Source organism: Schistocerca americana, chromosome 4 (assembly GCF_021461395.2).
Source record: "Schistocerca americana isolate TAMUIC-IGC-003095 chromosome 4, iqSchAmer2.1, whole genome shotgun sequence".
Taxonomy (NCBI): domain Eukaryota; kingdom Metazoa; phylum Arthropoda; class Insecta; order Orthoptera; family Acrididae; genus Schistocerca; species Schistocerca americana.
Genome location: NC_060122.1, coordinates 484,637,001 through 484,781,179, shown reverse-complemented (window position 1 = coordinate 484,781,179; position 144,179 = coordinate 484,637,001).

Sequence of the window (144,179 nt, the reverse complement as noted above, 5' to 3'; positions counted from 1 at the left end):
GTTGCAGTCTGGAACCGCGAGACCGCTACCGTCGCAGGTTCGAATCCTGCCTCGGGAATGGATGTGTGTGATGTCCTTAGGTTAGTCAGGTCTAAGTAGTTCTAAGTTCTAGGGGACTAATGACCTCAGAAGTTGAGTCCCATAGTGCTCAGAGCCATTTGAACCATTTTTTTTTTAAGTTCTCCCCAGCGGCAATGACACTTCCAGCAGTGGCGGCCGGTGGGCTGTAGATTGTCTGTCCAAACAGTCAAAAATGGTTAAAATGGCTCTAAGCATCAGGTCACAGCCCCTAGACTTAGAACTACTTAAACCTATCTAACTTTAGGACATCACACACATCCATGCCCGACGCAGGATTCGAATCTGCGACCGTAGCAGCAGCGCGGTTCCGGAGTGAAGCGTCTAGAACCGCTCGGTCACAACGGCCGGCCTCCAAACAGTCGTGTGCAATGTTTTATCTTTTCAGAGCGTTTCTTGAACTGTGGAAATCCGGCATTTAATGTATTAGCAAGTTACGTGATTTAAAATTTCATCTAACATAACTCTTTACTCTGATACCAAAATATAAAAAAAATACTCACAAATACATACAGCTTTTAATATTTTATGCGGAAACGACAGTAATTTATGGAATAAAATTAAAATGACATACTTACTTTAATTAATAGGATACTACACGAAGTCCATTCTCCTCACCTTCCCTTCAGGAAAGTGGGCAGTTACAAGTTCATTAAAATTATGCACGTTCAAAAGTGCTTTTTTTCTATAGAGCACATTGCTGATGCACTCAGTCTCTCTTCTTGCATTAGCACCTCTATCCCTTCTTGCTTGATGTCATTAGTATTGCACAAATAATACGTAAAAGTTTTACTGATTCTGGTAAAATAGCTTCTAAATTATTCTCGCAGATACAATTCAGCAGTGTTAATGATCCGTTTGCAGTTTCGAAATCGTTTATACTGTATGTGACTGTCTATTATCGTAGCTAATTCTCGTCCTAGCCAAATAAGTTAACTGTTGTCTGAAATTCTTTGTTGGAATTAACAGCTTGTCTTTTGGACACAAACTCTCTTTCCAAGCATTAATCCCGACTTACGGGGTCCGCTGGTTACTCGGATGTGGCATGTTAATTTGAAGGCGTGGCCGGATGCTCTTCCTATCGCCGGACTCAAACTGGCCTGTAATAATGTAGCTGCTGACAAGTGATGGCTAAATGCGAAACGCTCGTCAACGTTATCCATAACAAGATCACAGACTTGCTTTGCAACAGTTTTCGTGATTCTACAAAACTTTTTGGGCCGGCGATCTCTTCATTTCCATTCTCATTACCCCAATGCTGATCGAGATCAAGAGAATTTCTCGCCAGTTGTGTCGTTGAATTGAAATCAGAGATGTTCGTAAGAGCTTTCACGCTATCAACATCTCTACGGAGCATCTGATTAAACAAAATGTCGCTGTGAGAGAGGACCTATCGGAAAATTAAAGCCAAAAGAGAAATTCTTAGTTGTTTTTGAGAAATTTTCGAAGTCCAACTGTTTTCCAGGTTATTGAGTAATCATTACTATCATCATCCTCAATGATCCAAAGACACTTAGCTATTTCTCTCTTATGTTTAAATGCGGTGTTCGCACATTGCGCTTTAAAATTCATCTTTTGTCAGCATTTCTTGGAGTAAGTTTCTTTACATTATCCAGTAGGGCAGTTCTTTTCACTGACTTTGAGAAGAAAGTAGAGAATCCCCGTAAACTGCTAAAAAATACTCTGTTCCATGAATGACACTCTACTATGAGGTTGAGTTGCTGGGCATAACAGCGTAAATAATTTACTCTTTCATACACTGCTTTCACTTTTGATGCACCCCGTTGTGCCTACTGCTCGTAACTGAAGTTCCATTGAATCTCTGAGCTATCAAATTTTTTTGGAGAGTCGGCAATCTGTAGTTTTCAAGTTTGTTAAATACTTCACTACATATTCACGCAGCTGTATGATCTTTGAGTGTTATGAAATTTATGAATATACTTCCTCCTTTAATTCATATCGACCAATAAATACGATCTGAGACAAGGTTGCACAATCAGTCGTTTCATCAGCTTCCCGGGTTCGATTCCCGGCGGGGTCAGGGATTTTCCCTGCCTCGTGATGACTGGGTGTTGTGTGATGTCCTTAGGTTAGGTTTAAGTAGTTCTAAGTTCTAGGGGACTGATGGCCATAGCTGTTAAGTCCCATAGTGCTCAGAGCCATTCATCAGCTTCATTTGTGACGTAATCCGTTGCGATATTTCTTTGCAACTCAATTCATGGCAAACACCATACACCGAGTCCAGCAGCGCGTCCTGAATTGTTTTGGAAAGCCCCAAAAACACACGATGATTGGTTGTTTCAATGTTCCTTCAACGTGGAATCCATTTCTGTCACCAGATTGGCCGAACCCCGAAAAATACCCAGATTATCTGAAGTATCCGTATCGTTGTCTCCCCTTAATGCAAGTTCAAACTTCCCACAGAACTTGACGCAGTCAGTCAATTCTTAGAAACATCTTATTAAACTTCTTAATCCTCATTCTGTAAGTTGTAACCAGCTGACATCTTATATCGACGTTGCCAAGCATAGCAAACACGGTGCTACTGTTCATGTATGGCTCACTCAATTTATGTTTTTTAATTTTGTCTACTTAGTGTTTAATGTCCATTACCACACCTGTGGTTCAAGTACGTTCTGCAACATTACATACATACATAAATTAATGCGTGTTCCATAGATAATGAATACAACATTTCGTAATGATATGGAATGAGTCACTTTAAAATAAGTTTTCTTTACACAAATTATTTATTTATTTATTTACAGTTACTACTTCATGTCTAAAAATTCTTCTATTTAGTAGAAGGAGTTGTCATTTAGAAATTCTTTTAATTAGCTTTTAAATGCCGATTGGCTATCTATCAGACTTTTAGTGCTATTTGGCAAACTACCAAAGATTTTTGTGGCAGCATAATTCACCCCTTTCTGTGCCAAAGTGAGATTTAATCCAGAACAGTGAAGATCATCCTTTTTTCTAGTGTTGTAGCCATGCACTTTGCTATTGTTTTTGAATTAGGATGGGTTATTAATAACAAATTTCATAAGTGATATATGTATTGTGAAGGTACTGCGAATATCCTGAGTTCCTTAAATAAATGTCTGCAAGGTAATCTTGGGTGGGCTCCAGCAATTATTCTGATTACATGCTTTGTGCAATGAATACTTTCTCTCTTAAGGACTAATTTCCCAAAAATATGATGCCATGTGAAACCAGTGAATGAAAATAGGTACAGTAGGCTAATTTACTGATACATTTATCACCAAAATTTGCAATAACCCTAACCGTTTCAGCATATCATCAATGTGTTTCTAATTCAATTTCTCATCAATGCACACACGCAGAAATTTTGAATGTTCTCCCTTAGCAACAGACTTCTGTTCATAATCTATATTTATCAATGATGTCATGCCGTTTACTGTACAAAATTGTATAAACTGTTGTTCCTCAAAATTTATGAGAGTCCACTTACAGAAAACAACTTAACAATTTTCTGAAATACATTATTTACAATTTGCTCAACTGATCCTTGTTTGTTGGGCGTGATTACTGGTATCACCAGCAAAAAGAACTAGCTTTGCATCTTTATGAGTATAGAATGGTAAGTCATTAATATATATTTAGAACAATAAGGGACCCAAGACTGAATCTCATGGGACACCATTCTCGATACCTACCTAGTCAGAGGACTCTGATGATTTTTGCAGACTACCTGTACTGTTAATTTCAACCTTCTGCGTTCTTACAGTCAAATATGAATCAAACCATTTGTGCACTGTCCCACTCATACCACAATACTTAAGCTTATCTAGAAGAATGTCATCATTCACACAATCAAAAGCCTTTGAGAGATATCACAAAATATCCCAATGGCTGACGTCCAGTTATTCAATGCATTTAGTATTTGGTCAGTGAGCGCATATATAGCATTTTATGTTGAAAAGAATTTCTGAAAACCAAATTAACATTTTTTAATACTTCATTTTTACAAATATGTGATGCTACTCTTGAATACACTACATTTTCCAGAATATTGGATAAAGCTGTCAGAAGTGAGATTTGGTTGTAGTTGTTAGCATCAGACCTATCCCCTTTTTTTATGCAATGGTTTAACAACAGCATATTTCAGTCCATCTGAAAAAATGCCCTGTTTCAGTGAGCTACTACATATGTGGCTTATTTGTTGGGAACAAGCTTTTAGTACTCTGTTGGAAATGCCATCAATTCCATGTGAGCTTTTACTTTTGAGTGAATCTATTATTTTCCTAAATTCAGTTGTAGAGGTGGGATTAATTTCAGTTTTATCAAATTGCATAGGTATTGTCTCTTCCATATACTGCCTTGCATTTTCTAATGAATAGCTGGATCCTATTTTCTCTACAACATTTAAGAAATGATAATTAAAAATGTTTTCTACTTCTGACTTCTTGGAAACAAACTTTCATTGAGTTTGATAGAAATATGGTCTCCTTGTGCTCTCATTTACCCTGTTTCCCTTTTAACAATATTCCGAATTGTTTTAATTTTATTATCAGATGTGCTAATCTCAGACATAATGCACATACTTCTGGACTTTTTAATAACTTTTCTTAATACAGTCCAGTAGTTTTATAATGTTTCACTATTTCGGGATAATTACTCCTCCTGCCTATAAGATTCATCTCTCTTTTCTAAGATATTTTTATCCCTTTAGTAAGCCATGGATTTTTACATGGTTTCTTATATTTCACTGTTTTCTTAGGAATACTGTTTTCAAATATAGTCACAAAAGTATCATGAAATAGGTAAAATTTTAAATTAGCTTCAGGTTCCCTGTACATCTCATCCCAATCTAACTGTTGCATGCTTTCCCTAAAATTTTCAGTTGTTAGACCGTTAATTGAACGGACTATTTTGGAGGACTGTTTTGCATTACTGTATGAAGCTATGTCATATACTGTACATAGCTGTGCATCATGATCAGACAGACCATTCTTAACAGGAAAAGTTACCAGACATGTGAAACAGAAGAACGCATTCCTTACTTCACATCCACACAGCCAGTCGGCATGTTTATAATTATAAAGAAGGAGTAAATTTTCTGGTAAAATTACTTTTGCTTTTGTACGCATTTTGTGTCTATACAGTGTTTGACTCAGCTCTTGGCGGTCTTAACCTGAACAGTTCCAACTTTCTCTCAAAAGTAAGAGTTGGACTATCAATAGTTAAAATACTGTTCACGCTATTTACACCATCATTTTAAACAGGAAATTAGCACATAAGTTAGCCACTAGATCACACTTTCAGTGTCATTCACAACGAAACAACAAAACTACTACCACAGGCGCGGCACTACTCGTTTACTTTGCCCGTTTCGCATGGACGCTGTCCCAAGCAGCCCCAACAGAACGCTCTGCTCCTATCCAACTCTCAATATCCTTACTTTTCTACAGGCGTCCATTGCCTGCCTTTAAACCGGAGTCCGACAATAAACCCATTACGAAAACGTTGACTATTCGCTTAGAGGGGCTAGTAGCCTATTCATTGAAAAAAAAAATTGATCATTTCCATACACGGGTCGGTAGTATACAAAAACAAAAGAGGCGATTTTTGATTCACGATTCGTACTTTTCACGTGATAGATATTATTTGGAGGACGTCGCCCTGGAGTCCACAAGGAATAACCACCACTGCCTTCCAGCAGGATAATTGTCAGTATCACAAGACCAGAATCATGCTGCAGTGGGTTGAGCAGTATTATAGTGAACTTACGTTGATGTCTTTGCTACAAACTTTGCCAAATTTGAACCTATTGGGTGTCATTTCCGAGCCATAAACCACCTGTCCGTAATTTACGGGCATTGCATGACCTGTATGTAGACATTTGTTCAGAAATTTAGCAAGGAATTTTCGAATCTCTGCTGCATTGCCTTCCTACAGTGGACCATCACGCTATTGAGCGGGTGGTCATAAGGTTTTGGTTCATCAGTGTGTTGTACAAGGTGTCAATAGTTTAGAAAGGTCATCAACATGCAGAAAAAATTTTCATCATTTGTTTCATAACATGAAATGGCTGACAGGTAATTAGCAAGTTTTAAATCTAACCAACTATAATTCCTTCTGGATAAGATCTCCAATGCCACAGACCAATTTTTATCTAATACAGGTAGCCTGTAAATAAATTCTGGTGTTAAGAAGGCAAGTGTGCCATTTAGGATATTGTAAATGCCCATCATGTTGCCATCCAGCGAAATTAATCATCCACACATATCCTGTAAACTGACAAGTTCTGCATCGTTTCGATAAACAAATCCTTCAAATGATCTATGGGAAATATAACAAACTTACTAATTAACCTACTAAATAAGGTAACTCGAGAACATACACCGACGAGCCATAACGTTATGATCAGAGCCCTGTTCGAGACAGTGCTATCCTGGGACGTTGCGGGCACATGACGCAGTAAGGCAAGTATACAGGCTGTTTCACGAGACATGGTAAATGTTTTAGGAGGTGGTAGTATAGACGAACTGCAATAACAAATGCCATATAACATGCGTCCAATTTTTATTGAGAAGAGAGATACAGCTGAGTTCAGCGCATTTTCGTAGTGTGTTGGTGCAGCAGTTGCTACGGGTGTATATATCGAACGTCAGCCGTAGAGTGTCAATGTTTATGTCTTGAAGTTGTGATTTACTTTACATTGAAATTTTCGCTGTGATTTGTTGGCCAGGTATGCTGTACTGTAGCGCGTAAACATACCGCACGTATTTACACATGCTGAGTATGCCTGTATGGTATTTGTGTATGCGATTTGTGAAGGAAACGCTGCTGTTATTTGTCGTGAATACGGCATACGATTTTCTAACCGCAGACTACCAGATACAAGAGTGTTTACTCGTGTGTCCAATACACTGTGTGACACTGGTGCAGTGCCCAGCAGTCGTATTCCATTTGAACGTGTAAATGAACGGACTGTGGATGACGTAGAAAACATTAGTCAGTCAATAGAACGTAGTCCTTCAACAAGCACACGTAGAATTTCTGCACATATCGGTGTTATACAGACTAGAGTATGGCGGACATTACGTATGCACGGGTTCCACCCGTATTATTTACAGGTCATTCAACAATTTCGAGCAGGAGATGAGGATAGACGATTAGAATTTTGTTATTGGATACTTGAAAATCGCCAGGTAAACCCATTTTTGCTCTTCACTGGCGAAACCACTTTTACTCGTGACGGCATCAATAACACTCGTAATTCACATCAGTGGTCTGAAGAAAACCCACATGCCACTGTGGAGATACATTTGCAAGAACGCTTCTCTGTAAATGTGTGGTTTGACAGACATATGTGGTTTGATAGACGATCAGTTGATTGGGTCTGTTACATTACAGCATCGTGTTACAGGACCACATTTTCTACACTTTCTTGAAAATGAGCTTCCATCTTTATTGGGAAAGATTCGTTTGCTTATAAGAACGTGTATTTTCATCCAGACTGACGGAGTTCCTGCATGTTGTAGTCCTCAGGTGACACATCATCTAAACCTGACTTTCCCTATAAGATGGGTCGGTAGATATGGGCACTTTTCTTGGCCATCAAGACCCCTGAACCTCATCCTTTTGGATTTTTACCTGTGGGGTTGGTTCAAATGTGAAGTCTACAATGAAAAGTAACCACAAGAGCCGATTTGATCGCTCGGATTATGAGTAGTGCAGCCCTCATAAAAGAACGCAGAGACTGACACAGAAGAGCTACATGTTGTGTTATCAAGAGACGTCAAAAGTGCATTGAAGTTGGCGGTGGAATTTTTGAAACTCGACTATGAACGTCCTCATTTGCCTTTGCTTTAAGTTTGTTTGGGTTATATTCGAAAGCTGTATCTCTGTATTCAATAAAAATCGGACACATGTTATACAGCACTTTATATTACAATTCGTCTATGCTACTACCTCCTAAAATATTTAGCATTCCTCATGAAACACCCTTTATAAGTGCATCAGAGAAAGTAGTGTAATCATTATAGCACTGATACGGGCCTCAAAGGGGGAAATCCACTGACGTAAGCGACTGTGACAAAGAGCAGATTGTTAAGTCCTGGTGTCTGGAAACGAGCATCTAATGATATGGTGAAACTGGTCAGCTGTCCGCATCTATGGAAACTGTTTGAAGGGGGGAAGGAGGGGGGGGGGGTGAAGAGTAGGCGACAAGGCGTTGGACGTCCAGGCCTCGTTACTGAATGTCGAGTTCAGAGTGCTGCTCACTCTCTAATACAGGGTAGGTGGCGATTTGTGGTAGTACAGTACAGCGCTAGAGCAGCGCATATATCTCAGAGCTCACGGATTGGTGCACATTGTAGAACATGGGACCCTGGAGCGGACGAGCCCGACGTGTTCCCACGTTAACACGACTTCACAGCTGTGATTGCAGTGGGCATAGACTCAACGACCTTGGGTCAATGAAAATCCGTCACATTGACGGATGAATCACGTTTCTTGTTACATCAGATCCCTGCTAAAATATTTTGTTCATGTCCACCTACACATCACAATAAAATGAGAGAAATAAGAGCTTGCACGGAAAGATTTAACTGTTCATTTCTCTCGCGAGCTGTTTGAGGGTGGTACAGTAGAGAAAGTTTGAAACTGGTTCGACTAACCCTCCGCCAGTAATTTAAGTGTGAATTTCGGAGTAGTCATGTAGATGTAGATGTTCGTGACTGCATAGCCATCACCTAGGCGAGCGGCTGCTCGAAATTTTCACTGTACCAGGGAAGCAGGCCACTATGGAAGACAGTCACTTCAGGTTCCATTGGGACCTTTGGTAGTAATAAAAAGTGCCATGACAGCTGTGGACTACGTCAGCATTATCATGGACTATCTGCATCCCTTCGTGCTTGGTGTCTTCCCCGTGGGTAATATCGTCCTCCAGCAGAATAATTATCCATGTCACGAGACCAGAGTCTGATGGAACTCATTTGGGATGCTGTCAAGCGGCAGCTCGGCTCCCGGAACCAATGCATCTAATTTACTGGGACTGTATAAGTTGTGTGTAGACACTTCGTGCCACATACCGTGTGTCTGTAATTGAAGTCTCAGCTATTCACGGAGGTACGGTGAGGACTATTATTATCGTATGGCAACGATACTCGCCAGATATGCTAATGCGTTAATGCGGAACCGATTTTCACTGAAAAAAAATTTTGGTCACCAGGTGCAAATCAGGCGCTGTAGACTGTCTGCACGATAGGATGACATCTACTATGTCATTTGACAAGCAATAACGTGAGTGAGTAGTATGGCTATCAAGAAGACAGATATGCACTGCTAGTGAAACTGTTTTATGTCAACGGCAACAATGACAGTGCTGTATTGAGAAAGTATCTCCGGCTGCAGGGTCTAATAAAAGGCCCGATGTCATTCAATGGTTTAAATAAGATGTTAACGAAATTCTAAAACAAAGGTGAGCTCGGAGTGGCACTTGGAAGAGAAGACGTCCTATCCTAGTTGAAGTTATTGACGAGGTTGTTGCTGCTGACCAAGCAGCACCTGCCCCGGGCGGTGCTAGTGCTTGTGCAACGTCAGAAGAATTATCTATCCGATTGACAACACTACAGGAAGTTTTGCAGTCTATTTTACAGTGGCACTCGTACTAGATTCAGATGGTGCAGCAGCTGAAGCCTCACAATCAAATGGTTCAAATGGCTCTGAGCACTATGGGACTTAACATCTGAGGTCATCAGTCCCCTAGAACTTAGAACTACTTAAACCTAACTAACCTAAGGACATCACACACATCCCTGCCCGAGGCAGGATTCGAACCTGCGACCGCAGCGGTCGCGCGTTTCCAGACTGAAGCGCCTAGAACCGCTTGTCCACCACGGCCGGCAAACCTCACAATCCACAGCAACATTCTGAATCTGCTCTTCAGCTCCTGGCATGGATCAAAGTTGATGACATGTGACCAGACAATATTCTATCTACTGACAAGACACATTTTACACATCAAGCTGTAGAGAATACACAGAACTGCCGAATTCGGGGTACTATTAAACTATGTGTTGTGCAAGACGCGCCTTAACACTCACCATGTGAGACTGTATGATGTGGATTCACAAGCACCTTTATTTTCAGCCTGTCAGGAGTACCATGACGTCCGCACGTTATCGAGACCTTCTTGTACAGCATCTGATTCCGGCATTGGAAGAGTGCAACTGAGTCGAAACCACTGTTTTCATGCAAGATGAGGAAATACCTTATGTCATTTGCATATGTTATCTATAGAGGTTTTCCAGATGCATGGCCTACAAGAATCCATGTGACTTTTGCCTCTGTGGATATCAAAGAGAGCCGGCCGGAGTGGCCGAGCGGTTAAAGGCGCTACAGTCTGGAACCGCATGACCGCTACGGTCGCAGGTTCGAATCCTGCCTCGGGCATGGATGTGTGTGATGTCCTTAGGTTAGTTAGGTTTAACTAGTTCTAAGTTCTAGGGGACTTATGACCACAGCAGTTGAGTCCCATAGTGCTCAGAGCCATTTGAACCATTTTTTTTGATATCAAAGAGAGCGAGTTTACCAGGGCCACGTTTGGTCTCTACTTGCTCTGGAGGCCTGTATACACGAACATGTTGCTCAGATTCCATCAGAACTACTGCGAACAACTGTCCATCACGTCGTTTTATGGATGCAGTTTATCCTCGACGTCTCCGTTGCTCGTACTGAATGATACCTCACAACTGGGGTTGAGATAGTTTCAAGGAAAACACATGGAAGGTGGTCTCACATCTTTCGTCATCTGTTTTTTCATAGAATACACGTCATTATTTAACAACAATATTATCATTACAATTCAAAATATTTTTTTCAAAGAATCACAACTCTCACAATCTTAGAAACTTGAACAGGCTTAATTCATTAAAAACAAATTTTAACAATTTGTATCACTAAGAGCAGGGCTTGAAACCGGAAGTATACAGTTCTCAAAAACAGGAAAAGTCACACCAACTGATCGTGGCTGCAAGCAAGTTCAACAAAAATTTTATCAACAAAATTCATTACAATGACAGCTGTTAAATGTACTAACGATTTCGAAATTTAGGTGATTGTTACACAGTACGATACCAGCCATCCAAAACAGAAAGAATCACAAGTCATGCCACTGACTGCGGCTGTTGGAAGGCTGCTTGGCAGTGTATAAGGCTTAATAAAAAGGAAGCGTTAAGCAGTAAAATACATAATCCCCCAAAACAGACAAACCGTGAAGGTATAAAATTTAAGTATAAATTCGACCGGCACGCTCCAACAAAACATTAAAAATTACCCTTAAATAAAAATACAATGTCCCAAAATACAAGGTACGTTGGGAGTACATGCAATTTAAATGTAGCTCCCAACTGGTATAGATCAGAAGAACGTTGATAGTGCCCTTAAATAAATACACAGTTGCCAGAAATTTAAGATACGTTGTGAGAACTTGCAATTTACACTTACTTCCTAACTGGTAGAGACCAGCAGAAACGTTGACAACGTCCTTTGATAAACATACAATTGTCCAAAATTCAAGGTAAGTTGAGGGCTACAGCAGACCGTTACTACAGCCAACAAAGAATGAGCAGCCAAGTTTCACGATGAATGGAGATTGTTAATGACAGTGGATCAAGGCAAGATTTGACAGTTTATATTGACAAGTAACATGCCGTAATCTTAACACGCTGAGAAGTAGTAATAAGGATGAAGGTTTAAACGAGTAGTTAAGGCGGTATAGTGAGGAGGACCGTCGGGCTTGCCAGAGATGCCTTAAACCTGCAGTCTGGAACCGCAAGGCCGCTACGGTCGCAGGTTCGAATCCTGCCTCGGGCATGGATGTTTGTGATGTCCTTAGGTTAGTTAGGTTTAACTAGTTCTAAGTTCTAGGGGACTAATGACCTCAGCAGTTGAGTCCCATAGTGCTCAGAGCCATTAAACCTCTTGACCTTATTAAATCCACTAAATAGAGCAGTCTACTGGTTCCCGCTTAACCGACGACACTTCGCTGTGGCACACACCAAGCGATCAACTTTGCTTGAGCCGCCACGACGCGGCTGGCAGAGATACCTGATCGCCGGCCAACTCAGACGCTGTGCGACGATGGAAGTGGCGCCCGCGGCAAAAGGCAAACACGCCTCTGCTCCGGGCCGAGGAACAGTAAGCGTCGTCTGCTGCCAAGTTACCCTACCAACACACGTCAAAAGGATACAGTAATCTGAGCAAACAAGGCTGCACATAAGAATGCCTAAGGGGCAGAAAATCTGAACTAATGACACAAGCGACTACCAATACAACCTACAAGTTTAACATTCCTTAAAGTTACATTAATCAGTAGCGAAAATATCAGCACCTGCTGATGAAATAACTCAAGCACACTCATCTACAAAGGTTGCTTTGTTTTCTACACAGGTTATGTTAGAATTTAATTCTGTCCACGGAACTTACAACAGGGATACTCATACACTTGCATCGCATATGACCCAGAACACAAAGTATAATCAGTAACACTGACCGATGATTGTGCACTCGATGTAACAGGGCCAATTCGACATAACACAGACATGGTCCTACAATATCAAGTTCTCAAAAACAAGAAAACAACACTTAACTCCACTCAGGCGTGAAGGTGCTGTGACTTGCAGAATTCCAGGCAGGGTGTTACTGCCTCCAACCAGTATAGGCAGTCGTCGAGGTGCTGTAAAATTTAAGCTTGCACAGTAGGCCGGGAAGTTGCCGACCAGGTTGCATGCGACGTCCATAGGTTTTCCCGCAGCTCGCCCCTACCAATTAAGTGAGCCGGTGAGGCTTGCTCCAGACCGATTTAACCATTCACGGCTTCTCGAGACCCGCACCGAATATTCGGAGTCCTCCAAGAGCAACAACTTCCCATCCACGTGCTCTCCAGTCAACTGACTCCACAGGCCCCGCAAACACAACAACACATACAACTCGACCAAAGACTTTAGCTCGCGACATACAATGAAATCGATATCTGCAACCCGAGTAGTTAGTGGCGCCTGTGGAATACCATGCCGCCGAGATTAAAGCCACCACGCTCACTGAACAAATTGTGTAAATTGCTTTATATGCGTTTCTCATTTGTTTGACCTTTTCTGCCCACGTCCTTTTTCTAATCCATTACATATCGAAACGTTTCTACTCGTCTTTCTAGCATTCAAAGCGCCAGATGTGCAACTGATGGCCAAAATTGGAAGTAATTTTTTTCCAATATAAATCGGTTCCGCATTCACTCATTAGTGTATTTACCAAGTTTCGTTGGAATAAGATAATTATAGCCCCTTCTGGACCTTCGTGAATAGCTGCACTCTATACACTACTGGCCATTAAAATTGCTACACCACGTAGATAACTTGCTACAGACGCGAAATTTAACCGACGGGAAGAAGATGCTGTGATATGCAAATGACAGGCATCTTATCCGCATGGCTGTAGCGGATCGTGTAGCCACTGCCACGGCTCGATCGCTGAGTCAACAGATGGGGACGTTTGCAAGACAACAACCATCTGCACGAACAGTTCGACGACGTTTGCAGCAGCATGGACTATCAGCTCGGAGACCATGGCTGCGGTTACCCTTGACGCTGCATCACAGACGGGAGCGCCTGCGATGGTGTACTCAACGACGAACCTGGGTGCACGAATGGTTCTGTTTACACCATCATTATGGTCGCATCCGTTTTTGGCGACATCGCGGTGAACGCACATTGGAAGCGTGTATCAGTTATCGCCATATTGGCGTATCAGCCGGCGTGATGGTATGGGGTGCCATTGGTTACACGTCTCGGTCACCTCTTCTTCGCATTGACGGCATTTTGAACAGTGGACGTTACATTTCAGATGTGTTACGACCCGTGGCTCTACCCTTCATTCGATCCCTGCGAAACCCTACATTTCTGCAGGATAATGCACGACCGCATGTTGCGGGTCCTGTACGGGGCTTTCTGGACACAGAAAATGTTCGACTGCTGCCCTGGCCAGCACATTCTCCAGATCTCTCACCAATTGAAGATATCTGGTCAATGGTGGCCGAGCAACTGGCTCGTCACAATACGCCAGATAAACTGTGGTATCGTGATGAAGCAGAATGGGCAGCTGTACCTGCACATGCCATCCAAGCTCTGTTTGATTAAATGCCCAGGCGTATCAAGGCCGTTATTACGGCCAGCGGTGGTTGTTCTGGGTACTGGTTTCTCAGTATCTGTGCACCCAAATTGCGTGAAAATGTAATCACATGTCAGTTCTAGTATAATATATTTCTCCAATTAATACCCGTTTATCATCTGCATTTCTTCTTGGTGTAGCAATTTTAATGGTCAGTAGGGTAGACACCCGGTACCTATGGAGTTCTACCAAGGGGGCATGTCGAATTTTTGCCGCACGGAATCGCTGCTGCATTGCTTTCCAAAGGTATACCAACACACTACGTATAAAACAGGTGGTTATAACGTTTCGGTTCGTGAGGGGAAGTTGCACTTTCCTCGCACGTGGCGAGCGGCGTGCCCGCGGACAGCACGGGTGGACACGAAGACGGGACGGGACTGAGCTGCGGCGGCAGCTGTCCGCTTGTGGCCGAGGACAGGCAAACACGTTGCGGTGCGGCGGCTAGTGAGTAAGTCTCGCGATCGATGTCGTGTCAGCGGCCGACGGCTTGCCGGCCGCCTCTGGCCGTGTGTCTGCCGGCATATGGTGCCGCACATGTCGCTCACACGGGCCGCCGTGACACGTCACCCTAGTCTCTGGACGCAGGTGTCGCTCCAACGGTGCCGCAGACCGCGGCGCGACTGCGCAGTGGCGAGACGTCAGACCTCAACACTTTCTTTTTTATCTTGTTGCTGGCGGTCTGAATACTCGCAATTGACAGTCTTTCGTAACATGTTTCACGTCCGTAATCTAGTCACAATCAGAGAGTTCTTTACGCCTTTTATCTTCTTTTTAGCATTTTATTTGGGCTACCAATTTATCTAGTTCCCTGCAACAGATATATTTATATCTAATATAACACCGCATTAGCAGAACAATTTCAAATTAACGTATTTTTCATTTGACGCAATAATAAGAAGGATAGTACTACGAAAAACCTAGCGGAACAAAATAAATTATAAATGTCATTAAAATAGAAATAAATACAACAAGATTAATTAAAAGAATTATGCCCCAAATACATTCCAAGGGAAAAAAAGAAAAAACGACGCATCGCGAAGGAAGTATCCGATTGGGACGGAAATCGCTAGATGTTATGTACATGTACAGACAAACAAGTGATCACAATTTCAGAAGAAATGACTTATTTATTCAAGAGAAAGAGAATCACAAATTGAACAAGTCAGTAATAGGTTGGTCAACCTCTGGTGCTTTTTTTCTTTGAGTCAACAGTCTTCTGACTGCTCTGGTGAGGTCCGCCACGAATTTCTCTCCTGGGCCAACCTCCTCATCTCAAAGTAGCACTTGCAAACTACGTCCTCAATTATCTGCTGGAATAATTCCAGTCTCTGTCTTCCTCTACAGTTTTCGCCTTCTACAGCTCCCTCTGTCACCACGGAAGTCAATCCCTGATGTCGTAATAGATGTCCTATCATCCTGTCACTTCTCCCTGTCAGTGTTTTCTATATATTCATTCCTCTCCGATTCTGCGTGGAACATACCCTATCAGTCCTTCTAATTTTCAACATTCGTCTGTAGCAACACATCTCAATTGCTTCGATTCTCTTCTGTTCCGGTTTTCCCACAGTCCATGTTTTACTACCATACAATGCTGTGCTCCAGACGTATATTCTCAGAAATTCATTCCTCAAATTAAGGCTTATGTTTGATACTAGTAGACTTAGTCTGCTTTTGATGTCCTACTTGCTCCGTCCGCCATTGATTATGTTGCTGCCTACGTAGCAAAATTCCTCAACTTCATCTACTTCGTGACCATCAATCCTGATGTTAAGTTTCTCGCTTTTCTCATTCTGCTACTTCTCATTAGTTTCGTCTTTCTTCGGTTTACTCTCAGTCCATATTTTTTACTCATTTATTGTTCATTCCATTCAGCAGATCACGTAATTCTTCTTCACTTTCACTCAGGATAGCAATGTCATCAGCCAATCGTATCATTGATACCATTTCACTTTGAACTTTAATTCCACTCATTAACGTTTCTTTTATTTCCATCATTGCTTCATCGATGTACAGATTGAACAGTAAGGGAGGAAGACTACATCCCTCTCTTACATGATTTTTAATCCGAGCATTTCTTTCTTGGTCGTCCACTCTTATTATTCCCTCTTGGTTCTTGTACATATTATGTATTACCCATGTCTCCTTATAGTTTACTCCTATTCTTCTCAGAATTTAGAACATCTTGCACTATTTTACATTGTCGAACAGTTTTTCCATCTGGACAAATCCTATGAATGTGTCTTGATTTTTCTTTAGTCTTGCTTCCATTATCAACCGCAACATCAGAATTGCCTGTCTGGCACCTTTACCTTTCCTCAAGCCAAACTGATCGTCATCTAACACATCCTCAGTGTCCTTTTCCATTCTTCTGTATATTATACTCGTCAGCAACTTCTATGCATGAGCTGTTAGGCTAAGTGTGCGATAATGCTCGCACTTGTCACCTCTTGCAGTCTTCGGAATTGTGTGGATGATATTTTTCCGACAGTTAGACGGCATATTGCCAGACTCGTACATTCTGCGCACCAACGTGAATAGTCGTTTTGTTGCCACTTCCCCTAATTATTTTAGAAATTCTGACAAGAATAGCAGTAAGCTATAGGCAGAGATGGGAATGTATAATATGTACAAAAACCAAGACGGAATCATAAGAGTGGGCGACCAAGAACGAAATGCTCGGATTAAAAAGCGTGTAAGAGAGGGATGTAGTCTTCCACCCCTACTATTTAATCTGTGCATCAATGAAGCAATGATGGAAATAAAAGAAACGTTCCGGAATTGAATTAAAATTCAAGGTGAAAGGGTATCCATGATACCTTCTGCCTTATTTGATCTTAAATCCTCCAAAGCTCTCTTAAATTTCGATTCTCGTGCTGGATCCCCTATCCTTCTAAATCGACTCCTGTTTCTTCTTCTATCGCATCTGACAAGTCTTCCCTCTCATAGAGACCTTGAATGTACTCTTTCCAAGTATCCGCTCTCTCCTCTACATTTAACAATGGAATTCCGGTTGCAGTCTCAATGTTACCACCCTTGCTTTAAATTTCACCGAAGGTTGTTTTGACTTTCCTGTATGCTGTGTCAGTTCTTCTGACCATCACATCTGTTTAGATTTCTTCACTTTTATCATGAAGCCATTTCGCTGTCGCTTCCCTGCTCTTTCTATTTATTTCATTTCTCAGCGACTTGTATTTCAGAATTTCCTGAACATTTTTGTACTTTCTTCTTTCATCGATCAACTGAAGTATTTCTTCTGTTACCCATCGTTTCTTTGGAGTTACCTTCTTCGTGCCTACGATTTTCTCTCCGGCTTCTATGATTGCGCTTTTTAAAGATGTCCATTCCTCTTCAATTCTACTGCCCACTGTATTCTTTATTGGTGTATCTACGGCCTTAGAGAACTTCAAACGTATCTCGTCATTCAAATGGCTCTGAGCACTATGGGACTTAACATCTGTGGTCATCAGTCCCCTAGAACTTAGAACTACTTAAACCTAACTAACCTAATGACATCACACACATCCATGCCCGAGGCAGGATTCGAACCTGCGACCGTAGCAGTCGCGCGGTTACGGACTGCGCACCTAGAACCGCTAGACCACCGCGGCCGGCTCTTGTAATTCCTTAGTACTTCCGTATCCCACTTCTTTGCGTATTAATTCTTCCTGACTAATGTCTCAAACTTCAGTCCACTCTTCATCATTGCTACAGTGTGATCTGAGTCTATATCTGTTTCTGGGTACACATAACAACCCAGAATCTGATTTAGGAACTCTGTCTGACCATGATGTAATCTAATTGAAATCTTCCTGAATGACCCGGCATTTTCTGAGTATACCTCCTCTTCGTATTCGCTGTTATTATCTGAAATTTATTACAGAACTCAATTAGTCTTTCTCGTCTCTCATTTCCTGTCCCGAGCCCATGTTCCCCTGTAACCTTTTCGTCTACTCCTTCCCCTAAAACTGCATTCCAGTCCCCTATGACTATTAGATTCTTAATCTCCCGTTGCGTGTTGTATTAACATTTCAATATCCTCACGTACTTGCTCTGTCTCTTCATCTTGCCGGCCGGTGTGGCTGTGCGGTTCTAGGCGCTTCAGTCTGGAACCGCGTGGCCGCTACGGTCGCAGGTTCGAATCCTGGATGTGTGTGATGTCCTTAGGTTAGTTAGGTTTAAGTAGTTCTAAGTTCTAGGGGACTGATGACCACATATGTTAAGTCCCATAGTGCTCAGAGCCTTCTGAACCATTTTTTTTTTCTCTTCATCTTCAGCTTGCGACGTCAGTATGTATACCTGAACTGTCGTTGTCGGTTTTTGTTTGTCTGTCGATTCTGATAAGAATAACCCTATCACTGAACTGTTCACAGCAACACATTCTCTGCCCCGCTTTCCTATTCATGACGTGTCTACTCCCGTTATAATATTTTCTGCTGCTGTTGATACTACCCTATTCTCATCTGATCAGGAATCCTTGTCTTCTTTCCATTTCTCCTCACTGACCCCTACTATATCTGCACTGAGTCTCTGCATTTCCCTTTTCAGAGTTTCTAGCTTCCCTACCACATTCAGGTTTCTGATATTCCACGCTCCTTTCGTTCATTATTCAATCTTTCTCTCATGGTCACCTCCCCCTTGCCAGTTTCTTCCCAAAGATCCGAATGGAGGACTATTCCGGAATGTTTTGTCAATGGAGGTGATAGACGGATCACCATCAAAGACCTCGCTGCTCAACTGCTCAGCTGAACGCCTCTGTTGGGGTGATGACACACTCGTCTACCCGTTGGGTTCAAATGGCTCTGAGCACTATGGGACTTAACATCTGTGGTCATCAGTCCCCTAGAACTTAGAACTACTTAAACCTAACTAACCTAAGGAAATCACACACATCCATGCCCGAGGCAGGATTCGAACCTGCTACCGTATCGGTCACGCGGTTCCAGACTGAAGCGCCTAGAACCGCACGGCCACACCGGCCGGCCCCCGTTGGGTTCTCAAAGGTGCATGTCCGCAGGTTTGTTCACTGCCTAACAGAAGACCACAAGAAGCAACGAAGGACCATGTGTGTGGAGTTGCTTCTCCATGGCAACGCAAGGTTTCACACAACAATGTGCTGTGCCAAACTCTACCTTGGCTACCTGTCGGAACTCCATGAAACTATAAGGACTAAAACACGACTGTTCTGCTAAGTCTCACAACCAATTCCGCAGGCCGAGGAAAAAAAAAAAAAATGTGTCGCACTGCTTGTTGAATGCCCCCGTATTACAACAAATTTCTCTCTCGTAGAAATGCTGTCCTTGCTATATAGTCCGTCCGCGTCTATATCGCCTCTAGTTTGGCCATTGCTGTCTGAATAGTAAAACTCATCTACTGCTTTAGTGTCTCATTTTCTAATCTAATTGTCACATCGTATGTATGTGTTTTCGCAGCTTTAGCAGTGCGATCGGTAGAGCAGTGTCGGCCATGGTTTTCCGCACTGTACGTGGACACGAAGTATGCCACGTTTGAGGATTGAGGCTTGGTCCTCTTGGCTTTGCTCGGTCCTTCTCATAAGTACTCGGTACAGCACGAAATTTATTTAGCGTTGTGGTACGACATTTTGCAGTCGGCACGACATTCTTCAGTTCAGCAGAACGGTGGCGTCAGCGCTGCTTACGCTTCACCATTTGTTCGTGGTATAAAGGAAGCTGACATGTCTAGTGACTGTTTCCACAATTGAGGCAGTCTAGCGCTCTGTCGTCACAAGCCTTTAAAAATGAATGAAAATGACAGGAGAGAAGGATGAGAATTATCAGTATCTATTATGCAGTGGCAAAACCGACTGGTACCGCAAATTTGCTATGGATTGACATTACAATATTATGCAGGAAGAATTTCAAGATTTGTTTAACGATGAAAGAACAAAAAATTACAACGATCGCTACGCGGGGCTCATTGTTCTGTACATCAGGAAGCACTCCGTACTAAATTTACAGGGGTAGAATACGTGATGAAATTGGCGATATGAAAAGTAAATCTTCTGAAGTCGCATACATTAGTATACTGTCAGATGGAAGAGTTTTCGATGGATCTGAAAGAAGAGTATGGAGAATCTATATATTACTACTAAGTACTTTGGTTACGTCTAGGGGAGAACCTAGAACTATTTTTCGACTTAAAACCCCCTACTGTACAATTTATGAAGGACAAAGGAAAACGTCGCATTTTAAGTGAACTTGACTGCACACTCCCCACTCTTAGAGATTGCAACGTGAGAAACAATTGATTTCTGATTTGACGGAAATTCGTTTAAAAAGAAAATCGCATCGTGAAAGCGACAAATTCTAACAAAAAAGCACCACCCATTTTTCTAAGCTCAGTGGTGTTAAAGAAAACGCGAATTTTGTAGAAATTCCTTGTGGCTTTGAAAGAATTACAAGAACAGTTTTCTAAACGTTTTGAGGACACTGCCAATCTTACATCTGTTTCTGAACTGTTTTCGAGACCTTTGGCCATTTCAGTTAAAAGTGATACTGTGCATGTATAGATGAAACTGTTTGATCTGGAGTGCAAACTCCCCAAGACTGGCTAAGTTTCACGGAAGCTCGAAATGTAGTGCGGACGTCCATGCGAGATGCTTTTAATAGGTTCCACAATGAAACATTGTCTCAAAATACGGTAGAAAACCCAAAGAGATTCTGGTCGTATGTAAAGTACACCAGTGGCAAAAAACAGTCAATACCGTCACTGCGTGATAGCGATGGAAATGTTACCGATGATGGTGTCACTAAAGCGGATTTACTAAATACAGTTTTCCGTAATTCCTTCACGAAAGAAGACGAAGTAAATATTCCAGAATTCGAAACCAGAACAGCTGTTAGCATGAGTGACATAAAAGTTGATATCTTAGGTGTTGCGAAACAACTCAAATCACTTAGGCAAGTCTTCCGGTCCAGATGGTATACCAATCAGGTTCCTTTCAGAGTATGCGGACACAATAGCGCCTTTCTTAGCAATCGTATACAACCACTCACTTCACGAAAGGTCTGTTCCTAAATACCGGAAATAGCACAGGTCACACCAATATTCAAGAAAGGAAATAGGAATAACCCATTGAATTACAGGCCCGTATCAAATGGTTCAAGTGGCTCTGAGCACTATGCGACTTAACTTCTGAGGTCATCAGTCGCCTAGAACTGAGAACTAATTAAACCTAACTAACCTAAGGACATCACACACATCCATGCCCGAGGCAGGATTCGAACCTGCGACCGTAGCGGTCACGCGGTTCCAGACTGTAGCGCCTTTAACCGCACGGCCACACCGGCCGGCTACAGGCCCGTATCACTGACCTCAATTTGCAGTAGGATTTTGGAGCATATACTGTACTCGAACATTATGAATCACCTTGAAGAAAATAACTTATTGATACATAACCAACATGGATTCAGAAAATATCCTTCTTTTGCAACAGAGCTCTTTATTCCCATGAAGTAATGAGTGCTGTCGACAAGGGATCTCAAATCGATTATATTTCCAGGAGGCTTTTGATACTATTCCTCACAAGCGACTATTAATCAGATTGCGTGCATATGGAGTATCGTCTCAGTTGTGTGACTGGATTCGCAATTTCCTCTCAAAGAGGTCTCAGTTCATAGTGATAGACGTAAATCATTGAGTAGAACAGAAGTGATATCTGGCGTTCCGCAAGGTAGTGCCATAGGCCCTCTGCTGTTCCTGATTTACATAAATGATCTAGGTGATAATATGAGCAGCCCCCTAGATTGTTTGCAGATGACGCTGTAATTCACCGTCTAGTAAAATCATCAGACGATCAGTTCCAATTACAAAATGATCTAGAGAGAATTTCTGTATGGTGCGAAAAGTGTGAATTGGCACTAAACAAAGAAAAGTGCGAGGTCATCCACATGGGTACTAAAAGAAATCCGATAAATTTTGGGTATACGATAAATCGCACAAATCTAAGGGCTGTCCTTACCAGATAGGATTGACGGAGGACATCGAAAAAGTGCAAAGAAGGGCAGCTCGTTTCGTGTTATCGCGCATAGGGATGAGAGTGTCACTGCTATGATACGCGAGTTGGTGGCAGTTACTGAATGCAACGGCGGTTTTCTTTGTGGCGAAATTTATTTACAGAATTTCAATCACCAACTTTCTCTTCTGAATGAGAAAATGTTTTGTTGACACCTACCTACGTAGGCAGAAATGATCACAATAACAAAATAAGAGAAATAAGAGCTCGAACGGAAAGATTTAGATGTTCCTTTTCCCACGCGCCATTCGGGAGTGGAATGGTAGAGAAGTGGTATGAAAATGGTTCGATGAACCCTCCGCCAGGTACTTAAGTGTGAATTGCACTGTAACCATGTACATGTAGACAGATGTAGATGTAATTCCCATTCAAACACAAATTATTTCACCTTAAAACTGCCCAGAGTTCTACGTTGTTTTCCTAGGAAACACTTCCAACACCTCCATAATGAAGGAGCAAACGTGGTAAAGCATTTCTATCAACGTATGTGAGTGAAAGACGTTTGTCGACTATGAAGCTAAATAAGCCGTGATTATGTGGTAACCTGAGGGCGAAAACCTGTGAAATTGTCAGCATCTGTTCATATGAGGACAGTTTCTGTACCATATAATAATTAAATTTATGCCATCAGCCTGCCAAATATAATTAAATAATACTGAAAATTTGTTTTGTGATCTGTGTTCCTGAGAAATATTAAATATGAACCCACTTCGTATGCAGTGCTACTACATTGCCATCTAAATGTGGCGTGTTTGCAATTTCCCCCTCTTCTCCCTCCTTACACTTAGACAGGGGGGCAGGGGTAGGGGTGGCAGTGGGGGAAGTGTGCAGCCAGGCGAAAGAGCTATGCATGCGTGCAAAAGCACTGCTCATGAGCCGAATTCTTGACTGTCCCTGTGGTAGAGAGACAGATTATCCAGCCCACAAGTGACAGATGGACCTGGTGTGTGGGAAAGCTCAGATAGTTGGCTACGTTGTTCTCTTACCAGAATTTCCAATAAGCTGTGCAACGTCCAGTAATGGTATTCAATGTTTCACTTATTAATAAACCAGTCTAATAATGCTGTAACCTTTACCCACAGTTATGTCTCTATAACTACACTTTTATTTATTACACTACTGGCCATTAAAATTGCCACACCACGAAAATGACGTGCTAGAGACGCGAAATTTAACCGACAGGAAGAAGATGCTGCGATATGGAAATGATTAGCCTTTCAGAGCATTCACACAAGGTTGGCGCCGGTGGCGACACCTACAACGTGCTGACATGAGGAAAGTTTCCAACCGATTTCTCATACACAAACAGCAGTTGACCGGCGTTGCCTGATGAAACGTTGTTGTGATGCTTCGTGTAAGGAGGAGAAATGCGTACCATCACGTTTCCGACTTTGATAAAGGTCGGATTGTAGCCTATCGCAATTGCCGTTTATCGTTTGCGACATTGCTGCTCGCGTTGGTCGAGATCCAATGACTGGTAGCAGAATATGGAATCGGTGGGTTCAGGAGGGTAATACGGAACGCCGTGCTGGATCCCAACGGCCTCGTATCACTAGCAGTCGAGATGACAGGCATCTTATACGCATGGCTGTAACGGATCGTGCAGCCACATCTCGATCCCTGAGTCAACAGTTGGGGACGTTTTCAAGACAACAACCATCTGCACGAACAGTTCGACGACGTTTGGAGCAGCCTGGACTATCAGCTCGGAGACCATGGCTGCGGTTACCCTTGACGCTGCGTCACAGACAGGAGCGCCTGCGATGGTGAACGCACATTGGAAGCGTGTATTCGTCATCGCCATACTGCCGTATCACCCGGCGTGATGGGATGGGTGCCATTGGTTACCTCTTTTTCACATTGACGGAACTTTGAACAGTGGACGTTACATTTCAGATGTGTTACGACCCGTGGCTCTACCCTTCATTCGATCCCTGTGAAACCCTACATTTCAGCAGGATAATGCACGACCGCATGTTGCAGGTCCTGTACGGGCCTTTCTGTATACAGAAAATGTTCGACTGCTGCCCTGGCCAGCACATTCTCCTGATCTCTCACCAATTGAAAACGTCTTGTCAAGGGTGGCCGAGCAACTGGCTCGTCACAATACGCCAGTCACTACTCTTGATGAACTGTGGTATTGTGTTGAAGCTGCATGGGCAGCTGTACCTGTACACGCCATCCAAGCTCTGTTTGACTCAATGCCCAGGCGTATCAAGGCCGTTATTACGGCCAGAGGTGGTTGTTCTGGGTACTGATTTCTCAGGATCTAAGCACCCACGTTGTGTGATAATATAATCACAAGTCAGTTCTAGCATAATATATTTGTCCAATGGATACCCGTTTATCATATGCATTTCTTCTTGGTGTAGCAATTTTAATGGCCAGTAGTGTACATAAATTAACAAAAGAATTAGATCACTTTTACGAGTATTGGCAGATACTACCAATCTATCATGAAAGTGCCCCCTGTGTGGGCAGGTGGGCAAACATTAAAGACAGTCTACGACTAGTCTCGTATGAGTCAGCGGTCAACCTTTATGATGTGAACAAATTTAACTTATGACTAGCTACTTTCATTTAAGAGAAAGCAATTTAAATTTTAATCGTGCCTCGGAAAGTGTTAGTTTGATCTGAACAGACCTGTGTGCAAATATAGTGAATTAATGTTTAATATTTGTGGTTAGACTTCGCAATAGTTACCGTGAGTTATGAGTTTCGACTGGTTGTCTCGTAGGACTGAGTGTGTTACTGTCAAAGTGTTTCGCTTGGAGCAATAAATAAGGTGGCATTCCATTTTCGTAAGGTAATGAATTGGAAAAATTGTTGTGGTGACATAATAGCAAATCCAAAAGCCACAGTGAATTTCACTGATTAAAGCAGCACGTTAGAAGTCGCGACCTACATAGAAGAACTCCAGTCGGAACACTGATACAGCTTTAGAAGATACAATGGGAAGCAGGCTTCTGCCGGAACAGTCTTTGAAACACCGAATGCAGTCTGACACGATGTACTCTTTCAGTTTATCAAACGTAGTTCTTATATGCAACTTACGTAAGCGACGACTTACAGCGTTGGCATATTTAGATGCGGTAATGTATTGTGGCAGGAAGATTACCTATATCGATCCTTTCGAACAGAAGAGACCAGTGGTGTCATGTTTTACGAGGAGGACCGAAGCACTTGTTTTCAGACCGGTGACCGTTACTTCGAACTGCTGCTACGAACTTAAACTGTAGATGTAATGTGTAAGTTGTTCTACATCATTAAAGAATCAGATATTGATTCCGACTATTGGTTATTTAATTGTAAGTACTCAGAACAGAATCACGAACCATGTTCACAATTTCGTCCCTGAATGTTTGGGATGCCCTTGATAGATGTCGTCGCTGTGAAAGTTTTCTGTCTTCTCTTTTTCATGTTACTCGTTCTTGGACAGTCCTTCATCTTCATTCTGCGTGGAAGGCTGCAACCCAGTGTTCGTCATTTTCAGCCCGATTTAGGATGAGCCAAGTCTCTGAACATAACTGAGTATAATAGTACACAGTTCTGCTTTCTTTCTCTTCGTTAGTTTCTACTTTTAGTATTGTCTGTGTGAGTTTCCTTGTATAGCTAAAGAAAACCAGGAAAAGTGTGCATTTAGCATTCAAATTATACAAAAGATGCATTCGGAGACTCTGGTAAAGCTACTCTGTGCAACAACCTGTCGTGACTGCATGTGTTACAGAAAACGTTTAACACAATAACACTTCATCTTAGTAAAGGTATTAACAAACTAAACAGAGAATGAAAGAACAAACACGAAATATTTCATACTGAAAATATCTATTTATTATTTACTCTATTCACCCAGTATAACATAAAAGTTTTCCATTAATTAGTTGTGTTCAACACTTACCTGGTTGCAATAGTTGCGATTTTTTTGCTTTTGACACTTTGCCTGTTTTTTTTCAGACGTTTTGTCTATATTGCTTTACTCTATTCGCCCAGTATAACATTATAGTTTTCCATTAATTAGTTATGTTCAACACTTACCTGGTTGCAATAGTTGTGATTTTTTTTCGATACTTGACTTTTTTTTCAGACGTTTGGTCTATATTGCTTTTCTGACACCTGTTTCTTTAGAATTTCATGCAGTTTTTTGGCGTATTCTTGCACATTGTTAATTTCTTGTACCTACCCTAATCTGCGCGTAACTTTATTCCTTTCTTTCTCCATCCTCTCACCATGATTCGTTCTTTTTACTCACACATATGTCTTCGAATTTCCACTTCTCACAATTAATTATTATTTGGATTTTCGCTTTGCACTCTCCCATGATTGACTGTGGCTCAGCGTCGTGACAGAACGAGATTCCTCAATTGTCATTCTGGTTGTGGGCAGAACTTATTATCTTTACTCCACTCGTTCTATTACCACGACTCATAGTACTCACTATTCCTCGTCCTTTTGATGATATACACTTGAAGAACCTCATTATGTGACCTGTTGTCTTTTTTTGGCTACTAGTAAAATTTTGGCAGACGTATGTTCTGTTCTCATCATTGTAGAATAATATATCACCCGACGGCTAAAATATTGTTCCTTTTATTTATTTACCCCAAAACCACTGTCCACACTCCCATGAAGCTCGAACCCAAGTTTATTCGGTATCTTATACACTGATTTTGTAATCAAACCTCGCGCAATATATGAGGGACCAGTAGTCTATTGTTCACTCACATTTGTCTGTGTTATCACCCTATTGGCCGACCCGGGATGAAATTCTTAAAAAACTTTATTTGCAAGTTTCTGTTTCTTTTTCTCTGTGGTGTGTAAAAAATATTATGAGATTAGTCTCTGAAATGTGGCTGGTTTATTTTCATGAATACTACGTGATTCGCGTCTGCCGAGCAGTTCTGAAAGGGACCTTCTGTAGCCTCTTGTGTTGGCCAAGTTGGGAATTTTTATTTGAAGCAAAGAGGACACAGCGTTACCAGGGACCCACAGATGGGAACACGTCATCAGGATATAAACCACCTAAAAATATATGTTTATCTGAAATGCAAGTGGAATAGCGTGTTTGTATAAACCAGTGAAAGCCGTAAATGATGATAATAAAATATTTTCAACATTTAGCGGCCCTATCAGCAACTGTGTAAATATTAATTTTAATTTTAATAACTAACAGCCTCAGTTGCACCGTTTACCTAGAATTTACCTAGGTTTTAGTCGGGATAACCCAACCTTCTTCAGAATAAAAGTAACTACCGTTTGTCCATAGTGGACATCGTCAAGCTAAAACTGCAAATCCATAAATTATTGTCAGATTGTAAAAACTTATCTGAAACTGCCTTGGCAGCCACGAGTGGTGTAATTGAGTTCCAGTACACCACTAGTGGCTGCCGCATCGCGGTCGCGAAGTGGGGCCGAGGCAGTTTCAGATAAGTTTTTACAGTCTGACGATAATTTATGGATTTGTAGTTTTAGCTTGACGATATCCACTATGTACAAACGGTAGTTACTTTTATTCTGAAAAATGTTGGGTTATCCCGACTGAAACCAAAGTAAATTCTAGGTAAACGGTGCAACTGAGGCTGTAGGTTATTAAAATTAAAATAATAAAATATATTAGTAATAACGTAAAATGATTCAGACTCTCTCTGGTGCAATATGAAGAAGCAAGTACAACAATTTCATTGCTATTATTCTAGGAATAGGAAAAAGAGATTGCAATTATTTTTGTCTAAGAAAGTTAGTACCGTAAATGTTGTCAATGTTTGATACCTAGGAGTGGCCGAGCGGTTCTAGGCGCTACAGTCTGGAACCGCGTGACCGCTACGGTCGCAGGTTCGAATCCTGCCTCGGGCATGGATGTGTGTGATGTCCTTAGGTTAGTTAGGTTTAAGTAGTTCTAAGTTCTAGGGGACTGATGACCTCAGAAATTAAGTCCCATAGTGCTCAGAGCCATTTGAACCATTTTTTTGTTTTGTTTGAGACATAATGTCAAATTGCTAATAAATGTTTCAGTTCAGCGAAAGAGACACAGCTGAGGGCTATCTCGTTTATTAAAAAAAAAAAGAAAAAAAGGAAAAAATATCCATCCGCTAAACTTTAATTTTGAAATATAATAATAACAATAATAATAATTATTATTATTATTGCAGTGTACAGTGTAGGAATTTTGCGGTTAAATATAAGGGATAGTGCAGACAAACATTTTTTTCTATTCTAAGCAGAATGTGCTGCTGAGATTTTTTTAGTATTCTGTTGCTGGCATTATTTCATGACCGAATAATGATATCTATTAGGTACTCGTCAGAAAAATAAATTCAATCAGGTAAGGCAGTATTACATCGTCGCAGGGCGCAACCAACATATAAAGTTTAATTTTCTTGTGAAAGTGATTCCTTTCAGCTTTTCTAGCAAGAAAATAAAAGACGTATGTACCTTCACGTGTTGCGCATTGGTGGTAAAGGATCCATTTTAAAAGCGTTAATGCTACTTAACTGGCAGAGGATGTAGGTATAATACTTCATTCAAATTTCTTTTCTTGCTAGTGCCCAAAGTCGCACACGAAAACGTATGGAAACAGGAATTTAATTTTTCTTTATCCTACTATGACGTACAAGACACAGTGACAAGGAAACAAGGCAAAAATGTAAAATTCAGCGTCTGATGTCTCATCTGGGGCTATGTTTGAACATGACTCGAACTGCTCGAAAATTTTACGTCACAGTTCGGGAAATCTCGGGTTCTGTCTGGACTTCTGATCGGCCTGTGGTCTAGTGACTTTAGTTGGTACTATGACAACGACCTGTGTTGGTGTTTTTAATGCACTGAGGACTTTAATCATAAAAATAACTATGAAACTACGACTGAAATACCTTCTAGAACGCAGGTCATGCGTAACCGAGGCAACTAATAGATAAAGGATTACGATCATGATTCTGTCCAATTCTCGAGCTTTCGCTTGTTCCGTGGTGCGAGGTCTGATGGTACCGCCTCCAGGATGGGTCTTGCTGCTGTACTTAATTCTCGCAGTAACAATTACAGACACTTTACTACGATGTTTTCATTAGTTCGACATTTAATTCTTGATTAATTGACTTGACTTTTTCATCTGAATGATGCCGTCTTGTTTTCAGACTGCTTAGAATTTAGTAACGTTTTCATCTCTTTTTCTAGTCAGTGCACAAGGACTGATGTGCTCGTTTGCAACCTACTTGGTAAATCATTACGGCCTATAATAAACATATAAAATATTATACTGGGTTCAATCAAGTAACAGTTTTTGGAGGACAGTTTTCGTCTTTGTTATCTTTACTTAAAAGTCAGCGCAAATGTTTAGATATCTACACATACCATTAATATATTTGAAATTCAAATTTATCAAACGCATAGCAGTTCGTGCAGTAGTAGGATGTCATGCTGTTTTACCCAGTGTTTCACGAAACTGTCAGAAATTTAACCGTAGCTTATTCTTGTGGCTAATTCATAGTTTCTTACGTATCCCTTGCACTCGCGCTGCGCGAGACAAATGTAACGTGATTATTCGAACAAGCTCGATATTGTATCGAATGCTGCGACTTATGAGATATCTCGAGCCCGTTCGAACGCGAGTATCGTTTGTCCAGTCCTGCTCATAAAATTATCAAAAGCATTTAGTAATGCAAACCTGGTCGGTAACACTGATCTCCATCCGGAAAGGCCTCGAAACCCCCGCGGTACCGACCGACCGCCGTGTCATCCTCAGTTGACAAGCGTCACTGGATGCGGATATGGAGGGTCATGTGATCAGCACACCGCTCTCCCGTCCATTGTCAGTTCTCGTGACAGTTTGATGGGTTGGTTGATTTGGAGGAAGGGACCAAACAGCGAGATCATCGCTCCTATCGGATTTGGGGAAGGATGGGGAAGGAAGTCGGCCGTGTCCTTCCAAAGGAACCATCCCGGCATTTGCCTGAAGCGATTTGGGGAAATCACGCGCGACCTAAATCAGAATGGCCAGATGCCGATTTGAATCGTCGTCCTTCCGAATTGACTGCACCACTTCCCTCAGTTTTCGTGACAGGATCCACTAATTCTCAGTCAAGTAGCTCCTCAGGTGGTCTGACAAGGGTTGAGTGCACCCCCCTTGGCAACAACGCTCGGCAGACCCGGACGGTCACTCATCCAGGCAATAACGGTGGTTAACTTCGGTGATCTGACGGTAACCAGTGTTATCACTGCGGCAAGGCTGTTAGCGAAAGAAAAGAGGAAACCAGTGAATAAACACATAGACTTACCGAAATAAACAGAAAGGTAATTTAATTAGTGCTGTGATTATTATTTTGTTGTTTTCTTTCAGATTTTGAATGCCACTGAAAACGATGTATGGTGACCAGTCTTAGTTCAGAAGTTGCTCTGTAGCTGGCTGCGCCGGCTACGAGTTACAGAATATTAAATTTACACAATTGCTGTACTCAAAGAAAAAGGAACTCAGTTACATACCTGCAGTGTTTGGACACACTATTGCTATGACACGCAGCGATAACTTTGGAGTGTTTCAGACCATGTAGGGAAAGGGGTTGTACCTTGGTACACTTTTCAGCCATTCGCTTCTAGTCAGCTCTGCAGTAGAAGTTTAATATATTTTCCTACTCCATTTTTAAATGCTAGCATTCATTTTTTATTTCATTCTGACTTTTTCTAAAACTACAAAGCGTACTACAGAACATTAAGGTTCATCCGAATGTGAAAAGTGTCCAAGTACAACATGGTCATGTAGCTAGAAACAAATACTCGACTGAAATTTAAAAGCGTTGCAATCGAGAAAATCTTAACAGTACTGCATTTAATACTTTCCCTGTTACGTTATTATTCTACTACACGCCAATAATGAGCCTTTGAAATCAAATTAAGCAGAATCATTATCAAAAACCATTTACAAGTTAAATAACTTCGAAAAAGAAGCTGTTGGCACCTAACATAAATTTCCATTTTCAAGACAGGTAAAACTGTTGAGACAGTAAAGAAAGGACATTTGTGCGAGGGTGAGTCAAATGAAAACCTTAAATATTTTTTAAATATTATTTATTGTGCAGAAGTGGTACAAAGCTGTATGACTTTTCAACATAATCTCCCCCACGCTCAATGCAAGTCCTCCAGCGCTTACAAAGTGCATATATTCCTTCACAAAAAATTCTTTTGGTAGTCCGCGCAACCACTCATGAACCGCGTGGCGTACCTCTTCATCAGAACGGAACTTCTTTCCTCCCATTGCGTCTTTGAGTGGCCCAAACATATGGAAATCACTTGGGGCAAGGTCTGGTGAGTATGGCGGATGAAGAAGACACTCAAAACGCAGGTCTGTGATTGTTGCAACTGTTGTACGGGCAGTGTGCGGCCTTGCATTGTCATGTTGCAAAAGGACACCTGCTGACAGCAATCCACGTCGATTTGATTTGATTGCAGGCCGCAAATGATTTTTTTAGGAGATCTGTGTATGATGCACTGGTGACAGTGATCCTTCTAGGCATGTAATGCTCCAAAATGACGCCTTTTTCTTCTCAAAAGAGAGTCAGCATAATCTTCCCTGCTGATGGTTCTGTTCGAAACTTCTTTGGTTTTGGTGATGAGGAATGGCGCCATTCCATCCTCGCTCTCTTCGTTTCTGGTTGGTGGAAGTGAACCCAGGTTTCGTCCCCAGTAACGATTCTTGCAAGGAAGCCATCACCTCGTTCAAAGCGTCGAAGAAGTTCTTCACGAGCATCAACACGTCGTTCTCTCATTTCAGGAGTCAGCTGCCGTGGCACCCATCTTGCAGACACTTTTTGAAACTGGAGCACATCATGCACAATGTGGTGTGCTGACCTACGACTAATCCGTAAACATACTGCAATGCCATTCAGTGTGACTCGGCGGCTTTCCTTCACTATGGCTTCAACTGCTGCAATGTTGTGTGGAGTCACAACTCGTTGTGCCTGACCTGGACGAGGAGCATCTTCCACTGAAGTCACACCGTTTGCGAACTTCCTACTCCATTCGTAGACTTGCTGCTGTGACAAACATGTACCACCGTACTGAACCTTCATTCGTCGATGAATTTCAATAGGTTTCACACCTTCACTACGCAAAAACCGAATAACAGAACGCTGTTCTTTCCTGGTGAAAGTGGCAATTGGGGCGGCCATCTTTATTCTGATACTGCGACGGTATGTGTGCATCTGCACTATGCAGCCACCTACAGGCCATTCTGCACGCTGTTTGTAGCACGCTTACCGGCTACAGGATAACGGTGCGAAGTTTCGATTTTTTATTACAGATTTATGGTTTTCATTTGACTCACCCTCGTAAGTATGACATGTTCTATGGTAAAAGACTATCTTCCAGTTCGAGGTACAAGGTGGTGCAGGGCCGACGAAGTATGGCTTAACTGTCTATATGTTATATAAAAAGGTCTGAAAACATAATGCGCAATCAAAAAGTGTGTCTTTGAGGGCGTTGCTGCAGCGTTCATGCAACGTAGGGCGATTTCAATTCGGTTATATAACCAATGACATGCAGACAGGGATTAGTGTGGCATTCGTTTCTCTCCGACGTACGTGTGGTAAATATGGGTACATGAACTTTGTCGACGTTACTGCCAAGTACGTCCATACTTGACCAACGTGCTGTTATTCTTTTCTTAGCTGCAGAAGGACAAACACTGGCAGACATCCATCGGAGAATGAAGAATGTGTATGGGGCAGCATGTCTATCGAAAAAGATGCGCCAAGTTCATGAGAACTCACGTACCTATATCGAAAATGTCAAAATGCATAAGTTACACCAATTCAAGTGAGAAACACTGGAGCACCCACCCTATAGTCGTGATCTCTCCCCATACGATTATCGTGTCTTCGGTCTCTCAAAAAAGGTTTGAAGTGTCGACGATTTCTGTCGGACGAGGACGTGTAGGGGGCAGTTATGAACTTCTTCATGCAGTAGGACACGGTCTTTACCACAGGAGTATCTTCAAACTCGTGCGTCGATAAGATGACTGCCTCAATGCTCACGGCGATTTTGTCCGATTGGCATACCGATTCTAGAGAGTACGGCCTTCGAATGAAGATTTTTTGATGACCCCATTTATACAGGGTGTTAATTTTAACAGGGGACATTGAAATGTCTCGACAACTACACATCGGATCAAAAAAGTTATAATTCTTATTTGTTTGTCTCGGAGGGAGAGGGTTGGGTTGTTTGGGGGAAGAGACCAGACAGCGAGGTCATCGGTCTCATCGGATTAGGGAAGGACGGGGAAGGAAGTCGGCCGTGCCCTTTCAAAGGAACCATCCCGGCATTCGCCTGGAGCGATTTAGGGAAATCACGGAAAACCTAAATCAGGATGGCCAGACGAGGGTTTGAACCGTCGTCCTCCCGAGTGCGAGCCCGGTGTGCCAGCCACTGCGCCACCTCGCTCGGTAGGAGGGAGACATCCAACGATACCACACTCGATCCTCCCTACCCTACTGTGTGCGTGGGTGTCCGGGGGGAGGGGGGACTTTGAAATCGTCAGTGGGAACCCCCGTTTTTTATTGCAGGTTACGATTCTACTGTAAAATCTACATACATTTTGTCTGAAGCATTTTCTTCGTTTCGCCACAGATGGCGCTGTAATCGGAGAAATAGAAATGAGTACATAATCGTAATTAACGACATGCTGTTCAATGGCCTTTGAATATCCAGTGGAACTTGGGACTCCACTTCCATGCTGCAAGGGTAGGACAGGCCAGTATTTCATAAGTTCTAATTGGATACCCAATTCTCAGTTATATTCCTCCTACATATCGAAAAGGGGGCAACTCGAAGCGCCTCCTTGGCCGTGCAGCGAACTACAGCAAACCATAACAGCCACGACGAATAATAACAGACAGTACACAGCGAACGGAGCTCACGTGTCGTGCAGAGGTAGAACAGATAGCGGCTCTAAACATTATAATACCTGCCCAGTGTTTGTTGTCTGTACACCTACCTGTTCAAAATGGTGCAAATGGCTCTGAGCACTACGGGACTTAACTTCTGAGGTCATCAGTCCCCTAGAACTTAGAACTACTTAAACCTAACTAACCTAAGGACATCACACACACCCATGCCCGAGGCAGGATTCGAACCTGCGACCGTAGCGGTCGCGCGGTTCCAGACTGTAGCGCCTAGAACCGCTCGGCCACTCCGGCCGGCGTAAACCTACCTGTCATTTGAAGACAGATGTGCAAGTCAACGATGAATGTTGCAACGACAGAAGAAAAAACTGGAATGATCCTGATTTATGGAGAATGTAAGAGAAATGCACGGCGAGCGTTTTCCAGAAAAAGTTCGCTCTCGTCCGTTATTTTACAAGGTTGTGAACGTCTTTGTGTCTAGTGGCAGCGTACAGACCGGCAGAAGGAAACGAAACAAACGTGTTACAAGAGAAGTTAATGAAACAGCTATACTAGCGGCAGAACACCGCAACTATGGATAAGCGCCCAGCAATTACACAGCGATTCCAGTATGTCTGTAGGTAATATTGCCACAATACTGCATCGTCATATGTATCATCCCCACCATGTGTCACTGCATCAAGAATTCCATGCCTCCGATTTCCCTAAAAATGGTTAAAATGGCTCTGAGCACTATGGGGTTCAGCGGTCATCAGGCCCCTAGAAATTAGAACTACTTAAACCTAACTAACCTAAGGACATCACACACGTCCATGCCCGAGACAGGATTCGAACCTGCGACCGTAGCGGTCACGCGGTTCCAGACTGCAGCGCCTAGAACCGCTCGGCCACTCCGACCGGTTCGATTTCCCTAACCTCATAGTGTTTTGTGAGTGGACACATCAACACATGCAAGCAACCCCCACGTTCTTTGCCGAGGTACTGTTTTCCGATGAGACTACATTCACAAACCATGATAGCGTTAACCGACAAAACATGCATTACTCGAGTGTAGACAATCCTCACTGGTTATGGCAAGTTGACTATCAACGTCCTTGGTCGGTTAACGTGTAGTGTGGCATCAAGGGTAACAAACTCATTGGTCCGTATTTAATCGACGGCACGTTGAATGGACGCAAATGTCGAACATTTTTGGTTCAAAATGGTTCAAATGGCTCTGAGCACTATGGGACTTAACATCTTAGGTTATCAGTCCCCTAGAACTTAGAACTACTTAAACCTCACTAACCTAAGGACATCACACACATCCATGACCGAGGAACATTTTTGGAACGGGAACTACTGGTACTACTTCAGGATGTTGCCCTGGACGTTTGACAACTATGTGGTTTCACTATGATGATTACTAAGCGCGCTACACAAATGAAGTACGGGAGGTATTAGACTGTTTACACTGGTCGGGGGATCGGCAGAGGTGACCTTATTAATTGGTCCACTAGGTTGCCGCATTTCTATGTGTGGGGATATTTAAAAGATAAGTTGTACCAGCAACAGGCCGTAAAGACAAGGTCGACAACTTCGGGAACGCCTGTGCTGACATTCCCGCAGCGGTACTACGTTTCAATACGTTCTCTAATTGGACAAGTAGAGTAGTGTTCGCCTCGGGCCACGGCCACAGTGGCTGGTCGATTAGTTTCATTTTCGATATGTCGGAAGAATATAACGTTATGAAATACTGGCCTGTCCTACCCTCGCAGCATGGAGGTGGGTTCCCTCGTGCCATTGGATATTCAAGGGTCATTGAGTAGCATGTCGTGAATTACTATTGTGTACTCATTTCTATTCCTCCGATTACAGAGCCATATGTGGTTAAACGATGAAAATGTTTCAGGCAAAACGTACGTTGATTTTGCCGTTAAATCGTAATCTGCAATAAGAAACGGTAGTTCCCATTGAAGATTTCAAAGTCGTCCCCTACCATCCATGCTCGGGGTAGGGTGGAGGGTCGAGTGTGGTATCATGCATGTCCCCCTCTGAGAGAAATAAATTGGAATAATAAGTTTCTTTTGATCTGATATGTAGTTTTCGAGATATTTCAGTGTCTTTAGTTAAAATGAACAATCTGTGTAGCATTTTACGCACCATAAAATTCTGTACTTGAAGAATTAACAGTACATTCCAAATAGCTTAAATATATTATACAGAATTTAAATGGGTAGAAAGTGAAATATTTACAAATCTTGCGCAAAATATAACAACAAAAACAGTAGATAATGGCGGGAACTGCTTATGGCGGTCTCCAGAGCACATTCCCTGATGTGATTCCACGATCACTCACTAGACTGAAGTACCGACCAAAACCACCGTGTGTTCCTGGATACACTATCGGCTGGGTAGCTATAACACTTTCCCCTACATGACTTTTCCAAACGCCAAACGTTTATTTCGTTCACTACGTCTGCTCCAAACAAAAATATTTAAATAAACAGTGTGATTTTTCAATATTGATTGCATCTCTAACTGCATACGACAGGATTTACCCAGTAGTCCCCACAACCGAAGTCTGTCGTCACTGAGGATAACAATGGATATTACAACTCCGGTCGATGCCTGTCGCCCGTGCTTTGTTCCTCGACATTGCGCAGTCGACTTACAAAGTAAACTCTGCAGAGGACAATTACGAAATCTCGAATCGCGCTACAGGGGTGGGGCTCCGCACCAACTAAAAAAATAATCCCTGGGCGGGGGAAAACAACTTCACGCAGCAGGCAAACAAACAGTCCACTTACACACGCCCCCTGGCCGGTGCTCAATAGTTGATCGCCGCTCTGCGGGGACGTTCTCAGCGGCGGTGCGTGGACGACCAAACAGACCACCTCTTGCGGTTGTCGATTGGAGGGAACTTCGGGCGGGCACGAGGTTATTTTTTCAACGACCGAGCTGTGCGACGTCTGTATGCAACTTTATGCTCTGTATTGTGACACTGCATATGTGTTCACTTGTCCCGTTACTCCAACGATGCTGGCAATAACTCAACTTTTTCGTACAACTGAGCAAACAAATCAATCCCTTTCTTAGAACCATTGCCCGAGTATTTATCAGTTATGAAGAGGTTCCTTTGCAATATTCTTCAAGTGTGATACCTTACATCAAGGGTTGGGATGATTTTAAGGAAAAACACATGGAAGGTGGGCCCACATATTTTATTTGTCATTTCATGGAATACACTTTATTGTTTAACAACAACTATTCTGTTTACAATTAATTATCTTGTCAAAAATGAATAACAACGCTCACAATAATTTAAGGAACTTGAAAAGGATCAATTCATTAATAAAAAACTTTAACAATTTATACGATTAAGTACGGGGCCTAAAACTAGGAACAGCCAAATACAAGTAGGAAGTCACACCAACTAGGTGCGACTGCATGCTGGTTCAGCAAACTGAGTTTTGCCAGTAAAATGAATTACAAATGACTGCCACGAAAGCTACTAACAATTCAAAAGCAAGGATAAAACTTTAAACAAATAGATAATGCCCACCCAAAATACAGAAAGGATAACAAGTCAGGCCACTGATTGTGGCTATTGGAAAGCCCTTAACAATTTATAGACCTTAATAAAACCTCTTAAGCAATGAGGTACACAGTCTCACAAAATACAAGAAAAGCTGGGAAGGCATTTTAAATGTGACTCCCAGCTGGTACACATTAGCAGAAGCATTAACAATGACCCTTAAATAAATATGCAGTCCTCCAAAACGCAAGAAAAGATGGAAAATTACAGCAGATAGCTATGACAGTCAACAGGCAAAAAGCAGGCAACTTTCACCAAAAGGAAAACCCCCACAGTTCGCACTCATAAGTGAAGGGCTTTGTAACGTAACACGCTCCAGAACTAGCAATAAGGGTGCAAGAGTTAGACCAGTAGTTAAAGAGCAAACATTTTTACAACGAACACGCTTCAAAGCTTACGTTCTTGCTGAAGTCACAATATTGAGTTCCGGAATTAATTGGCGACACTGCCGAGACACGCAACTGCGGGCCAACCTAGACGTTGTACGACGACAAAAGTGTCGCCGCAGCAGAACGAAAACACATCTCTGCTCCAGGCCCAGGAAACAGGAACGCGTCGTCCACTGCCAGAACTGCCCTGCCAACACACATTAGAAGGGAACACTAATCTGCCCAAATAAGGCTACAAACGCGAATGTCTAGGGTGTAAAGTGACTACACTTACAAGTTACAAGCTTAACACTTCTTAAAATTACTTGAAAATTAACAAGGTGAAATATCAGCCTCAGCACATCCAACTACTAGGGCATACTCATCTACAAAAGGTTACAATTTCAATTTCATCAATTCAAAACAGAAAATGCCCTTACACTTCCACGGAATATGGCCTGGAACAACAGATTATTATCAGTTACACTGCCCGATGATAACCCACACGATCTCGCGGAGAAGCGTTAATATGACAGGTCTAATTCCACATTAACACTGACATGGCCTTGCGACAGAAAGTACCAATAAAAACAACACTTAACTCCACTCAGGTGTCAAGGAGCCATGACTTCCAGGATTCCACAAGCAGGGGTCTTATTGCCTCCAGTCTGTACAGGTGATCTTCCAGCTGCCGTAAAATTTAAGCTAACGGAGTTGGCTGGGAACTTGCTGACCAGGTTGCACGCGGTGTCCGCTGCTCTTCCCGCAACCCGCCGCTATCAGTACTTAATCCACCGGCAAAGATTGCCTCCGACCGATTAAACCACATGCGGCCTCTCGAGGCCTGTACTGGGCAGCAGGAGTCCCTCAAACCAACAACTTGTCAGCCACGTCCCCTCCAGCTAACTCTCAGTACCAGGGCCCCCCGACAAAAACCAACAACAGACGCCTCGACCAAAGACCCTAGCTAACGACATATGATCAGGATCAATATCGGCAGCCCAAGAAGTTAGTGGCGCCAGTGGAGTGCCATGCCGCCACTGCTCAAAGTGACTCTCACTGCTTCATTCACACCCATCTGTATTTGGTAACCCATTCACAAATATTAATTGATTATGGCCTGTTTTTGGATTTTTTTCCAAAGGCCCTCAGATGCGGCGTATGTGATATTGCACCCACATTGTGTCACGGTATGTGACGTCGGTCGTGGTGTGACAATACAGTGAGACTATTATTAGCATTGTAAAGCGTGCACTTTAATTGTTTATGGGCATAAGTTTCTTTATTGTGGGACCTGCAGCCTATCTTATGTCACAGTAGGACATTATGTAGAGAACTGGAAAACAGTAAGCTGCAGTAGCCTGTTCAGTAATTTGCTGTTGCAAGTATATTTACAAGACGATTTTTACTATCTGTGAGAAAACAGCTAGTTCTCAACCTTGAATTTCTACAACTGTCAGATAGCATGAAACGTATTATAATAAACGTGCAACACCAGATTATTGGATAGCTTCAAAAGGTAGTTAAAAATAATATTATTACCGGAAAGTACAGACAGAAATAATGGTTTACTCGAAGTTGACATATGGTCTTCTACAAAATTAGAACATGCACCGATGAAGGCAATAAAGCCGAAATAAGCTTGTATACCAAAATAAAATACTGAGCAGCATACGTTCCATTTCTTTGCATGTTTATAGGCAGTTTATTTCACCGAGTGTCCAAGAACGTGGAATTCGTTAATTGTAAGTGAGGTTTAACGAATTTTTTCGTGGGAAACTTCCAAGTCATTGTGTTGAACATACACTGAAGAGTCAAAGAAACGTACTCCTGCCTAATATCGTGTAGGGCCCACGCAGCCCCGCAGAAGTGCCGCAACACGACGTGCCATGGGTTCGACTGATGTCTGAAATAGTGCTCGAGGGAATTGACACCATGAATCGTGCAGGCCTGTAGATAAATCCGTAAGAGTACGATGGAGTGGAGATCTCTTCGGAACAGCACGTTGCAACGCGTCCCAGACATGTTCAATAATGTTCATGTCTGGGGAGTATGGTGGTCATCGGAAATGTTTAAACACAGAAGAGTGTTTATGGAGCCTCTCTGTAGCAATTCTGGATGCGTGGGGTGTCGCATTGTCCTGCTGGAATTGCCCAAGTCCGTCGGACACGAATGGATGCAGGTGATCAGACAGGATGTTTACGTACGTGTCACCTGTCAGAGTCGTATCTAGACACTCCAGCTGTACATGCTCCACACCATTACAGAGCCTCTACCAGCTTGAACTGTCCCTTACTGACATGTGGGTTCCATGGATTCATGAGGTTGTCTCCATACCCATACACGGCCATCCGCTCGACACAATTTGAAACGAGACTCTTCCGACCAAGCAGTATATTTCTAATCAACAGTCCAATGTCGGTGTTTACGGGCCCAGGCGAGGCGTAAAGCTTTATGTCGTGCAGTCATCAAGGGTACCACGCGTGGGCCTTCGGTTCCGAAAGCCCATATCAATGATGTTTCGTTGAATGTTTCGCACGCTGACACTTATTGCAGGATCATTTTCTGGCCGCAGCGATGTCGGAGATTTGATGTTTTACAGGATTCCCGATATTCACGGTACACTCCTGAAATGGTGGTAAGGGAAAATCCCCACTTCATCGCTATCTTGGAAATGTTGTGCTCCATCCCTCGTGCGCCAACTGTAACACTTAGATCTTGATAAGCCGCCATTGTAGCAGCAGTAACCGAACTAACAACTGCGCCAGACACTTGTCTTATGTAGGCGTTGCCGACCGAAGCACCGTATTCTGCCTGTTTACATATCTCTGTATTTCAATACGCTTGCCTCTAACAGTATCTTTGGTGCTTTAGTGTATTCTAATCGCTGTCTTCCCCCACACGTTTTGACTTCTATGGCTCGCTCAAACACAATGAAAGGTGTTCCATGATGTTTTAACACGTGTCCTATCATCTCGTCCCTTCTTCTAGGCGGCGTTTACCTCATATTTCTTTCCTCTGAGATTATTTTCAGGACTTCCCCATTTATTATCTAATCCGTTCATTTAGATTTCAGCATTCAGCATTCTTCTGTTACTCGGTATCTCAAATGCTTAGATTCTCTTAGTTTCCAGTGTTTCTACAGTCGGTGATTTATTTCTATATAACGCTGCCCTCAAGCTGTACATTCTGAAATATTTGCCTAAAATTAAGTTCTGTATTTGATACTAGTTCACTTCTTTCAGCGAGAAATCCCGTCTTTACCTCTGCTAGTCTGATCAAAAGTATCAGACACCTATTGGTAGACATTAATATGGAGAGTATCCACTCTTCGCTTTTATGGCATCTTGAACTGTGCTGGAACAGTTTCACTGAAGGTCTGTGGAGGAATGGCAGTCGAAAAGCAGTGACGTCGGACGCTCGGGTTTGGAGCGAAGCCCAGGTTCTAACTCATCCCAAAGACGTTCCGATGAGTTCAGGTCGGGACTCTATACAGGTCAGTTCATTTCTGGAATATTATTGTCCACAAACCATTGCCTCACAGACGCTGCTTTACGAAGGAATGCATCCTCACGATGAAACAAACACTGACCGTCCCCGAACTGTTTCAGTGAAGTGGCACAACGGTTAGCACACTGGAATTACTTTCGGTAGGACGACGGTACAACTCCGTGTTCGGCCATCCACATTTAGCTTTTCCGTGATTTTTCTAAATCACTCTAGTCAGCTGCCGGGATGCCTCCTTTGAAAGGGCGTGGCCGATTTCCTTTCCCATTCTTGCAACAATCAGAGCTTGTGCTCCGACTGTAAAGACTTCTCGATGTCGACGGGATGTTAAACATGAATCTTCATTCCGAACTATTTCTGCACTATATGCAGCAGGCAATTTTGTAAAATGTGTTCATTTTCTTTACCAACGAAAAACACCCCCGTACCGTAACATCACTTCCTCCCTATCTCACTGTTGGCACTACACATAGTAGCAGGTCACGTTGTCCAGGTATTTGCCAAATCCAACCCGATGGAAGACCATCGGGTTGGCACAGGGTACAGCGTGTTTTAACACTCCAAATCACTCGTTTCCAGTTATTGCCTGTCCAGTAGTGTCTCGCTCTTTATAATATCGAAACCGACGCGTAGCGAAGACAACAGAAAAGTGTGGGCTATGAGATTTGACAATTGTATCCCAGTCTACGCAGAGTCGGACTGCAGGCAGCATTTTGACACTCAGGAGTTATTTATGTATCTTTGCGAGTGGGGATATTCAGCCGCCAAATAATTCTTAAAATTCATGGTGAAAGCATCAGTTGTCATTTATTCTGCACAATTCGCTACTAGTTTCGGTCAATGACAATTATCGAGCTTGGCTTGAAACGAATCAGTCAAACCACTGGAGATTACACACAGGGAAATATGAGGTTAAATAGTATTTCACTTACTGGCATAAAAAGCGGGAAAGTTATATCATAGTTTGAACAAACCTAATTTTCCCTTTTACTTGGATGACTGACCATCCGGTTTGCTGAGCGCTGTTGGCAAGCGGGGTGCACTCAGCCCTTGTGCGGCAAACTGAGGAGCTACTTGACTGAGAAGTAGCGGCTCCGGTCTCGCAAACTGACATACGGCCGGGAGAGCGTTGTGCTGACCACATGCCTCTCCATATCCACATTCAGTGACGTCTGTGGGCTGAGGATGACACGTCGGACAGTCAGTACCTTTGGGCCTTCACAGCCTGTGCGGAAGGAGTTAATTTGCCCTTTTAAGCCCACAATAATAACTGCGTACGATAATTTTCGTCAAGAAGGAGGTCCACATCGACACCTCGTAACACAATGGCAGATGTAACTACGCCAAGCAGTCAAGGATACAGTCAAAGACAATGTCATGTCAGAGATAAAACTAGAGTATGTGGTAGCAATTGCAGTATCAGTTTAGTAAGAGGTACGTTATACTCTTTGAATCCAAGTAAACACTGTACACTAGTGAGCTAGGTCGTAAAATTCTATGCGCCACAATGGCGACCTATGTAATCTAAAATACATCGTAACTGCCAAAAATAAATGAGCTTAAACCATAGAAAACCATTTAATGACATCGATACACCAGGTAAAGCCACACTGGCGAAATTTTGTGTATTACAAAACACAGTAATTGTAGAAAAATAAGTCAGGACATATTACTGGGCTAGGCTGATGTTATGTTGACAGATAAAAATCAAAACAGCGTATACTAGAGAGTAAACATCACCTCACAAATTGATGCATCGTGAGATTTAATGGCCGCCCGCTGTGACCGACCGGTTCTAGGCGCATCAGTCCCGAATCGCGCTGCTGCTAGGTCGCAGGTTCGAATTCTGCCTCAGGCATGGATGTGTGTGATATCCTTAGGTTAGTTAGGTTTAAGTAGTTCTAAGTCTAGGGGACTGATGGCCTCAGATGTTAAGTCCCATAGTGCTTAGAGCCATTTGAACCATTTTTTGAAAATTTAATATAAAGTGTATATAAAATGAAAGCCAGTCTCACACGGTACCCTGTATCAAAATATATTATGTTAGTAATATGCATTCTTCTTGAACGTAAAGATTAAAAATTTAATTACAGTTTTAATTCCACGTACCAAATGGAGTGATTCCTTCCGCTAATTTCACGCGATTTTTTACAATCACCTTCCGCAAAGCTCGATTGTCACTGTCCGTCAGTAAACGAATTCGGCCTTGGTATTGGTGGTTGCTGCTTCGTGTTTCCTCTTTACGATTACATCACCAACAGTCGACTTGGTCAACTTTAGGAACGTAGAAATATCCTTGGTGGATTTTTTATTCGAGCAAAATCCAATGACTGGCCCAAATTTGAAGTCACTGATCTTTCCTCACCGACCACCATTAGGGCTTCGCTGTTGAAAACATAATACTCCCCGTGTCGTTTTACAGCAACGGGTCCGCCTCAATTCCGCATTACGTAAGGTATCCGGATACTTTTGATAAAATAGTGTATATCCCCTAGTGACGTCAGTCAGAGGGTATTTTGCTTCAGGGTCAGCTGAATTCCTTCACGTCGACTACTACGTGTCTCCTGATTTTAAAGTTAATTCATCACTATTATTATTTCTCATTACTGTCGTCTTTCTTTCGTTTACATTCAGTCTATATTCAATTTTCATTCGGCTGTTCTGTCCATTCAACAGCTTCTGTGATTATTCTTCTCCTTTAGAGAGGATAGCAACGTAATCAGCGATTCTTATCATTGATATGTTTTCACCGGCAGTTTAATATCCACTTCTGATTTTTTTTTTTTAAATTACGTCTTTGCTTCTTCAATGTTAAATTGAACACTAGGGGCGAAAGACTACATTCCTGTCTTACATACTATGTAATTCGACAACGTCGATCTTGATCTTCCATTCTTATTTTTCCCTTTTGCTCCTTTTATAAATTAACACTGAAGCGCCAAAGAGACTGGTATAGGCATGCGTATTCAGATACAGAGATATGCAAACATGTAGAACACGGAGCTACGGTCGGCAATGCCTGCATAAGACAAGTGTCTGGCGCAATTGTTAGATCGGTTACTGCTGCTAGAATGGCAGGCTATCGCGCTTTAAGTTAATTTGAACGTGGTGTTATACTCGGCGCACGAGCAATGGGACACAGCATCTCCGAGGTAGCGATTAAGTGGGGATTTTCCCGTACGACCATTTCACGAGTGTTCCGTGAATATCAGGAATCCGGTAAAACAGTAATCTCCGACGTCGCTGCTGCCGGAAAAAGATATTGCAACAACGGGCCCAACGGAGACTGAAGAGAATCGTTCAATGTGACTGAAGTGCAATCCTTTCGCAAATTTGACTGTTGGGCCATGATCAAGTGTCAGCGCGCGAACCATTCAACGAAACACAATCGACATGGGCTTTCGGGGCCGAAGGCCCACGCGTGTACCTTTGAAGACTGCACGACACATAGCTTTACACCTCGCCTGGGCCCGTCAACACCGACATTGGACTGTTGATGACTGGAAACATATTGCCTGGTCGGACGAATCTCCTTTCAAAAAAATGGTTCAAATGGCTCTGAGCACTATGCGACTTAACTTCTGAGGTCATCAGTCGCCTAGAACTTAGAACTAATTAAACCTAACTAACCTAAGGACATCACATACATCCATGCCCGAGGCAGGATTCGAACCTGCGACCGTAGCGGTCGATCGGCTCCAGACTGTAGCGCCTAGAACCGCACGGCCATTCCGGCGAGCTCCTTTCAAATTGTATCGGGCGGATGGACGTGTACGGGTATGGAGACAACCTCATGAAACCATGGACACTCTCTATGGTATATTCTTTTAGTTGAAATTTTGTTTACTAGAGATGTTAACCTCGGAACAAAAGATGGGGAACAGCACATAATTTTCAAACATTATAAAAAAAGAGGTGTATTTACTTGGTTTTGAATATAAAAATAATTGTGGGTTTTTCAGCCGAAATTAATTAGGAGTTACTATTAACTCTTTAGTATTACGTATTTTTTTGAAAATTGCTACAGTCAGAGATATCGTATCCTTCGAGCCAGCGCATTGCGGAGAGCCTCGTAGTACGACACATAGTTAACACTACACAGTATTTCGTTTATTTTCTACTCACTAAACAACAGAGTATCTATACTTGAGAACAGAGGTTTAATGTGATAGTAATGTAATACCAAAGCGCATTTATCTGGTGTTTGGGGCTGTGGTGTCTAAAGTATTAAATGGGTATATTGGTATATAAAGCTACACAAGTAGCAGGTGTCTTTCCATAGTCTCGAACGTACGGTGTCAGTTTCTAAGGAGAAAAGACTCGGAAGCTTTTTAATGTATATATAGATAGATATCAAAACTACAGAGATGAATTAGCAACGTAAAGGCTTAGCTTAACGTACCACAGAGATCTGAGCAATACTTGTACAGTGTTTAAAACTATTGCAAGATAAATAAGAAATTTTCTTCCTAGTAATATTATTTGATAATATGAAAATTAGTTTACTCGGAGAAACGTAACAGCGAACTAAGCTAACACAACACTGAAATTGTTAAATTGCATCTTTGTCAGATTGTGTTAACCCATCAACTTGTGTTGCCTAAAGTTACTGTATCGGTGAACAGAGCGGGTACATTACTCAGCAACAGGGTCAGGACTGACCACTTTATGTATTACGAGAAGCGTATAACGCGGGCCATAGTGCTTGGTCATTGATAGTTTAATTCTTTATCTGTCTGTGCCCACAAGCTGTCTTATAGCCCATTCACATTTGCTTTGCTACTGGCCCCTTGAGACCTGTGGTAGCAATCTAAGGCAACAGACAACTACGACAGCCGTGGATTAAACGTACAACGGATCGCCTGCATACCTTGAAGTCCGATATATTCGTCAATGGCGATGGCATCTTCCAGCATTATAACTGTCCGTGCCTCAATGCCAGAATTGTGCTAAAGCAGTTCCAGCAGGATGAAAGCAGACCCACGCTGATGTCTTGGCCACCAAATACGCGTAATGTGAATCCGATGGAACACATCCGGGACTATATCGGACGCCAACTACACGCCCACAAACCAGTGGTCTGTAATTTTCGGGAATTGCGTGACTTGCGCGCAACAATTTGTTGCTATATATCTCCGGAAACCTACCAAGAACCAAGAACTCTTCGAATCCATACTCTGCGATATCGCTGCTGTAATACGTTCGAAAGCACACGCTGTCACCAGGTGGCTATAATATTCTGGCTCAGCAATATATATAAGAACCGTAACTGAAAAATATATATCCTTATTTCTTTCATGGGACAACATGAACTGAACTGCACGGGGAAACAACATTTACCTCCAGGTCAATGTAACGGCTTTGGTCAGTTGGTAGGTCAGTTCTGCTGTCGTTATCTACCGACCATAATTTAAGGTGGCTGTCAAATGCATTAGTACACTACTGGCCATTAAAATTGCTACACCACGAAGACGACGTGCTACAGACGCGAAATTTAACCGACAGGAAGAAGAAGGTTTTCAGAGCATTCATACAAGGTTGGCGCCGGTGGCGACACCTACAACGTGCTGACATGAGGAAAGTTTCCAACCGATTTCTCATACACAAACAGCAGTTGACCGGTGTTGCCTGGTGAAACGTTGTTGTGATGCCTCGTATAAGGAGGAGAAATGCGTACCATCACGTTTCCGACTTTGACAAAGGTCGGATTGTAGCCTATCGCGACTGCGGTTTATCGTATCGCGACATTGCTGCTCGCGTTGGTCGAGATCCAATGACTGTTAGCAGAATATGGAATCGGTGGGTTCAGGAGGGTAATACGGAACACCGTGCTTGATCCCAACGGCCTCGTATCACTAGCAGTCGAAATGACGGGCATCTTATCCGCATGGATGTAACGGATCGTGCAGCCCCGTCTCGATCCCTGAGTCGACAGATGGGGACGATTGCAAGATAACAACGAACTGCACGAACAGTTCGACGACGTTTGCAGCAGCATGGACTATCAGCTCGGAGACCATGGCTGCGGTTACCCTTGACACTGCATCACAGGCAGGAGCGCCTGCGATGGTGTAGTCAACGACGAACCTGGGTGCACAAATGGCAAAACGTCATTTTTTCGGATGAAACCAGGTTCTGTTTATAGCATCATGATGGTCGCATGCGTGTTTGGCAACATCGCGCTGAACGCACATTGGAAGCGTGTATTCGTCATCGCCATGCTGACGTATCACCCAGCGTGATGGTATGGGGTGCCATTGGTTACACGTCTAGGTCAACTCTTGTTCGCATTGACGGCACTTTGAACAGTGGACGTTACATTTCAGATGTGTTACGACCCGTGGCTCTACCCTTCATTCGATCCCTGCGAAACCCTAGATTTCAGCAGGATAATGAACGACCGCATGTTGCAGGTCCTGTACGGGCCTTTCTGGATAGAGAAATTATTCGACTGCTGCCCTGGCCAGCACATTCTCCAGTTCTCTCATCAGTTGAAAACGTCTGGTCAATGGTGGCAGAGCAACTGGCTCTTCACAATACGCCAGTCACTACTCTTGATGAACAGTGGTATCGTGTTGAAGCTGCACGGGCAGCTGTACCTGTACCCGCCATCCATGTTCTGTTTGACTCAATGTCCAGGCGTATCAAGGCCGTTATTACGGCCAGAGGTGGTTGTTCTGGTACTGATTTCTCAGGATCTGTGCACCCAAATTGCGTGAAAATGTAATCACATGTCAGTTCTAGTATAATATATTTGTCCAATGTATACCCGTTTATCATCTGCATTTCTTCTTGGTGTAGCAATTTTAATGGCCAGTAGTGTAGTAATGGCGAAAGTACATGACGGTTTGCCACGTGGACGTCACGTTCAACAAACATGGTAATGCTTAGTCTCCTGACATCTCGTTGGGCCCGAGAGAATTAAGAAACAATGCGAAATGGCTTCCTGCACAGTATGATTCTACTGTATATTGCTTTGTTATGTTCTCGGCAGCTTCCAGCATCACGGTGCTGTTTTACCTTATCTGTGTTCAAATGCGACACGTTTGTATTGTGTAAACCTTACAACCGAGCTTAGCATTAATAGTCAGTATGACGGGAACATATGGTAGCAAATGACCAGCTGTTATCGCAGTGGAGACGTTTTCACTTTATTACTGCTCTGTTCCTTTCCCTTTTTGTCGGCTTCTGATTGAATCGATGCAACCGGCTACGAATTCCTCTCTTGTGCTATCCTCTTCATTTCAGAGTAGAACTTGCACCGTACGTCCTCAATTATTTCTTGGACGTATTGCGATCTCTGTCTTCCCCTACAGTTTTTATCCTCTACAGCTCCCTCTTGGAACCTGTAAGTTATTCCCTCATCCCTTAACAGATGTCCCACTATGCTGTCCCTTCTTCTTATCAGTCTTTTCCTTACCTTCCTTTCTTCGCCGATTTTGCGAAGAACCTCCTCATACCTTACCAGTCAAGCTAATTGTCAACATTCTTCTATATCTAAAACGCTTAGATTCTCTTCTGTTCCGGTTTTCGCACAGTCGCTGTCTCAGTGCCATACAGTGCTGTGTTCCAGCGGACATTCTCAGTAATTTCTTCCTCAAATTAAGGCCTATGTTCGAGACTAATATATTTCTCTTGGCCAGGAATGCCCACTTTGACTATGCTAATTGGGCTAATTGGCTTTTTTGATCTTCGCGCTTAATCCGACGTGTGTTGTTCTACAGTCAAGGTAGCAGAATTCCTTAACTTTGTCTACTTCGTGAACTCCAATTTTAATGTTAAGTTTATCGCTAACCTCATTGGATTGATCCACAGTGCTTTCGTATTTCTTCAGCTTACTTTAAATCAATAGTCTGTACTCATTAGAGTATTCATTCCAATTAACATGTCCTGTAAATCGTCTTAATTTTTTTTGAGGGTGACAATATCATCAACGAATCTCATCATTGACATCCTTTCAGCCTAAATTTTTTACGCCACACTAGAACATTTCTTTTATTTCCGTCTTTGCTTCTTCGATGTATGGATTGAACACTATGTGTGAAAGAAAACATCACTGTCTTACATCCTTTTTATCAGAGCACTTTTGTTGAACTTCCATTTTTGAACATCTTAACAAAAAGAGACTGTATTCCCAAGACAGTCGATTGGGGCACGTCTGTCTTCTTGTTCGCCACACGAAGTGGGGATGGAAGCCAAAGACCTATTTTCTCCTCTGGCAGGCACTCTCTGCCTCGTAAAAACCTCTCCTCCCACACTGCAGGATAGGTATCATAAGGAAAATCTTCCCTTGTTTCAGGTATTTTCCTCAGTCGCGTGTAAATAAGGGTGTAAGTAAATGAGTAAAGGCATTCCCAACGAAGGCGTCTTCTTTTTTCTTAAGCCATGCTGCCACTATCAAGTGCAACGTAAGAACTGGCTCTTTGGTACATTTATCTTTCCTAAAGGCAAACCGATCGTCGTGTAACAGATCCTCAGTTTTACTTTCGCGGTGATCTGTATATTATCCTTGTTAGCTACTTGGATGCGTGAGATATTAAGCTCTTTTTACTATACTTATTGTACTTTATCTGTCCTTGCTATCTTCGGGATTGTGCAGATGATGTTTTTCCGAATGTCTGATGGTATGTCTCCGCAATCATAGATTCTATAAACCAACTTAGGCGTTTGGTTTCGACTTCCCCCAATGATTTTAGAGATTTTAAAGGAGTATGACTTATGGCTTCTGTCTTATTTGATTTCAAATCTCCCAAAACTCTGTTAAACTTTCTTTTCCTATGTCGATACCCATTTATTCTACAGCGTCATCAATCTCTCTCTCTCTCGTAGGTGCCTTCAGCGCATTATTTCCACCTATTCACCCTCTCGTCTGCGTTTAACAGTGAAATTCCAGTTACACTCTAATTTTTAATGCCTTTGCTTTTAATTTTAACAAAGGTTCTTTTGACTTTTCTTCATGCTGAATCAATCCGTCATACGACCATTTATTTTCCGACTTCTTCTCATGTCATTTTAGATCTTGTCGTTTTTTCTGTATCCATTTCGTATTGGCTTCTCTGCACTTCATATTAATTTCATGCCTAAGTGATTTATGTTGCTGTTTTCCTGTTTTTCTTTCCTGAATATTTTTGTTCTTATTCCTTTCGTCGATCAATTGGATTTCTTTGATACTCACGGTTTTTTCGCAGATACCTTCGTTGTACCTATATTTTTCTATCCAAATTCTGTGGTTCCTTTTCTTAGAGACTTCCATTCCTCTTCAACTGAACTGCCTATTGCGGTGTCCATTATCGCACTGTTCACAGCTTTGGAAAACTCCACACACACCTGATCATTCCTCAGTGCTTTAGTATTCCATTTCTTTCCTCATTGGTTCTTCCGGACGATTCTCTTACGCTTCAGTCTACCTTTAATTATTACCAACTTGCGATCTGAGTATACATCTGCTCCTGGCAACGTCTTATAATCATATGCACGATTTCCGGATCTCTGTCTGACCAACAAGTAACCCAGCTGGAATATTCCCAGGGACTTTTCCAAGTATATCTCCTCCACCTCCTGCTCTTGTGATTTTTGAACGGTATTTTCGCTAGTAGTAGCTAAAATTTATTGCACAACTCTACTAGTCTTTCTCATTTCTACTACCAAGCCCATATTCTCCCGTAACTCTGTCGGCATGCATACCTGATTCATTGTTGATGGCTTTGATTTGCTGTCGTTTCTGATGAGAACCACCCTGTTACCGAGCTGTTCACAATAACTCTCTCTCTCTCTCTCTCTTCTCTCTCTCTCTCTCTCTCTCTCTGCCCCATCTTGATAATTAATTCTACCCCTGTTGCCAATACTCTGCTGCTGTTGATATTAATCTGTTTTGATCTGACCAGAAATATTACATACCGCATCCCATATCCAGAGGGTGATACTGCTGCCTGTCAGTATTGCGTGGTTGTGTGGGTCCGATCGCGAAGTTACATTTACTATGCGGTCTACAAGGAAACAGGGTTACGATAAATTGGTGCGTAATTTCCTACATACAACTTTCATCAAACCTTTTAAGAGAAAATTCCTCCTCCCTTGATCGTTTGTTCTACCTTAGTTTCCCTGATTTAGTTTCTGGTCACCAAACCCATGGCCACACAGCCACAGGTAACTGCGTCCGCTGTCAAATGCAGTAGCAAGGCGAGGAGCGGATTTTCAGCAGACTGCAAGAAGACATCCACCTAAACGTAATAAGTAACGCGTGCTCACTCTGGAACTGCTTCAAGAAGGTGATGATCACTGTCACACTACTTGCCTGACGTTGAACCCTGCTTTGCCTCAGTTGAAATGCAGTATTACATCAGATACTCATTTCTGTTGTGGCGACACAGTATGTACAAATACAGCTTGGGATGCGTTACGTGCCCTGACCAAGTTTTTATTGTACGTTCCCTCTTAATTCTCTTGTATTCCATATATCATGCATATTTATGGCAGTTTAAAAGAAAGGATTTTCTTTTGTGAATTTGTTAGATTCCAAGGTGCTTGTTTACCTATAGAAACAGGTAATCCGAATCGTGTCCGGCGGTCAGGACACAATTATGCAGATAGTAGAGGTGGCGAGCCTTGCAAGTTTCGCTTATAAACTCTCAGTTTGCTCAGTTTCTTTGACACTGCAGGTTCATGGGTCAGTGTGACGCTATCACGGTCTGCTCTCTTTGTATCATCTTCTCTACTTTCCTAGATTAGCCGAGATTGTAAATCGTAAGATTTAGACAGAATGCAAAATGCTGAACTCTTGCCAGTATGTCTCTACCTGATCAAAATGATCCCGATACCAGTATGCATTGCTGAATTGACCACTAGATATCAGGAGAGGCCAATATAAAAGGAGGCTGGAAGTATCGTGTTGTCAGACACTACTAACTAGAGAATAGCCACCTATGGCAAGCTAACATACACCAACAAGCGACAAGTGTCGGCAAGCTCCTGCTCATCAGCAACGTTGACTGGAAATTACCAGCTGCTATTAGAGCCGACCAACAAGCTGCAGCAGGGAAAACCGACGCGCTCGCACACTGACGCACAAACAATTCGCCAACATCACCCTACACTGTGCATCCGATATATGACCTATCGGATACAAAAACGATGATAAACCTAACTGTTGCAGGTTGCTGACGCTGTTCGAGGGTTGAACTCCGGCACCCAGCGGCAGCCGCCGAGCAACAGCACAGCACAACGTCAGATACCCACTACTAACAAAGCCTACCCTTGCACGACCTATCGCAGGCAACAAGACATCCGCTACTGCTCTTAACACCCTACCTAACTATCGCAGAGGTTTTTTCCCTTGGCCCTTGCCTTGGCACTATTTTTCTTCTGCCCTTCAAACCGCTAACCTTCGTTCGACTCCGACCCAATCTATCTCCAGATGAGCGGGTATTAATGGTTAACCTTAACCAGACGTACGCAAACATCGCTGTACCCACATCCTGCGACACCTCACTCTAGTGAAAACTAACCCATATGCAGAGATGGCAGTAGACCTTTTGAGTTGGCCATCATGCCGGTGTGGGCGTGGAGGGGCTCCATCTCAGGTGGAAAAAAAATCGTGTTGTCAGTAGAGAAGCGGTAGTAGCAGGATGGGTCTGTCAGGAGAGCTAAGTGACTTCGAACGTGGACCCGTCACTGGAAGTAACCTGAATAGCAAGTTCAAACTTTCTAAAGCCCAAGTCAACTGTTGGTGATGCGAAGGAAGAACCAAAGGCAGACCTCATATACTGACGGGCGGGGGCTCTCGAGCATTGCGCGTAAAAATCGCTTGAAATCAGCGTGAAGGAAGAATCGTGACTTCCACAGTGTTATCATCTCTCCAGCAAGCATTATAACCTCGTTGATTGTTGAGAGTTAAAAACAGAGGGTACAATGGTCGAGCAGCTCCTCATAAGCCACGTATTTCCCCCGGCAGTGATAAGTGACGCTTGAGGTGGTGAAAGAGCGATTCCACTGGACAGTCGATAACTGAAAACCCTGTGGCAATCCGATTTAAGGGTATGGGTTTGGTGAACGTTGCCTGCCGTTATGTGTAGTGCCAGCAGTGAAATGTGGAGGACGTGGTGATACCCTGTTAGTTAACGAGCATCGCGCTCTCATTTAAATATATGGCTGAAAGAGTCAGCCTACAGAAATTGTGAAACGAACCCTGTCGTCTAGGACTGCGTGCCACAGAGGGCGCAGATTCACCATGATATGGGGAAATTCACAGGCGTCTATTGCCTGTTGAAGTCAGCCCCTGGTAGCTGAGTGGTCAGCGTGACAGAATGGCCCTAGTCACGCGACATTTACATTTATTTACTGTCTATTGAGGCCTAAGCGCTGTAGTGTGCGAGTGAGACAGACGAGAATCTACGTCATAGGGAAACACAGTAGAATCCGTTTGTGGCCAACGTAGCAGTGTTAAATATGGCGGACCTAAGATCGGTCATAAAGGGAAACATTTATGAAAACTATTTAATTCTGTAGTAATGCAGGGAATCAAGCAACAGTAATTTTAATCTACCCTCCATAAATTTTCATGGTGATCCCAATAAAACTTGAATATGGATCATATCTATAATAGTTTAGGATTTACTGTTAAAGTTAAATAAACAAGTTTTGTAACAAAGGCGTAAATGCTAATATCTGAACGCTTTGGTCGATCTTAACCATCTACATTTCCTATAGAAGTGCATCATTAGGATGACAAACGTTGAAAAATCAATTCTGTAACTTTATTTGTTTAAAAGATATAGTAAATTTAAATTATCAGTATTTACAGTTAAGGATCAGATCATCATTTCCTCCACACAAAACACATTGAATGATGAAAGCATGATACTTTATTGAATCATTAGGTAATAGAATATTTGTTGTAAAGATTAGTGCATAATAGTTAATTTTTTCCTTTGTTTATTTATCAGTAAGTACAATGGTGCTGTGGCATTCAAAGCTAAGAAGGAAATTGTATTGGTTTTATCTAAAAGAATTTAACGTTTATTATGTATGGATATTATTGTTACTTTATTTAGAACGTGGAAGTGGTCAAGCTTTTGATTATTTAAATACGTTAAAATGTAAAATAATGTAGAATAAGCTGTAACCAATCAGATGGACGGCTTCAAGAAAGAGAACTGCCCTAGTCAGTTGAGTGACGATGTTCGGCGCTCGGGAAAACGCGGACGGAGGCGGGCAGAGAGGGACAGTTCTGGTCTAGACACCAAAGAGTACAGTTCGGCTCGGCTGGAGACAGCAAAGGGCACAGTTCCGATGCAGACGCAAAAGCGGACAGTCAGTTCTTAGGCAGCTAGGAAGGGAAACGGCTTAGAAAATTTCGCGTTGTATGGTATCGCGGACTTGGTCTCTGAGTGGTGAGGAGCGGCGCGCCTGGTGTGAACTAACTTTTCGCAAAGTTATCGAGGTGGAGTAGTGGACTTGTAATTCGCGATGAGATAGTGAATGATCGAACTCTGTCAAATGGATATGCGCTCGAGTGTAACAGTAACTCTAAATAGGAACACTTTCGCTATTAGTTTGCTTTCTGAATAAACATTATTCTAACCGAATCGCAACTGTGTGGCCTACATCACTTATGGGTCGTTAATTTAGTTCCCGATATTATTATTACTGTTGTTATATGCTATGTTTTGTATTTCGCAAACTTGCCATCAGCCAGACAATTTAACCAAAGGGTCACAAGTGTCTAATTTAGGGCGTGTAATGCGACACGTGCGGTTCAACCGCTAGACGAGTTTGTGCCAAAACATTTCGACGAAGAGGAACAGCATGTGATCCCGAACATCTTTGGGGTGTTAGCTCGCAACCCTAAGGGATTGCTTTTCGTGTAGGGTGTGGTCCCCTTACTGTGCTTATGCAAACGCTAGATGCAAAAGGATATGAATACATTTTACAGTCCTACACGACGAGTCTTTGTATCAGCCTGACAATGCCCCCTGTCATAAAAAGCATCTACGAGGTAATGGTTTGTGGACAATAATATTACTGGAATGGACTCGCCTGTCGAGTGTCCTCGACCTTAACCCAATATAACGCCTTTTGGATAACTTAGTTCCAGACCCCAGCGTCCAACATGACTCCCTTCTCTGGTTTCGGCTCCTCTCGAGGAAGAATCGGCTGCCATTCCTCCACAGACATTAAGACACCTCACTGAAAGTGTTCCCAGCAGATCTGAAGCCATCATAAAGATGAAGGGTGGAAATACCTTATATTAACGCCCACTAATAGGTGTTCGGATACTTTTGATTTGAAAAAGTATTTGCTTTATTCCCAGTCGCTCATAGCCATCTAATCCGGGTTTTCATGTAACGATACCTCTCTTGGTATCACTATATCCATTTTCTCATTAAAGTTATTTTTACAATACTCTTTCGACTCCTTATTGATCCTTTAAATTCAACGTTCACGTTTTGTTTTACCCAGTGATATGTTATGATATCGTTACTGACGTGGACATAAAAAGTAAACGCAAGATACATGTACGCATCATTAAGTTTATACTCTTCGAACTGGGATGAAATATACTCTCACTTTAAAACGATGTAAGCCTGGAATTTTACCTCTACTAACTGTCTGCAGGATGGATTTTGCTACAACGTTTATAGAATGCCATGTGTGAAGTCCCCATGGTAATTTGGAGACCCTCACGGTGCATGGAGGTCAGAAACCTGATGCGAGGTAGGGCGGTTTACTTAATTAAACGCTCAGTTTCCAGACACTTGTTTATTAATAAAAAAGTTCAGAATCAATAAAAAAAAAATCTGACAAGAAACTTTACCATACTTTAACATCAATTCATCGCCCATACATTTTATATGCACTGCAGCTTCTGTATGAAGTCTCGTAACTCCCAGCACTCGCAAACGGGGCCATTGATGTGATCTTACTAATGGTAAGTGGTTGTAAGTGTGTAACACCATTTTGTGACTGTATAATGCAGTACTTCAACGTAAGGGGGGGCGGGGTGGCGTTGTGACCCTAAAAACAAATATAAGAGTCATTTTTGGGAGAATAGCAAAGTGGTTTGAAAAGCTACAGCGAAGGCCCATGATAAAGTTAATCGCACAGTAACCTGTCATTTACTTTGTTAATTAATTCGAAGTTACTTGTTTGTCATCTGGTCGCACTGTCCATGCAGCCATCCTCAATACACACACATAAAAAAAAGTTTTGCATCGCTCCGATTCCCAGAACTCCTGAAGATAGACGTTGACTGTGGATATTGAATCACATAGTCCTTTTGACTGTGCAGAGATGTCACTAAACCCGCCCAAAGTTATTAAAAACCATGCATGAGCAGTGCCTATTAGACGGAAGGGGTCCGACAGTCGATCAGTTCCAATCATTCCACACCAGGAAGGAGGTACACGGCTCTTGTTGTCTGTAGTTCAACCATGCCTAGACAGTCAATACGGTGGTTCGATCGCGTCCGCATTGTTACTTTATGCCTCGAAGGGCTCTCAACAAGGGAAGTGTCCAGGCGTCTTGGAGTGAACCAAAGCGATGTTGTTCGGACAAGGAGGAGATACAGAGAGACAGGAACTGTTGATGACGTCCCTCGCTCAGGCCGCCCAAGGGCTAATACTGCAGTGGATGATCGCTACCTACGGATGGCTCGGAGGAACCCTGACGGCAACGCCACCATGTTGAATAATGCTTTTCGTGCAGCCACAGGACGTCGTGTTACCACTCAAACTGTAAGCAATAGGCTGCATGGTGCGGAACTTCACTCCCGACGTCTATGGCGAGGTCCATCTTTGCAACCATGACACCATGGAGCGCGGTACAGATGGGCCCAACAACATACCGAATGGGCCGCTCAGGATTGGCATGACGTTCTCTTCACCGATCAGCGTCGCATATGCCTTTAAACAGTCAATCGCCAGAGACGTATTTGGAAGCAACCTGGTCAGGCTGAACACCTTAGACACACTGTCCATCCAGTGCAGCAAGGTGGAGCATCCCTGCTGTTTTGGGGTGGAATTGTGTGGGGCCGAAGTACGCCGCTGGTGGTCATGGAAGGTACCGTAACGGCTGTGCGATACGTGAATGCCATCCTCCGATCGATAGTGCAACCATATCGGCTGTATATTTTCTTCAAAAAATGGTTCAAATGGCTCTGAGCACTATGGGACTTAACATCTGAGGTCGTCAGTACCCTAGACTTAGAACTACTTAAACCTAACTAACCTAAGGACATCACACACATCCATGCCCGAGGCAGGATTTGAACCTGCGACCGTAGCAGCAGCGCGGTTTCGGACTGAAGCGCCTAGAACCGCTCGGCCACAACGGTCGGCTAATTTCCTTCCATTATGTCACTGAATCCTCGTTTCTATGATTCCACAAATGCATTGATCTTGGACAGGTTGGACTTGTTGGATGCTCTATCAGTAGTCTGCCACCATGAGTGTGTACCATTGTCTACGATACCGTTCTTCCATTGAACTTATTTCCTAGAGAAAACGCTCACTCTGTTCTTCTCTTGCATGACCAAGGCAGTATGGAAATCGGGCCAAAAGACTGTGCCGGTAGTGCAATTTCATTCTCATGTCACAGGCAAGTGCACAAACAAGTATTGAGCACATTCTCCACCGGTTATTCACAGTTAAGAGCTTTATAGTTTCCAAGAATTTTTTCGCTACCGTACAGAATGACGGCCATTCAGCTAAATAAAATGTCGTGTGATTAGGGCCTCCAGTCGGTTAGACCGTTTGCCGGGTGCAAGTCCTTCGATTTGACGCCATTTCGGCGTCTTGCGCGTCGATGGGGATGAAATGATGATGATTAGGAGAACACAACACCCAGTCCATGAGCGGAGAAAATATCCGAACCAGCCGGCATTCGAACCCGAGCCCTTAGGACTGAAATTCTGTAGCGCTGACCACTCAGCTACCGGGGGCGGATGGCCGTGCACCTGCCTCAGTGTCATTCATTGAGTCTTGATATTTCTGGTCATTTATGAGTTGGCGAATTTGTAGTCCATTCAATATAAACTATTCAGTCACATTAATGTGATCACAGCCTATGTTCAACGTCAACGTGAGATAACCACTCACGGACAACAGGCGGCAGCACTAGCACTGGAGGATTTATGAAGTACGTCGGGGGGACGCGGACAATAGTGCAATCCTTGTCGTAATGCGGAAACGGAGCGATTTATCGGACGTCGAAAAGGGCACGAACATTGGCTCTTGGGCCAAGCGTGGATAAACTTCTGAAATAGCTAAGACTGTAACTGATTAAGGTACACAGTGCATGGCAAAAAGGCCCTATCCAAAGTCGGTGCCGAGGCAGCTGTGGTGCATATATGACAGTGGTGAATGACGGCTGCAGAGATGTGTACAGGCAACTGTGGAGCAACAGACCGCCCATATGAACCAAAAGACTACCATCTTTTCAGCAGTCGTTCAGCGAACATTGTTGCTCTTTATGGGTCTCCGCAGCAGGCGCCTGGTTCATGCACCCATGCTGATCGCTGTTCTTCGGCGACCAAGGCTGGAATTTTCACGCCAGTACCGCAACGGGACGTCCACTGAGTGGCGACAGGTGCCCGTTTCAGATGAATCACGTTTATGCTCCATCGGACAGATGGCTGTCGGCACGTACGGCTTGAAACGTGTGAAAGCAAACACCCTGCAAACTGGAGGAAGTCTTATGATTTGGAAAATCTTCCTGTGGCATTCCCTGGGTGATCTAGTCAGTCTGGAAGGCACAGTGGATCAACACAAGTATGTACCTAGCCTTGAGAACCATGTTCACCACCATACACAGTTTGTTTTTCCTGGGCACGACGGCATTTACCAGCAGGACAATGCAACGTGTCACGCAGCTCGCAGTATACGAGCGTGGTTGGAACAGTACCAGGAAGAGTTTCATGTGGTCCACTGGCCACCAAACTCTCCGGATTTAAACAGAGTCGAGAATCTATGTGATCCCCTCGGTCTGGCTGTTGACACCATAGATCCTCATCCGAGAAACGTAGTGCAGCTGGCCACGGCGCCGGAGTCGGTATGGCTCCACATCCCTGTTGTTACCTTCCAGAACGTCATTAATTTTATTCCTGTCCGCATAGCAGCGGTCTGCGCAGCAAAATATGGTTTTTCAAGCTTTCGACCGGTGGTCACATTAATGTCTCCGGACTGTGTACCTATTTTTATTTCCTCCATACTCAATGCAGGAAATTTTGTACATACATAGCGAATACAAGCTTAATCTCCAGTCAAAGCCTTGATTAACTGTTTTATTAATCTAAGTTTGATATGCAATGTGATGTTTCTGCCAATCACAGGTTCTGTAACGGTGCTTTTCTCTCCTATGATCACGCTTTCTCAAAGAGGCCACTGTCTTCTCAGCCAGTGTTGATCTTTACCTCTAGAGTCCAATAGCCATATAAAGCATAGGTCTTTCGTCTGCCGCCTTTTTTGTTCTGGAAGGAAATTCACCATCTTAAGATCGACACGGATAACCCATTGCTGATTGCGGCATGAAATATTCTCTAGGACTGTGGCTACTGTAGCCTGATTTTCACGCATAGCAACTGAGTGAACTTTTGGGATTGACCTATATTTGTTCCCATACGGTAAAAAAAAAAATTAGTCTGCCTTTACAGCTATCTATAAACAACCACCATTCATTTGGTGTGTATTTTCTTACACTCAGTTTCATTAACATTTATTCAACATTGGTGCAAAAAAAAGAAAAAAATATTTTCTGTTGTGAAACATGGCATGGTTGTTTCCATTTTGCGCAGAATGAGAGTTTTATTCGCGGTAAAAGACAGTGTTTCTCTGCCAGGCTGGAAGCTAACAAATACGACAACTTTTTTGAAGGACTCAGATCTCTAATGAAGTCATTCAGTTCCGCTTGATTAAAGCCCGTTGCAGCTGATGAAAGTCCTGCAAAATGACTGTCATTTTGCTCAGCATAGCTTTCAGTTGATTCGTGCTCTTCTTCTGGTGACTCTGCAAGACTGGTAGCCGCGCGGAGTGGCCGCGCGATTAGAGGCGTCATGCCACGGATTGCGCGGCCGCTCCTGCCGGAAGTTCGAGTCCTCCCTCCGGCATGGGTGTGTGTGTGTGTGTGTGTGTGTGTGTGTGTGTGTGTGTGTGTGTGTGTGTTGTTCTTAGCATAGGTTAGTTTAAGTAGTGTGTAACTCTAGGGACCGATCACCTCAGCAGTTACGTCCCTTAGGAATTCACACGCATTTGAACATTTGAACAAGACTGGTGAATATGGGAACAGGTGTCTCCTCCGAATGTAGGACGGGGAATCTTGCGGAGGATGGATCGGAATATACCCATCTTTTTCGGTTATTGCAATTGATGTCCTTTACATTCACCGAACAAAAGTAATAATCGTCATTGTGGTTTATTTGTTCTCGCCATATCACTGTTACCCCAAATTTCAAGCACCTCCGTTTCTCATTTGTCCACAGTCGCAGATGCTCTGTGCACATTTTACATATTACATGAGGTGCGCAAGCTTTATCTTGGTCTCCCAGTTTTACTTTTAAATAGGCCAAATAAGGTCTTTTTATAAAGCCGTTATGGGTTTTCTTTGCTGAATGAGTATGTACTCCCCTTAGATGAAAGATTATTCATACATTTTCTTCTTCATGAAGAATGTTAGTGCCTATAAAAACAGAAATAAATATCAGGCTAGTTTAAGTGCATGTGCAACAGCCAACGTGAATAGAACTCGGATAAAATCAGTGTTATGAACACAACCAATTTACACAAGTAGTCATAAGTAATATATGAGCGATGTATAATGGTCTCATAAACTAGATCTGCTAGTCGAAAATGAATGGCATTCTCGGAATCAGCACCACCGAAATACCCAGAATCAGTTCAAAAATTTGAGTCACCCCTAAAAAAATTTTTTGTTGTTCCCCAGTGTTATCTTTTTGAATCCCAAAGTCACTGTTCACTCTTTTGTGGTGCATTTTAAAGAAGATAAGCCGTACCGTAGGTTTACATTTTCTATTGGCATCTGTTTTCTCTCATTCATGTCCCACCAGAAATATGAATGAAATATCTGACCAGTTCGTAAAAATAACTGTAGGATGTGTGATTTAAAGCTGCCTAACAAAACAAGCGAAGAATATACTGATTCATGTTTATTGAAATAGACAAATGTAGCTGTCCAAACAGAAGTGCAAGAAATTTACGTGATTCATTGTTTTATTATGACGTCTATAAAGAAAAAGTAAACATGGAACTATCCCATTAAAGCTGTGTGTCGGGTCTGGACTCAGCCTTGGTCGGAATCCGGAACACAGTTTTAATCTGGCAGCACTTTCTGATGGAGGGTGCAAAATTCATTCTGAAAAGCAAACATGAATGAACGAAAAGTCCATAGGTTCTTTTTTCTTCATAAAAGACGACTACGAAAATTTGCGAAGCTGGATCGTCCGACTTCGGTTAATAGATATGAGCACAATATTACCAGTATCAGACAGAATTAGTGGGTTATTATAGTAGAAATGGAATGAATGTTCGTTTGAGAACGAGGTCGTTAGAGTCGGAGTGCAAGCTTAGAGCAGGCGGGATAGGATAAGAAGTCGTCCTTGTCCTTTTTAGAGGAAACCATCGAAAATGTGATTTGGGATGGCCAGTTGGGGACTTATACAAGGCTGATGTAGTACGGTTAGCACCACTGTTGTTTGTTGTTGTTGTGGTCTTCAGTCCGGAGACTGGTTTGATGCAGCTCTCCATGTTAATCTATCTTGTGCAAGCTTCTTCACCTCCCAGTACCTGCTGCAACCTACATCCTTCTGAATCTGTTTAGTGTATTCATCTCTTGGTCTCCCTCTACGATTTTTACCCTCCACCCTGCCCTCCAATACTAAATTGGTGATCCCTTGATGCCTCAGAATATGTCCTACCAACCGATCCCTTCTTCTAGTCAAGTTGTGCCACAAATTTCTCTTCTCCCCAGTCCTACTCAATACCTCCTCATTAGCTATGTGATCTACCCAGCATTCTTCTGTAGCACCACATTTCGAAAGCTTCTATTCCCTTCTTGTCTAAACTATTTATCGTCCAGGTTTCACTTCCATACATGCCTACACTCAATACAAATACTTTCAGAAACGACTTCCTGATACTTAAATCTATACTCAATGTTAACAAATTTCTCTTCTTCCGAAACGCTTTCCTTGTCATTGCCAGTCTACATTTTATTTCCTCTCTACTTCGACCATCATCAGTTATTTTGCTCCCCAAATTTAAAAACTCATTTACTACTTTAAGCGTCTCATTTCCTAATCTAGTTCCATCAGCATCATCACCCGATTTAATTCGACTACATTCCATTATCCTCGTTTTGGTTTTGTTGATGTTCATCTTACAGCCTCCTTTCAAGACACTGTCCATTCCGTTCATCCACTGTTCTTTATAACATACAGATCTTCTGAAAGTAAACGGCGTAGCACATTATCAACGATGTGCACTTAATTTGAAATAGAATTTATTGTTCAAATTCACATTTTTCTTTTTCACGAAATATTTTCATAGGTGCTAGGACCTAGCGAGGGCTGAACGTCGACTATGCAGAGCACCTAACAAACGGAGACCCTTAGGCTCATATCACGGGGGGTAACGATGAGTATGACGAATTTCTTGGTAGTCATTAGGTGTCACTGTACGAGGGGCATCCAAATGAAAACGGGTCTGATGGAAAAAAGTCCGTAAACTATTTATTGCTTCAAAAGTAATCACCATAACTGTTAATACATTTATCCCACTGCGAGACAAGCTATTGTCTTCATAGAAAAATGTATGTGGCTGCTTACGGAATTAGGATCGTACCCAACGGTGTATCTCGTCGTCCGAACCAAATCGAAGGCCACGAATATCTTTCTTGAGGACTCCAAAAATGCGGAAATCGCATGACCTGCCCATATGTTGCCAAGGCTGTTTCAACTACGCTGCGGAAGTTTCGCTGGGATCCCTCACACATGCTCCGTACAGGCCCGATCCCTCTCCATGCGATTTCCATATTTTTGGAGCCCTGAAAAAAGACATTTGTGACCACTGATTTGCTTCGCATGAAGATGTGCACACCTGGTACAATCATGGTTCCTTAGGGAGCCGCAAACATTTTTACATGAAGGCATTTTCTCACATTGTGATAAATGTTAACCAGTATGGTCATTACCTTTGAAATAATAAACCGTTTACCTACATTTCCCACCGTTATCGGTTTCATTTAAATAAAGTGCCCCTTGCAAGAATATCGAAACCAAGGTGTTCATAAAATCTGACGGGACAAGAAGCACTTGGCGCGGTGAAATACTGAAACGATGGAAGCAACAACCGATGTGGACAACTGTAAATACACTCATGCTCATAAATGAATGTGGTGCCACACAACGTGGCACTACACAAAACTGGCGCTAATAGCATAGGCATATAGGGAACACACACGACACAGGTCTGTAAGCCCACGGCATTGGTGATAAGTTGAGAAAACTGTCTCGAAACACATGTACTACAAAACGCCACTGTTTCCTGCGGATGTACCCCGACATCATTATGGGATATGATCATCACGCACACGTACACAGGCTGCCCAACGGGTTGGCATACTCTGGATCAGGTGGTCGAGCTGCTGCTGGGGTATAGCCTCCCATTCTTGCACCAGTGCCTGTCGGAGCTCCTGAAGTGTCGTAGGGGTTTGAAGACGTGCAGTGATACGTCGACCGAGAGCGTCCCAGACGTGCTCGATGGGGTTTAGGTCCGGAGAACAGGCAGGCCACTCCATTCGCCTGATATCTTGTGTTTCAAGGTACTCCTCCACGATGGCAGCTCGGTGGGGCCGTGTGTTATCATCCATCAGGAGGAAGGTGGGACCCACTGCACTCCTGGTGCAAAATGACGTCCCGATACACCTTACCTATTGCAGTTCCTCTGCCAAAGAGATGCAGGGGTGTACGTGCACCAATCATAATCGTACCCCACTACATCAAACCACGACGCCATAATGGTCCCATTTAAGGACATTAAGGGGTAGGTATCTGTTTCTTGGTTCATGTCAGATGAAAACCCGGCGAGAATCACTGTTGAGACTATACCTGGACTCGTCCGTGAACATAACCTGGGACCACTGTTTCAATGACCATGTATTCTGTTCTTGACACCAGGCTTTACGGGCTCTCGTGTGACAAGGGGTCAGTGGAATGCATCTTGCAGGTCTTTAGGCGAACAAACCATGTCTGTTCAGTCGACTGAAGACTGTGTATCTGCAGACAGCTGTTCCTGTGGCTGCGGTAAGGTCCCGAGCAAGGCAGTACTCCGTGGCCGTCTGCGGAAACTGGTGGTGAGATATCGGTCTTCTTGTGGTGTTGTACACCGTGGACGTCCCGTACTGTAGTGCCTGGAAACGTTTCCTGTCTGCTCGAATCGTTGCCGTAATCCTGACAAGGGAACCTCCCCATCGTACCCCCCTCAGATTTAGTTATAAGTTGGCACAGTGGATAGGCCTTGAAAAACTGAACACAGATCAATCGGGAAAACAGGAAGAAGTTGTGTGGAACTATGAAAAAACTAAGCAAAATATACAAACTGAGTAGTCCATGTGCAAGATACACCTAATCTAGGAGAGTTCGAGTTCAGGAGCGCCGTGGTCCCGTGGTTACCGTGAGCAACTGCGGAGCGAGAGGTTCTTGGTTCAAGTCTTCCCTAGAGTGAAAAGTTTACTTTCTTTATTTTTGCAAAGTTATGATCTGTCCGTTCGTTCATTGACGTCTCTGTTCAGTGTAGTAAGTTTAGTGTCTGTGTTTTGCGGCCGGACCGCAAAACTGTGCGATTAGTAGCCGAAAGGACGTGCCTGTCCAATGGAAACCGAAAACATTTGATTGCAAGGTCATAGGTCAACCGATTCCTCCACAGGAAAACACGTCTGATATATTCTATACGACACTGGTGACGGCATGTGCGTCACATGACAGGACTATGTTATCGACCCACCTAACTTGTACACTTGGTGAATGGGTAAAAAGATTCTTCTACCTTGCCCAATTTAGGTTTTCTTGTGGATGTGATAATCACTCCCAAAAAAGTGTGAAAACATAAGAGTTTGTCACATAAACTGCAACAAATGAATGCAACAGTTTCACAGTCGCACAGTTTTGTCTGTGCTCTGTCAAAACATGTTTTTAACATTTTCAAATTTTTCCGTGTGTAGACCGTCAAATGCTGCATATGTCCAAGCAACTCTGAACATGTCCTGGAATTTTGGAGAGCGAAGTTGATTATATGTGAGTGCCTGTACTTTGATAATTATCTGAAAATAAAAAAAATAAAATTTTCTCCCGAGGGAAGACTTGAACCAAGGACCTATCGTTCCGCAGCTGCACACGCTAACCACGGGACCACGGCGCTCATGAGTTTGCACTCACCTGTATGTTGCCTATCTTACACATGGACTACTCAGTTTGTATATTTTGCTTATTTTTTCATAGTTCCACACAACTTCTTCCTGTTTTCTCGATTGATCTGTGTTCAGTTTTTCAAGGCCTATCCACTGTACCAACTTATAACTAATTCTGAGGGGGGTGCGATGGGGAGGTTCCCTTGTGAGATCACACTCTGTGGTACACGGAGGGCCCGTGCTACAACCTGCTGTGTTTGACCAGCCTCCAGTCGCCCTAGTATTCTACCCGTCATAACGTCATCAATATGTGTTCTTTGAGCCATTTTCAACACACAGTCACCGTTATCACGTCTGAAAAAATTTGCGCACTTACTCGCTGCACCGTATTCTGACATGCATCGACACACCTCTGCGCGTGTGGTGCGACGTGCGACGACCGCAGGTCAAATGCACCGCATGGTCATACCCCGACGTGATTTAAATCCGCAAACCGCCCACCAGAGCGTTGTTTCACCACGTATCAGCGTTATCCTTAATTTATGAGCATGAGTGTACTCCACAAAAAGAAGTTATGAACTACATGTCACAAAATTATATGTTTCGCCTTCGTTTTAAATGCTGTAAGAAACTAGTAGTTAAATTCGTTTCTCATCAGTGTAATTTCGAGAACGGTTTCCACATTTTATGTCAGCGTATCTTTTGTTCGTTTTTAGACGTCGCAACTGCTTTTTATGTAATCACCTGCAGTCTCACAGAGAGGAACTTGTCAGAGATATTGTGCTGCATTTTCTATGACGTAGTGTTTGTTCCTTCTCGAGCTTTTGGGAGCACTTTCATATACTTTCAAGCAAATGAGTAATACTTTATTCTCCTGTGTTACATGACAGTAGAACAGAAACAGAGTCCTCGTATTTTATTTTATATTTTACCGACTATTACACGAATGCCAGCTGTGGTGCTATTCGTTGACAGAGCGTCAATTGTGTATTTACTTACCAGACTGCTACCTTTGCAGGTCACATCGCGGAATTCATCTACAACACATCTCCCTTTCTTGCGTGTAAATATGAGATAGAGAGGAAGCCGTATAACAGACAGAGAGGTCAGTGACACAACACAAAATGGAATAGAAAATTCTTTTCCTTCGAAAATAACAGCTATACGCTGACATACGTAATCTCTTAAGTCGACAATTTCTGTTGTTTTAGTTTTACTGTCCCTGTATATTTTCATGGAAGTCGAGGTGAAAATAAAGTGGAGTTTATTCGTTACAAGAATAAACTATTTTTTATGATCAATATAAATCGATTTATTTCACTTCATCCATAACGAAGGTATTTCAAAAAGAGTAAAATAATGAAGCAACTACGATATTCACGTTGACGTCCATGTGGTGCATTCAAAATCTCGGCGTAGTAAAAAAAAAGAAAATAAAACATCCTTCACACAACTGAGACTCAAAGAATACGTTTATTTCACTTTCCATAGATTTAATGTACGCCTCTCCATATGCTATAATAACCTGTATCTACATCGAAATAAATACTCCGCAAGCGACCGTGCGAGGTGTGGCGGAGGGTACGTTTATCATTACCAGCCGTTTCCTTTCCTGATTCACTAGTACAAAGAGCGGGGGATAAACTACTGTATTTATGCCACCATACGAACCCTAATTTCTTGTATCTTATCTTCGCGGTCTTTACGCGAAATGTACGTTGCCGGCAGTAGAAGCGTTCCGCAGTCAGCTTCAAATACCGGTTCTCTAAATTGTCTCAATAGTGTTCCTCGAAAAGAGCGTCGCCTTCAATCCAACGATTCCCTTTTGAGTTCCCGAAACATCTCTGCAACACTTGCGTGGTGTTCGAACCTACCGGTAGCAAATCTAGCAGACCACTTTTGAATTGCTTCCATGTCTTTCTTTAATCCGACCTGGTACGGATCCCAAACACTAGAGCAGTACTCAATAATAGGTAGCACCAGCGTCCTGTATGCCGTCTCCTTTACAGATGAACCACACTTCCCCCAAATTTTTCTAATAAACCTACCATTCGCCTTCCCTAACACAATACTCAGATGTTCATTCCATGTCATACCGCTTTGCAACGTTGTGCCCAGATATTTAAACGATGTGACAGCGTCAGACAGGGAACTACTAAGCTGTTTCCGAACGTTAAGGGTTTGTTTTTCCTACCCATCCGTATTAACTTATATTTTTCTACATTTAGAGGAAACTAACGTTCATCACACCAAAAAGAAATTTTGTGTAAGTTACCTTGCATCCTTCTACAGACACTCAACTCCGACCCCTTTCAGTACGTGACAGCTTCATCAGTAAAGAACTCCAGATTGCTGCTCACCCTGTTTGTCAGATCATTTACGTATGCAGAAAAAAAACAGCAGTGCTATCGCACTTACCTGGGAGACTTCTGACGGTATCCTTGTCTCTGATGAACACTCGCCATGAAGGACAACATACTGGGTTCTATTACTTCAGACGTTATCGAGCAACTGACATATTCGGTAATGTATTCCATATGCTTGTACCTTTATTAACAGATGACAGCGAGGCACCGTGTTTAGCCGTAGTTCGCACTATGTCATGTGAGAAGAAGGGAATATGAGTTTCGCACGAGTGATGCTTTTCTATAGGTGTACTCATTCGTACACATAAGCTTGTCAGTTTCAAGAAAATTCGTTGTATTCGTACTGAGAATATATTGAAGGATTCTGCAGCAAACTGCTGTTACTCTTTTTGTACGTAGGAGTCAGCTGTACTATTTTCCAGGCTGTTATGACTGTAAGCTGGGCGATTAAATGAATGTCAATTTCGCACCTTACATGAGAGTTTTTATACATCATAACAAGAGGTGAATATGTCACCTGACATACTGCTGCGAAAATGAGAAGATTTGCCTATTAAAACGTACAGTATGCAATGCAAAGGGATGATAATCGACGATGTTAACACACCGAACACAGATCCTGCATGTCAATGAGCAAGAGGTGAAACAAGCTGCTGGAGGAAACGTTTCGTTTGGAAGCAGATGTGAGGGGCGATGTCACGGGCAGAGTACAAAGGAAAGCTCTTAAAAGCGACCTGCAGCGCAGGAAAACGAACGGGCCAGGTGATTCATACAGGAGGGCAAGTAGTAGGCCATGCGAGTGGTATGGAAAGAATCTTTAGAAAACTGTGTTGTGGAATTTTGGAATTTCCAGACGGATACAAACAAACCAGTGAAGCAGTCGATCACGTGAACTGCGTGTGGTAAGCTCATGATATACGCATGTAACTTTTAGGCATATGGAGTGGGCACAAATTGTCCGATTGGCTGACATGAACTAGGAAGGAGTAAAGTGCCGAAATTTCACTGCAGTTTGATGGTAGGCCCTTTGAGATTGGCGGAGATAGTTTCCACAAAATAAAAGGAGTTCTCCTATTGGTCAGAACAAAAGGACCCAGGCGGGGGATAGTTTTGCTACGAGAGACACAAGACCGAAAATTTCGGGAACTCTCCTCTGAACCAGTATCAAGTGCAGAACAGGGCGCATCACATTCTATACGACGCCAAGGAGGAATTTTCAGTGAATACTACGTTCACTTCGGCTGACGTTCAGCTAGATATTAGCTGTAGCGTCTTTGAGTTCGAACAGCGGAGAAACGAAACAGCCACATAGTTAATTGTTCTTGCAAGAACTGAGAGGGCATTGTAATATGCACGCTGCTCCATCAGTGCACGAGCACATCGCCATATTTCAAGACTAGGGATGAGTGCATGTTTTCTTGCCTAATGAGAACTGTAGGAGAGTTTCTGCTGGTAAAATCAGCAAAGGTTTTGATTAGCTTTTATAGGACGAGAGAAGTCATTCGCTCATCGCAGCTAAGGTAAATACCATGTGCAGAGGCGTAAACTTGATGGTTCACCAGCTTCTGAACTCGAGCAACCTTGAGTAATATTTTGCTCAGCTTGTCACAAAAACTAACTATCCTCTACAGACTTGATTGTCATCCTAAAGAGTACCGAACTTAGAACTGGAATCGGATGATCTGTCATAATATTGGCCAACTTCACGATGTAGTAGTAAGAATAATTTTGTAAAGAACTTAAAATTTGATATTGTTGTGTTTAGAGTTATTTAGATTAAACAAGACGAAATGCGTTATCTTGACAACTGTCCTAACATTGTAATATTACAACCTATGTAAATTCGTGTATTTCTTTAACAATAATCCGCCGGCCGTGGTGGCCTAGCAGTTCTAGGCGCTACAGTCTGTAACCGCGCGACCGGTACGGTTGCAGGTTTGAATCCTGACTCCAGCATGAATGTGTGTGATGTCCTTAGCTTAGTTAGCTTTATGTACTTCTAAGTTCTAGGGGACTGATGACCTCAGACGTTAAATCCCATAGTGCTCAGAGCCATTTCAACCATTTTTGACAATAATCCTGAATTAAAAACAATTCGTGTACAGCTAAACAACGTTGTGCTCTGTCATAGAATAAGGGTCCACTTATTACCCCAGTCATTTATTCTGTAGACGCTAACGCACTCAAACGGTGTTTTGCTGATGTCTGACGAAAGAGAAAATGAGTGGAGTGTCAGATGACTTACTGCTGGGTGCGATAATCTCTATTATCTCATTCTTAAAGTTCTCCCAATCTCAAATATTGTTTCTATAATCTTCAACAAAATAATTTTTCAGTCAATCCTAGTGGTTCTATAAACATCACCGACAAGGTTTCACGAAATAACATGACGTACCTTCGAACGATTTTCATGTAAGATTACTGAGCATCTCCATATGACTCCTCCATTGACTGAAGCAGTCGAGTACAAAACTAACTGCATATTTCTGAATTATTTCGAGCTGTACTAAAGAACACGTCGCGTATGATCTTGTGCTTGGTACCTTCAACAGCTCCAAAGCACTGTCCCAATATTGTTCTAGTATACCGTACCTAATTTGTCCATTTTTGTACATGTAATTTATTTTACAGGCATAACGAATAAAAAATTAGACGTTGCATTCGCATTGTAACGGCCTTACTTCGGCTAGTAAGCGAATCAATAAGTTTGTTCAATTATGCTAAAGCCAGCTGAAGCCACTCATTCACATTTACATCCCATAGCGCTACCTAACGGCCGCGGTGTTGTCTGCTGCATTTCACTCAGTGTTCCAGATAGTCCAGACTGTTTCTATGGGTCTATGATGTGCTTATTTAGCAAGATAGTCTAGGTGCGACACGGTGCCTGAGAGTTCCTGACCGATGTACGTATGCATGCCAGCCCTGTGAAATGACATCACTTAGTCGAAGTAGGGTGGACGTACAGAAGTTATGGGCAAAATTTAAGCAGATAGTAAATCGTGGCTCTGGAGAGTTATGTGCCTAGTGAGTGGATTAAGAACGAAAAGGCCCACCCTGGTTTAATGACGAGATTGGATTAATGCCGAAGAAGCAGAGGCTTTTGCGACCTCGGTTCAAAAGAGAAAGCGCAAATGACAACAGGCAAAGGTTAATACATATTCGTGCATGTCTGAAAGATCTATGTGCGAAGCATACAACTACTACCATCGTCATACCTTAGCAAAAGATCTGGAAGAGTAACCCAGAAAATTCTGTTCCTACGTAAAATCGCTAAGTGGGTCTACGGTTTCAGTCCAGTCAATTGTTGAGCAGTCTTGTGTGGAAGTTGAAGATAGCAAAACGAAAGCCGAAGCTTTAAATCTCTAGTTCAAGAAATTCACGCAGGAGAATCGTACAAACATACCGTCGTTTGTACACCGAACAGACTCCCGTATGGACAACATAGTAATAGGCGTCCCTGCCGTAGAGAAGCAACTGAAAGAGTTGAAAACAAGTAAGTCGCCATGGCCAGATGGAATCCCAATTCTATTTTTTAAAGAGTAATTTACGGCTTTGTTCTGTTCCCTAGCCTCCATTTATCGCGAATCTCTCGTCCAGCGCAAAGACTGTAAAAAGGGCAGGTGATTCCTGTCTATAAGAAGGCTAAAAGAACGGACCTACATAATTTCAGACCAATATCCCTAACATCCGTTTGCTGCAGAATCCTTGAACATATTCTCAGTTCGAATATAATAAGTTCTCTTGAGACCGAGAAGCTTGTGCCCACGAATCAGCACAATTTTAGAAAGCATTGCTCGTCCGAAATTCAGCTTGCCCTTTTCTCACATGATACACTGCGAACTACGGGCGAAGGGCAACAAACAAATTTTATATTTCTGCAATTCCTGAAAGCGTTTGTCACGATGCCCCACTGTAGACTGTTAACAAAGAACTTAAAATATCTCCAACATTTCGCGGCCCTGACATCAACTGTGTAAACATTAATATTAATTTTAATAATTAACAGCCTCAGTTGCACCGTTTACCTAGAATTTACCTAGGTTTCAGTCGGAATAGCCCAGCCTTCTTCAGAATAACAGTATCTACCGTTTGTCCTTAGTGGATATCGTCAAGCTAAAACTACAACTCCATAAATTATCGTCAGACTATAAAACATCTGGAGCTGCCTCTGCCCCACTTCGCGACCGCGATGCGGCAGCTACTAGTGCTGTACTGGAACTCAGAATACTGAAACAGACGTCCTCATTCACGATAACCTGAGTTGACCCAAGTCATGATACGAAAAAATCCCCTCAAAACATCAAAGAACCTGAAGTACTCCCTCCACGCACTGCGGCTTAAACGCCTAATCGGGCCGGCGGTACACTCGACGCCTGATACCATTTGAAACAAGGCATTACGCGACCCTTGGGACCACAGTATATGCCACCACTCGGCTGTCGTCCAGTGTCTGTGTTATTTGGCCCATTGAAGATGAGCAACATTATGTGCTGCAATACGCAACGACCTTTGCGAGACACTCGACTCCAGATGTCCATTGCATGAATTTCCCTTCGCAGTATTTTCTCGGAAATCGGTTGAGATCAACCTGCACTCCAGGGGCATAGAGTAAGCGGTGCGCTGAAGCAAATGCATTTTTGTTCACATGTGCGCAAGACGGCACTGAGGAACCCTAATCGCTCATACTTGTATGTCGCAGGCTGCGTGATTCCGTGTTACTGATTTCCCTTTGTTACTTTTGTTCAGCGACTGACTTAAAAGTTAAACTGTTTTGAAAGTGTGTAAGCAAAGGCATGTTATGCTGTTGTTAGATACAACCTTCACAATCGTAATACACATGGGACCCGTGTAATGATTCAAGCTTTCCAACGCGATGTAAGTTTGCAAAGAATTTGTCTCTCGAAATGCTGTAAGGAAGAAGCTGATATAAAACCCACCTTTGAGTTGTTGGTGTAGTGTTATTGCATTCTAGTGTGACACCGCGCAAGAGTAGCTTCCATTGCATAACCTTGATGAAATAACTTATGTTACAGGGTGGTTTTTTCTTTTTTTTTTATAGAACTGAAGATTACTATAATATCCTTGGTATTAAACTTTTTATGTTTATGTTTAGTTTATCACAGCTTTCATAAGGAATCTTTTAACGGAACCGTGTTGAAGTGACCATCTGAACTAACTGAATACAAGTGACATTGGCACGAGTTTCAGCATACATGTACATAAAACGCAGTTCCTTCCAGAAACACCTGGAATCTCATAACAGTGAAATTAACTACAGTGTGATTTCAGATTTTAAGAAAAAAGAGAGATTTAAATAAAGTTATAGTTTCTGTGAACGAAAACTGTTAGAAATGTAACAGAAATAAAAGATATTTATAGACGGTAGACAATGAATACCTCCTAACTTCATCTGTCTGTGAAAACCTCGTGATTCCACTAACTCGGTTATCAAAGAGAGATTTGATAGTGCATGGATCTGTGAATAAATAGGCTTCTATTAATTAGTTTCACACGTAGCAACATTATCTGTATCACTTTCTATATGTTCAAGGAATCTTTCCTGCTTCTGTAAAATTTAACAAAACAGACTTGTAGGTTTTCGTTGCTTACCATCATTATGTGATTATGAAAATAAATTAACTACTTTTGCAAAATATGCCACGTTGCTAGCTTCACATAAGTTAAGTTTGTAAAATGATCATATATAAGTTGCATCTGTTATGACTCATATTACATTAGTTTTACAACTCAGAAATGAAAACATGATTGAATTTTGCTCTTTGTCATGAAATTTATAGAAAAATTAATTTTCGCAGCGTAACACAAAAACATGTAAAAGTATCACTACTTTGAACAAAACTGAACTTCGCCAGATTAATAATGCATTGCGTAATTATGGAAAAATATGAATCGCATACTTCATATTCGAGAACTGGTATAAACATCACAAAAAAGTGGTATTCCAAGTATCTGTAATCTCAACAAGCTACCGTAAAACTTGTTTTGTTGTACTCCGAATGTTGGAAGCGCAGGAATACGCTCTCGTCATTTTGAAAAATTGACTGCAGAAAGGGCAAGTCTCCAAAACTAGAAAGAGCTATAAAATTCGAGTTAATTTTCGCCCAGATTCATGGATACGACAATTTGCTCAGGGAAATTGGTGTAATTAAGAACTTGTACGCCACATCTATCCAGCGTCTCCTGCCTGTTCATCTAGAAATAATTACCATCTGCGCCAGAATGCGAACATTTTTTTCATATGTGTTAGCAGTCATCAAAAGATTAGGTAGAGAACGCCGAGGCAGCTAATCACTACGAATTTACCCTGAACTAGTACACCTGCCTAATATCGTGAAGGGCCCCCGCGAGCACGCAGAAGTGCCGAAACATGCCATGGCATGGACTTGACTAATATCTGAAGTAGTGCTGGAGGGCACTGACAGCATGAATCCTGCAGGGCTGTCCATAAATCCGCAAGGGTAGGAGGGGGGGGGGGAGATCTCTTCTGAACAGCACGTTGCAAGATGTCCCAGATATGTTCAATACCGTTCATATCTAGGGCGTTTGGTGCCCAGCGGAAGTGTTTAAACTCAGAAGAGTGATCCTGGAGCCACTCTGTAGTAGTTCTGGATGTGTGGTGTGTTGCATTGTCCTGCTGGAATTGCCCAAGTCCGTCGGAATGCACAATGGACAGGAATGGATGCAGGTGATCAGACAGGATGCTTACGTACGTATCACCTATCAGAGTCATATCTAGACGTGTCAGGGTCCCATATCACTCCAACTGCAAACGCCTCACGCCGTTACTGAGCCTCCATCAGCTTGAAAAGTCCCCTGCTGACATGCAGGATCCATGGATTCATGGGGTTGTCTCCATAGCCGTACACGCCCAACCGCTCGATACAATTTGAAAGCAGATTCGTTCCACCAGACAGCGTGTTTCCAGTCATCAACAGTTCAATGACGGTGTTGACGGGCCCACGCGAGCTGTAAAGCACGCTGACATTTGTTGATGGCCCAGCATTGAAATATGCTGCAATTTGCGGAAGGTTATTCTTCTGTCACGCTGAACGATTCTTTTCAGTCGTCGTTGGTCCCGTTCCTGCAGAATCTTTTTCCGGCCGCAGCGATGTTGGAGATTTGATGTTTTACCGGATTCCTGATATTCACGGTACACTCGTGAAATGGTCGTACTGGAAAATCCCCACGTCATCGTTATCTCGGAGACGCCGTGTCCTATCGCTCGTGCGCCGACTATACCACCACGCTGAAACTCACTCAAATTCTGATAAACTGCCATTGTAGCAGCAGTAAACGATCTAACAACTGCGCCAGACACTTGTTGTCGTATATGGGCGTTGCCGACTTCAGCGCCGTATTCTGCCTGTTTATATCTCTCTGTATTTGAATACGCATGGCTATACCACTTTCTTTGGCGCTTTAGTGTAAAAATGGCATTTATCATTGCTGTGGGGTAGAAATAAACACTGTTTGTTTAAAGTAAGTTGTGTAGGAACTTAGATTAATGGCAGAAGCGAAGCTGCTCTGTGTGTTTCACAACATTGGAACTCCAACTACCTACCACGATTCCAAGACTGATGATGCAAAAATTGGCATTATATACCATGCCAGATCACAGTATTTCTGAGCAGAAATCGCTACACGTTTCCTATAAATAACATTTTACATAGCTGTTAGGCTCTCAAGCTAATATCGTTTTACAAGAGTGAATTTTAAGAACTTGAATCGATATTCTTCTTCCAATTCGACAAAAAATCCATAGGGTACTGGTGTGAATAAACGAATAAAAGTGTGTGTGGCAGTTAGATTAGCTCATTCCAAGGTACTTGAGTGGAAACGACGGTGTACGCTATCAGTTTTTTCTTATTTTTTTTATTTTTTTATTTTTTACTTGTGACGCATATGAAATGAAAGTAATTCGTTATCTGGATTTTTTCTGATTGAAACTTGTCTCAGATCCAACATTTACTTTGATAGTAAACTGCGAAGATATAATTTGCGCCTTGTCAGCTCTGTACGTCTATCGATGTAACAGGTGCTTGAATTTTATCCAAGTCACCTTTGTCTGTTTAAAAACTTGCCAAGTTACATAACGTATAATTAACGTTCTAACGCCGGCCGCTGTGACCGAGCGATTCTAGGCGCTTCAGTCCGGAACCATTCTGCTGCTACGGTCGCAGGTTCGAACCCTGCCTCGGGCATGGATGTGTGAGATGTCCATAGGTTAGTTAGGTTTAAGTAGTTATGAGTCTAGGGGACTGATGACATCAGATGTTAATTCCCATAGTGCTTAGAGCCATTTTTTGAATGTTCTAACAGTAACAGAATAGAAATTTACGTGTGATTGTTTCACTAGAAAGTAAAGTGTTCCACAAGTGCACTAGGAAAATGGGTGGCTCAGATGCTAAAGCGCAGTTTCTTTAGGCTCAGGCTGTTTCTCAGTGGCGTCACATCGTCGGCCAATAGCAGTGCCGAACGCCTACTGACAAACCTTACCTATCACCGGAGGTTCGAGTCCTCCCTCGGGCATGGGTGTATGTTTGTCCTTATCGTACGTTAGTTTAAGTTAGTTTAAATAGTGTGTAAGGCTAGGGACCGATGACCTCAACAGTTTGGTGCCTTAGGAATTTACACACATTTCACATTTTTGAACAAACCTCATTTTTTATGTGGACGCTGCTGTATTTACTGACAGCAGCAACCGATTCTTAATGACGAGGCGTGTCACTCGTCTCCTGACGCTATCGGTTAGGATCTTTAGACAGCCACTGCTCTTATGCCGTATTACATAGTGAAACACAATTCCTTGTACACTTTTTAAAAAACTCGTCAACAAGTGGGGCACCTTCATTCAGTGGTATGATCAGGGGCTCGTCCAAAGCTGGCAGCTCCTTTCTACTATTTTGTCGCGTCTCCATGTCGTTCCATCACTTTCACCGATTCCATAGAGCTGACTGGCACACACATACCACATCAATGCCACAGTTTTGTCAGCAATGGAGGCTCACATGACCGCCTGCATCAGTTTTCCACCATTTACTGCTCTTCAAAGATACAAATACACTCTACAGTATTAAGGAGATGACTAATATTATATCCGTTGAGCTTATACTCGTCTCATTTCATGTCGTATTATAACCCTGCTCTTATATCTTACTCTGCACAAAGAGCAGTCACCCCCACCCCTCCCCCCAAATTACGCTGCGTGGATAATCTATCACTCAAAGGAATTCAATATTTGCTGAAGGTTCAAACTTCTTGCACACTCTGCATTGCCAGCAAACACAGAGCTCCACGTTCAACACCTGGAAGGCTGCTTCTACATAGCAATGAGTAACTCAATAAGAGATGGTAGCGTGTAGCCCTGATGGTGACAGCGGTACGTCGTTGATTCTACAACACACCAGAACACTTGGGAACATTGTAAGACGTCGTGGTCTCCTGACCTTCATTGCTTAGATGTTCCGCCCTCACAATCATATTCCGCACATCAAGACGCTTCATTCGAACCCAAACTCGATAAGATAGTCAATATTGTATGAATTCATGTAAACGATATGCAAATAATTAGTAAATCGCAAATGCGAATCGAGATTGAAATACTCGAGGCTGGCATACACACATACATTCCAGACACGACGGTCACAAAAGCTTTTAGTTCAGGAGAGGCAGGCCGCACGCCGGGACACTGGTCCCTTCAGAGGACGGGTCAACCTCGAACTCCCATAGAGCAGACAGCGCTTGCCCGAGTGAAAGGCAGAATGACCACGTATTCGGCTTAAAAGCAAATTCCACTACATTGTGTGGGAGCACCCAGCCTCCGCATCCTTTACAAACATAGCACGCAGTTTCAGAGATTTTCACAGGGAGACAGCAGACGCCAAACGCCGATGCTACAGATTTCCAGATTGGTCCCCTTAAACAAAACGTCATTCTCCCGTTTTAGAAGAGCAATGCTGATTGGCAGACGATATTTCTGACGCCTTGAGCTGAAGGAGTGATGGAAGTGACTGAAAGATATACCCCTTCATGTCTGGCGTGGAGAGGGGCCGTTTCGTTGTCGCTATTGGAGCGAGAACACGTAATGAGAGCGCGCGCACTTGTACGTGTACTCAACTTCACTGGGAGAGCACCTCTGTCGAGAGTGAATCAGAGTGCGACTCTATATTGATTAAGCATTGTTCACTGTGTTGGCCGCCACACTTATTGTGTGGTGTAAACCGACAGATTTATAGTTAAACGCCTGCGAGCGAATTTTTGAGTGGCATCGTGGTGGACTGGTTATCTGACTGGTGTACCACGCCAATAGTTAGACTAGGGGCGAATAGGAGTTCTTGACTTCATCAAGGTGTAGGGAGAGTTTGATTGGTGAAGGTCCATCCAGATAGAACCGGAGTTATCTTATTTGTCAGCAGCGAGCGGCACAGACAGCAGTCATCGCAGCTTACGGTATTGTGCGCTACATCTCTTGCGAGCCCCATATTTCCTCCACAACAGTACAAATGGTTCAAATGGCTCTGAGCACTATGGGACTTAACATCTATGGTCATCAGTCCCCTAGAACTTAGAACAACTTAAACCTAACTAACCTAAAGACAGCACACAACACCCAGTCTTCACGAGGCACAATAGTACACTTCACTCCATTTCACACGTGACAGTCTCGTCTGTACCTAACAACATTCTAACGGATAATTATTCAAGTTGAGTGGGCGCTGCTCTCAGCCATTCTGCCAAGTCAATAACAATCTTAAACTTTGAATAGAAATTTCATTAGCGAATCCTATCCTTGAGAGGTAACTTCACATTCCAAAAAGAGCCCGGAAATAACTCGTTCAGTTCATAACTAAAGGTGCCATTGTAATTTCTCAGGATTTTAGCAAAATAAATAATAAGTTTCGTTAATTTCATGTTTTTCTTTCACTAACTAGCACTACTCCAGTACCCAAGTATCCCACTAGTTATGTAAGAAATTTTGTGAATTTTTGTGTCATTTCCTTACAGCAGACGACTCCAGAAGATATTTATTGCTGAAAGTTTTTCAGTCATTTCTCTTTAGAGCGTCTGTCTGACTTCTGTAGTAGTGTAGGGGTGGAAATTGCGCCTTGCAGGAGCCACAGGGTAATGGGTACATCTCAGATTAATCCGTTGCCCAGAATGACAGAATAGTACCCACACGCTCACAACATACCCTGATCATTGACCTCATCTACCGTAACCGAAACCTTACGGAGGTTGATCAGAACTGAGTTCATAACGTGATTGCCTCGCTTTATGTACCGAGCGGTGTGCCACAGTGGTTAGCACACCGGACTCACATTCTGGAGGACGTTAGTCTAAATCCGCGTACGATCTTCCAGATTTAGGATTTCCATGATTTCCCTATTTCAGATAAAGCAAATGCCATGTTACATTTATTTCCTCTCCTTTACTTATCATCCTTGTCTATAATGATCTCATCATCGAAGGTACGTTAACTCTAACCCACCTTCATTTTGTGTTAATGGCGTCCCAGATGTGCACATTAGGAGTGAGCTCATGTGTCCCAATGGGAGCAAGGTGGGGAGTGATGTTACGCGTGCATGGAGAGGGTGGGTGTCGAGGCAGGCACACAAGCACACTTTCTGGGCCGCGGAGTCTTCCTTAAAGTGTTATGACAAGATTGCCGGAAGATAGGGCAGAGCATTGTCTTGGTGGAATGTATGTCGCTTGAGTGTTATCGGGCAGTAACCTAGTTTGTCGTTCGCTGACGAGAGACGGTAGTGACGGTAGTAGACTATCAGTGCTCCGTTTCATCCCATATAAATACCTCTCTATACGAAAATACCCCAATGAACTGCTTGTTCGTACAATGCGCTCTTTTTGAGACAGAAAGTGAGCTACACTCGCTGTATGTGGACTTATCGGGAGAATAAATTGACGTTCATGTACGAAATGATGCGAACTGCCAGTGGTTGAATGTGAAATATGTTGTGTCTAGACAAGACAGCCTAGACACAATGAGAGGAAGCCGAAAGGCACGCGCTAAACTAAAGTAGGATGGCGTGAAGTCTGAAACAGGATACGTAATGAATGTTATAAACAAAAGTACGTAGCTTCTGGAATACTTAACTTTAATCCATCCTTTTGGTACAACTGGAGATTGTGGCGATACAAGTGAGACTCTTTAGATACATGCAATGTTACTAATGGCGCCTTGCTAGGTCGTAGCCATTGACTTAGCTGAAGGCTATTCTAACTATCTGCTCGGCAAAGGAGCGAGGCTTCGTCAGTATAGTCGCTAGCTACGTCGTCCGTACAACTGGGGCGAGTGCTAGTCCGTATATCAAGACCTGCCTTGTGGTGGCGCTCGGTCTGCGATCACACAGTGGCGTCACGCGGGTCCGACATGTACTAATGGACCGCGGCCGATTTAAAGCTACCACCTAGCAAGTGTGGTGTCTGGCGGTGACACCACAAAATACGTACTTAAGTTATTTTGCACGTGGTTCTCCATCAAGTACTGAAACATTTTTAGACAATGTTTTAGACAATTTTTTTTCTTCACCTGGAAGAAAAGGAATGGTCGTCTTCTTACCATATGACGGTGCTATTTCTTCGAAAATAGGAAGATTGTTGAAGAAACATAAAGGTAAATACGTCTTTCGTTCGTCAGCGAAACCCAGACCTCTTTTAAGCTCAGTGAAAGATGATCTTGGTTTAAGACGGCCTGGTATCTGCACGGTTCACTGTAGCTGTGGGACGTCATACGTTGGTCAAACTTGTCGCTCCGTGGAGGACAGATGCGTCGAACATCGACGACACACATTTCTGGAGTAGCCAGAGGAATCTGCTGTGACCGAGCATCCTCTCACGAGCAGAACACGGCAAGTGCCTCGACCTGTCTTCCGAGAAACTTCGCCCAGTGGAAGAGGGGTCAAAATAAACGAACACTTGTCTCAGTTTACCCGTAGATATTCGACCGTTTCTGAGAGAGCGACGGCCAGAGTTGTCGAGTTAATTTATGTGCCTTTTAGCGAGTACAAAGTTCAACCGAAACGGTGGCACGGTGACTATCATCACGGCTTTCTACATCTGCGACCCGTTTCCGAAAATCGATTATTATTTTTTGTTTTGGTATTCAACTTATCCGTAGCAGATTCCTACACGAATCTTTTGCAATGTGCGGTGAAATAATATTGTCTTTATTCAAATAAAAATTGTATGTCTGGTGAAGGAATTAAAAAAACTAATGAATGATTTTTAGTTGAAAATAGTATATCAAGGTTCATAAATTAATTGCAAGCACCTGTTCTCGGAAAAGTGATCCGTTAAGCGTGGTTTGTCACCAAATTATTGCCAATGCGTGAAATCTTCAGCAGTGTTCACGATGTGTCTTTCCCGAGTGAGACATACAAAGAAATGTCACAGTGGCAAACCTGTCTTTGCACGTTGTTCGTCGTGTTCGGAATTTCTATGTTTCGAATGTCTGTACAGTCGGTATCATCCAAAGAAATGCATCAGGTCGTCTTTAAGAATAAACCTAAGAATGAGATTCAGTAATTAAGAACTGATATAAGAATGGAATATAAGAATCTGAAACGATTGTAATCCCTGAAAATACCATACACACCTATATTATGTAATAAATGTATGACACCTATTGTGAGACTTAGTCGTAATTTTGCAGTTAATGTAACGCCCTCTTCAGAAAGAAATATTGACAACCTAAACAACACAGGTACAATAATATCTCGTTACAAATAGAAACAGTTGTTCAGACTTACTGGATTACATGTTATGGCTGAGGTACGTTAGTCAAATATATAATTTCACCGCCATAATAATTAAAACATGCACAACATGGTTCTTGTCATTTGGTATTTTCTTGCCAACCTACTGCCAGCACGTAGGCTATGGAAAGATTCTGCCAAGAGAGGGCTCTAGTAGTATGCGCAAGCAGGATGTGCGATAGTGAATGAAACTTTATCATTGTCAAAGTGCTTAAAAGTTTAAATTAAAAATCATGTCGTTAAAAAGCAGATCATATTTAGCTGTGTACACATTTACCATTGAAGAAGCTTTCTTTAGCGCGATGTGGCGTGCACTAGCTGTAAATTGGTGAGGGAATACCAAATGACAACAACCATGTTGTGCACGTTTCAATTATGATGCAGCGAAAATTTTATATTTGACAGATGCCTTTCGGCTGTATTTTAACGTACCTCTGCCACAACATGTAATCCATCAAGTCTGGATAACTTTTTGTGTCTCAACGAGCTATTATTGTACCTTTCTTATATACACAGGGTGTTCATTTTAACTGAAGACGCTGAAATATCTTGAAAACTATACATCAGGTCAAAAAGAGTTATAGTTACAATTTGTTTGCCTCGGAGGGATAAATTCAGCGATACCACACTCAATCCGCCACCCCAAACCGTGCGTGGGTGGTGGGTGACAAGTTTGAAATCTTCAGTGGGAACCCCAGTTTTTTTGATTGCAGATTACAATTCTACGGCAAAATCTACATACGTCTTGTCTGAAACATTTTCTTCGTTTCGCCACATATGGCGTTGTAATTGGAGAAATAGAAATGGGTACACAATAGTGACATGCTACTCAATGGCCCTTGAATACCCTATGGCACGTTAGACCCCACCTTCATGCTGCACGGGTTAAGGCACTTCTAATTGGAAACCCCATTTGCAAAGTTGTATTCCTCCAACATATCGAACAGGGGACTACTCGATGCGCCACCGTAGCCGTGTAGCGGACCACGACGTACCGTATCATAACAAAAGGTACGGAGTTCAGGTGTCGTGCAAACGTCGTACAATTAGGAGATCTAACCATTACAACACTTGTGTAGTGTTTATCGCTTACACGCCTACCTATCATTTGACAAACAGACGTGCAAGTGGGTTATCACTGTTGTAACCACAGCAGGGAAAACAGAAATGATCCTGATGTACGGAGAATGTAGGAGAAATGTTGAGGCTGCTGACGCCTTGTATGCCTACCGTCTTCCAGAGAAAGCTCGCTCTCATTCGTTCTTTTACAGGGTTGTGAACGCCTTTGCGTCTGACGGCAGTGAGCAGACCGGCAAAAGGAAACGAAGCAAACGTGTTACAGAAGAAGCTAATGAAATAGCTGTATTAGCGGTAGTCCGTCACAACCCACGGATAAGCGCCCAGCAATTACACTGCGATGTCAGAAGGCAGTACTGTCACAATACTGTATCTTCATAAGCTACGAAAACGACGCCCACGTACTTTGCCGAGCCACAAACCATGGTAGCGTTAAACGGCATAACATACATTACTGGAGAATAGACAATCCTCACTGGTTACGGCAAGGACTATCAATGTCCATGGTCGGTTAACGTATGGTGTGGCATCATGAGACACAAACTCATTGATCCGTATTTTATCGACGTAATGCTGTCCTCCACATTGTGTGTAAGCTATGTCAGCGATGTACCGGTGCTCCCCCATATGACGCTAGCACAAATCGCCGACGATACAGACCTGCTCACCAGTAGTCGACAAGTTACCGCCGTCATCAACAGAATGCAGCGCCAACTCAACCTCGTGGCCAACTAGGCGGTTGACCATCTCATTCAACTCAACGCTGAAGAAACGAGGCCCATAATGTTTACCCATCAAACAGGCTACAGTTGAGGGGAACAGAACTCACCTGGACAAACCGCGTCCACTACCTTCGTGTGCACTTCGGGAGCAAGCTGCTACTCAAACTCCACCTAAATGAGAAGAGAATGAAAATCCTCAGAGTGATCCATCAACTCTTTCCACTCTTGACCAGCATGCATATGAACGTCCATACAAAACTCCGCCTGTATAGAGCCACACTTCTTCCGGCCCTGTTCTATGGATGTTCCACCTGGGGGACAACGTGTACATCCAACATCAAAATACTGCAGATTTTACAAAATTGATGCCCTTGGCTCATCCTTGGCGCATCCTGTGGGCCAGACGCCGTGTCTTGCAACAGGAAGTCGACATGCAGACTGTTCAGGCACTTACCATCTCCCACACATGCAAACTCTTGGACAAAGTGGACATACTGAGGCCTTCTACAAGACATCTGAACTACAGGGGGACAGTCGCCCCTGAAATCGGCACCGCATCCGCGTACCTCGAGCCATCGTCGAGGCGCCACAACAAAACATTAAATAAAGTCAAATGAAATCAACACACACCTCACATTGCCCCAATCTTCACCCCAGAAGGGCTCAAGGACCTCTCTGAGCTAACAGCCCTTCTTATTCTTAAATAAAGAGTGGAACATTTTTGTAAATTTGTGGTAAATTCATATGGGACAAACTACTGAGGTCATCGATCCCTAGGCTTACACACTACTTAATCTAATTTAAACTAACTTACGTTAAGGACAACACACACACCCATGGCCGCGGGAGGACTCGAACCTCCGACGGGGGCAAAATAAAGAGAGAATTGCCCACTTATCTGACAGGCAGGAAGTCCAGCCGCAAGGTGGTAGGTAGCACTTTATAAATAAAAGTCTCAGCAGTGTATTGGCCGCACCTGAAGATGTCGGTTGGGACGATGAAATATTGTGGAAATTTCACAACGACATCCGAAGGCTCGCCCGAAATCATATTTACAAGCTATCGGATATTTTTCCGGCTAATATACACTCCTGGAAATTGAAATAAGAACACCGTGAATTCATTGTCCCAGGAAGGGGAAACTTTATTGACACATTCCTGGGGTCAGATACATCACATGATCACACTGACAGAACCACAGGCACATAGACACAGGCAACAGAGCATGCACAATGTCGGCACTAGTACAGTGTATATCCACCTTTCGCAGCAATGCAGGCTGCTATTCTCCCATGGAGACGATCGTAGAGATGCTGGATGTAGTCCTGTGGAACGGCTTGCCATGCCATTTCCACCTGGCGCCTCAGTTGGACCAGCGTTCGTGCTGGACGTGCAGACCGCGTGAGACGACGCTTCATCCAGTCCCAAACATGCTCAATGGGGGACAGACCCGGAGATCTTCTGGCCAGGGTAGTTGACTTACACCTTCTAGAGCACGTTGGGTGGCACGGGGTACATGCGGACGTGCATTGTCCTGTTGGAACAGCAAGTTCCCTTGCCGGTCTAGGAATGGTAGAACGATGGGTTCGATGACGGTTTGGATGTACCGTGCACTATTCAGTGTCCCCTCGACGATCACCAGTGGTGTACGGCCAGTGTAGGAGATCGCTCCCCACACCATGATGCCGGGTGTTGGCCCTGTGTGCCTCGGTCGTATGCAGTCCTGATTGTGGTGCTCACCTGCACCGCGCCAAACACGCATACGACCATCATTGGCACCAAGGCAGAAGCGACTCTCATCGCTGAAGACGACACGTCTCCATTCGTCCCTCCATTCACGCCAGTCGCGACACCACTGGAGGCGGGCTGCACGATGTTGGGGCGTGAGCGGAAGACGGCCTAACGGTGTGCGGGACCGTAGCCCAGCTTCATGGAGAATGTTGCGAATGGTCCTCGCCAATACCCCAGGAGCAACCGTGTGCCTAATTTGCTGGGAAGTGGCGGTGCGGTCCCCTACGGCACTGCGTAGGATCCTACGGTCTTGGCGTGCATCCGTGCGTCGCTGCGGTCCGGTCCCAGGTCGACGGGCACATGCACCTTCCGCCGACCACTGGCGACAACATCGATGTACTGTGGAGACCTCACGCCCCACGTGTTGAGCAATTCGGCGGTACGTCCACCCGGCCTCCCGCATGCCCACTATACGCCCTCGCTCAAAGTCCGTCAACTGCACATACGGTTCACGTCCACGCTGTCGCGGCATGCTACCAGTGTTAAAGACTGCGATGGAGCTCCGTATGCCACGGCAAACTGGCTGACACTGACGGCGGCGGTGCACAAATGCTGCGCAGCTAGCGCCATTCGACGGCCAACACCGCGGTTCCTGGTGTGTCCGCTGTGCCGTGCATGTGATCATTGCTTGTACAGCCCTCTCGCAGTGTCCGGAGCAAGTATGGTGGGTCTGACACACCGGTGTCAATGTGTTCTTTTTTCCATTTCCAGGAGTGTATAATTCACATCCTTTTTCGGGTGTTCAACCGGGTATAGCCGTTGACATCCAAGTGACTGCTGAGTAACGGTAGCTCGAAAGTGCCCAGAGCGCTATGTTAAGGGAGTGAATAGTATTTTGTGTGCTGAACACATTTGGTCTTTTCCCATCTTTCGACCAGCTGGGGGACTGCCCCGAGAGCTGACACATACAGCTTGCTAGCGTGACCTCCAGCCGCCGGTAGGGGTCGCTAAATCTGCTGCGTCTGCCAGCGTTGTGAGCCCCGGAATCCGGGTGGAACTCACTTAAGGAGAAAATAAATCCAATAGGCCAAGTTAGCTGCTTCGGAGTAAGCGCCCGCCGGCCGAGTGCAGGGGATGTCTGCTGGGCTTTGGGAGGGGCTGCGCCTGTCGTGACGGCTACACGTCAGACGCGACAGCTCTGCGGTCGCCAAGCGCAACAATCTGGCCGCTGGGGGTCGCTTGGTATAAAGGCGCCCGTTAGAAATGTTGTCAAACTTAAGTATGCCTGCCAATATTTGAGAGCGCTTATGGAATATCGTCTCAGTTATGTGACTGGATTTGTGATTTCCTGTCAGAGAGGTCACAGTTCGTAGTTATTGACGGAAAGTTATCGAGTAAAACAGAAGTGATTTCTGGCGTTCCCCAAGGTAGTGTTATAGGCCCTTTACTGTTCCTTATCTATATAAACGATTTTGGAAACAATCTGAGCAGCCGTCTTCGGTTGTTTGCAGTGACGCTGTCGTTTATCGACTAATAAAGTCAACAGAAGATCAAAACAAACTGCAAAGCGATTTAGTAAAGATATCTGAATGGTGCGAAATGTGGTAGTTGACCCTAAATAACGAAAAGTGTGAGGTCATCCACATGAGTGCTAAAAGGAACTGGTTAAACTTCGGTTACACGATAAATCAGTCTAATCTAAAAGCCATAAATTCAACTAAACACCTAGGTTTTACAATTACGAAGAACTTAAATTGGAAGGAACACATAGAAAACGTTGTGGGGAAGGCTACCAAAGACTGAGTTTTATTGGCAGGGCACTTAGAAAATGTAACAGATCTGCTAAGGGGACTGCCTACACGACGCCTGTCCGTCCTCTTTTAGAATACTGCTGCGCGGTGTGGGATCCTTACCAGACAGGGCTGATGGAGTGCATCGAAAAAGTTCAAAGAAAGGCAGCACGTTTTGTACTATCGCGAAATATGGGAGAGAGTGTCACAGAAATGATACAGGATTTGGGCAGGAAATCATTAAAAGAAAGGCGTTTTTCGTTGCGACGGAATCTTCTCACGAAATTCCAATCACCAACTTTCTCCTCCAAATGCGAAAATATTTTTTTGACACCGACCTACATAGGGACGAACGATCACCACGATAAAATAATGGAAATCAGAGCTCGTACGGAAAGATATAGGTTTTCATTCTTTCCGCGCGCTATGCGGGATTGGAATAATAGAGAATTGTGAAGGTGGTTCGATGAACCCTCTGCCAGGCATTTGAATGTGATTTGCAGAGTATCCATGTAGACGTAGATGTAGTGTACGGTGCAGTTTGACGTGTTTGTCAAGTATAGATCGTGTTTGACGTGTTTGCGAGAAATTTTAATTGACAGAAAATTTGACAAGATGGCCGACGTTTTTTGTGTCGACGTTTCGCCAAATATGGTTATGAAAAATTGTTTTTTTACAATTTATGTCACTGGTATCGTGAGTTTCAACTACTATGAAAACTACTATCGAATATAAAAAGAAAACAGCACTGCCAATTACCAAAATGATTCAGATACCACATCTTTCCCAGTCATTATTGCTCATGAAGACGTTATGAATAAAATCATTTATTTTACGCATACAGTGGCGTACAAGCGGAGTGGAATGAAATAAAAGAAATAGAAGTTCTTCGGTTCCTCCACGGTCGATGTGGGGTATATGTTCCCATGTTGCGGTAGTTTATTGACCTGTCATGAGAGGACCAAGTAGAAGAGAATAAATTTCCGCATACTTGTGTCTTCTCTTTTAACGTGAGGGGAGGGTGTAGTAAGTCTAAATAAATTATCAAACGTTTTACTCTCCATCCGCAGAAAGTGTTATGTAGTCATTAGGTTCTGAGTGAAACATTTCCATTATCAGGTTTCTAGTTGCATATTTCTCATTTTAAACCATTCCTTGGATCAGCGTCTTGTTTTCTTCTTTAAAAACAATGCCAGAGGCGATGTTGGAAATGCTTTGTGTGCATTTGTAGCCATTCCCCCTAGTGTCAAATTACAGCATACGCGGAAAGCGTCTGCCTCAAAAGTAATGTTAAATAGAAGTAATGTTAAATTGACAAACTTTCATAGTACGTCTACGAGCTTGTTTGACGCATCCGTGACTAGATGAGAGCGAAATCGACAGGCAAGTTTGCTCTTTTAGGAGGGACTCAATAAGTTATAAAAAGTTTCATTTTCCATTCACGGAAAGTTAATGTAATCATCGGGTTCTGAGAGTAGTATTTCCCTTAACACATTTTCATGGGTAAATCTCTCATTTCAAATAATTCCCTGGCCCAGAGTCCTGTTTTCTTCCCATTCTTCAAACACAGTGCCGAAGTGAATGCAAGGACTGCTTTGTCTGCATTTGTGGCCGTTCTCACTACTCTCAAAATACACACGGACACGAATAGCGTCTGCTTCAAAGTAAGGTTAAACTGACAAACATTGTTTGAACGTGCATGGGCTTGCTTGGCAAATCCGTGGCTAGATAAGAGCGACTTTGTCAAACACGTTTGATCGTTGATTGGGGCCTTTGCACTCAGCTTGTCTTCCGTAGCCGCACAGTGTCGGCAAATGGTTGTTGGCGACACTGCAAACAGCTGCGACACACATCGAAATATGTGATTTTGTGTGTGAATGGTGGTGCCGTGTTATGGGCTTCGCATTAATCTTGAGGCACGTTGTTTCCAGTTTTGCACATACAGTTAAACTTTAGACACAGATTCTGTCGGCAACTGTTCGTCCCAAATATTCTCTGTTAATAACCACAGATTTTAAATGTCACACATGACATGTTTAATAGCAGTATTTGACACTAGTGGTCTAACGATTTACATTCAACCAAGACAGTAGCTTACAGACTAGCCAATGACTAGGCATAGTCAGCCGACGGCAGCATTGAAAGAGGTGGTGCAAGTACCGGGTGATCATAAAGTCACTATAAATTTGAAAACTTAATAAACCACGGAATAATGTAGATAGAGAGGTACAAATTGACACACATGCTTGGGATGACATGGGGTTTTATTAGAACAAAAAAAAAAAAAAAAGACACCCCATGTTGCTAGACGCGTAATGATCTCTTGCGCGCGTCGTTTGGTGATGATCGTGTGCTCAGCTGCCACTTTCGTCATGCTTGGCCTCCCAGGTCACCAGACCTCAGTCCGTGCGATTATTGGCTTTGGGGTTACCTGAAGTCGCAAGTGCATCGTGATCGACCGATATCTCTAGGGATGCTGAAAGACAACATCCGACGCCAATGCCTCACCATAACTCCGGACATGCTTTACAGTGGCGCTGTAATAGTCACAAATGTGTAAGTACGTGGTATCACGTAACATTCCGCCAGTGCGGACGGTATTTGCTTCGTGATACATTACCCCTGTTAAAATGGACCGTTTACCAATTGCGAAAAGGTCGATATCGTGTTGATGTATGGCTATTGTGATCAAAATGCCCAACGGACGTGTGCTATGTATGCTGCTCAGTATCCTGGACGACATCATCCAAGTGTCCGGACCGTTCGCCGGATAGTTGCGTTATTTAAGGAAACAGGAAGTGTTCAGCCACATGTGAAACGTCAACCACGACCTGCAACAAATGATGATGCCCAAGTAGGTGTTTTAGCTGCTGTCGCGGCTAATCCGCACGTCAGTAGCAGACAAATTGCGCGAGAATCGGGAATCTCATAAACGTCGGTGTTGAGAATGCTGCACCAACATCGATTGCATCCGTACCATATTTCTATGCACCAGGAATTGCATGACGACGACTTCAAACGTCGTGTACAGTTCTGCCACTGGGCACAAGAGAAATTACGGGACGATGACAGATTTTTTGCACGCGTTCTACATAGCGACGAAGCGTCATTTACCAACAGCGGTAACGTAGACCGGCATAATATGCACTATTGGGCAAGAGAAAATCTACGATGTCTGGGACAAGTGGAACATCAGCGACCTTGGCGGGTTAATGTGTGGAGCGGCATTGTGGGAGGAACGGTAATTGGCCCCAATTTTATCGATAGCAATCTAAATGGTGCAGTGTATGCTGATTTCCTACGTAATTTTCTACCGACGTTACTACAATATGTTTCACCGCATGACAGAATGGCGATGTACTTCGTACATGATGGATGTCCGACACATAGCTCGCGTGCGGTTGGAATGGTACTGAGTAGCATATTTCATGACAGGTACATTGGTCGTCGAAGCACCATACCATAGCCCGCACGTTCACTGGATCTGATGTCACCGGATTTCTTTCTGTGGGATAAGTTGAGGATATTTGCTATCGTGATCCACCGACAACGCCCGAATGTGTCGGCGCATTGTCAATGCATGTGGGAATATTACGGAAGGGGAACTACTCGCTGTTGAGAGGAATGTCGTTACACGTATTGCCAAATGCATTGAGGTTGACGGACATAATTTTGAGCATTTATTGCATTAATGTGGTATTTACAGGTAATCACGCTGTAACAGCATGCGTTCTCAGAAATGATAAGTTGACAAAGGTACATGTATCACATTGGAACAACCGAAATAAAATGTTCAAACGTATCTACTTTCTGTATTTTAATTTATAAAATCTACCTGTTACCAAGTGTTCGTCTAAAATTGTGAGCCATATGTTTGTGAGTATTACAGCGCCATCTATCGCAAAGCGAAAAAAGTGGTCCAACTAAAACATTCATATTTCTTTACGTACTACAGGAATATGTAATAAAAAATGGGGGTTTCTATTGAAAAAAAAACGCAGATCAGTTTGACCTATGGCAGCTCCATGTAGCGGGCCAACCACAGCGCGATCTGGTTGCCTCCTTCAAGCTGGATAAGTTTCGCTCTTTGTAGTTTTTTTGTTTGACGCTTACTTCGTGAGATATTTGGCCCGGTCACGATCAATGGAGCACCCTGTATTTGAAGAATATTTGATCACATGTTTGATGAAATCTTTGACAAAGAAATTCGATAGTGTAATACCAGCCTATCCAATAACTTTTGTGACCAGTGCACTGTAGGCCAGGAAAAAAGTGCGTCTCGCGCTGTATCTTATAGCCGCAGACACGGAGTCGGTGGCGCCGGTACTGGGGTGCGAGTATTAGCCCGACCGCAGCCTCCCGCGGACTGCGCGCCCACACACGCGGTACACACGCAACGTCACGCGGGGCGGGGTTGGGGGAGGGGAAGGGGCAGATCAGCCGGCTCGCCGCCGCTGCAATATTGACGACGTGTCGGCGACGTGCGCCCAGCATTATCCACTGAGCGGGCCGCGATCTCGGCCGGGGCAGGCCTCGCCGCGCGGGGCGGGTCTGTTTGGACGCGGACGTGCCGCCCCGTCAGCGCGTTCGCCGGATCAATTATTCGCCTGTAATTCTGGCAGCCGACTCCGGGACTGCCCCCGCACCGCGCCTGGCCCCCCTCCCCCCTCTTGCTCACTGCGAGTCCGCCAGATCCCCGGAACGCCGATGAATAGGTTGGCAACAATGGCGCAGCGCCGGGGTCCACCTCTCCGGCGACAGGCGGCCAACGTTAGAACAACGAATCCAATCACACGGAACAATGGCGCGCCATCGGCGCGGAAAGGAAAACGGCCGCGCGGGTGGGTCCGCTGGCACGCGTGCGTGCTGCGGGGAAAGAGATGATGGCCTGCGCCGAGACTGACAATAACAAAGCGCGCAAAAAAGTCCCCGCAACCCACCGGAGCTGGGCTGAGCTGGAGCGGCCGCGAACAAAAAGAAACGGGCCTGAATATTGCAGGCGGCCGCTTTGTGGCGGGCACTGCCAGATGTCGTGGGGCCGTGCCGACTTTGGACGCTGTCGGTGGTGGCAGGCCTGATTCGCTAACTGTGTGACCTGTGCGGCCCCTAAACGACCAGTTCTCCTGCTCTCTAGCGTGTCTGTCGTTTATGCTCGAACTTTTCCACACAAGCGTGCAGTCTCACCGGTTGGGATATTTATTAATAAAATGTCTTAAGTTTCTGCAAATGGGTCCTTAAATAGTAGACAAAGGCAAAGACACTTCATTTTCATTCATTTATTCCTTTATTCACACATCTTGTCCATTAATCCCGTCATCCTTCACGGATGCTGAACGATGTAATATTTCTGGCTTATTCAGCCATCATATTAGGCTCCAGGAAGCTATTCCCAGGGCAGTGGAGATGCAAGAATCATAGAGATGACGCAATGTGGGATGAGGTACCGGTGACAGATGTTAGATTTGGTATCATTCCCGTGAGAAAGACCGCCTGCATGATGCTGCTGCTCTGTGATTGGCTGCTTGTTCGGCGGTAGGGCGCCAAAACGTTAAACTTTAGTTGCTATTATTAATTAAACTTGTCATCCAAATTAGTTCATTTTTAAATAAACATCTCTCAACAGCCAGCTATCAATCAGTCATTTCAAAATTATTAAAATCAAAGTATTACTAAAACAAAAGACCGACGATATTACTGCCGATGCACTTCGGTGGCGTTCAGGTCACGCCTTGCTGGCTTGGCGCGTGAAGTATCTCGGGCAGTCCGGCTCTCCAGTTCTGACCGTTCCAGTAGACAGACATGTTGTCTGTTATAGCAGTATTTGTTTCATGCAATTTTATTTACTACAGTTCTGACCGTCGGTAGGTACAGACATGTTGTCTGTAATAGTAGTATTTGATTCATGTAATTTTATTCTCCAGTTCTGACGGTTCCAGTAGACAGACATGTTGTCTGTGGCAGGATGTATTTCATGTTATTTTAGCCAGATATAATGACTGTGAAAAGATATGTTCAATAGGTTGTGATCAAGAATAGTTTCTCGTGTCTATATCAATAAAAACGCGAGTGGCATCCCAAATGAGTTATAGTTTATTCGTAGCAGCAGTTCCTTGTGAAGTTAATTTCAGCCTCAAGAAAAAGAATCCACGACCTGCGTGCTGTTTTCTGCGCTTGGGACATCATCATGACGAAGACAGCAGGTTACTGAAGAGTACAAGAACTTACGTATTCCACACAGGGTAGTGGAAACAATTAGGCACCTCACGTGTACTGCATGCACAGTACAAATGTGCTCAGTGACACGTCATCTGCAGAAATGCAGAGGAGGTAAAGAAGGATGAAAGTATTAACACTGTCTCACTTTTATTCCATTTTTCTTGCCGTAAAGAGTCAAATTACAGGAACTGTTGGCAGCTTCTGCAAAGTATATTACCAACAAATGATCTTACTTACTTATTCTACTTCACGCGATCAGGACCTGAGTACCGCGTGAAACTACAAGGCTCCTGATCCACTGGTTTCTCTTTTGTGCCTTCTGTCGCCAGTGCCTTAATACAAAAGGCTATCGCCCTACTGACTCAGTCATAGAGATGGGCAAACTCGTTCATCCTTGGGAACTAGTTCACTGGTGATCGCTCTTTTTTTTGGGAATCGTTCATTTTTACTCGTTCACCGTTCGTTTGTGCTTGGTATACGGTTCTTATAAAAAATTGAAAATTAGTAGCATAGGTGACTGCAGATGGAAGGCGCCAAGAGGGGGCCCTTGCCTCCGCCCTGGAGTACAGAGTTTTTATTCATATCAGAATTCTCCCACACTTGTCATTTTCGTGATTCTGCAAAACCTCTCGTTTAGTCAACTGTAGCGTTATGTGGCTGATCGCAGTGAAATAATATAAGGTGGCGAACGAAAAACCGGCCCCGAGTACAGACTGCTCGCCATTTAAGCAGGATTTGTTGACCGCTACGAGCAGAATAGATAAACATGTAATAATTAGGCAGTGAAGAAATAGCAAATAAGCTACTGCAAACAGCAACTTCGAATCAATAAATGACAATTGACAGGCAACAATGAGCAGTCTAGAACTCGGAGGCGATTTTTCGTGCGCCACCCTGTACCACTGAAACAATATTGTAGAAGTTATCATATTCTCTTTACAAAATGTGACACCAGACACTCAATTATGGTACGCGTGCTTCATTCGGTTGTAAGTCGGTCTGCCTTCCATTACAATGAACATGCTCTTTTACCTCGGATCAAAAAAACAAGACGGAAAATGGTCAATCGTGCGTGCCGTGCCGACTTCCTTTGCATGTGTAATAACAGAAAATCTTGCATTTTACAAGTATTTCTTCTGTTGTTTATCGAAATAGTGAAGTGAGCTGATATACCGTTTTGTTACCTGAAAAGATGTATGTATTACATACCACGTAATTTTATGTAATTTACGTAATTATAAAATACCTTTTAATTACTGGTCTTGGACGCTGAATAGAATACGAAAAGAACCAGAAGTTCAGAGGTCAAAAACGGTTTGAAACAGATCTAGACTGGACGTGCGCAACGAACGAAACGAACAACCCTGTACTGAACTAACAATAAGCAGTCGGCAGAGGAATTGCGACGAGCGGCCACGCGAAGAAGGACGAGTCCGGCCGAGCGAGACCGAGACCGAGACAGATGGGAACGGGACCGAGGCTAGAACGAGACCGGCCGACGTGCCGTTGCGGGAACGAGACCGACCTTTTCCCGTTCCCGGGAAGAAGAAATCCGCGACCGAAGTCAACTATGAAAGATCGTTCCTTAGAATTCGTTCAACGCTTGTTCCGTTCATCTTGATGAACCGTTCCTTTGGATCCGTTAGTTCGCGAACGACCCATCTCTCATCATGCCCTAACCACAAAGAAACTTGAAATTTGGAGAAGGTGTAGATATTATACTGTATGAGTAAGAAGAGATTGTTCGAAAATATGTCGCTATTAAGGCATTTTGAAGCTAGACCTACGAAAACAGGTATTGGTTCTTTAGGTAGAAATAAGGAAACACAAGTTTCAGCATTTTTGGAAATTTAACCCCTATTGGGATGGAACACTGGGTGAAAAATCTGTTTGAAAGTAAATCATCATTAAATAATTACTAAGGTGTATTTAAAGCGACATCTATGAAAGCAGGCATTTCGATTCTCAGTTACAAATAAAAAATAATTATATAAATGTTTTGGAAATTTAACCTGCAAAGGGGTGAAGTAGGAGATGAAATGTTTTACGAACAATTTCAGTACGAAATCATTTTTGAAGCTAATCTATGGAAATTCGAATTTGGCTTCTCAGTTAGAAACAAAATAGTATGCGTTTCACTGGTTTTGTAAATTCAACCCCTAAGAGGCTGAAGTAGGGTCAGACTGATTCGCTGACTCATCATTGCGCAGCCCAAACAACTAAGGATAGAAACTGGAAATTGGCAGAGGTGTGGATGTCATACTGTATGCGAAATTTAAGAAGGGATTTTTTGAAATGCCATTGCTAACCGGGTGGAATAAGGTATGAAAGGCTTTTTGAAAATATATCACTAATAAGACCATTCTGAAGACTGAACTACGAAAACTGGTGTTTCGTTTATCAGTAAGAAATAAAAATATACGCATTCCAGCATTTTTGGGAATTCTACCTGTAATGGGGTAAAATAGTGTGTGAACGTTTTTTGAAAATAAATGATTATTGAAGAACTACTAAAGAATTTTTGAAGTTACATCTATGAAAATTGGTATTTTAATTCTTGGCTGAAAATTCAACTCCGTAAGGTAATGAAATAGGGGTACAAAGTTTTATGAAACTGTTCCACTGTGAGAGTGTTTTCAAAGCAAGATCTATGGAAATTTGCGTTTGGTTTCACTGTTAGAAATAAAAAGGTACATGTTCCACTGTTTTTGGAAATTCAGCACGTTACGGGATAAAATAAGGGTTCAAGATTTTTAAGAAAGTATTTCGTTAAATTAAAAAAAATTTAAACCTAAACCAATGAAAATTGATATTGCACTTCTCGGTTAGACATAAAGTAATTTTTATTAGAGGATGAAAGTTTCTATGGAAACATCACCCCAAGAACGCAAAAGGCATGATTTACAAACATTAGACTCCAGCTGCCAGAATCGCTTTGTGGTCGGAAGTATATTCGGGAAAGACCATGCTTCTATGGCCTTAACTAGAGTGAAAATTTTAGAAAGCACTGCAGTTTAGGAACAACATAAAAATCTGTGCAGATTAAGGAAAAAAGTCTCTTCAGACCATACAGTATACACGAGAAAAGCAGCGGGCGCTAGCGTAGTTACCCTCTATGCTGATCCACAGCAAGTCTTTATGGATCTCGTCACTCCACCTTTTCTTTGGTCTTCTTCTACAGGGAGCAAAATCCATGGATATCAAATGCCATCGGTGTTTATGCATCCGAGCGACACGTCCTACCTGTATTAACCGCTTGCTTCTCATCAGCCCCACAATGTTTGGTCTGTTGTAGATTTTATCCAGCTCACAGTTATGCCAGATCCTCCATTCTCCAGTGATCTCATCTTGTACTGAACCACAGAGCTTCCTTAAGACTTTTCGTTCAAAGACGAGAAGATTATTTCAGTCTTTTTTCCGGACACTCCAAGTTTCGTAGCCATGCAGGCCTACTGGTTGGATCAGTGTTTTGTACAGCTGGAATGTGACATTCTTTAGGGACTGCGTGATTTGAAAAGCTGACTCAGTCTGAAGCAAACTATGTAAACGAGCATTTTTCAAGTATTGCACAGAAGTTACAGCAAAAATTCCCCAAAACAAATATAACTCCTGTAAATAATGTTGCATTAAATACAATGATGTTACTTCCAACCACAGATAATGAAGTAAATAAAACTGTTCAAAAACTAAAAAATAAAAAGTCTGTAGGTTTAGATGAAGTACCAATGTGTATACTGAAACAATGTATTGGGATTATGCAAGGCCACTTAACAAATATAATTACAGGAATCCTTCACATCATGGACTTTTCCAGAGCAGCACCTTTGCTTAAGATAGGTAATGCAGAAGACATAGAAATGGCAAAAATACCGAGTCAGCCATAGTAGAATTCACAGAAGTTGTACCTGATGCTCCTGATAAAGATGAGTGCGTCACAGGAATATTTTTGGGTCTTTCTAAGGCCTTTGATACAATCAACCATAAGATTCTATTAAATAAATCACAAGCATGAGGAATAAGAGGGGTAGCTAATAACTGGTTTCGATCATACCTAGCAGATAGGGTACAAAGAGCAGAGATAACACATATTTCAAACAGATCTAAACCTTTAGTAAAACACTTACCAGAACCAAAATACATTTTAATACAGGGGTTCCACAAGGTAGCTTATTAGGGCCAATACTATTCCTGATATACATCAATGACTTTCCCAGTAGTGTTGCTCATGGTGAAAAAATTCTCTTCGCTGATAACGCCAATATTATAGTCAATGAGAAAACAAGAGAACTCTTTGCAAAGAAAGCAAACAAAACTCTCAAGGAAGTTTATGACTGGTCAATAAGCAATAAAGTGACATTGAACATAAAGAAAATTAATGCCATGAATTTCAGTTTGAAGAGGAAAAATGACAACGTTAAATTAAATGTAGATGGCATCTCTACAGATTCTGTAACAAATGCAAAATTTCTAGGAATGAATATTGATTCTCAGTTGAATTGATGTCATTATGCAAAGGTACTTGTAAACAGAATATCATCAGCATGTTATGCCCTTAGAATCCTATATCAGTGTGTAACATGCAGTGTACTATTCATATGTAAACTCAATTCTTAGCGATGGCATACTTTTTGGGGAACAAACGTACAAATATGACACAATTTTCAAACTCCAGAAAAGAGCCATAAGAATAACAACCAAAATACTACGAGCTCATTGTAAGGATCTGTTCAAAACAATGGGGATTTTATCTACTCCATGTGAATACATTTACCAGGCAATTGTATACATAAAAAATAACATTGGTAATTACTGCAGAAACAGCTTTGTCGAAGACCATGGAGTAAGAGCTAAACTCAACTTACATTTACCAAGCAAAAATAAAGATAAAACTCAAAACAGCATTTTCAACCAAGGAGTAAAACTGTACAATAAATTATCAAAAGAGATGAAAGAAATTGCAAAAATACACTTATTTAAAAAGGCAGCTAAAAAGTATCATTTATGCAATACATTTTATACACTGAAGGATTACTTAGATAAAACAGAGTAGGGGTTTGGTAAAAAAAAGTTATACAAATAAATAACAACAATGATTATAAAACATCCAACATTCCACATAACACCTTCACACTTTTTTCCTCTTCTTTTTTCTTTTTCTAGATATACTTACCCCCAAGCTGTACATAGCACAATACTAAGACCTCTTCCTCTTCCTGAGCTCAACATCTCACTCTTTATACAGGGATGCTCATTCAGTTTTTCAGGATTGCAAATGGGAAGGTGCGATACAGAAAATGGCCCAGAGATCACCAGAGTGTGTGTGTTTGTGTGTGTAGTGAGTGAAGTGTTATGAAACAATGTGTGTATAGTGTGTGCAGTGACTGATAGTGAAACATGAGTGAACAGTGTGGCATTACATTATTCAATAAGTTATTTTTTTAAAAAAGTTTTGTATATCAGGAGTAAACCTAATGATTGTCTGTAACTAGAAGTTTGTAAATGTATGTGTACTACTACTACTACTACTAGTAGTAGTAGTATGATGCGACTTGAATCCTCCTTTGATTTCTGCCTCTCGTGATGCGTCCTACGTATAGATTACCCATGGTGTTTAAAATTATGACACGTTTTATGTGACCACCAGCGGCTGGAGTGAGTCTCTTGAATAGGAATGAGCCCCTCTCATCACCAGATACTCCGTCTTCGATTTATTCACAAGGGCGCTGATTCTGCTCGCTGCCGTCTCCACGTTTACACTGCATCTGTTCTTCCTTAGATTCGGACAATAGGGTGACATGCTCGGCAAATGTTAGATGTGTGATTTTCTCACCCTCTATCTCGATCCCCTCGAAGTTCTTATGGAATACTTCTCTCATTCTCTTTTCGAGTGCCACCTTTCAATATCGGTGACACACCATCTCCGTGTCTCAACCCTTCGTTTCTAATCTACTCACACTGATAATTATGATAGGTACTTCTATATTACTTTATACAGACTTTTTTAGAATTAGACTGTGTAATTAGGAAATGAGACACTTAAAGTGGTAAATGAGATTTGGTATTTGGGGAGTAAAATAATGGATGATGGTCGAAGTAGAGAGGATATAAAATGTAGACTGGCAATGGCAAGGAAAGCGTTTCTGAAGAAGAGAAATTTGTTAACATCGAGTACAGATTTAAGTGTCAGGAAGTAGTTTCTGAAAGTATTTGTATAGAGTGTGGCAACGTATGGAAATGAAACATGGACGATAAATAGTTTGGACAAGAAGGGAATAGAAGCTTTCTAAATGTGGTGCTACAGAAGAATGCTGAAGATTAGATTGGTAGATCAAATAACTAATGAGGAGGTATTGAATATAATTGGGGAGAAGAGGAGTTTGTGACACAACTTGCCTAGAAAAAGGGATCGGTTGGTAGGACATGTTCTGAGGCATTAAGGGATCACCAATTTAGTATTGGAGGGCAGCATTGAGGGTAAAAAATCGTAGAGGGAGACCAAGAGATGAATACTGTAACCTCCCCACAAAAATGAAATGATATTATTTTAAATGTGAATAGTCATTGAGCTAAGTGTAAGCTCCCCAGAGAAATTTTGAAACACAATAATTGAATGTTAACTAGAATACAACTTAATGTAACCTCCCAGCAAATAAATTTAAAGACAATGACAATTAAATGAAAACTAGCTATCTGACCCAAGTATAAGTTCCTCACAAAAAATGAAAGTCAATTCAGTGATAATAAAATCTCAGTGACAATGAAAACACAAATAGACCGAAATGTCGATCTTAGGCCCTGTTCACTAATTAAACTGAAATTCTTACCTTAGTAAACCTGCACCTGCTCTTATTTTTCGCCATAGCTCGAAGGAAATGCATTGCAAAAATTTTGAATTTAAGGGAAACTTTTCTTTAAGGAATAGCAAGGGAATATTTCTCTCATTAAAGGATTCTTTGTTAAAAAAAATTGCTTTGAAAACAAAATTATTATTGGGGCGATTCTTGCACAAATTAGTTACAGTTAATTTACATCATTCGCTGAGCGCAATGCTGCTTCATTACCTTATTTAAAAATAACATACCTCGTCCTGAATCTAGACCAGAATGCCATGTCGACGCCCGCCGACTGCTCACACACAACTGCTAACCCGCAACTGAACTGTCTCGTAACTCGACTGCCACAGAACTGAACTCTCGCACGGACAAGCGCAGACTAGGAACGACAAATAGCTCTCTGGTCAGAGACTCTACAATTCCTGGCCATTGCCGCCACACAACATAGGTGTTTCATAACCCTCCACTGGGGGTGCAAAAATTTGGCAGCGATGGTGAGTCATTTGGACTTGCCAAGCGCGGCAAAATTTTTTCTTTAATTAATCAACTTTTACAATTTACAGAATATTCAGAACATGAATTAAACGTGATGCTCATGCACCGAGTACAAAACATTAGACAATGACAAAAAATGTATACAATGAGTACAGAGCGTATCAGCAAATCAGAAAAATGTGTATACAATATAAAAGACAAGAGTGCACATATACTGTACTTCAGAACAAATCGAAAAATGTCTTTAGAATTTTCACAACAAATAAACATAATGGCAAAAAAAATCATGTTGACAAGTGACATAAGTGTACTTGCACTGGAGTTCAACAAATCGAAAAAAAAAGTATAGGCCATGAACATAAATGATGTCAGCAAAAAATGATTTTCACTACTAGGGTAGGAAAGGGAAGGATTGCATCATGGTTGTAGCACTTTAGATTGCACACAGCTGCTCTGAAAGTCCATATCTTTCCACAAAAGTACAACACCAAGTGACACAATTTGAAGTTCTTTTCCCATTAGTATTTATCAGCGTAGCCAAGACACTGAAATGCCGTAGTAATCTTCCATGTTATCATTTTGGGCAGTACATCAGGTATACCAAACAGTGGGACCATAATAACGTCTCCATCGCTCACGGTGGTGGACAGCATGTCGTGTCAACACCACGCTCTTACAAGGCAACACCAATGTAGAATTAGTGCAAAAACCAAATATAGTGCTCCATGATCAGGAGGATGTACAGGACATATGGATATTACAGTAATTCCAGGCAGTTAGGTCAGAAGGTGAAGGAGATTAAGTAACAGACAAGTCTTGATTAGTAATTACATTAGTAGTTTGCAGCATTCATAGCCTAGTTATTGAACATTTCTGTATCATGTATTTAGTATTACAGAATAATGTTCATAAAATTAAATTATTGGCCTCATGGGTAATCGTATTACAATAAACAGCGGCAGTCTTTGGCCAGTTACAAACCATATTTAGTATGACAGTGTAATGTTCATCAGAAGTCTTCATGGAAAAGGAGAGTCAATAATTGGCCTAGCATTAACATAATTCATTGAGTTATACAAATTATTGGCACTCATTGGCCAGTTACTAAAACATGAAAAGTCATCATTGAAAACAGGAGCTAATTATTGGCATAATTAATAACATAATTCATTTAGTTATACTAATTATCAACACTTAATGGCCAGCAAGTATTGAATAGTATAAAACATTGTTCATCATTCAGTATTATTCAGAACTCTCTTAAATGAGTAGCATTATTTGAAACTGGTGATACACACCATTAAGAAGTCATGATTAAAAATCAGTTAATTACAGTCATAGCATTAATAATCATGGGCATTATAAGTAGTCTCATTACAATAAACAGTGACAGTTATTTGCCAGTTGCAAAGCATTATTTTATATATATTTTTTTGTATCATTAAGTCATTACTGAAGTGACATACTATTCAGAGCTGATCAGTATTATTCAGAATTCTCTTAAACTGGTAGCATTATTTGGGACTGGTAATACATTTTTTTTGTTTCTGTGCTAGTTAGTTAGCAATACATTGCTTTGGGTAACTATAAGGGAAAGCAAGAAGAGAAAAAGAAAAAGAAATTGCTTCTGGGTTGTTCCTGTAAATGAAAAATGTGTAACGTCATTCGTCATGAGTCAGCTGTAGCAAGGCTATGTAACAAGGCAGTATATGTAATCACATTTATAAACTATAGACACAAATGGGTAAAAAATAAAAATGCAAGTACTAGAACAGGTATAATAAGTAACAAGTTTAGTAAGTATCATGAAAAGCTTCTCCTGAAAAAAAAATACAAAATGGATTATTGAGCTGAAAGAAGAAACGCAGACTATGCTGAAAAGTAATGAACTTCGAATTAACAGGTAGTGAAATGTGTATAAAAAATGTGTTCCATAGCTGTCCTTTCCAAAACCTTCAGTCATCATACCATACGATATAAAACATACTGTCAAAACAAACTGCAACAAATACTCAAATAACTACATAGCATAAATACATAAACTTCAACATCATCCTCATCTGTAAAGAAAAACTTCATTATCCATATTATCATAACTTCGTTATTATCATCACCTGTAAAGAAAAACTTCATTATTGATAGTAGTATATTCTTCATCATTACTCTTCATCAGCATTCATTATCATCTGCAAAAAAAAAAAAAAAAAAAATCACTTCATTATTCATTACACAACTATTCCTTATCTCTAGCATATTTCATCACTTAAAACTAAGATGTGTAGTTCTGCCTGACAGCCTGCATCAATCGCCTTGTATTCTGAAAGAAAAAATTAGTTAAGACCGCTATTCTACGATGTGTATAGTATATTCTTGTTAATGCTTGTTAATTCTGATCCATTTACTCTTCCTCATATGGTGTTTGCATCTTCTTTCGTCTATTCCGTAGGTGAAATTCCCATTTCTGTTTAATTTATTTCCTTTACGCATCATTTCTTTCTGAAATTGATGAACAAAGATTAATGCCTTGCATTTAAATCATATACCCACTAAATAATGACTGGTTAATGGTGACACAATTAAGCATACAGCATAACATGACAGAAAACGTAATATGTCAAAAGCATAGACAGTGTTCAAAGGCAAAAATGAACAGAGAATATCAAAATGCAGCAGAAAAAAAAGAAAAATGTAAAATAGTCACGATGTTGAGATATCACAGGGCAAAAAATGTCAAAGTCAACTGGTGTGTTATACCTTAACTATTTCACAGTGCATACAAACAAAACATGAAAACAATCGTACATACATAAAAAGAAAAAAATGTCATGTTCGTTGTGTTCAGCTTTATGTAGTGTAGTTAATAGAGGCGAGAATTAAAGACTTTAATGGAGAAAAAATGTAACAAAATTAACATGTCATTAGATAACATTGCTTAATTATTCATAAAATACGTAAGTGTCTCTGAAAAAAAAATGTGCACAGTCAGGTATGTAACGACAAGAAAAGCGACGTGATAACCTTACCTTGCCGGGCACTTGCCAAGAAAAATACGATAATCATCAATAATTAGTCATGTGAATATAATTGCGTAAATGTTCACAAAAATTAGCAAATAGCATTACAGCGTGATAAATCGTAAAGTATGTTCACTCAATAAAAGGTTTTATGTTGGATAGGTGGTGGTTTCCTTTCGATTTTCTGGTTCTCAGAGTTTCGACGTGTACTACATTGGGGTGAGGAATACTGCGAATCCGATATGGACCTGCGTATAGAAGTTCAAATTTACTGCACTTACCTTTTAATTTGCTGGATAAATAGTGTGTTCGTACTAATATCTTCTGTCCAATGTGCAAGTCTCGGCGTGTACAAACCTGTTTTTGCTGTCTTCTCCGGCGCTCTGCGGCACGTTTGATGTTGTTCAGCGCAATGTCAATTATTTCGTGGTGTCTTAGTCCTCGACAGGTAGGGAAGTTTACTAATTCTTTAATTTTGTTTGGTGGTTCAACGTATTTCAGTATAACAGACGGAGATAGCATAGTGGATTCATTTGGAATGGAATTAATTACATCTTGGAATGAGAGTATGTGTGTGTCCCAATCAATATGTCTTTTGTGGCAGTATATTCTACACAGTTTACCAATTTCATTCATTAATCGTTCACAAGGGTTCGAAGAAGCGTGGTACTTGGATATATAGATCGGAGAAATGTTTCTAGCTCTTAACATGCGTGTCCATATAGCAGAACGAAATTGTGATCCATTATCGGAAATTACTTTCAACACATGCCCTACATGAAATAGAAAATGTTTTACAAATGCTCTCGAAACAGTTTTAGCAGTAGCTTTGCGTAACGGAGTGAAAGTAACAAATTTTGAAGTGAGTTCAACAGCGACAAAGATGTAGCAAAAACCTCTGTTAGTTCTCGGAATTGGACCAAAAATGTCTACTGCGGCCATATGTCTTAATTTAACAGGTACAATGGGATATAATGGAGGAATATGTGAAGTGGTGTCTGACTTAGCTTTCTGGCAAATTTTACATGACGCTAAAACTCGTCGAATACGTTTCTCCATGTTGGCAAAATAACAAATCTGTCTCAGTATAAGAAAACATTTTCTAGCTCCGTAATGTGCGTAGCTTAAATGAGTATACCATATTAATTTGTTAACAAGTTCGTCAGGAATGCATAATAACCAATTGTTGCTGTCTGGATGAGAGCGGCGAAACAGAATGTCATTGTGTACAGTGTAGTGGTTCCTAATCGTAACATTATTCTTATCTTGCCAGAGGTGTTTAATTTCTTTCCACACGTTGTCTTTATTTTGCTCTTTTGCTATGTCCTGTAATGACGACGAAATAAAATTTTCAAATGCAACTTGCTGAATGTACATGACACTGAAATTTGCTTTGCAGAAGTTGGTTGCTACGTCTTGCTGATTGTTGCTGAGAGAACGCGATAGTGCGTCTGCTATAACATTTTGTGTGCCGGGAATGTGAACAATCGTAAAATTAAATTCCTGTAAATAAAGTCTCCATCTGCTTAATCAGTCGTGAGTGAATTTAGCCGAAAGTAAGAATTGTATCGCTCTGTGGTCTGTGTAGACGGTGGTATGTCTGCCGTAAAGAAAGTGCCGAAATCTCGTAAAAGCCCATACAACACATAATGTTTCCAATTCTGTAACGGAATAATTTCGTTCAGCAGGTGACATAATGCGGCTTGCATATGCGATGTTTTTAATTACTGTTGAGCCATCTTCTTCAATTTCCTGAAAAATGTGTACGCCTAAAGCGGTGTTGGAACTGTCGGTGGCAATGGAAAAGTTTCTAGTAAGATCTGGGTGCGATAAAAGTGGAGCATTCAACAAAGCATGTTTCAGGTTCACAAATTCAGAATGTGCTTGCTTATCCCAAGACCAAATACTGTTTTTACCTGTTAAATGGCATAATCTAGGTGTGTCTAAAGCAGAATGATGAATAAATTTGCGAAAAAAGTTAATTAAGCCCAAAAAACTGCGTAGTTGCTTTTTTGTCGTAGGAACAGTAATGTCACGTCGAGCTTGAAGTTTTTCCGGGTCAGGCGCAATGCCTTCCGCTGAAATTACGTGTCCAAGAAATTTTATAGAAGTTTTACCAAAATGCGATTTACTGAGGTTAACTGTGAGTCCTTGTGCATGAAAAGTTTGTAACAGTCGTTCTAGAATCATATTGTCTTTAGACCAGTTAGCTTCTGCAATAAGAATGTCATCTACGTACGTCGTGATAATTTCTTTCATGCAAACGTGTGTCGGATGGCGTCAAAATTAATAACATTTTCGTGAACAAGATTCTGCGTGTCAAAATTATGGCTTACGTTACTGGAATATGCAATCTGTGCTGTATCCGGTTAAATTCTATCATACGTGTTATTATTTTCGGGAAGATGCTGTGGCATGTCGACTATTTGAACAGTTCTGGTATTTCTTCCTGACGTATTACGCTATGGATGACACCTATTGTCTGGTTCATTCATGATAATATGTTGTTGCTGGTGTTGTTGCTGCTCATAAGATCGACTGTTATTAAATGTACGCTGAAAATTGTGCCCATCATTTTTACGTCTGTCATGATAGTAATATCTATACGGCGCATTGCGATACGAGTTGAAATTGTGTGTTGTCTGTACGTAGTTATTTCTTTGCTGCCGTGCGCTACTATTTGTTGGAGCTGAGACTATACGTGCACGCGGCGAAACATTAAAGTTTGGTTGACCTTGTATATTACATTGTTGGTTACGTATGCTAACCAGTTGGCTTTCATACTGTTGTGGTGGAAAACGTCTATTGTTACTAAAAATGTGGTTCCTGTTGCTAATAATTTTACACATACTGATGATTACTATTTTATCTGTTATTAAAATTACGGCGGTAGTTGTCATTACGGTAGTGCGTACTGAAAATTGTCACATTCGGTAAAAAAATTTGTCATATCGGGTTTTCATTATATATACTTAATCCTAAATAGAGCAATAGTTAAAGAGCAGTTTTGATAGATATAAAGGATAGTAGAAGAGAAGGCAGCAGTGCAGAAAACTAAAGATGAAACAGCACTACTACAGCTCGGGGCCCTATGCACGCTACGGCACATATTCATTAAAGCGTAATGAATCCACTGAGGTTTATTACGTACTGCAAATAAGTTTTAGCTTTTGCGTTACAGGCAATAGCGGTAAAAATCCAAAGGCAAATTGTTGTATCCCTGTTAATTCAAATTTCTGCATAATAGATAATGCTGATGAAAATACAATAGCAAATTGTCGCATCAGGTTCAAAGCTAGTTTCTGGATTACAGGTAATAGCGGTGAAAGTACAAAAATAAATTGTCGCATACAGCTCAAAGGGTGTACTTGTGTCCTGTCATTATTAAATTCCTTAGATTTTTTTACAAATGCAAATTGCTTATAATCAACGTTCTCGTCACTAAATTTGATAACACGTTCAGGTTTGTGTGTGCATCTGTTTGTCTGTGTCATTTCGGATTTCAAGTTATGTAACTTTTCAGATTTTAAGTCGCGTGCCTTTTCGGATTTTAAGTCGCGTAGTCTCTGTAAATTGCTCAAATTATACGCGTTGCGCGAGTCTGACAAATGTTCGCAAAGTGGCGTCTGGTGTGATGTGTTATTAACTGAAATATTTTTCATCTCTGTTACCTCTTGCTGTAAGCTTGACAATTTTCTACGCAAGGTGTTGTTAGATGAATCGATCTAATTAATTGTCTGCTGTAAATTTTGAAATTCAGGTGTTTGATTAAATGAAACCGGTGAAGTATCGTCTGATTTATTGTCATTAGTACTTTCGATAACATCAATAGGACTGGCCAATTCATCACATTTTTCAGTCAGTATTTTTACCTGATCATCGGTTTTAGTGTCAGAGGCATTAATCTGTTTTTGCAACTTACGTGTAGTTTCGTTCAGTTTTTTAACGTCAGCTTTGACGACATCGGAATCCTATGTTAATTCTAATTGTTCAAATCTGTCTGTTACTGCCTGAATATCTGCTGTGTGTGTATCTGTTTTTGACTTAAGATCAGAAATTTCATCACGTAATTCCGCGTTCAACTGTTCGATGGTATTAATTTTGTCGGACACTAGCAATATTGTTGTCTACGTATGTTTTTGCTTTCGCAAACATTTTACGTTTGTCTTCCTGTCTCTGTGCAGTGATTGTTTCCATAACTTGACGTTTTACTTTATTTTGATCCTGAATAAATTTGCGGAAACGCGTATAATTGTTTTGTATGTGAAGATTAAAACATTCGTCAATTTGAGTGTTCTGTTGGTCGAATTTCGCTTCAATCTTTTCATCCATTGTGCGCGAAAGTTCTGCTGTCATTGCTTTAAACTCGTCGCGTAATTGTGTAGCTTTTTCAGAGCATTGTTTAGCGACTCCGTTAATTTCGTCTCTGAGTGTTTCTGTTGCAGCTGTTTGCAATTCCCTTAATTCCTGAGCAACAGACTTAATTTCTTCGCTACTTTTTCTTGAACAAGCCTCAATTTCCTCGCGTAACTGTTCCTTAGTGTCATGGCACTGTGCGGCAACGGCTCTAATTTGTTCACTAAGCTGCCTGGAATTGTTGTATAATTTTTCATTGAACTGTTTGATATCTTCACTCTGTTGTCTGACCTGTTCACTAAATTGTTTGTTATCTTCATTAAGGTTGTCTAATTTTTTATTCTGTTTGTCTTGTTTTTCATTAAGTTGTTTGAATTCTTCCCTAAATCGTAGCACCATTGCCATGATTGGATTCGAGGCGGGCCTAGGGCGGGCCTATTAGTTATAGGGAGCTCCAACGTTAGGCGGGTTATGGAGCCCCTTAGGAAAATAGCGGGTAGGTCGGGGAAGAATGCCAGTGTGCACTCGGTGTGCTTGCCGGGGGGTCTCGTCCGTAATGTGGAGGAGGCCCTTCCGGCAGCTATTGAACGCACTGGGTGTGACCGGCTGCAGATAGTAGCACATGTCGGAACGAATGACGCCTGCCGCTTGGGTTCTGAGGCCATCCTTGGTTCCTTCCGGCGGCTGGCTGATTTGGTGAAGACAACCAGCATCGCACGCGGAGTGCAAGCTGAGCTTAATATCTGCAGCATAGTGCCCAGAGTCGATCGCGGTCCTCTGGTTTGGAGCCGTGTGGAGGGTCTAAACCAGAGGCTCAGACGACTCTGCGACTATAATGGTTGCAAATTCATCGACCTCCGTTATTGGGTGGAGAACTGTAGGGCCCCCCTAGACAGGTCAGGCGTGCACTACACACCGGAAGCAGCTACTAGGGTAGCAGAGTACGTGTGGCGTGCACACGGGGGTTTTTTAGGTTAGAGGGACCCCCCCTTGGGCGAAACGATAAAATACCTGACGGCTTACCAGAGAGGACATTATCATCGATGATAAAGAACGTCCGTCCTCAGAGACCAAAAACAGGAAAAGTCAACGTAATATTGGTAAACTGCAGGAGTATCCAGGGCAAGGTTCCTGAATTAGTATCTCTTATTGAAGGAAATAGTGCGCATATAGTATTAGGAACGGAAAGTTGGTTAAAACCGGAAGTGAACAGTAACGAAATCCTAGACACAGAATGGAATATATACCGCAAGGATAGGATAAACGCCAATGGTGGAGGAGTATTTATAGCAGTAAAGAATTCAATAATATCCAGTGAAGTTATTAGCGAATGCGAATGTGAAATAATCTGGGTTAAGTTAAGTATCAAAGGTGGGTCAGATATGATAGTCGGATGCTTCTATAGACCACCTGCATCAGCAACCGTAGTAGTTGAGCGCCTCAGAGAGAACCTGCAGAACGTCGTGAAGAAGTTTCGTGATCATACTATTGTAATAGGGGGAGACTTCAATCTACCAGGTATAGAATGGGATAGTCACACAATCAGAACTGGAGCCAGGGACAGAGACTCTTGTGACATTATCCTGACTGCCTTGTCCGAGAATTACTTCGAGCAGATAGTTAGAGAACCAACTCGTGAAGCTAACGTTTTAGACCTCATAGCAACAAATAGACCGGAACTTTTCGACTCCGTGAATGTAGAAGAGGGTATCAGTGATCATAAGTCAGTGGTTGCATCAATGACTACAAGTGTAATAAGAAATGCCAAGAAAGGAAGGAAAATATATTTGCTTAACAAGAGTGATAGGGCACAAATCGCAGAATATCTGAGTGACCACCATCAAACGTTCATTTCTGAGGAAGAGGATGTGGAACAAAAATGGAAAAAATTCAGAAACATCGTCCAGTACGCCTTAGATAAGTTCGTACCGACTAAGGTCCAAAGCGAGGGGAAAGATCCGCCGTGGTATAACAATCATGTACGAAAGGTACTACGGAAACAAAGAAAGCTTCATCATAGGTTTAAGAGTAGTCGAATCATAGCTGATAAGGAAAAGCTGAACGAAGCGAAAAAGAGCGTAAAGAGAGCAATGAGAGAAGCATTCAACGAATTCGAACATAAAACATTGGCAAACAATCTAAACAAGAACCCTAAAAAGTTTTGGTCATATGTAAAATCGGTAAGCGGATCTAAATCCCCTATTCAGTCACTCGTTGACCACGATGGCACCGAAACAGAGGACGACCGAAGAAAGGCAGAAATACTGAATTCAGTGTTCCGAAACTGTTTCACTGCGGAAAATCGTAACACGGTCCCTGACTTCAGCCGTCGCACGGACGCCAAAATGGAAAATATTGAAATAAACGATATCGGAATTGAAAAACAACTGCTATCACTTAGTAGCGGAAAAGCATCCGGACCAGACGAGATACCCTTAAGATTCTACAGTGATTATGCTAAAGAACTTGCCCCCTTTCTATCAGCAATTTATCGTAGATCGCTGGAAGAACGTAAAGTACCTAGCGACTGGAAGAAAGCGCAGGTCGTTCCCATTTTCAAGAAGGGTCATAAATCAGATGCGAATAATTATAGGCCTATTTCGCTTACGTCAATCTGTTGTAGAATAATGGAACATGTTTTGTGTTCTCGTATTATGACGTTCTTAGATAATACAAATCTCCTTCATCATAACCAACATGGATTCCGCAAACAGAGATCATGTGAAACTCAGCTCGCCCTATTTGTCCAAGAAATTCACAGTGCCGTAGACACTGGCGAGCAGATTGATGCCGTATTCCTAGACTTCAGGAAGGCATTTGATACGGTTCCGCACTTACGTTTAGTGAAAAAAATACGAGCTTACGGAATATCGGACCAGGTTTGTGATTGGATTCAGGATTTCCTAGAAGAAAGAACACAACATGTCATTCTTAACGGTTCAAAATCTGCAGATGTAGAGGTAATTTCGGGAGTACCGCAGGGAAGCGTGATAGGACCTTTATTGTTTACAATATACATAAATGACTTAGTTGACAACATCGGTAGCTCCGTGAGGCTATTTGCAGATGACACGGTTGTCTACAAGAAAGTAGCAACATCAGAAGACTCGTACGTACTCCAGGAGGACCTGCAGAGGATTAATGCATGGTGCGACAGCTGGCAGCTTTCCCTAAACGTAGATAAATGTAATATAATGCGCATACATAGGGGCAGAAATCCATTCCAGTACGATTATGCCATAGGTGGTAAATCATTGGAAGCGGTAACGACCGTAAAATACTTAGGAGTTACTATCCGGAGCGATCTGAAGTGGAATGATCACATAAAACAAATAGTGGGAAAAGCAGGCGCCAGGTTGAGATTCATAGGAAGAATTCTAAGAAAATGTGACTCATCGACGAAAGAAGTAGCTTACAAAACGCTTGTTCGTCCGATTCTTGAGTATTGCTCATCAGTATGGGACCCTTACCAGGTTGGATTAATAGAAGAGATAGACATGATCCAGCGAAAAGCAGCGCGATTCGTCATGGGGACATTTAGTCAGCGCGAGAGCGTTACGGAGATGCTGAACAAGCTCCAGTGGCGGACACTTCAAGAAAGGCGTTACGCAATACGGAGAGGTTTATTATCGAAATTACGAGAGAGCACATTCCGGGAAGAGATGGGCAACATATTACTACCGCCCACATATATCTCGCGTAATGATCACAACGAAAAGATCCGAGAAATTAGAGCAAATACGGAGACTTACAAGCAGTCGTTCTTTCCACGCACAATTCGTGAATGGAACAGGGAAGGGGGGATCAGATAGTGGTACAATAAGTACCCTCCGCCACACACCGTAAGGTGGCTCGCGGAGTATAGATGTAGATGTAGACCCAAAGTCAGCATTTCTATTCTCTGTGCTGTTTAATGGTGGATGTGGAATTGTTTCGCTTTCTGTAACCATTTGGTTATTCTGAGGTTTACAAAAAGGTTTGCCAGTCGAATGTACACTGTCGGTCACTATTTCGGAATTAAATGAATCCGGCGTACTTTCAGTACACTGATCATTTTCATTCGAAAAATTATTAAGCTGGGCAGCGCTCATTACAATAGAGCGCCCCGCGTCATCAATTGTCGTCAAATTAACAGAGGAGACAATTGAGTTCGTTTGTTCATCATTAAGATAAAAGTCATCATTAGTGGTTGGAACGCACTGATTGTTAGTGAACGGAGGATTGTCATCATTACACTGCGTGTCACAATTACTATCGGTGAAGCTGTTTAACCGGTAGTTTCATTCATTATACCTCGCGATACACTATTCATAGTCTTTCGCGGCATTTTTACAATAGTCACAATTATTCACTAAAGAAATAAGCACAATGCAAAAGCAACACACAAATACAACAGAGCAACGAATTGCCGATGATCTGAGGAAAGAAGGTCACAAAATTAGTAATAGCGTTGTGTCAAGTTCTAATTATATTTAAGCAAATAAGAGCAGATATCTGGCTACGTTTCAGAAGATTCTCAACGAAATACGATCCTGGACCGGGTGTCGCCAAGTGTAACCTCCCCGCAAAAATGAAATGATATTATTTTAAATGTGAATAGTCATTGAGCTAAGTGTAAGCTCCCCAGAGAAATTTTGAAACACAATAATTGAATGTTAACTAGAATACAACTTAATGTAACCTCCCAGCAAATAAATTTAAAGACAATGACAATTAAATGAAAACTAGCTATCTGACCCAAGTATAAGTTCCTCACAAAAAATGAAAGTCAATTCAGTGATAATAAAATCTCAGTGACAATGAAAACACAAATAGACCGAAATGTCGATCTTAGGCCCTGTTCACTAATTAAACTGAAATTCTTACCTTAGTAAACCTGCATCTGCTCTTATTTTTCGCCATAGCTCGAAGGAAATGCATTGCAAAAATTTTGAATTTAAGGGAAACTTTTCTTTAAGGAATAGCAAGGGAATATTTCTCTCATTAAAGGATTTTTTGTTAAAAAAATGCTTTGAAAACAAAATTATTATTGGGGCGATTCTTGCACAGATTAGTTACAGTTAATTTACATCATTCGTTGAGCGCAATGCTGCTTCATTACCTTATTTAAAAATAATATACCTCGTCCTGAATCTTGACCAGAATGCCATGTCGACGCCCGGCGACTGCTCACACACAACTGCTAACCCGCAACTGAACTGTCTCCTAACTCGACTGCCACAGAACTGAACTCTCGCGCGGTCAAGCGCAGACTAGGAACGACAAATAGCTCTCTGGTCAGAGACTCTACAATGTCTCGCCATTGCCGCCACACAACATACGTGTTTCAATACACTAAGCAGATTCAGAAGGGTGTAGGTTGCAGTAGGTACTGGGAGATGAAGAAGCTTGCACAGGATAGACTAGCATGGAGAGCTGCATCAAGCCAGTCTCATTCTTGAGGCAGCGTTAGGCAACGTTAGAGTGAAACGGGGGAACAGTGCGCGAGGAAGCTTTGAGAGAATAGACAGGGAACGCAGCGGAGGATTATGTAAGAAAAAAGACAATGCCTGGTAGAAATCCCTGGGTAATTCAAGAGGTACTGAACTGGTCTGATGAAAGGACGAAATATAAAAAATGCAGCAAATGAAGCGGAAATGAAGTAAAGACGTGTAAAAATGAGATTGACAGAAATTTCAGAATTTCTAAGCTGGACTACCTAAAAGACAAATGCAATACTGCGGAAGCATGCATGACTTGGGATAAGACAGATGGCGCCAATAGGAAAACTGAAAAACGCTGTGCAGAAAAGAGAAGCAACTGTGTGAATATCAAGAGCTCAAGTGACAAGCCAATATTTAAATAAGAAGAGAAAGCTAAATGATGGAAGGAATATATAAGGTGCGTTCAAAACGTTTCTGTATGAGGTCGTTGCTGCAGCGTATATGCAACGTGGCGTGGCTGAGTATATGTGCACTGACAAGTACGCAATGAATTAGTGTGGCATTCATGTCTTTTCAAAGAGCGTGCGCAAAATGCCGAAACGTGAGCGATGGCGCCGTTATTACCAAATGTGTCTAAACGTGACCAACATGCTGTTATTCTTTTCTTGGCTGCCGAACGAAAAGCACAGGCTGTCATCCACTAAAGAATGAGAAATGTGCATGAGATGGCACTTCTGTCGAAAACAATCGTTGTGGAATGGTGTGGCAAGTGGTGCTGTTGCTTCATAATAACTTAGGTTCCCACATCGGAAATGTCGTAACGTAGAAGTTACGCCAACTTAACTGGGAGACACTCGAGTACGTCCTATAGTCCCGATGTCTCCCGATGTAGTAATCACGCCTTCGGTCCCTTGAAAAAAGGAGCTGAAGGGTCGATGATTCGTGTCGGACGCGGATGTGCAGCAGGCAGTTAGCGACTTCCTGATGCAGCAGGACACGTTTTACCAAACGGGTATATTCAACCTGGTGCGTCGATGGGATGCCTCATCGCTCACGGTATTTGCCTGATTGGCATAAGCATTCTGGACTATACGGCCTTCGACCGGAAACTCTTTGATCGCCCCTTATATGAAGGGTCTGTACAAGGAAACAAACATGAGGACAATACCACAGAGATAAAAGAGAAAGTAAGTGAAGATACGGTGAGAGACAAGATACTGAAAGAAGAATTTGACAGAGCACTGGCGGATCTAATTGGAAATAAGGCCTCTGCAGCGAACGACATTCTCACAGGATTACTATGACCCTTGGGAGAGCCGGCAACTTCACTTCGGTGCAAGATGTAGGAGATAGGAGAAATACCCTTAGACATCGAGAAGAATGTAAAAATTCCACTACCAAAAAAAGGCAGGCACTAACAGATGCGAATACTACAGAACCATCAGTTTAATAAGTCATGGCTGCAAAATATTGACATGAATTATTAAGAGAAGAATGGACAAAGAGGCAGAAACCGACTTTGACGGACATCAGTCTGGGTTCGGCAGAAATTTGGTAATATGCGAGGCAACACTGACCCTACTACTTAACTTTGAAGATAAGTTGAAGGAAAGAAAACCTACATTTATGGCATATGTCATTCGGAGTAAGCTTTCGACAATGTGGACTGGTCTGTGTTCTCTGAAAGTTTGAAAGTAGCAGGGTTAAAATACAGAGCGAGTTTAGTTACAACTAGACTGCAGTTACGAGTCGAAGGACATGAAAAGAGAGTAATAATTGAGAAAGTAGTGAGACAAGGTTATAGCTTGTCACCTATGTTATGACCAAGCTGTGAAAGAAACCAAGGAGAAACTTGGAAAAGAATTAATTTCAGGGGGAAGAAATAAAAATTTGCGTTTTGCCGATTACATTATAATTCTGTCAGAGGCAGCAAAGGACTTGGCACACCAGTTGACCTGAATGGATAGTGACTTGAAGAGGGATTAATTGTGAACAATGAAAGTAAAACAAAAGTAGTGGAGTGTAGTCGAATTAAATCAGGCGATGTTGAGACAATTGGTTTGGGATATAGGACCCTAGAAGTAGTAGATGAATACTACTACTTGGGCAGAGAATTAACTGATGATGAGCGAAGTAGAGAAGATATAAAATGCAGACAGACAATATCAAGAGGAATTCGTTATCATCTAATATAACCTAAAACTATTAGACAGTCTACACTGTATGGAAGTGAAATAGTGATATCAGGAAAGTCATACAAGAAAAAGCTAGAAGCTTTTCAAATGCGGCACTATAGATGAATGCTGAAGAGTAGATGGATAGATCAAGCAATTAACGAGAGGGTACTGAATCGAATTGGGGGCGCAGGTTCAATTGGATGTAGGCTGCAGTAGTTATGTAGATATGGTGAGGCCGGCACGGAATAGACTAACATGGAGAGCTGTATCAAACCAGTCTACAGCATCAACAATGTTAGCCATTTTCTGATCCACTCCATTCACGTATTGAGTGAGAGATAAAATGACTCTGTATGTGCTTCTCTTTTATCTTAATCTCAAGATCTCTACGCGAAGTATGTGATGATGGGAGCAGATTTGTTGCACACTTCCTCTACCATCGACTGTCTAAATTTATCAAGCAGCTTTTCACGAGCACAACGCCGCCGTTTTCCAAGGGCACCCACAAAATTTCCAAGAGCATCTCTGTTTCATTTTTGTATGCGCTATACCAATGTTCCCAACCTGCGCAGTAAAATAAAATTTTCTGAAGGGTAAAACTAAACGATTCGATTCTGTTTCAGTCACGAAACTAAATTATTTTCGAAAGATCGTTTCTATTATCACAGTTATGTAGGACTCTAATACTGCTTATATAAGTTGTCGATAGTTACTTTTTCTCACTTAGTAGCACTAATGGAGTGGAGATTACAGGTTCCTCACATAGTCCACCCACTACACACAAACGCTTTGTCCTGTAAATTGCTGATGATAAAAGTGCGACATATACGTAAGAAATGCTAAGTATCTCAAGAAAATGTCTTCTCCAATTGTACGAGGGCAGTTCAATAAGTAATGCAACACTTTTTTTTCTCGGCCAATTTTGGTTGAAAAAACCGAAATTTCTTGTGGAATATTTTCAAACATTCCCGCTTGGTCTCGTATAGTTTCATTGACTTCCGACAGGTGGCAGCGCTGTACGGAGCTGTTAAAATGGCGTCTGTAACGGATGTGCGTTGCAAACAACGGGCAGTGATCGAGTTTCTTTTGGCGGAAAACCAGGGCATCTCAGATATTCATAGGCGCTTGCAGAATGTCTACAGTGATCTGGCAGTGGTCAAAAGCACGGTGAGTCGTTGGGCAAAGCGTGTGTCATCATCGCCGCAAGATCAAGCAAGACTGTCTGATCTCCCGCGTGCGGGCCGGCCGTGCACAGCTGTGACTCCTGCAATGGCGGAGCGTGCGAACACACTCGTTCGAGATGATCGACGGATCACCATCAAACAACTCAGTGCTCAACTTGACATCTCTGTTGGTAGTGCTGTCACAATTGTTCACCAGTTGGGATATTCAAAGGTTTGTTCCCGCTGGGTCCCTCGTTGTCTAACCGAACACCATAAAGAGCAAAGGAGAACCATCTGTGCGGAATTGCTTGCTCGTCATGTGGCTGAGGGTGACAATTTCTTGTCAAAGATTGTTACAGGCGATGAAACATGGGTTCATTACTTCGAACCTGAAACAAAACGGCAATCAATGGAGTGGCGCCACACCCACTCCCCTACCAAGAAAAAGTTTAAAGCCATACCCTCAGCCGGTAAAGTCATGGTTACAGTCTTCTGGGACGCTGAAGGGGTTATTCTGTTCGATGTCCTTCCCCATGGTCAAACGATCAACTCTGAAGTGTATTGTGCTACTCTTCAGAAATTGAAGAAACGACTTCAGCGTGTTCGTAGGCACAAAAGTCTGAACGAACTTCTCCTTCTTCATGACATCGCAAGACCTCACACAAGTCTTCGCACCCGAGAGAAGCTCACAAAACTTCAGTGGACTGTTCTTCCTCATGCACCCTACAGCCCCGATCTCGCACCGTCGGATTTCCATATGTTTGGCCCAATGAAGGACGCAATCCGTGGGAGGCACTACGCGGATGATAAAGAAGTTATTGATGCAGTACGACGTTGGCTCCGACATCGACCAGTGGAATGGTACCGTGCAGGCATACAGGCCCTCATTTCAAGGTGACGTAAGGCCGTAGCATTGAATGGAGATTACGTTGAAAAATAGTGTTGTGTAGCTAAAAGATTGGGGAATAACCTGGTGTATTTCAATGCTGAATAAAACAACTCCTGTTTCAGAAAAAAATGTGTTGCATTACTTATTGAACTGCCCTCGTAGATACTATTTGCAGCAATCCAGAAATTGCTGCATTACTCGCTTCGAAACAGATAAATGAATTAATTGACAGCACGACACAGCAGTAACTACATGTTGTTGTTGTTGTCTTCAGTCCAGAGACTGGCTTCATGCAGCTCTCCATGCTACTTTATCCTGTGCAAGATTCTTCATCTCCTAGTATCTACTTCAACCAACATACTTCTGAATCTGCTTAGCGTATTCAACTCTTGGTCTCTCTCTACCATTTTTACCCTCCATGCTGCCCTCCAATATGAAGTTGGCGATCCCTTGGTGCCTCAGAACATGTCCTACCAACCGATCCCTTCTTCTAGTCAAGTTGTGCCACAAGTTTCTCCTCTCCCCAATTCTATTCAATACCTCTTCATTAGTTATGTGATCTACCACCTACTCTTCAGTATTCTTCTGTAGCACAAAATTCTAAAGGTTCTATTCTCTTTTTGTCCAAACTATTTATCGCATGTTTCACTTCCATACATGGCTACACTCCATACAAATACTTTCAGGAAGGACTTCCTGACACTTAAATCTATACTCGATGTTAACAAATTTCTCTTCTTCAGAAACGCTTTCCTTGCCATTGCCAGTCTACACTCTGTATCCTCTCTACTTCGACCATCATCAGTTATTTTGCTCCCCAAATAGCAAAACTCATTTACTACTTTAAGTGTCTCGTTTCCTGATCTAATTCCCTCAGCATCACCTGACTTCATTTGACTACGTTCCATTATCCTCGTTTTGCTTTTGTTGATGTTTATCTTATATCCTCCTTTAGAGACATCCATTCCGTTCAACTGCTCCTCGAGGTCCTTTGCTGTCTCTGGCAGAATTACAATGTCATCGGCGAACCCGAAAATTTTTATTTCTTCTCCATGGATTATAATTCCTAATCCGAATTTTTCTTTTGTTTGCTTTACTGCTTGCTCAGTATACAGATTGAATAACATCGGGGAGACGCTAAAACCCTGTCTCAGTCCGTTCCCAACCACTGCTTCCCTTTCATGCCCCTCGACTCTTATAACTGCCATCTGATTTCTGTACAAATTGTAAATAGTCTCCCAGTCCCTGTATTTGACCCATGCCACCTTCAGAATTTGAAAGTGGGTATTCCAGTCAACATCGTTAAAAGCTAGAAACGTAAGTTTGCCTTTCCTTAATCTACCTTCTAAGATAATTCGTAGGGTCAGTATTGCCTCACGTGTTCCAACATTTCTACGGAATCCAAACTGATCTTCCCCAAGGTCGGCTTATACCTGTTTTGACATTCGTCTGTAAAGAATTCGCGTTAGTATTTTGCAGGCGTGACTTATTGAACTGATAGTTCGGTAAGTTTCATATCAATAATAAGGGCTGTTATAGTGCTGTACACAGTATTATTATTATTATTGTTATTACTATCAGTGGCTGTGGTCAGACACAAGGGGGACTGATGACCATGCAGTTTAATCCCTGTACTCTACAAACCAACCAAGTAGCTAGACGTAAGGCGTTAACAGCCAGAAGTCTTCCAATTTCTGCCAGTTCAGAAGCAAGGATCGCAACAATCAAGTAATTTACGAACAGTATGTATAGTGCACATATTTTAACTTAGTTGATTTTAAACGGGGTTGCAGTTTGCAGGTCAAGCAAGTGCCGTAACAGAGAGGAGTATTAGCAGGGGAAGTATGTTTGTAACAAGTTTCCACCCTCATTGCGCACAGTTAGCTTTCTTATCTGAGAATAAGTTGTGGGTAGCACCTACGATGCAACAAGAATTCCTTCCTCATTCAAACACACGCACACACACACACACACACACACACACACACACACACACACACACACACACATACAAACTAAATATTATTCATGTTTCACCATTTTAAAAACAAAAGTGCTCCAAGAAACGTCTTTCATTCTACAGTTTACTTAGATGTTAAGGCTGGCGATAATGTGGCGGAGGGGTAACAGACAGCATGGAGAGGGGGGGGGGGGGGGGGGTACTAGCTAATGTCTAACTGCAGTCAGCGGCAATAGTACAAGATAGATTGGGAACCACGGCGCTATACCGATCGGTTACGATCCTAGTAACGCGTCTCTAACAGCCTACTAGATTGTTAACTGTATTATATCTACATACACACTCCGCAGAACACCATACGATGCATGACGGACGGTACATTGTACCACTACTAGTCGTTCCAATACGTCTTCCACTTTCAAATAGAGTGAGGGAATAACGACTGTCTACATGCCTTCGTGCAAGTCCTAATATCTCTTGTCTTCGCGAACCTCACGGGAGATGTACGTTGATGGCAATGGAACCGTTCTGCAGTCAATAAATCAAATGGCTCTGAGCACTATGGGACTCAACTTCTGAGGTCATCAGTCCCCTAGAACTTAGAACTACTTAAACCTATCTAACCTAGGGACATCACACACATCCATGCCCGAGGCAGGATTCGAACCTGCGACCGTAGCGGTCGCGCGGTTCCAGACTGTAGCGCCTGTAACCACTCGGCCACTCTGGCCGGCCTGCAGTCAATAGCAGATGCCATTTCTATAATCTTTCTCAACAGAGTTTCTCGGAAAGAACATTATTTTCCGTCAAGGTATTCCCATTTGAATCCACACAGTATGTCTGTAATACTTTCATGTTGATCGATCCTACAGGTAACAAACTAGCAGCGGGTCTCTGAAATGTTTTCATGTCTTTCTGTAAACCAACCTCCTGGGGATCCCGATCACTTGAGCAGAACTCATGAATGGGTCTAACAAGTGTTCTATAAGTTGTCTCATTTATAAATTAGTTACACTTTTCTAGAAATCTCGCAATAAACTGAAGTCGACTATTCGAATGCCTGACATAACGCACTCGTTCCATTTCATATCGCTTTGCAGCGTTATGCCTAGATATTTAATCGGGTTAATTGTGCCAATCAGCACACTAATGATACTGTATTCGAACATTACAGGATTGTTTTGCTACTCAATGACTTTCCCAGTAGTGTTACTCATGGTGAATACTGAAGTCACTGAGAAAACAAGAGAACATCTTGCCGAGAAAGCAAATGAAACTCTCAAGGAAGTTTATGATTGGTCAGTAAGTAATAGAGTGACATTGAACATAAAGAAAACTATTGACATGAATCTCAGTTTGAAGAGGAAAAATGACAATATTAAATTAAATGTATATAGCACCTCTACAGACTGTGTAACAAATGCAAAATTTCTAGGAATGAATACTGATTCTCAGTTAAAGTGGTGTGAGCACACAAAGGTACTTGCAAACAGAATGTTATCAGCATGTTATGCCCTTAGAATCCTATATCAGTGTGTAACATGCAGTGTCTTTTAGTTACATACTGTTCTTATGTACACCCAGTTGTAAGCTATGTCGTTCTTTTTTGGGGAACAAATGCACAAAATATAAACACTGTTTACAAACTCCAGACAAGAGCCATAAGAATAATAACCAAAAGTACTAGTCGAGTTCATTGTAAAGATCTGTCCAGAACACTGGGAATTTTAACTGCTCCATGTGAATACATTTACCAGTCAGTTGAACACATCAAAAATAACATTGGTAATTACTGCACAAACAGCTCTGTCCATGACCATGCAACAAGAGATAGACTCTACTTACATTTACCAAGAAAAAATAAACATAAAACTTAAAACAGAATTTCCTATCAAGGAATAAAACTCTGCAATAAATTACCAAAAGAGGTTAAAGAAATTGCAAAAATACACTTATTTAAAAAGGCAGCTAAAAGGTACCTGTTATGCAATACATTTTATATATTGAAGGATTACTTAGCTAAAGCAGAGTAAGGGTTTGATGAAAAAATTGTTATACAAATAAATAACAATAATGATTATAAAATATCCAACATTCCACATAACACCTTCACTTTGTTTTTTTTCTTTCTTTTTTTCCTTTCTAGGAATACTTACCCCCCAGCTATGCATAGCACAATACTAACACCTTTTCCTCTTTCTGAGCTCAACATCTCACTCATTATGGAGGGATGCTGACTCATTTTTTCAGGATAGCAAATGGGAAGTTGCGGTACAAAAAATAGCCCAGAGATCACCAGTGTGTGTGTGAGTGCGTGAGTGCGTGTGTGTGTAGTGAGTGGAGTGTTATGAAACAATGTGTGTATAGTGTGTGAAGTGAGTTATAGTGAGATATGAGTGAACGATGTGACATTACGTAATTTAATAAGTTATTTGTAAAAAAAAGTATTGAATACCAGGAGAAAATCTAATGATTGTCTCTAACTATAATTCTGTAAATATATGTGTATACGAATTAGCTTATTTTAAATTGATTTAAATTTGTAAATACTTTGACATGTCCTATATCCTTGTAAAAAGCGGTCTACAGATGAATAAAGCTACTACTACTACTACTAATCATCTGCATTACTTTACATTTCTTTTACATTTGGAGGCAGCTGCCATTTACCACACCAAATGGAAATTGTGTCCAAGTCCTACTGTGTCCTCCTACAGTCGCTTAACGAAACTTTTAATATTTCTGGCTTACTCAGCCATCATATTAGGCTCCAAGAAGCTGTTCCCAAAGCAGTGGAGATGCAAGAAGTATATAGATGACGAAATGTGGTGTGAGGTACCTGTGACAGATGTTGGATACGGTACCATTCCCGCGAGAAAGACCGCCTGCATAATGCTACTGCTCTGTGATTGGCTGCTGTGTTCGGAGCAAGGGCGCCAAAATGTTAAAGTATAGTTATTATTAATTACTATTAAAAACAGTCTTGATCACGATTTATTTTACAAGGTGACCGGTTTCGACCACTACTGTGGTCATCTTCAGACCTACAAGATGTATACAAAGCACTAATTAGAGGGCTACATGCATTAATGAAAATACATAGTTATACGGCTATAAATCTATAAAACGTTGAATTACCATTGAGTAGGAACCCCTTTCTGTTGGAGAATCACAACTGGAGAAACCAGTGCACGTCTTACTTTATATAATGGAGGCTCCACCCACTTCTGACTGCATGATGTCATTATTAACCAATGAGTTATAAGTCGAATTACAATTTAAAATTTCTTAGTTAAAAGAACATTGTCAAGAATTAGAAACACGTTTCAGAGAACATACTACTGGTGCTGCACGTATCAAATCAATATTCGGTCAACATCTTGATGAATACAATCATTCTGAGGGTTGAATTTCTAGTAATTTGAAAATATTACATACTGTGCCAAAAGGACCACTGCTAAATACCTTAGAAGAAATCGAAATTTTTTCACTTCACAAAAGTAATCCATTATCTGTTTTAAACGAACAACTTCAGTTCAAAGACAAACATTTCTTTGAGCTTTTTGATGATCTGCTCTAGAATGTCTACTCTTCTGTATTTGTTTTAAAAAAGGTCTTTCAAATTATTAAGACTTTTAGCAAATATTTTATCTTTACATTGTAATTGTATTTTACCAAACATTATTTTATGATTGACTATCTGTTTTAGAATTATTGCTTTTATGCTTTTCGACTGCTAATTCACATCGTTTTATTTTATTACTGACAATGGCTCATAATTTAATAATTTTATAATTTTAAATTTTTCAATTTTATTAGCTTATATGACTGGTATGTAACTTGAGGAATAGCAATGCCTTATAAAAAAATGGCACTTGTAATCTACATACTAACTTCATAGATAATATTTCATATATACGGTCAACTACTTCGTAGCGTATTTGTGCAGCATGAGATATATATATCAGCTACAGATTATTGTAGCTTACTCTTTTCGTTTGAATAAAGACAAGTTGCTGCTCAATAATACATCGTCTGACGCCACAGTCTTTTCCATTCCACTTTCGCAACAACTTCATTGGAAAGAAGCCTGCTGCCACATCTTTGCATCGGCGTTTGTCCTCACCATGGCAACCACTTGTTCAACTATCGACTCTACAACAACTTCAGTGGAAAAAGCTTGCTCCTTCATCTTTGCAACGGCGTCTAACTTCACCATAGCAACCAGTGGTTCCAAATGGTTCACTGATAGGCCACGAGAGGGCAACCCATGTACTGCCAAACTGAAGTTCATTTTCCTACATTTTTAAATATTTTTAACGCTTTTTAATTGACAATAGCTGTTAAATAAGCTAAGTTTAATGTATATTTATTTCTAATTCTTGACAATGTTCTTTTAACTAAGAAATTTTAAATTGTAATTCGACTTATAACTCATTGGTTAATAATGACATCATGCAGTCAGAAGTGGGTGGAGCCTCCATTATATAAAGTAAGACGTGCACTGGTTTCTCCAGTTGTGATTCTCCAACAGAAAGGGGTTCCTACTCAATGGTAATTCAACGTTTTATAGATTTATAGCCGTATAACTATGTATTTTCATTAATGCATGTAGCCCTCTAATTAGTGCTTTGTATACATCTTGTAGGTCTGAAGATGACCACAGTAGTGGTCGAAACCGGTCACCTTGTAAAATAAATCGTGATCAAGACTGTTTTTAATAGTAATTATTTACAAGACATTGATCACTGCTGTTCCCATAATGCATTCAAAAGTAATAGTTATTATTATTAGTTAAAACTACTCACTGGAATGACTTCACTTTTTAATATAAATACCGCCCGGGTTCCCGGGTTCGATTCCCGGCGGGGTCAGGGATTTTCTCTGCCTCGTGATGGCTGGGTGTTGTGTGATGTCCTTAGGTTAGTTAGGTTTAAGTAGTTCTAAGTTCTAGGGGACTGATGACCATAGATGTTAAGTCCCATAGTGCTCAGAGCCATTTTTTTAATATAAATACCTCTCAACCGCTGACTATCAATCAGTCATTGTAGAATTATTAAAAACAATTTAAATCAATAACAAAAGACTGACGAAATTACAGACGAAGCACTTCGGAAGCGTTCGGGTCACGCCTTTTTTGTTTGGGGCGCGAAGTGTTTCGGGCTGTTCGTCAATAAGGATTAAGCAGTCGAGAAGAACAGACATGTTGCCTGTGGCAGGATGTGTTTGCCGGTATTCAGTATTAAAAGAATTCACTCTGGTAGTCGTGAGGCACAGACACGTGCCACAAATAGTTGAAACGTCCCCTTAGAAAAATTATAAATGACTGTGCTTAAACTGCACACAATACTTTTAGCGCAACGCAATCTGACTTTCAATAACCTCTATAAAAGAATGGCCCTGACTAACAACAACCTGTAACTTTCATGAATCACTTACCTCACAAAAATCTTCGTTACTCGAACTACTGAAATACAGCGAGCGCCAATACTGCCAGCTAAATAAAAGATTCTAACTACTGAAGTCACTAACTACTGATAGGCATAGTTAGCAAATGAAAGATTTTGATAGAGAACAAACAATGTATTTACCTTAATAGTGTTCAAAAGTCATAACATATATATCAGTTCATGACATCCAGTCTAACATATTAACTGTCTCTGATGGGACACTCGTCCAGATCATCCGCTCTCAAAACTCCGCCATCTCTCTCCCCACATCCACCTCTGCTGGCGGCTCACCTCCAACTGCGCAACGTTACGCGCTGTTAACAGCCAACTGGCCAACACTACAATAGCAAATTCCAACAATGCAAACCAGCCACAGACTTCACACAGCACAGTCAGTGATTTTCATATGGAGCGCTATGTGGCGTTACCAACATAAAAACCTAAACAGCCTACTTACATAGTGTAAAGATACATTTTCGTAAACATTGTGTCTGATCATGTACTTTGCTGTATCAGACGGTGTTGTATTAAGATCATGTAGTCTTCTCGTGTGGCTATATTAAAATACGCGAGTGGCATCCCAAAGATGTGATACATTATTTCAGAACAGAACCTCGCTAAAAGTCAGTTTCAGCCTCAACATACAGAACCTACGACCTGCGTGCTGTTTTCTGCGCTGGGGATATCATCTTGAAGACAGCAGGTTAGTGAACTATAACAGAACCTTCGTATTCCACACAGAGCAGTGGAAACAACTAGGCGCCTCACGTGCACTGCATGCACACAACAAAAGTGCTCAGTGACACGTCGTCTGCAGTAATGCAGAGGAGGTAAAGGAGGATGATCGTTATTAACACCAACAATCAATTAATTTCCTTTCTTACCGTAAACTTCCTGTACAGTACAGCGTCTTCCGCAAATAGTAGCGCACTGCCGCTCACCCTATACGTCAGATCGTTGATGTACACAGAGAAAAAGAACGGTCGTTTGCAACTTCCCTGGAGTACTTCTAACAGTACTGTTGTCTCTCATGGACATTAGCCGTCCACGGCGACATAATAGTCTTCGAACCATATCTGAAAACCTATTCCATACGTTCAGACATTCGTTAATAGTCTCCAGCGGGCCTTTGTGTCAAACCCTTTCTGGAACTCTGAGAACGTGGAATCCGCGTTTTACGCTTCATTCACTGTTGCCAGGATATCATATTAGAAAAGGAACCTGTGCTTTCCAAATTGATACTGATTGTGAATAAAAGCTTTTCAAGGAAATTTAGTATATTCGAACTTAGAATATCCTCAAGTATTCTGCAGCAAACTGAGGAGGGTGGTCTGTAATTTTGTGGTTCCTCATTCTGCTAATTGTAGGAAGTGGAGCAATGATAGGCATGATCCTCGTAGCGAAGGCATTAATCGCAGGTATTGATTTCTTGTGTGAGACGAAGACTATGGAAAACCTATCCATGGGGAAATGTGCATTTTATATTAATAGTTGCAACTTGGCCATGGGAAATATTGCCAGGGGATCAAAGTAGAGTTCACGGATAAAGAGTGTACCAAATCATTACACCAGCGTTCTGAAATAGTCGCTGAACTGAATACTGAGCAGCAAATTTAATTAAAGGTGTCAGAATAACAATATTTCACTAGAATTCAGAGAACATATTTAGTGAATGTTTTATTGAGACATGCTAAAGTATTTGAAGAAAAACCCAGTGTCATACAGGTTATCTGTCTCATCTGAATATTCCAAACTGTACTGTCTATCTTCCTACTCCATTCTTTGATCAGTACAGGCAGTAGAGATTCAGAAGATGATAGAATGAAAAGTGATTGAGTCATCGACAAGCCAATACTACAACCCATTGTTGGCAGTAGCTAAAACTGAGGGAAGTATTAGGCTGGTATTCGATGTTAGAGTGATTAATAAAATAATAATCCCTCTGAGGAAACAATCAGAAAATTTAGAAGAACAAATGTAGAGGTTCCAAGAGGAGAAGTACTTAACTATCATAGCTTGGAGAGTATTATATTGGCAGATACTTCTAGATGAACCATCTCGATAATTCATTGCTTTTTTTCCACAGGACATAGCTACCAGTTTAGAGTAATTCAATTTGGCCTCGACAAGAGTGTTGGTGTACATATTGCAGCCTGGCCTTCCTCCAGCGCGAAACAAGAGCGTTTGTGCCCTGTCGGTACCAATCCTTGTCCTGGTGGCTTCACTGTGTGAATCACTTCATTGTCCTCAAAATGTCTTCCACGAATGCGTCTGTCCTCGCGAATGACAACATCAGCTCGCTGCGACAGCCGTGGATGGTCTCCCCGAATACTGCAAATCGTGGAGCTCAGCAGAACCGCCTTCTGATGACGTCACCCTCTGTGTCCAGCGACTAACTGAAGTTCCGTCGACGTCAGATGCTCCATAGACCTTGCACAAGCGTTTGTGCATATTTACAACAGTTTCTTTCTCTGCAGTGAGAAATTCAATGACGGCACGTTGCTTGTAACGTACACCACCTACAGACGCCATTTTGAAACTGCCCCGCAGCTACGCTATATGTCGGAAGCGACGAAAACTTGGCGCGCTCACTCACGAGAATTCAAGGAACACATACATAATGCTTCCATTCGTAGCATTCTTTTCGGCTGAGAAAAAAATGTGGTGCATTACTTTGTTGACAACCTCATATAAAGTGTACCATGGCCTTTACATCACCTTCTGTGATATATAAAATAAAACAAATAACTTTCAGTTCTTCAAACATAATTTAATTAATGAGTCTTCAGCGCTTTTGTATTTATATCTATGGCGTGCTCAGTTTTGTGCTCTTATCTGGCGTGCATGGTAATAACAAAATTCAGTTTTCCGATTGTTTTCCGTGACACAATTAGAACCTGCGTCCCTTTTAGAAAGTCCAGAAGCCACATTTTTTAGCATTATTATTAGATTTAACATTATTAGCACCAGACAGGACTGGTGAGGCGGAGTACCACTATACCATTTCGACGAAATATTAAAATCTTTTGGCTATAGTTTATAAAGTGAATTGTCTGACGGTAAGATGAGTGTACTATTGGAAGTAATTACTATTAAAAACAGTCTTGATCACGATTTATTTAACAAGGTGACCGGTTTCGACCACTACTGTGGTCATCTTCAGACCATTGAGTAGGAACCCCTTTCTGTTGGAGAAAAAAAAATTACTATTAAAAACAGTCTTGATCACGATTTATTTAACAAGGTGACCGGTTTCGACCACTACTGTGGTCATCTTCAGACCATTGAGTAGGAACCCCTTTCTGTTGGAGCATCACCACAGTAGTGGTCGAAACCGGTCACCTTGTTAAATAAATCGTGATCAAGACTGTTTTTAATAGTAATTATTTACAAGACATTGATCACTGCTGTTCCCGTAATGCATTCAAAAGTAATACTATTGGAAGTGTTTTCCGGAATATTACAGTAGCTTTGTGTAGATGACTTATCTTATGAACCTGGATAGAATGGAAGATTTTGCAGGGATTTTTAACAAAATGTAGATATGACTACCTAACATCAAACTACAACTTCTGTGTCCGAGGAGACTATCAAGGGCCGGGCACTGTGGCCGAGCGGTTCTAGGCGCTTCAGTCCGGAACCGTGCTGCAGCTACGGTTGCAGGTTCGAATCCTGCCTCGGGCAAGGATGTGTGTGATGTGTTTAGGTTAGTTAGGTTTAAGTAGTTCTAAGTCTAGGGGATTGATGACCTCAGATGTTAGGTACCATGGTGCTTAGAGCTATCAAGGAAACAGCATTGTGACTTTTGGAATAGGCTGTTTAACTTGGATGAATCCCAATTGTAGAATAAAGATACGCAACAAATTTATCTGCCAAATCACAAGCCGATGAGTGAATAAAGATCTCAGTAACCACCTTATCGATTTTACCAAGAGTCCAAAGATACACTTACAAAAACATTTTATGTCCTCTTTGGACAAAGAACATGGTATTACTAGGCTGGGTCTACAATACACAACTACGAAATGGATCGTTTGCTTGACACTGTACAACTCTGTAAAAGTATTTTAGGTGCTAACGGACATCATTTACAATGTGCTCCATCATAGCCCGCCAATCACTTACATGTGGTTCCAGATGAAAAAGAACTTACAGAACAGCTGATGTGTGGTGTTTAACAGTGTTTTGCAGTTTTTTAACAGGGGCAACAAGAATACCCAAAAACTGAATGGTGTGCAGGTAAATCATCGAGACAGTCAAGTTCGAGAAAAGATTGAAACTATTCTTCGTCCATTTGTTGTTTCAATTATTTCTGTGTAAACTATGTAGACATTCTTCAGATAGACATAAACAAAAATGATATAATTATTATACAGAAGTGCTACATTAATGCAGGAGAAGCATGTTTCCCACATCGCAGGGCATTGCTCTCCACACTACTTTCAGATATACACTCCTGGAAATGGAAAAAAGAACACATTGACACCGGTGTGTCAGACCCACCATACTTGCTCCGGACACTGCGAGAGGGCTGTACAAGCAATGATCACACGCACGGCACAGCGGACACACCAGGAACCGCGGTGTTGGCCGTCGAATGGCGCTAGCTAGCTGCGCAGCATTTGTGCACCGCCGCCGTCAGTGTCAGCCAGTTTGCTGTGGCATACGGAGCTCCATCGCAGTCTTTAACACTGGTAGCATGCCGCGACAGCGTGGACGTGAACCGTATGTGCAGTTGACGGACTTTGAGCGAGGGCGTGTAGTGGGCATGCGGGAGGCCGGGTGGACGTACCGCCGAATTGCTCAACACGTGGGGCGTGAGGTCTCCACAGTACATCGATGTTGTCGCCAGTGGTCGGCGGAAGGTGCACGTGCCCGTCGACCTGGGACCGGACCACAGCGACGCACGGATGCACGCCAAGACCGTAGGATCCTACGCAGTGCCGTAGGGGACCGCACCGCCACTTCCTAGCAAATTAGGGACACTGTTGCTCCTGGGGTATCGGCGAGGACCATTCGCAACCGTCTCCATGAAGCTGGGCTACGGTCCCGCACACCGTTAGGCCGTCTTCCGCTCACGCCCCAACATCGTGCAGCCCGCCTCCAGTGGTGTCGCGACAGGCGTGAATGGAGGGACGAATGGAGACGTGTCGTCTTCAGCGATGAGAGTCGCTTCTGCCTTGGTGCCAATGATGGTCGTATGCGTGTTTGGCGCCGTGCAGGTGAGCGCCACAATCAGGACTGCATACGACCGAGGCACACAGGGCCAACACCCGGCATCATGGTGTGGGGAGCGATCTCCTACACTGGCCGTACACCACTGGTGATCGTCGAGGGGACACTGAATAGTGCACGGTACATCCAAACCGTCATCGAACCCATCGTTCTACCATTCCTAGACCGGCAAGGGAACTTGCTGTTCCAACAGGACAATGCACGTCCGCATGTATCCCGTGCCACCCAACGTGCTCTAGAAGGTGTAAGTCAACTACCCTGGCCAGCAAGATCTCCGGATCTGTCCCCCATTGAGCATGTTTGGGACTGGATGAAGCGTCGTCTCACGCGGTCTGCACGTCCAGCACGAACGCTGGTCCAACTGAGGCGCCAGGTGGAAATGGCATGGCAAGCCGTTCCACAGGACTACATCCAGCATCTCTACGATCGTCTCCATGGGAGAATAGCAGCCTGCACTGCTGCGAAAGGTGGATATACACTGTACTAGTGCCGACATTGTGCATGCTCTGTTGCCTGTGTCTATGTGCCTGTGGTTCTGTCAGTGTGTTCATGTGATGTATCTGACCCCAGGAATGTGTCAATAAAGTTTCCCCTTCCTGGGACAATGAATTCACGGTGTTCTTATTTCAATTTCCAGGAGTGTAGATATTTCCGCATTAGGACTGATTTCCAAGAATAAAGTTTTTCCTGGTGTATTGCATGAACTTAAAGCATTCGCCATTAAAGAAATTACTCCTTTAAGTGCAGTTAATGTGTTACGTGTATGAAAAGCAAACTGTAAACAACAGAGATCGAAGGTAAACGACAAAAACTGCAGTATATAGTGGAAAAAATTGCCACACACGACGATCACTGTTAACAGCAAAGATAAGTGACCATATGCACGAGTAATGGCCAAAAATGATGAATTGGAGCAATCTTTATAAAGCTCCAATCCTGTTTGGATCTTCTTAAAAAGGATGGTTACATTGTATCTAAATGTTAATGGACTGGATATCGTACATCTAGCAACAGAAGAGTCATTTGTAGAGTTTAAAACTGATGGTATATCTACATTTAATGGACACTCATTAACAAAAGATGTAAACTTGAAGATCAGTTTGGAAATTCCGCAAGACTGTGTAGCAGAAGTGTTTCGACCATACACCTAGGAAGATGTGCAATGCGTTAACAATAGCGTTATGCAAGAGATAAGAGGAAAAATTACGATTCGAGTATGCTTTTGGTTAGCAGAATTGAAGAAAATGAATAGAGTTAATTGCTAATACTAAAAAATAGACAGTTTACAGGAGGAAAAAATTAAATATGTACTGGAATTCGAGAACATTCCTTCTTTGTACATGTCAAATTATTGGCTGTACAAAGAAGTAAATGATTCAGATGTATATACAAACTATGAACTAAGAATTGAAGTTTTTGTACGAGAATATTTGTCTGTTTATTTGATAACCTGCCAAAAATCCTAAGGCCTCCAATTTACAATGTTCTACATGTTCATCCTTGAATGGGGGAATGGGTGGTTGGGTGACCCCGAAAAGTAATTGAAAGCAGAAACCTGGAACCAACACAACCCACGTTTCATACCTATATGATGAGGGTGGGGGGATGGAGAGGGGCTGGGGGACGTTTGGAAACAATGCAGAGTGAGGCAAAGGCAATAATCTTGTGCCTGCTATATGAGATACATCTGGCAACAATGCAAAGTGCACGAGATCTGGCTTCGCTGTACTACTTCTTTAATTCTAATGAGTAATGAAATCCACCTCAGCTGTATAATTACACTTTTATTGTGTTACGACAGGTTTTATTTATTGAACGTTTTCAGGTTGCCAAGTTGTGCTAAAGTCATGATACAATCGGCCTGCTTGTCGTATGTGATGTTCAATACCAAATCCAAAAACACTGATCATAAGCATTCGGCCGATCGTTTAGCGTTAGTATGACGAGCAACACAACATTCTGCGTACAGTACAATCGCCGATTGACTTTACTACAACCACGCGACATGAAAATACTCAACGAACTTTCCCGGTCGTAACACAATAAAAGTGTGTTAATAAAGCTGAGGTGGTTTTCATTAATCATTGACACTAGTGTCAACTGTGGTGCTCAACATGATAAAGATTATTTTCTGGAATTCTGTTTCTTCATGCCCTCATTTAAGAGCTTAAAGGTGAATTCCTGTCACTTGTGTAAGGAAGAACTAGACATTAATTGCCTAATAGAATACGTAGTATTTTTTTGTAATCGTATTCTGCAGGAAACGTGTTTAGGAAGCTATCAATTTGGCCAGGCTCTGTGTTTATCTTTGCTACGGTGTTTTGCTGTAGTCAAAGGCTCACCCAGCCAGGGTAGTAATTTCACATGAATTGTACAATGATTTTTTTCCTTGCCATCTTTTCAACCAGAGGTGCTGAGGGATGAATGATCTTACTGTCAATGGATTTCCAAACAAAACCAAAAGCAGAGAGTGGAAGTGCTAGCGAAAGGACCTCGAGTTCGATTGCAGTGTGAACTGTGGAGATCGTCGCAACCGTGCCTGTCCGAGTGACAACAAGTTATGCTTTCCGACAGTGTTTTTCAGTGCACAAACTTAACTTTGTGGAGTGTTGTGTGTTTCTAAATACAACTGATATTATGGTCTATGTTGTAGGTTGCGAGAGTGTTTAGCCTAAATAGTAACAATAGGAATGTTACTGGATTGTACATTCTGGTTGTTTTGGACAAAACAATTTCGGGTTGTACCGGACAAAACGAATAGCATAAAAACTTGAATTTTTTTCTAGTTTTGTTTTAACAACCAAATATGGTAAGTCACAACATAAATGGGATGAAAATTACATGAAGGAAGCAGTAGAAACAACCAATTTCTTGAGGCATCAATTAGGGAAGCGAATGACAAATATTAAGTACCAAGAACTACATTACGTGAAACACTTATTTAAAGCTTCACTGCAAAACAAAAATGTGATTTGAAACCTGTTTCAGAAAATAATAAGTTTTCTTACCGAGTGCATTCAGCGAAGAACACGAAGCCATATTGTACGGTCAAATTTAGATAGCTAGCTTATGATTTGACTTAAGATAAGCTGAAGTGCTTAAATTTAGTGTACGACACACAGAACAACTGAAAATAAATCATCTGTAGAATGAGGCAAAAATGAAAGTAGATAATGATTTTCACTATGGTTTTATGAAAATATGTGAACACTTAAGGCTGAGGAATGCTGCAACAATGAGTTAGCAGCAGCATCAGTCATAGCAAGGAACAAGCTGACAGATTATTTGACAGATTTCGTGAGATGATGGAAAAGTTCCGGGATATAACACTTTTTCGTAAGAAAAATCACCTTTTTACATATTACAGTCGGCTACAACCCCCCAAACCTTTATTCTGATGGCAATGAGTTTTTAAATTCTACTAACTGTATCTGGCCATATTTTGCTTTCTTAAACAGAAAAGAAAGGAAAGAGAAAGCACCCATTTCTAATATGTTTGGAAGCTGGACATTCGTTCTAGTCTCCTTGTCCCCCCTATTTCTGTCCATTTCTCCCTCTCCCTTCTTTATCCATCTCCTCCTCCTTTCGCTCTATCTGACCACCATCTCCTCCCCCTCTCTCTGTATATCTTCTCCTCCCCCACTCTCTCCATATCCTCTTGCCCCCTCTCCCCACCCATCTCCTCCTTCCCATTTCCTATGTCCAATTTCTCTCCACTCCCCCTCCCCCCCTCTGACCATGACCCTTGTTTATTATTATTGCAAGTTCAGATTCTGTTGTAGCATTCTAGCCATAAACCAATAAGCGATGAATGCAACTTTCCTTTCTGCTGACAATGCTACACTGTAGTATATTTTCTACATATATTTGTATATTAAAAAGCTTATCGTCTATGTGTGTCTAAGAGTTTACTACAGTAATGTGTGATAATCTGAAGTAAATCGGAAAGGTACATTCTGAGATTTTTGGTAACAGTGTTTTCCCTTTACTCAGAGTGTCCCACATGAAACCGGTACGCCTCTTGCCTGAGATTCAGGTAACAATGGACTAAAAAAGAACAGACAATAGTAACGTTAAGAGATACTGGAAGTGGGGGCTATGGGCGCCCAGGCATCGCTGACTTCGTGTAATGACGTTACCAGCAACACGCTGTAATTCTGCAGGTGTGATGTTAATTTGTCTAGTAATGTTTCGTTTAAGATCGTCTATTGTGCGAGGAATGTCAGTATTTACTTTCCTTCTTAGTGTGGCCCGTGAATAAAAATCACATGATATTAAGCACGGGGTCCAGAGGTCCCTACTGAAAAGTCTGTCTTCAGGGAACAGGTTGGTGATATGGTCCATGCTTTGGTTGATTGTGTGAGCGGTTGCTCCATCTTCTTTGAATACTGCATACAGCTTCCCTGATCTGTTCATTGTGTACATAAGATGTTAAAAATCTCTAGATAAGGTTAAGTTATAATATTTAGGGCCAATAATGCGCATGCTGGATAATGTAGAATATATGTATCATCCTGTGATCATTATCTGCAACTCTGAAAGTTAACAAAACCTGACAAATGAAACCAGACTTCATCCGCCAAGAAGTAAATCAGGGTCCAAGTAACCGTTAGCAGTTGATATTAGCAGCCTGTTGCAATAATGAACTCTTGTCTCCTGAGCCTCAAATTTCAACTCTCGCGCCACACTCTTTAATTTCATATTTTTTGTACACAATGACGCGATGTACGAGATACACCAACCTGTTGTGACACCTTCCTTACCGGCTTGCGAGAACTTCTCGTAGTTTCCAATTTACATTCTGCCTATAGGTTTAGGAGTCGTCACAGTCGGTCGCCTATTCCACTGCATATTCTCAACGGATCCTACAGACCTCCATTTCTTGTATAGATGTTGAATAATGTTGATCGTGCAGAATTTTCTACCAGGATACTTAACTTGAAACTTTTCTTTACATTCCATGATGAAGCCTGTCTTTATGTAATACCCCGCAATATCAATTCGTTGTTCTAATGCAGACTGGCCGATTTCTGAAACAACTCAACAATACGAGCTTCTCACAAAAACTGATGCACGTACAGACAGCTTCACTCAACTTTCCGATAAAATGCAGTGTAGCCAAGTTTCGAGATAGTGTCGCTACTAAATAAGTAAATTGATTAGAAATGATTAACCGGCACGTGAGGCGAACCGATTTTATATGGGACACCTTTTATATAAGAGGGTCATTCAATAATTAAAGAGAAAAATTGGTCTGGAGAAAAAAAACTGTTAGTAGGACAAGTTTGCTACTTTTATGGCTTTAAATTGGCATCACTGGGATGAGCCCTGATCAGCTGATGTATCAACATTGTTTTGTTTATAACCTCAAAATTACATTTCAAGATTGCAAGTCCGCTTGAAATGTCCTCATAGTTGAACAACGTTCTGTTATTCGTTTTTTATTTTCTGAAGGCAAGAAACAAATGAATATATACTGTAGAATGTCTAAAGTTTATGGTGAAGGTTGTAAGAATCGTGCAAATTTTTACAAGTGGGTAGAGCAGTTCAAAAATCGTCCCGACTCCGTGACTGACGAACACCTTTCTGACCGACCAATTGCAGTTTCAACTCCTTCAATGAAAGGCAATTGATGACATTATTCGTGCCGACCACCGTGTGACTGTGGAAATGATAGTTGATAAGGTTCAAGTTAGCACTGGCACAGTTCGTAACGTTATCTGTAACACGCTGAAGTACCGCAAAACATGTGCAAGATGGGTCCCAATGGAGTTGACGCGGGTACACAAGGAAACAAGGTTGAGAGTGTGCACAGAGCTAAAGGAACGTTATGAAAGGGAAGGTGAACTCTTACTCAACAACTTTGTAACTTGTGATGAAACTTGGGTTCACTATTATGAGCCAGAATCAAAAAGACAATGCATGGAGTGGAAGCACACCATCTCACCTGTCAAGAAAGTATTCAAAACCCAAGCATCAGCAGGAAAAGACATGTTGACGGTGTTTTAGGATGCCGAAGGTCCAGTTTCTTGTGATTATCTCGAAGAGCAGCGTACAATGAACAGCTAATACTGCTCGGATTTGCTTTTAAACAAAGCGAAGCTGGCCGTGAGAGAGAGGCGTCGTGGATCTCAGAGGAGGGTGGTGATTCTCCAGCAAGACAATGTACGTCCGCATGTTGCTCAAGTAACCCGTGAAACCATCGACAAAATGGGCTGGAAAGTACTGCCTCATTCCTCTTACAGTCCTGATTTGGCACCTAGTGATTTCTATTTGTTTGGTGCAGTGAAGGAGGCATTACATGGGAAGAGATTCCAGGACAACAAGGACATAAAAAAGTTGTGGGAAATTGGTTCAAACATCAAGATAAAGAGTTCTTTGCAGCCGGAATAAAAAAGCTTGTAGGCCATTGGAACAAGTGCATAAATGTTCAAGGAGATTATGTTGAAAAGTAGAAAAAGTATTGTTTTGTAAAAATAAATGCTTTTTTCTCCAGGCCAATGGCCAATTTGTCTCTTTAATATATATATGCATGTATTACAGAATTAGATGACTAAAACCTGCCTGTATTAAATTCAACGTTTTATTAAAATTTCAAAGCAATCGGTCGAGAGCATTAGGAGATTAACGATTTTGAACAAGTCAACATTTACATGTGTACCACGTTTGCCCTTATATTAAATATATGTTACATTTATACCAGAGGACAGTCCAGTAAGTGTATAAAAAGATTGTAATATTTGAATGCAACGTTGTGTCAAAATTTCAAAGCAGTCGACGAAGAGTTTTCGGTGATTTAAGATTCTGAAGAAGCGAACTTCTACATTTGTACTGATATAGAAACTGTAAATGATTGTAATTGTAAATCTCAGAAACATCTGGCGAAATGTTTTGAAATTTTGAAACACTGTTGCATTGGAATAGGCATGTATTTTCATATACCTGTTTTTTAACATAATATATAATTTTCTATACATTTAATACTAGGGGAATACTGCTATAAAAATCTAAAAAAGTATATGTATAGGTAAAATAGGTACCTAAAAACACGTCTGTATTAGAATACGTTTTGGTAAAATTTCAAAGCAGTCGGTCAAGTACCTCGAAGACACATAATTTTGAACAAACAAACATTTACATTTTTGTTTATATATATCAAGTGACGGATCATAAATTTATTTAGAGTGAAGAATGTTCTCATACGACGTTCATAAAATATTAGAATTGCAGAAAAAGTTAAATCTATAATACTGTTCAACTTCCCTCTAAACACAGAAATTCCAAATAATTGTACAGGATATTACAATGACTCGCAGTCCAACCATGCTCCATCTAAACGCTTGCCCAGAGCACATTATCAGTCGCTCGTTTTAGCACGAGACAGGTAAATGTTCATACTAAAGAACACAAAACGTCTCTCAGGTCTTATATTAAATGTCGCCCTATCGAGCAGGTATATGTGCACAGGGACGGGCGCAGCTCTCGTGTCTGGGCCATTAATACCGCCTGCAGTACGCAGTAACAATGGTGTGTTTGCGCACGCACACGCACACGCCGGGCCACCGGAAGGGCGAGCGGAAACAATTGCCGCGCGGCGTGCGCGTGCCGCCATTTTGTGCGCAGGGGCGCCACCTGCTCCCGCAGGCCGGAAGCGGCACTTCCGGCGGGCCGGCCGGCATTGTTGTCGGCGCCACCCTCGCCGACCACCTGTGCCTCGACCCGTGATTTGCCCCCTGACAGCCCGCCTCGTTAATTTCATTCCGAGCCGTCGCGCTCCATTGGTTATAAAAGCCAAGTACGGGGATCTTGCGTAGCAGCTGTTCTGCGTACACACTGCAGCTCTCTCTGTCGGTGTTGGCCAGAAAACATGCGTGGTGCGCAGGGCCGTACTGATGAGGTCATGCTCCCCTGGCAGAACCGCCAAAGCTGCACACCTCCCTCCCCAGCCACTCCCTGGAAAACTACCACCTTTGCAATTTTTGTTTCACAGATATTTACCAAATTTTATAATTTCGTAGAAAAATATAAAACACCAGTTACAGATTAGGCATTTGGACGGTTCCGGCTGACTGATAGTTGCCTGTTTAGGCCAGCTTCAGACGATAACCTGTGCATGTGGCTGCAGTGAGCTGCTTTCTGCCGTCGGTCTTCGTCTCTCGAGCCCAAGTCCCGCTTTCCCGCCCAGTGCAGCTGTCACGTGGCACCTAAAAAGAACTGCTGCCTGTTGGCTTGATGTTTCTAGCTCCAGACAGTAACAAAATGTTTCCTGTACAGCAAGTAGTTCTTGTCACTGCTACAGTTGTTATGAAGAAACCCAAAGTACAGAAAAGAAAGCAGATCCTAAGAATTTTTCAGTTTCTGTCGATGGCATTAACTTCATTCGATGAACTGTGTGCAATACTGAAACCATTCTTTCTGCTGGTGGACATGAGGAAGCGTATGACAACGGAAGAGAGGGTGGCTGTGACTCTGAGGTGGGTGCAAAACAAACTTCTTTGTTGCAAAAACGTGGAACATTTTATTAGAACTGCAGCGAGTTATTTGGCATGTGTACAAATATGTCAATCAACATAATGGAGTCTAATGTCATAGAAGTTTTTACGGACTGTACGATAGCTGAAGTGTTGTATATATTAACGAAGTAAGAAGTTTTTCGAAGGCTCAGAACTGACGAATTATCAGATTGGTTTTCGAATTCTTGTGTTGGCTGAGAGGAACTTTGTGTATAAGTGGTCTTTACCGTAACTGAGTACGGAGGGGGGGGGGGGGGGGGCGTTTGTGGAAAACTGCCGGAGTGGGTAAAAAGCAACTGGGTGAACATCGCACTGATGTGCCATGTGTGATGCAAACTTTGCATAACCTGGCTGATGCATAATAGTCTGCAGATTACATTTAGCAGTCACTTGCACGATGTTGTCCTGTACTCTTCTCTACTTTCAGGGCTTCGGCGTAAGACATTACACAATTTGTCTATGTCTGGATTTGGACCTTCCTCTGTAAATCTTCATGTTTTTTAAGGGATCCGTTCTCCCTCACTGATGCTAGCTCACAGTCCATAGCTGTCCGCTTCAGCTTCGTCGTTTCTAATCATGTCATCTTCTGCACATAAGTCAGAGTATGTTCAGGAAAGAATCATGTATGTGACAGCACTAAAGCAGAATGCTTTCAGTTATACAGACTGTGATAATACGCTAGTGTTATTTATTTAGTGTTGAGTAACAGGTGACAAAAATGAGAGGAGGTTGATTCTTCTGCTTCTTTTGTACGTAGATTGAAACTTAAATAGTGGCAACACTGCTGTGGAGACACTATGCAATTTAATCTACTATTGTCGTTGATACCACACGTTGTTGACGTACCAACCTTCCTCCGAGCAAATGAACTCGCCCGTCCCACGTCACCGGCGTGCGCACAATCGAGGCAAACACAGTCACGTGTGAGGGATCGGTCTAACGTCACTATGTTTTCGAACCAGGAACATCGTACGAGTCAAAACTGAAATGCTAGTCCAACGAATGGCGTCATTCGAAAGTCGAAAGTGCGTATGGCGAAAGTTATGGTGATTCTCGTGTACAACTGTGATGGTGTTATCTTAACGCATTACGTTCCCCCACGGCAGACCGTCAATGCACAGTATTACTGTTCGTTTTTCGAGCGTCACCTGCGACCAGCTTTGCGAAAGAAGCGGCGACACTTTCTGCGCAACCCACCCATCATCTTGCACGACAATGAACGCAAGTTGTGGCAGCTCCATTCGGTCGATGGGACTGGGAAGTACTGTACCATCCACCATACTCACCGGACTTAAGTCCCTGTGACATTGATTTGATTCCGAAGATGAAGGAACCACTTCGTGGCAATCGCTTCAGAACTGTTCCAGAGATTCGACAGGCAGTAGAGCGCTCCATTCGCACCATCAACAGAATAGGCTCTGCTAACGGTATATTACGCCTTCCACATCGCTGGCAACGGGTTCTACACAACGCTGGTGAATATTCTGAAGGACAGTAACAGGTGCAAACATGTGACTCTTTTGTATATGTTGTGAAAAAATAGTTGCCACTATTATATGTCATTCCCTAAAAATATAATGGGTATCATTAACATACACTCCTGGAAATGGAAAAAAGAACACATTGACACCGGTGTGTCAGACCCACCATACTTGCTCCGGACACTGCGAGAGGGCTGTACAAGCAATGATCACACGCACGGCACAGCGGACACACCAGGAACCGCGGTGTTGGCCGTCGAATGGCGCTAGCTGCGCAGCATTTGTGCACCGCTGCCGTCAGTGTCAGCCAGTTTGCCGTGGCATACGGAGCACCATCGCAGTCTTTAACACTGGTAGCATGCCGCGACAGCGTGGACGTGAACCGTATGTGCAATTGACGGACTTTGAGCGAGGGCGTATAGTGGGCATGCGGGAGGCCGGGTGGACGTACCGCCGAATTGCTCAACACGTGGGGCGTGAGGTCTCCACAGTACATCGATGTTGTCGCCAGTGGTCGGCGGAAGGTGCACGTGCCCGTCGACCTGGGACCGGACCGCAGCGACGCACGGATGCACGCCAAGACCGTAGGATCCTACGCAGTGCCTTAGGGGACCGCACCGCCACTTCCCAGCAAATTAGGGACACTGTTGCTCCTGGGGTATCGGCGAGGACCATTGGCAACCGTCTCCATGAAGCTGGACTACGGTCCCGCACACCGTTAGGCCGTCTTCCGCTCACGTCCCAACATCGTGCAGCCCGCCTCCAGTGGTGTCGCGACAGGCGTGAATGGAGGGACGAATGCAGACGTGTCGTCTTCAGCGATGAGAGTCGCTTCTGCCTTGGTGCCAATGATGGTCGTATGCGTGTTTGGCGCCGTGCAGGTGAGCGCCACAATCAGGACTGCATACGACCGAGGCACACAGGGCCAACACCCGGCATCATGGTGTGGGGAGCGATCTCCCACACTGGCCGTACACCACTGGTGATCGTCGAGGGGACACTGAATAGTGCACGGTACATCCAAACCGTCATCGAACCCATCGTTCTACCATTCCTAGACCGGCAAGGGAACTTGCTGTTCCAACAGGACAATGCACGTCCGCATGTATCCCGTGCCACCCAACGTGCTCTAGAAGGTGTAAGTCAACTACCCTGGCCAGCAAGATCTCCGGATCTGTCCCCCATTGAGCATGTTTGGGACTGGATGAAGCGTCGTCTCACGCGGTCTGCACGTCCAGCACGAACGCTGGTCCAACTGAGGCGCCAGGTGGAAATGGCATGGCAAGCCGTTCCACAGGACTACATCCAGCATCTCTACGATCGTCTCCATGGGAGAATAGCAGCCTGCATTGCTGCGAAAGGTGGATATACACTGTACTAGTGCCGACATTGTGCATGCTCTGTTGCCTGTGTCTATGTGCCTGTGGTTCTGTCAGTGTGATCATGTGATGTATCTGACCCCAGGAATGTGTCAATAAAGTTTCCCCTTCCTGGGACAATGAATTCACGGTGTTCTTATTTCAATTTCCAGGAGTGTATTTATGTAAATCTGTTCTTTTACAGGTAGTTAGCATCTGATGCATCACTTATTGACCTGCATTAAATTTTCCGAACATATGCAAGAAGATATGGGATCATATGAGACAGACAACCATGCTGATGCCGAACAAGGAAATGCAGGGAACGGTAGCTGATGGATTTTTCAAAGTAAAAGATTTCTCGAGTTGTCTTGATGAAATAGAAAGCAAGTATGAGAGGGCTATTCATCAACAAGACAGTGGCTCAATGTTTTATAATAACAAGCATTATTTTTCAGTTGTGTTTCTAGCTGTTTGCGATCACAACTATTGCTTCACTACTGTTGACGATGGGGGGATCGGAAAAAGTCTGACTCTTCTCTCTTCATGAACTCTACTTAAGTACGTAAAACATTTTATTTACCTAGCCCACTCCCATTGTGAAGCACCATGTCATTTGTGTTTGTCGCAAATGAGACGTTCCGATTGCCCACAAATGTTATGCGTTCTTTTGCTGGACGATCTCTATCTTCGAAAAACAGAGTCTTTAACTAGCGTCTATCTAGAGGAAGATGTCTTATTGAATGTACATTTGGAATATTGTTAAATAAGTGGCGACTTTTTCGCCGATCACTGAATGTCTCCATCGAGTTTGCATAAGACATTATAAAATGTTACATCGTGGTTCATAGCTTTGTCCGCACTAGAGATGGAGTACGGTTTGAAGATGATATGCAGTGTGATGGTTCTAAAGACCACAGTGTGGCTCAGTAACTGTAGGTCGATTGCAGTGGCAAGTATTCGCAATATCCTTGCAGACTACTTCTCCAGCAGTACTGAAGAAAGCAAATGGCAGTATTCTCGAATATAAGCTTCAGTTATTGTAAACGTTGATGAAGATAATTTGTGACGTGTTGTCACTTCGCACAGAACGAATTACAATGCAACGTAACGGTTTCGGATGTTTCTATAGAAAATTCCTTATTATAAATTGGTGACATTACACTGGTAAGCCAAAACATTATGATCACTACACACAGCGACGTCGGATGCCGTCTATGGCGTTGAGGACACGTGACTGGGGATCACTCTAGCGAAGATATGGCCTGAAAATGGGGAAATCCATTGGCATAAGCGACTTTGACAAAGGGCAGATTATTATTACGCATAGATGTGAACGAGTATCTCGAAAACGGCGAAGCTGTTCGAATGTTAACGCACTGCTGTCGTGAGCATCTACGGAAAGAGGTAGAAGGACAGTGAAACTACCACTAGGCCCCAAATGGTTGGACGTCCACGACTCTTTACAGGACTCGGAGTTCGGAGGCCTGTTTGCTCTGCAAATTAGGATAGATGAGGATCTTTGGCGTCTCTACGTGTTCACATGTTCCCTCAACGACATCGTCAATTACGACTGCAGTGGGCACGGGACCACTGGGATTCGACCGTCGATCAATGGAAACGTCAGCTCTTCGGGTGAATTACATTTTTGCTACACTAGATCGATGGTCGTCTCCACAAACGCCGTCATCGAGATTAACGGCGGCTCGAAACATGCTGCTCGCCACGGACACAGGCTGGTGAGAGCAGTATTATGCTATGAGAGACACTCTCCTGCGTTTGCATGGGACCTGTGGTAGTAATCCAAGACCCGTTGACAGCTCCGAACCATATGCGTCCCTTCACGTCTGATGTTTCCCGTGACGGCCATGTCATGTTTCAGCTGTATAACCGTCCCTGTCTCAGAGCCAGAACCGCGCTACAGTACTTTGAGGAGCATTATAGTGTACTCACATCGATGTCGCGGCGACCAAAATTCGCCTGATGTAAATATGGGTTCCATCAACCTATTGGGACCCCATCGAGCGCTATCACCGCTTACGTAAATAAGCGGCACGTTATTTACGCAAATTACATGACCTGTGGT